At 43.6% G+C, this 144179-nt stretch overlaps 1 protein-coding gene and 1 long non-coding RNA gene across 6 annotated transcripts; both read right to left on the bottom strand.

The window, feature by feature from the left end:
- Window positions 1-23465: 23465 nt before the first annotated feature.
- On the bottom strand, window positions 23466-107671 carry LOC125442859. Of its 5 annotated transcripts, none has more exons than XR_007246044.1 (6): window positions 107498-107671; window positions 39727-39841; window positions 35698-35867; window positions 27964-28104; window positions 27407-27559; window positions 23466-23738 (listed from the first exon to the last, which is right to left on the bottom strand). It is a non-coding gene; the product is annotated as an uncharacterized LOC125442859 (long non-coding RNA). The 5 variants fall into 5 exon arrangements; XR_007246042.1 differs by having other exon boundaries at window positions 28006-28104; XR_007246043.1 differs by lacking the exon at window positions 39727-39841 and having other exon boundaries at window positions 28006-28104.
- SOX3 (SRY-box transcription factor 3) lies at window positions 78578-81000 on the bottom strand. The gene has a single exon (XM_048514614.1). The coding sequence runs from the start codon at window positions 80771-80773 to the stop codon at window positions 79745-79747; it is 1029 nt and encodes a 342-aa protein (XP_048370571.1). The 5' UTR covers window positions 80774-81000; the 3' UTR covers window positions 78578-79744.
- Window positions 107672-144179: the final 36508 nt, after the last annotated feature.

The raw sequence follows: 144179 nt of genomic DNA, 5'->3' as shown, positions 1-144179 counted from the left end.
CAGAGAGATGCAGCAAGCCATATTTTATAGGGAACAGCGTGAGAAGAGTCCGGCCAGCTTTAGACTTTTTAAATGCAGAATATATTTCTGTGGGAAATGGAGAGACAATAGAAGTAACAGAACAGCTGATCATGCCTTGACCTGTCCCTTCCATTCACTTAAAACTAGGAAGAGTCTCCTAAAACATCAAAAAATACACTGTCAACATCCTTGCTTGATTTTTTATCTGCTTCTTGAATTGTAAGAAAAACATTCTTTTCACAGTTCTCCTGAGAGGGAGGAATGGGAAGTGTTCCAAGCATTAAACTTGCAGACTTTCTTCCCCCCCCTCAATTGTGGGAAAACCATTTCCAACAAACACAAGCAGATATAAGATGGATAAACTTGGCAGAAAACAAACAAGCCCCCCCCCCCCGAAGAATGTACTGTTGAAAGCTTTCACGGGTGTTGCAGGTTTTCTGAGCTGTGTGGCCATTGTCTGGTAGTTTTGCTGCTAACGTTTTGCCCACATCTACGGCTGGCATATTCAGAGGCATGTCATGGTAAGATGAGTTTCTCTCCATGGCACACAGCCCAGGAAACCCACAAAAGTGAAGAACTCAGTCTGGATGCAAACATCCCAGGAGTCAAACACGCATAAGAAGTGGGGGAATCAGACAATGAAAAGAATCATATGTGTTAAAAATACACAATCCTTTTTGTTTAAAAAAGTCCTTGAGGTAGGCCAATATTGAGAACCAAATAGACATGACCTAAATCATAGATATCCATTTGGTCGTAAATTGCGCGTGTGTGCATGGATCTGGTTCAGATCAGCTTCTACTTGGTTTCACTAATGGAGGCTATGACTGAAGTTTAAAACAAGGAACTCCTTGCCCACAAATCAGTACAAACATCAACTCTTTATTTTGGTTCACAGATCCCACATCGTCAATTGCTGACTGCAGTATAACAGTGACTCACAAGTGTGAGTGTGCCACCACAGATCTAATATCCTATGCAATAATTTCCATGAAATCAGTTCACACTATCAGCTTCCAGTCATCCCATAAGCAGTAACCAATTGCATAGAAGGTATGTGGTATATACACATAGGTGACCCAGGCCTATTCCAGTATTGAAATAGAAGTAAAGATTTTTTTTTAATTTTTATTTTATTTTTCGATTTATATCCCGCCCTCTCCTGCAGGGCTCAGGGCGGCGAACAACAGCATAAACAGAAAACATCTATAATCATAGCATCACAAATAACTGTAACATCATAGTAGAATAGTAGATCCTCTTTGGGACACAGCATTCCTAGTATGCTTTGATTCTGTGGCCCAGTGCTCCACAACCATGGGCTTCATGGGGCTTCAACTCTCAGGAGGGCTGTCTCTCCTTGCATGCTTACTAAGAGGACCAGCTGGAGCACCAATGCAAGGACATTCAGTGGTGAAGGACATTTGTGGCTCTTCCCCTTGATTTGTTCCTGATTACAGTTCATCTGCTGATCCTCGGTTGGTGTTTCCAACGTCTGGCTTTCTGGATCAGCAGCTTGTTGTTCTGGCCCCCATACCCATGAGACTGGTGGCCTTTTCCTGTCACATGACAGTGATGTCACAGCCATGCAGTTTAGTGGGACCCATACAGGCTAAAGGTCGTTTTGTCCTCGTAGATCTGGAAAGACTAAAGACCACTGCTCTAGTCCAATTATTAATGTTTCCTTTAAAAAAAAAAAAAAGCACACCTCCAGAACTCAATTACTCCCTGAAAGTTCAAGGCAGGCAAATAGTAATGCAAATATAAGATTTAATCTAGCTAAATTTCTAGTTGCCTTTGGTCTCCATTCCTCAAATTATATGTTCTAATCCCTGTTTTCTCAGGGAGGGTGGGGGGAGAGTTTCTGAACTCATTGTTTGGTGGATTTGAGTAAACATACTTTCTAATGGATTATTTCTTTTTTTTCAAATCCCCACTTAGGGTTCTTCCCCTGAACTTCCTATCTGTTTTTAAGCCTTCCCTGAGAGGCTAGTGGCTTGTTACCAGCCAGTGAATCACTAATCTGAACAGAATTTGTCAATGTGGATAATTAATTGAAACCTTGGAGGGTTTCTTTTGTGAGCTGACAAGGAGCATAGCAAAAGAAGCCCCAGTGACCCCTCCCTCACCTGGATTATCCGAGCAGACACCTGCTGCTTATAATGAAGATCTGCTGTCCCTATTTGCAGGTTTTTATTTTTTATATGTAGTGGAAAGAGAGAAAAAAATTAAACTATTGCACGGCTTGGACTTTGCCTAGCCCCAGATCCTTTAGGCAGCTGCTGTTCAGTCAAAGACTCTCCAGCAAGAAACAATATGGTGCTTCTGTTTTCCTTTTGAGCATACACTTTGATTGAATGTGCAAACATGTATAGGCTCTCTTCCCCTTGAGGGTATAATAGTCTTTTCATGGGATAACAAGTCCCCCAACAAATTGGAAGCTTCCCTTGCTTGTGCTTGGAAATACCTAATATTGTTTCTTGACTGTTTGGGAGGAAACCCACAAGGGTAAATGGGGAAAACTGAAGGTTGCTTTGTGTTAATGGGGAAATAGCTCAGTAACCTCCACCTTGCTGTAAATTAGCCAGCTGTAAATGGCAGGACCAAATCTGACCCATGAGTTTATGGGACCTCAGCATAAGAGCTCCTGTAGTCCAATCCACCCTGATGAGATCCCCTCACAGGCACTGCTGGGTTGACAACTGTTCTGTCTGCTCCAACTCTTACTTTCCTCATCTGTCCACACAATTCTAAACTGCCATGGACAATCTGTGCTCTCAAAATTGATCACTGATTCCAGGCCCTCGGGGCACCTGAGGCAACTCCCCCCCCCCTTGCTGAAGCTGAACTGAACTGGGTCTCTCCAGGGCTCGGATGTGAAACCTGGTGGGACCTCCTCCCCTTGTCATTTATGTATTGAGAAGAAGGAGTAATTTGGACTTTTATTTTATTCGGTATGATTTCAATTGTGGCTTATAAACCAGCTTGAGACACAAAGAAAAGTGAGCTTGAAACAGACTGTGATGGAGACTGTGGCTACCTGTCATACAGTGCATGTGAGAAAGTGAGCATGCACAATGCTAATATTAAGACAAGGTCAGTACAAGAAATGTGTTGTGCCTTTCAGTGCCTTTCGAACAGGGACACTTTTTCCTCTCTTAAATTTTGGAGGGAGAATCTTTGAGAACTTCTTCCCACTTATGGCGAAGGAAGATTTACCAGTGGGCTGTGTCGCCCTCTGAATTTAGCAAAAATGACTACTACGTGGATTGCTAAGCCTAAATATGTAACAATTTAACCTGAGTGAATTTCTAATGAAAAAGTCAAGCTAAATCTGAATAGCATTCTTGTCTGCAAAGCCAGCAACGGCCTTTTGCGAGTTTGCTCAGCAGTGCCACCTGCCAGCAGTTCTGGGCAGCAAGAGTCTGCAATTAAAGCTCACCAATTCCCGTTGTCAAATCCGCCACTGGTTTAAAAAGCCCTAGCAGCCAGCCTGTAAGTCTTGCCAGATGTCTGAAAATGCCAATTCCTGACACTGGCGTGGTTTGAATTGCCATTGTTTGCCACAAGACTTCAGTTCAGCATAAGAAAAATTAAAATTGCAGAATTTAATGCATGGCAGGGGTTGGACTCAATGGCCCTTGTGGTCTCTTCCAGCTCTATGATTCAGTGGGTTTTAATAGCTGCTACTACTCTAGAGAAGATCCTGGGAACTCTGAAGGGGGTCAAAGGGATCTTAGAACTCCCCAGTACCACTACCAGTTAGGGTCACCAACCTCCTGGTGACATCTGGAGATCTCTCAGAATTAAAACTAATTTCTAGATGACAGAGATCAGTTTCCCATTGAGGTCTCTCCCCAGGTTCCACTCCTAAATCTCCAAGAATTTCACAATCTTGAGTTGGCAACCCTACCACTGATATCAAGATTTTCAGAGGGAGGGGGGAACTCACGACAAGTTAGTCTAATATAGAAGAGGGGAAAACAAGGTTTTAAGCCATGTTGGGCCCCAGTTGGGCTGAAAAGCAAACTTCTAAACAAACAAACAATCAGCTTTGTAGCATGGATATGTCCAAAGGGATTAACACAGAAACTCCAACAGAACAAGGAAAAATGTTGCAACGCATTTGTTAAGCTTTCTAAGTTGTCTCCAGCAAAGATTCCCACACTGATCTTAAAAACAGGTCCTACAATTAAACCTGAGGCAGGCAATGGCAACTACCTGCATTCATTCCTGCCTTGAAATCCGTATGTGGTTGCTGTACCTCAGCTGCAACATGACTTTTTTACCATCACAATTAGACAGTCAGCTTCCACAGAAAACAGATCAACTAAAACGAGTGAAGAATCTACCCCAGGGGTAGGGAACCTGCGGCTCTCCAGATGTTCAGGAACTACAATTCCCATCAGCCCCTATCAGCATGGCCAATTGGCCATGCTGGCAGGGGCTGATGGGAATTGTAGTTCCTGAACATCTGGAGAGCCGCAGGTTCCCTACCCCTGATCTACCCAAACACTCAAATGTGCAACAGCACCACCCACAGGTATGGATGATTGTATAATAATAATGGTAGTTTTTATCAAGCAGTGCTGAAAATTGGCAAGGAAAATAGTCCCACAGCTTTCTTCTTAGTGAAAGTAAGCCCTGTGGGACTTCTAAGCTTATATATATATAACCCATCACCCAATCACTCCACCCTGTGTCATGGAGAGAAACACATCTTACCGTTACATGCCTCTGAAGATGCTAGCTATAGATGCAGGCAACATGTTAGGAGCAAACACTACAGATCACTGCTGCACAGTCTGGAAAACCCACAATAGCCAATTGATTTGACAATACAAATTGACAATACAAAATTGACTAAGCATTCACATGACCCTGCTAGCCACACACCAGTGCAACTAGTTCTGATACCTTTTTGTTGCTCAGTTAATGCTGGATTCAGAGGCACAGATCTTTGGTGGTTTAATTAAGCCAATTCCCCTCTGCAGCCTCTTTTCCAATATCAGTGTTTTAAAGGAGAGGGAGAGGCCAATTTTCCTTCTGCAAATATCAGCAGCCTGATCTCTTCTTCCATGTTACTCAAAACAGTATTATTTAGCAATTAGTATTTATTTCCTGTACATCCCGAAATGGCTTTCTGCTTGCCTGGCTCCCCTCTAGGAAACAAATATTCTATTAGGAATACAGTACCCTGCTAATTAATTTCTGATCTCTTTGCAGCATTAACTGGCTTCTGTTGGAGAGCTTGTAAGATGGGTAAGCTTTGGAAGAATTTGTAGCGAAATGATGGGGAATCTATTTCTGCCAGGAAGCAGAGAAATTCCTCATCTGACAATGCCACTGGATTAAGTAATTAAATTAATGATTCCTGGCATTATAGGCATGTGTTTTTCTGTCTTGTTTGCCACAGCCTGATTAACTGGTGGTCTAAACTGGGTACTTTGATGAAAGGCAAAATGGAATATATGCACTCACATGGGCTTTGGAGTCAAATGTGCAACAAAAGGAAGAACTTGGGATGTTGTTTGGTTTCCAGGCTGTATGGTCGTAGTAGCATTTTCTCCTGATGTTTCACCTGCATCTGTGGCTGGCATCTTCAATGGATCTGAAAGGAAGATCTTATTTAAAATGTGAAACAGTGGAGTGTTGTTGCTGGACTGTATTACTGTGACGTCTAGTTTGGGGTTCCATCTTCCTGTTGTCTTCACATTTTTAAAATATCTATAGGCAGAAAATGAGCTCATCTGAGAGAAGGTGTACCTATGTAGCCATCTTTCTACGGCAATTTTCCATGTACTGTGAAGTTTGTATTTGTCACATGAGAAAAAACCAAAAGACCCCCATCATGAGCAGTGTGAAACAGTACGTTCTATGGAACCACTCACATCACGGATGATCCACCCTGAACATTCTGGGCATTCTCAGAGACCATGTTTCACATCATCTGAGGTTTGATGGGTCCAGCATAACACAGGGTCTTCTCTGAGGAGGCACTGTAGTTGTGGAATGTCCTCTTGAAAGCAGTCTGACTGATCTATTTAGCAACACTGTGCACGAAAGAGATGAAGACTGTTTTGTTCCGCAGGCTTTTTGGTTTGGTTAATTTTTCTTTGGCTGGGCTATTATGGTTTGTTTTGGGGAGGCAGGCAGGGACTTGTGGTCACAACTGGGTTTTTTTTTTGTTAGATTTATATTCTATGGTTTTAGATAAACCACCATGATGACCTCTATTCAAAGATGAGGAGTTGTTGGAGAAAGTGGAGATCAGACCCTCTGGGCCAAACCAGGGTTGCAGCCTCCAGGTGGGATTGGGAAATCCCTTGGAATTTCAGCTCATCTTCAGACTGCAGAGAGCAGTTCCCTTGGAAAAAATGGATGCTTTGGAAGTGTCATGAGCTCAGAGTCAGCCAGCCAAGAATCCTCTGATGAGGAGCACTGGCAATATGACCCCAGTCATCTGGGCCTCAAGCACAGCCAGAAGCCTCACAGGATGTAGACAGAGCTGGCCCAAGTCAAGAGTTGGAAGCCAGAGGGCTTGCAGAAGCACCTCCAGCCTCTGAGGGCCAACCTAGTAGTCCACCAAGCTTGCCTGAGTCTAAGGCAGCTGAGGGTTCGTGCCTGGCAGGAACTGCACTCTAAAAGGCGCAGTGCACATTTGGAAGCCCGCTAAGGCATCTCAGAGAATGCTGTGAGTCAGCTCAGGATTAAGACTGAGCCACAGCACAGGCATATGAGATACTGCTTTAGGAAGCGGAAGTTGCAGGAGTAACCTTGTTGAAAGCCTGACAGCTTTCTGCCACACCTCCTTGCAGACTGATTCCTTGAAACTCTGACTCAGACTGGCCTGACCTTGCTTGGACCCTTGACTGCCTCTTACCAGACCTGCTTGGACTCTGTTTCTCTGGACTCAGAGTAAGACTGCTCACTCCCTCTCTTGCTTCTGTGCCTGCTACTAGCTGGAACCTGACTCTCTGGGACCCTGGCAGCCCAGGACAGGAGAATGGACACTATTACATTATATGCCACTGTCCTCCCCAGGCTCCACCCCCAAATCCCCAGGAGTTTCCCAACCTGGATCTGGCAAGCCTATTCCCCCATCCCCTACCAGTGGCCAGGGGGGCCTAGTGATCCTAATTAGACCTGACAGCATTCTTGTGGTGCCACAAGGATGCTTCTGCCATTTTTAAAAAGTTGTGGGGGTCTGCCCATGAACAGACCTGAGCACAAAAGGCTGAGGAATTCTTATCCCTGCCCCTTATCAAGTGCCAAAATGGCTACCCCCTCCTGCCTCTTTTTCAGCACTTGAACATGGATGGGGTAGGAGAGAGATAAGAGGGTTGCCCTGAGGGGCTCAATCAGGAATGGGCCCTTGCAGTATTTTTCAATGACTTTAAAATGCCAGTGGCAACCTTATCATGTCTAGTTGGGCCCTCTGTCACTATGGGATCTTTTTCTTCTGGTACAACTTTTCTAGATTCGTATCTTTCCTAACAGGGCACATTGAAGGATATTTTTTAAAAAAATTGAACTGGGTTCTAGAAAATAATTGAATTTGCAAGTTTCCACAATATATCTAGAAAGCTAGATCAGACACTTATTTCTCCCTGTAACCTTTCTCCCCTTAACTGTGACCATAGGCTTGACCAGAAAAAAAGATAAAATGTACAATTTTGACAGTATCATAAACCCTGCCATTTTGTCTTGCTCTTTCTGGGTTGGACTGTCACGTCAGATGTTATCAGTCATGAGATATGAATCTATTCAGCCATAAGACTTTATGACTTGGAGACATAATTCCACAATGGCTGAGACATCTTTCTGTTATGCGTTACAGGATAACGTGCCCTCCGGGAAACTGCATACAACAATGCACTCTGGGTTAACCCTTTAGTTCAGAAAGGCAGATTTTGCTGCCAGCACTTCACAAGTGGTTGAAATGAGATATGTTGACCATTGACCACAGAAGCGTGAAGGGCTTTGTAGGGGAAGAATCAAATTGCAAAGATTTTTACTGTCTTGACCTGACATACTGATCTCAAACATTTGTCCTGGCTTGTTGCCAGAAAACTCTAGTACAACATTATAAGCCAAGGAAAATGATGGTGATGTGGGCAGGACATGCAAAAAAAAAAAAGAGCAGATTTTCCTGTCCATGTGCTTTTTAAAGACTGATTGTGATTGTTCCAAAAACATTACACCACACCAAGTTTGGGAAATATCCCAGCAAAGCAGGAGGAAATAAACAAGACAAATCGAGGGTGATATGTCATGTGTGTCTCAAACAGCACTGCAGTAAGGATGCCAAAATGAAGCAAAAAAATCCATGTGGAAACTGCCTTGTAGTCAAACTAGATGATAGAGGTATGGCTGGTGATGTCCACCATTTTGAAGCAGTGGGATCTCAGATGGGAATTCCTTTATACTGTACCATGAGGGTCCAATACTGGTCAGGATCACTATGGTATTGGGCTTCTACCTCCCCCACACCACACCATTTTTTTCAATTCAAAGTGACACCAAGAATGTATAGGCAAAAATGCTTCCTCAGCACTGCTGGGTCAGAGGAGTAGCACAGAGGAGCAGAAGCCCCTTCTACCCTGAAATGGGTTGATCCTGATCAGAATTGGGGTCCTGTGGTACAGTTTAAGGCAGGGGTAGGGAACCTGCGGCTCTCCAGATGTTCAGGAACTACAATTCCCATCAGCCCCTACCAGCATGGCCAATTGGCCATGCTGACAGAGGCTGATGGGAATTGTAGTTCCTGAACATCTGGAGAGCCGCAGGTTCCCTACCCCTGGTTTAAGGAATTCCCATCTGAAAACTTACTGCTTCAAAATGGCAGGTGATCCCAAGGATGCCTGTATAATTTTACCTCAGTCTGGAAAATTTATTACTGAGGTAATCCCCTGGTCTTCTCTTTACACAGCTAGATTACCAGCTAGCCTCCAGCCTGCCTATTAGTCTATGTTCTTGCCCAATCTCATGTTGAGCAGCTGGTATCCACTGGGATTGGCGAGCCAGAGAGCAGTGAAGTTAATGGAAGGCCCAGCCAGAGACAATTGTGGGTAGAGTTAACAACTTCTTGTTTTGACAAATGACATTTGGTTTTGTGCCAACCTAATGCAGGTGCCAACCTTCTTCCAATCTAAGAAACCTTTCCCCAATGTAAATAACTCGTTTCTGTTAAAGGAAGAGTCACTTGAGTTGAAGGAAGGACCACCCAGTGCTGAGTGAAAAAATCCTGTCACATGTTCCTCCATTCCTAAAACCCACTGCCACACAGAATAATCAGAAAATATGATTATTTCAGGTCTTAGTTTGACTCAGAGCCCAACAAAGCCTAGTTTAAGAATTTATTTTCCATGTTGTAAAGTAACACAAGGTAAGGGGGATACCTTGGCCACATTATGAGCAGACGTCATAAGACATTACCTCACCCATGGATAAGTATATACAACCATTTACAGATTAAAGGTTGTTGGTTCCAGAAAAGAGGTCCAGCTTCTTTGCCTTCAAGAGTCAACATTTTTTTTTCAAATGCTCCAGTAACAAAATGATTGAGAATATCTGTAGTGTCTCTTTAATTTATCAAGAACAGTGGACGTCCTCCCATATCAAACAGACCAGTCACCAGGGCCGGGATTTACAATTTAACTCCAGGGTAGAGAAATTAGTTCTTCTGGAGGAAATGACTACTTTGGAGGGTGGAATCTACAGCATTATACATGCTGGTGAGGTCTCTCCCCCAAACCATTCCCTTTACCCCAAATTTCCAGGAATTTATCAACCTGAAGTTGGCAACCCTATGTTATATGCAGTAGGATTTGTTCTCAAGCAAGTGTGCATAGGACTATAGAATAAAGGTAGCTTGCCTTATTTGGATAAAGAAATTTATATTATGAGGGGGAAGAGAAGGTTTCAGCTTTCTGCTCAATAACTGTGTTACTGACATTTGCTAGGAAAAAAATCTTCAGTGTGGTAGATTGCTGTCCCCTTTGGCCGGCTTTCACCCAGTACCTACACGGCATCAGAAAAGTTGGAAGCAAGTTGGCAAAATGCCTTTTTTTAGAGAAGCTCATCTAGCATTCTGTATCTTGTGCTGTAGGAAATCTTGATAAGCTGTTAGGAAAACTCAGAACACAGTCTGAAAACTGCTGATGGAGTGGCTGAAGATATGTAGGGTGTTTCAGTGAAATATTAATTAGCCCTATAAAAAGTCCAATTCCTTTATATTAAATAATGGAGCAAATTGACCCTCCCCCCATTTCACCAGGTTGTAGCTAGAGTAGAGTGTGTTCCCCACCCCCTGCTGAGATATTTCCCAAGACTTTGAAAGTAATTTGATATTCATTTCCTACAGACAAAGGGATTCAGTAAGCGATACACCTTTTAGAAGTGCTCATCATAGATTTTGTCCCCCCCCCTTTATATTAACAAAAGCTGACTGAGAATTCTAGTTAGAGATAGCCCAGCAACACTGAAATAATTGTATTTTATCAAAGTAATGCTGGTATTTTATCCTTTGGGCTAACACGTTTTCTCATTAGCTATTACAATTTTGAACAATGGCATCACGTCCTTCCCATGTATAGTGATTAGAATAGGGAGATATAATGTTTACTGAAGGGACCGTACTATGAGCTGGTTCCAGTCTGGTTCTTTTTAAGCTAATAAATCAGTTCAGGATATGGAACAGGTTGCAAAAATTTCTCATCAAGATAGTTAAGTTACATCTGTTCAAGGGAGGATGACCTTCTTACAGTAAGATGAAGATGCACCGATGGAAACAACTCAGCCAACCATCACACCAAATGGCATTACAGTGCAGATACAAAACCATTTAAAACCTAGTTTGACATTGCAGACAGATCATCAGTGCAATTGTGAGAAGTGTTCTGTTGAAGAGGTGGCATAGTGAATGCCTTACTTTTGAAAATCAGGTATACCACCTGCTCATTTTTAAAATAAATGTTACCACCTGATCATTTTTTAAAAAAAGTTATCTGTATGCACTTTCTCCAGATAATGTCTAAAATCCTGAGAAGAGGTAATCTCAGTTATGATGCCCTAGGCGAAAGACCAGGATGAAACCACAGAATCACATGTACCCCACTGCCAGTACCCTTCTACCATTGCTGAGCAAAGGGTGACCTTTATCCCATGCAAGGCAGGCAGGAGACAGCACTTGTGCTGCACAAGTAACAGAATCCTCTTCTTTTTCCTTCTCCTTTTACAGACACAGGGACATGGGTGGTCCACCCCCCCCCCCCAATGCGGGGCCTAGGACCCTTGCTCATTGGCTAAAGACCACCTCTGCTGAGAATGCTTTCCTGGCACTAAGCCCCAGTAAGTAAAATGGGACTTCTAAACAGACCTGTTTAATCCTTTTATCTATCCTTTTATAAACTTCTCTCATGTGTTCACGTTCGTCGTCTGTTTTCTAAACAGTCACACTAAACCCAGAATTGTTTTTGTTGTACTGTCCTGGCTCCATGATTTACTTTATGAATTGGGGGATGTGGGTGTTAGGAGGACCAGAACTGTATACAGTATTCTATGTGTGTCCAAAGGCATTATGATATTGGCCATTTGATTTCAAGAAGCTTCTCCTTGAACTTCACAAGGCAGTGTAGACACAGTGTGCCAAAGGCACTGCAGGTACAAGGCACTGCAATTTACCAAAGATCCTGGGACAGGATTAGATCTGGTGTGTTCAAAATCAAAGAACCTTGGACAGGAAATGCTGGATGCTACAAGGAGCGAGACCTCTCCTGACTTGAATGCAAGTACCTGATAAGAGTGTTTGGTCCAGGTGGGAATTTATCTTCTTCCTGTTTCTTGCACTGGCTCGCACTCACCTGGAACTGAACACTTCCCTTGGCGTTATCTTATCTAGGAAGCAAGGAAATGCCACAAGGTGCATGTCAATATGACCTCTGCAAAGCAGAAAAGGGCAGGGGGAGAAGCTGTCAAATGTAATGCTTTCTGGCTCCATTAAGTTAATTAAAGATGCGTTTGGAGTTCTGACAATGACAGAAGAAAATAAGCTCTTCTCATTTGAGTTTGGGTACTCCCTCATGCCGAACATGGTCAACCGAAGGAATCACATTGTAAAATCTTTACTATTTGAGCCCTTTGAGCAATGCAAGAGTCCTCTGGACAACAGCTACAGCTGATGAAACTTCATCTTCTATTTGAATCCATTTTTTAAAAGAATGTAAGAAAAGTGAACTGCTCTAAGCTATCAGAACTCTAGCCGTCTTTGTTTGGAAGTAGAACTGACACTAAAGGGTTATATGTAAGATGTAATACTTTTCCTCCTAATCTATCCCACTTTATGTATTCTGCAGTAAAAAGAATTGATGATTTTGTGGGATCATATTCTATTCCCTCTCGCCCTTTTGGAAGGATTTGTTAAAAGGCATTGGGATACATTAGACTCCAATTAAAGTGAAGGGAGTAAAATGAAACATTGTGCAACCAGTGATGTAGGGGAAGGTGCAATTCTGTGCAAAGTTACTCCAGTTTAAGTTCCCTAAAATGCGTGGGCTAAGACTAGACTAATTCTGCTCAGCAATGCATTGCAAATAACCCCTGATGTAATTTGAATTCTAATTTAACCACACAGGTTGTTGTAGAAGTAAAGATGAAGATACAACCTGGCTTTTTATTCATGCATTCCAGAGGTTTCAAGTTGAATGAAAAAGTTCATGAATGGGGTCTGTAGAATTAACGGGGGGGGGGGGGTTCCAGTCATTGCAGACACCAGCTGCCATCTTTTTAGAGTTGTACCCTGTGGAATGAGCAGTCATCCCTGCAACATTTATGAACAGTCATCCTTGCTAAGTTTATTTTTTTAACAAATAAATTGGAGTCATTCTTCTGTACCGACGGTGGATGGTCTCAAAGACAAACCAAGTGGAGAACTGCTAAAGTTAGTATTCTATGTTTGATCCTGGATCAAATAAAATAAAAAGGAGATAGGCCATATTAGTAATTCCCAAACTGTGTGCCATAAGTGTACTCCTAAAGGTAAATGAGAAAAAAAGATTTCTGAGAGCTCAGAGGAGCCCAGTAATTTCATGTCAATGCTATATCTAGACTAGTCTGCAGCCATCAATTGCACTTCTATATTGGGTGCAATTGACTCAGTCTCTCCTGCGACAGAAGTGAGAGGAAGACAACTCAGAGGAGCCTGCCCGCTGCTTCTCTGTATACTCTGGTCTTCATTTGATCAGGAGGCAAACCCAGATCAGTAATTCACACAGAAACACAAAGGCCATGTTGAAAGGAAATGCAATCTTTACTTGTGCTTGTATGCCTTTTCCATCACAATTACAATTCCTCTCATTTAAATTCAGAACTTACACCAGCTGTTAGTGGGGAAGAGAAGGAAGATTGTCCACCTTAACTGGCAAGCATTCCCTCCAGTTGGAAATTTCAGCAAGCAGTTGCTGAAGCATCAAATTTAACAGCACTCATTCTTAAGGGCTGCTCCTCAGATTACCTAGAAAACATTGTTCTTCCCCTCTTATACCACTTTACTGGAAAGGTGAGCAAGGCATCCTTCCTCTGGCCAGTTTCACCTCAGCAAATACCCAAACACAGCTTCAGGTTATCTGACCAAGGATGAAAAGAAGCTTGTACTCTTTTGACAAATGGTACATGTGTGGGTCAAAACCAAAGGGTTGACACTTAAGGCCTGGAGAGCTGATTTCTGTTGAATACCTGAAAACACACACCTGAACACACACACACATCTGAACACACAGCCTCTACCCCACAAATGGTCCCTTTGCTGTGTTAAATAACAATTACATATAGTATACTAATTGACATATCACAATTATTTTTATGAACTGTTCCCTGTCAGAGCAGAAGCCCTGCCCTGGTTCTGTGGGGCCCAGGCCCATTTGAGTTATCTTGTCAACAAAAGCCTCTTGCACTTTGTTATATAATGGAGATAGGGTCCATTCAGGCAAAGGATGGGCACAGATAGACCTGAGGAAGGTTGTTGCTAGTGGTGATGATTGTCCATGTTCCTTCCATTGCTGCCATGAATATATTTAGGCATTCACAACAGTGATGGAGAGCGCACATGATATTTTTCACCACAGGTTTGCCTCAGCGCTGTCCCATCTCTTGGTGACTTGACATTTTACTTCATTTTGATTATTATTTTACTTCATCTATAGTCTACCTTACCCAGCCATGGATGACCCAGGCTAATTTAATTTTGTCATATTTCAGAAGCTAAGCAGGATTGGTGCTGGTTAGTACTTGGATGAGATACCACCAAGGAATACCAGTGTTGTGATGTAGAGGAAGGCAATGGTAAACCGTCTCTGTTATTCCTTTGCCTTGAAAACCCTACTGGGTTGCCATAAGTCGGTTGTGACTTGATGGCACTTAACACACACATAGTACACCTTTCTTGCTGAGTCTTAAGGTGGATTATGCATTCAGCCATACAGCCAATGGTGAATAAAGCTGGTTCACAAAATTAGAAAATAGTGCACTGAAAATGGTATAATGCATAGAACATGCCGCTACAATGTATACAAATGATGCCACAGAGCTGGACTGCAAATTTACCTTTTTAAAGACAACTGATGTATTGCTATACTGTTAAAGTACCAGTTATTATTTTAATCTATAGAAGTATGTCAATTACATTTGGGTTGCAGTGGGAGGAACTGGAATCTTGACTTGGTGGGACTGAAGCAAGGAAAATGGCACCTGCTTGGGCAAAAAATATGTGATACAGTGTTGAAAGATCTTTGCCAAAAGAGGAAGCCAAAGCAGGGTTGAGGAAGAACACTGCAGGGCAGGGGAAAACACGAATAGGGAACAAAACTTCCATGTGATGGGAGCAAATGCCCGTGGGTCTCTGTTCAGTTGGTAAAAGGTAAATTGTGTGTGCCAGCAGTTGCAATGGGTTGGGGCTGTAAGCAATGCCCCCCCTCCCCGGATGGATATGTTTTGAGGTACCGCCACTAAAAAGACACCGAACCACATGCCTCAAGGCTGAAGGCAGTGGCACCCAGATGGGTCCCTAATGCCAATCTTAGCCTCAGGCATGTCCATTCAGGAAAAAAAATGGTCCCTCATATGACAAGACCTCCAAAGTATATATGATGCCTGAGTTCTATGACAGCAATACCACATGGATCATTTGGCTACTACAGGGGAATGTTCTGGCATGGATTCAGGCCCAGGTACCAAGGAAAGGAAGTTTAACTCTCCTGATATAACTTTTTCCAGGCTGAAAAACCTTCCTCTCCAGGCTTTTTAACCTTGAAAAGGGAAAAATTCTGTCACAGTGTGGATACTTTCCCCTGCATTAGAGTTTAAAGCAACACCAGATTTTTTATATCTATCTCTATCTATCTCTATCTCTATCTCGATATAGATATATATTTATATTGCAGGGGATTGGGTTTCTATCAGGAAAAATGAAACTGGGAAAGGGTTAGCCCCCTCTCCCACAGCCATGGCCCTGATCCTTTATGGATCCGATCATGGACTCACAAAGTATCTTGTTTTCCCCCTAAAGCATCAGGAAGATTACAGTCTTATCAATCACTGGTTTCCCTCTCTCCAGGCTGACAGAGGCCAAACACAGGTGTGATGCCCTGCACAAAGCAAAAACAAAAAAAGAAGAGGAAATAAAAGGTCAGTCAATAGGCCCTTAGCAGTAATTGGTGTAAAACCCTGTTTCGCTTTCACTTAACCATATTCAGATATTGTTGAAGGGGAAGGGGAAAAATATTTAGTTGTTCACCTGAATGTGCCAATTGAAAACAGCTTTTATGCCCAATCACAGCACAACTATTATAGCTGAGCGACAGCTGCTAAAAAGGAAACGAGGAAGGGAAATTGCAGTATTATTGATGTTTTCCTTCATAAAGTAGAAACAGCCCTGTTCAGAAAGCTGGGACACAGTGACTTTGGGTTGCAGGGCTCTGGTGTCTGGATTTATTTTATTTATTTATTTTTTGAGCTTTTATATCGCCCCATCCCCGAAGGGCTCTGGGCGGTGTACAACACAAAAAAGGAACAATGTAGGCAGTTAAAACATTTAAAAGCAGCAACAACCGTAAAAACATTTCTAATAAATATAATAAATTACAATAAGATAGATGGCGTTCAGCAATCTATTATTATAATTCCCTCCCCTCCCCTAAAGGGGGGGAGAAATGGCATCCAGTATTCCAATCTAAAAATTCCCTCCCCCCTCCAAAAGGGAGGAATGGCGAGTCTGAGATGACAGTTGGCCCAGGTGTCAGGGGCACCATCAACGGCCGGTTCCTCCAAAGGCCCGGCGGAACAGCTCCGTCTTACAGGCCCTGTGGAACTCACCGAGGTCCCGCAGGGCCCTGACAGTTGGAGAGAGAGCGTTCCACCAGGCTGGGGCCAGAGCCGTAAAGGCTCTGGCCTGTGTGGAGGCCAGCCATATCGCCGAGGGGCCAGGGACCACCAGTAGATTGGCCTCAACTGATCGAAGAGGCTGTGCAGTGACATATGGGGTGATGCGGTCTCAAAGATACGATGGTCCCAGGCCGCGTAAGACCTTAAAGGTCAATTGGGAAATGTGCTGTTCGTCTTCTGTGCAATGCTTGGTAAAAAAAAGAACAGTGAGATAGTGAATGAAAACCCAACTGATAGTGCAAACCCCAACAACCTGACTCAACATAACAGGCAGGGATGTATTAACCCAAGGTCTGGCCCCTAGGCTTTCAGGTACTTCAGACCCCTTCCGGCAATTCAGTCTTTGACTTCACTACAGCTGACAGCCTGAGCCTGGTTTGGTAGGTACTAGACCCGTGGTGGTGAACCTTTGGCACTCCAGATGTTATGGACTACAATTCCCATTAGCCCCTGCCAATTGGCCATGCTGGCAGGGGCTGATGGGAATTGTAGTCCATAACATCTGGAGTGCCAAAGGTTCGCCACCACTGTACTAGACAGCAGTGCATAGCCCTGTATCCATTTTGAGGATCTCCTGAAGAATTTTACTCTCTCACACACAATCAAGGTCATGACTAGACTGTATTGCTCATACAGATGTCATAAGGGAGGAGGTGGCATGACATCACAACCCTGACACTAGTGCACTATTAGCCTGCTGTCTCCCTCCCCCCTCCCCATTGACTCAAAACAAACCTTAACTGACTACAAGTGTGCCATGCAACTTGCTTTCAACTGCCTTGCACACTCAGTCAACACCTATCAGAAAGGCTGAATCCCTAAGGTGCTAGTAACAGCAAAACAAACAAACAGACAGACAGACAGGCCCCTAGTCCCAGCAGGGCTCCTAGGCCTCAGCCCTGATAATACGACCCTGATATTGGGAAGCTGGAGGACCTTAGGTGACTGTCTAGAGCAGCAGTTTGCAAAGCGCACAAATCTCACTTCAAGACTGAAGTTTTCTACTGCTACTTTAGTATATTTATTTCTGCTACCCAGGAAAAGTAACTATGTGTTAATTATCTGTAACAGTGCAAGAACATCTGTCTTGTATGCAGAAAGGCACATATTCAGTCCCTGGCATGTCCATTCAAAAGGATCTCAGGTATCAGGTGTTGGAATCGGATTTTTTCTGCCTAAAAAGCTGCTGGTGGTCAGACTAAAACAAAGGTCCCCAACCTTTTTGAGTTTGTGGGAATATTTGGAATTCTGATACAGCCTGGTGGGCACAGCAACAAAATGTCTGCCCACAAAATGGCTGCCTCGGGAGGGAGGCAGGCACAAAATTGTCACTGTTTAATCTTAGTAACACTGTGCAGATCCTTGTATTGTGGTAGCAACTGCTGCCAAAGCAACATTTTTTTAAAGTCTGCACAAATCTCAAATAATCAATCAGAAGTCTTGCAGGGCAAAAGCTTTTCTTGAACCCACCCACTTCCTAAAAATATTTGGTGGGGTCCCAAAAAGATGTCAGCATGTTCCATGGCACCTCCAGATGTTGGACCTAATACTGGGGATCCCTGGGATAGACAGTCCTGAGCTGGCTGGACTAGTTATTGGAATAAGACAGGTACACATGGTGGAATGATGTAGGATGAAGATAAAAAAGCTAGTTGTGCAATAGTAGGCTTGGGTTGAGTCCTGTGGTCCTCAGTGGAAGCTAAACTTGCCAATACAACAACTGTTTTGAAAAGATCTTGCTTTCAGAGATAGAATCATAAAGTTGGAAAAAACCTGAAGGGCCATCAGGTCCAACCTCCTGCCATGCAGGAACATGCAATCAAAGTACTCCCAACATATGTTCATCCAGCCTATGTTTAAAAACCTTCAAAGAAGGAGACTCTATCACTCTCCAAGGCAGTGAATTCTACTGTCAAACAGTCACAAGGTTCTTCCTAAGGTTTAGGTGGAATCTCTTTTCCTTGCACCTTGAATCCATTACTCCATGTCCTAGTCTTTGAGGCAGCAGAAAACAAACTTGCTCCCTCTTTGACATGAAATCCCTTCAAATATTTAAACATAGCTATCATGTCCCCCCTTAACCTTTGCTTCTCCAGACTAAATATCCCCAGCTCCCTAAGGCTCATTCCGCACATGCAGAATAATGCACTTTCAAACTGCTTCCAGTGCTCTTTGAAGCTGTGCGGAATGGCAAAATCCACTTGCAAACAGTTGTGAAAGTGGTTTGAAAACATATTATTTTGCATGTGAGGAAGGGGCCTAAGTCTCTCTTTATAGGGCATGGATTGTTTGCCAGATGATACTGGGTGGAGAACACACTGGGGACATCTCTGAGGAGGATGGCAGCTCTCAAACAGAGGAGGTGAGCAATTGGAGAAATATAACCCATAGAAGCAGAAGGACCAGGGAACAGTCTGTGAATCTGAAACTGCAGAATTGTTTTGAGGTTCTCTCCCTTCTCGATGAGGATAAGGAACAGGCACCAGGAGGAACGGACTCAGCTCTTAGAGAATGCACAAGGGACAGAAGGTTCAACCCATGAAATGTCACCTGCAAAACCCCAGAGAAGATGTATGGTGGTAGTAGGGGACTACCTGCTAAGGGGGACAGAAGCTGCAATTTGCAGGCTTTACAAGATGTATCAGGAGGTGTGCTGTCTCCCTGGAGCAAAAATCTGTGATGCCACAGAGAGGCTGAGAAGACTTGTCAAGACCACTGACTGTTATCCATTCCTTTTAATCCATGTCGGAACAAATGACACTGCTAGATGTAGCTTTCAGGACATCAGAAATCAGAAAAGCTAAAGCTCACAATGAGTTCAGACTTGCGAGAGATGTTAGAAACAAAAAAGGAGCTTTTTTGGTTATGTCCGCAGCAAAAGGAAGAAAAAGGTTATGATATGGTCACCACATGGAAAAGATGGTAAAATTCTAACAGGGGACAGAGAAAAGGCAGAACTAAATACCTTCTTTGCCTTGTTTTTTCCCCCAAAAAAAGAAAAACAGTGCTCAACTGGGGAAAAATGGATCAGAAGATACAGTCAGGGAAATTCAGCACAGAATAAATAAAGAACTAGTACAGGAATATCTGAATACTTTAAATGAATTCAAATCTCCAGGGCCTGATGAACTACATCTCTGGGTATTAAAAGAACTGGCAGAAGTAATCTCAGAACCACTTGCTATAATCTTTGAGAACTCCTGGAGAACAGGACTGGAGAAGAGTTAATGTTGTCCCCATCTTCAAAAAGGGGGGGGGGGAAAGAGGACTGAAACAACTTCCGCTTAGCTGGCCTGACATCAATACCAGGAAAGATTCTAGAGCAGATTATTAAGGAGACAGTCTGTAAGCACTTGGAAGGGAATAATGTGATCCCTGAAAATCAATATGGGTTTCTCAAAAACAAGTCATGCCAGACTGATCTTATGGGTTTTTTTGATAGAGTGAAAAACTTGGTAGATGAAGGGAATGCTGTGGACATAGCATATCTTGATTTTAGTAGGGCCTTTGACAAGGTGGCCCATGATATTCTTGCAAGTAAGTTGGAAAGATGTGGACTAGACAGTGCAACTGTTAGATGGATTTGCAATTGGTTGACTTGCCGAACACAGTGCTCATCAATGGCTCATTTTCATCCTGGAGAGAAGCGAGTAGTGGAGTGCCACAGGGTTCTGTCCTGGGCCCAGTCCTAGTCAATATTTTTATCAGTGACTTGGATAATGAAATAGAGGGCATGTTAATCATATTTGTAGATGATACCATAGCTAATACCTTGGAGGACAGGGGCAGGATTCAAAATGATCTGGACAGTTTAGAAAACTAGGCCAAAACTAACAAAATGGATTTCAACAGAGATAAATGTAAGAGTCTACACCAGGGGTAGGGAACCTGCGGCTCTCCAGATGTTCAGGAACTACAATTCCCATCAGCCCCTACCAGCATGGCCAATTGGCCATGCTGACCCGAGCTTTGATAGGGTGTAGTTCCCTGAAGAAGCAGAATCTGTGATTCCTGAGCCTCTCCCTCTGATCTAGAGGAAAAAAAATGAAATGCACAGATATAGGATGGGTGACACCTGGCTTTACAACAGTACATGTTAAAGAGATTTGGGGGAAGATGGGTGACTTATAAGCATAATAAATAAAATACTTATTTTTTAAAAAAGGATGAGAACATGCATTATTGGCCCAAAGTCTCTCCCTGAGCTTCATGGTTGGGTGGAGATTTGAATCCAATTCTCCAGTGCTCCAACCAATATATGCACTAGCCCCCAATTCATTTATTTATCCAATGTCTCCATTAAATCAATAATCAAGTCATCAACCAGATAACTTACCAAAATTTTTGAACCAGTCAATTGATATGATTAATCAGCTGAGCATCACAATCTTATTATTATTATTAAATTTTATTGCCTCTTTTCCTGAGGCTTCCATAGAGCTGCTGCCCATCTTGAGCTACCCATCAAGGGAACCAGTGAGTGGAAAGTTCTCTTGCAGGAGCTGCCATTAATTAAGCTCACTGGGGCTTATGCAGGAGAACCTCCCCATTCAACGGAGCTCGAAGCAAATGTGCCAGAAGAAAGAAAATCACTTCCCTCCCCCTCCCAGTGCTTTGGGTCTATGGGCTGTTAGAGCTAATCAAGGTTGCCTTTGGACAATGGACAGGCCTATTGAAGTAAGAGAGAGAATGCCAGAGGAGGCTTGTAAAGCTTTTTGTCATTCTAAAAATCCTCTCAGGGAAATAATATGTGAAGTTCCTGTAAATCAGAAAGTTCCTCTCCAGCTGATGCCACTACAGATAATCTGCTCCTTGCTTAGTCATATTTTTTTGAACCACGATTCTGAACAGCTTCCCCTAACATTTCTACCGCATTTGTCATCTATCCAGGAAGTCCTTAGTGATCGCTAGACTTAAATCTAGTCCAAGAAGCAGTATAACACAGGCAGGGGATAATAAAAAAAAAACCTTTAAAAGCTCGCCAAAGTTATTCTGTGGGAAAGCTACAATGACCCAGCAGGAGAGTGAAGGCTGAGGTGGCCCATAAGCGATCACTCCAAGAAACCGATTCCCAGAACAAAAAAACAAGTGTTTGTTGAAGACAGAAATTTGTTTTCTTCTTCCCAAAGTGCTGAAAAAGAAGAGTTTAGATTTATACCCCCCTTTCTCTCCTGTAAGGACACTCAAAGGGGCTTACAAACTGCTTTCTCTTTCTTTCTCCACGACAGACACCTGGTGAGGTAGGTGGGGCTGAGGGAGCTCTGAGAGAACTGTGATTAGCCCAAGGTCACCCAGCAGGAATGTGGGAGTGAAGAAACAAATATGGTTCACCAGATAAGCCTCCACCGCTCATGTGGAGGAGTGGGGACTCAAACCTAGTACTCCAGATTAAAGTCCACTTGCTCTTAACCACTTCACCGTGCTGGCTCTTTGATTCAAAGTTCCAACCATAGTTAGAAAGCCAAAGGTATCTGAGGAGGGTCTAAGTAAAAAAACCAAACTGAGTTTTGATTGACAAAAGAAACAAAAGGCAAGCCAAGATACCAGTTGTCTTTGGAAGACCCAAAAGGATCCTCACTGTGAATTATGATTTTAGAGCCTGATGTGTTTAATTGGAGGTAAGGGAGAATCCTAGCTTGGGGCAGTGTCGGCGGGGCGGGGATTAGTATATAGCTATTCCATCTAATTGGTTGGATCCTAGTAGTCTTGGAGTGGGGCAAATGAGGAAAGAGGGGCCCCTTCTGAACACCAGAAAAGGCTATAGTAGGGAGGGGAAGTGGAAAAACGAGCAGAATCCAACCCAATAGGTGTAGAGCGATAAAGAGTAATAGATATGGTCCCAGCAATGGTGCTGAGCCATCAGAACTCGTGTAGTTTTTTTTATCAGCAATGCCACCACTGTTGGTTTGTATAATTCTGGACTATGCTTCATTCTGTGTGAATGGAGATAAAAGCATTTTTTACACCTTGACCAAAGAGCAAAGAGTCTTTGATAAGAAGCCATGACAGTTAAGCTAGGGTTACCAGCTCTGGGCTGGGAAATACCAGGAGACTTTGGGTGTATAGCCTGGGCATGGCACGGTTTGTGACCGGGGAGGTGGGGGTGGACCTCAGCAGGTTAGAATGCCATATAGTCCACCCTTTAAAGCTGCCATTTTCTCTAGGGGAGCTGATCTCTGTTGTCTAAATATCAGTTATAATAGCAGGAGATCTCCGGGCCCCACCTGGAGGTTGGCACCCCAAAGTTAAACTGAAATAAATCTAGTCTAAGTCTATAGTGTGGCTATGCCCCCAGGTTACCTTGGATGGATAGAACTGGGTTGGGGGGGAGGGAGAGGTGATAAAGAATGGACACTGAAGAACAGAGGTGGGAAATGAATTAATGCTGTCGCTGGGATACAACTTTAAGACAAGTCTCAAGGGGAGGTCTCTGCGAAAAGATGAATGACTTAATCATGATGAAGTAGCTCTAAAACTTAAGAAGTTGTTGTTTCTTATTTTTAGTGGCAGTAAGTTGCTAAACTGAAAATTGGGAAACAGGTTTGATTTACAAGCAGATACTATCAGTATATTTGGCCACTGTTGGGGGCTGTACTCCAAAAACAAGCAACTTTCCTTGGTCAACAATGTATTTGAATGGCTAAAAGACATCAATGTTTGCTGGATGAGTGATCCACTGCCATTTTTTTTAAAAGGGAGCTTCATGTTCAACGTGTACGTTGAAGCAAGAATATTTCCCCTCTCCAGCTTTGTAGGAAAATCAATATCTTGTTTTGAGAGGTGTAAATGTGGCCGTCTCTCGAAAGTGCCCCGGTCAGTTTACGACACGTTCAGCAGCTGCTTCCTTCCACGATTCCCAGGCTACTGGGATTGACAAGGGAGGGATCAACTAATGTGCCCCTTTGGCTTTGTGCACTGGCCATTGTTCCCGCAGCTGAGACCCTCTGCTTCTATTTGCTTTCTCCCACATGCATTATTCAACAGCACAGGAAAAGGCCAAGAACCTCTTTCATTCAGGAATTCTGTATTAAAATAATTAATTTCAAACTGAAGCCGGGGAGGGGAAAGTTGGCTAGTAGTTGAGCGTTTTAATAAGACACCCGTCTTTGCCATATGCATGGGAATTATGCAACGGGGCAGTAATTTTGGAGGATTTCTTGTTTTCCTCAAGACGACAACATGGGCTCTTCTCCCTTCTTTAAAATGTTAGTCTTGGGTCACCAGATTCTGCAATGAAGTCATCTCTTTCTCTTCCAGACCCACTTCTTGCAGACTATTGCCTGAAACAGAGAAAGAGAGTCAGAAAGTGCATGCTGTTGTTAAAGGTGCAGGCGACACAAAAACGTGTGAGTGCTGAAGGAGGTCCGGTTAATTCAAAGAGCCTGGCAAAAGGAGAACTGGGGAAATGAGATTATTTATTACTAACAACAGCAACAAAAGAGCATTTATAGAGTCCTTTAAAATCAGTGGTTGGATGCTGCTGCTTTGTGTCTTGGTCGTCCTGCATGTTTACACAACTGAGCCAGATGTGACACGAGACTATTGCAAGTCAATTTCAGTTAGCATTATGCTCCCTATCATACACCTGACTCATAAAGCTGCCTAAAACTGAGTTAGATCATGGGTCTAGCAAAGACATTATTGTCTGCTTTGACTGGGAGCAGCTTTCCAGGGGCTGGGGTCAAGAAAAAGTGTTTGGATTTATACCCTACTTTTCTCAACTGAAAGGAGTCTCAAAGCGGTTTACAAACACCTTCCCTTCCTTTCCCCATAAGATGCACTTTGTGGGGTAGGTGGAGCTGAGAGATTTCTGAGAGAACTGTAATTAGCTCAAGGTCACCCAGCAAGCTTCGTGTGGAGAAGTGGGGAATCAAACCCAGTTTTCCAGATTAGAGTCGGTTGCTCTTAACCACTTCATCATGCTGGTTGTCATAGTCTTACAGAAGGTCTGTCAAAAAGTCTAGCAAGGTCTTTCACAAAATCTGCTACAAGCTCCATTTAACTGGAGATGGGGGCGGGGGGTTGAACCTGGAACATTCTGTGTGCAAGGCAGATATTTTACTACAAAACCACAGACCCTCCCCAAATCATAGAGGGGTAGAAGGTGGACATTGACAGCTGCTTGACAAAGGGTACTTACTGAGTTGCATGGGTAAGATAAGAATGTGAACCCACCATGCCTTCCCAATTCTCCTTTGCCATTATAGTACAGTTGCCCCTTGCTATAAATGTTTGTCTCTTCCAAATGATGGCCTTTTCCACTGTAAGCCAGCACAATGTCTTAAGATCATTTTATACTGCGGATGAACCGTCCCTTGTGGGCACCAGCATTTGTCTCAGTGTAAAAGAGAAACATATTCATTTCTTTTAGACATGTGGGAGCCTGCCTCTCTCCATGCGTTTATTCTGACCGGAAGATCTCACGGAAAGGTATTTCGCTGTCTTGACACCTGCAATCCTTTTAACTGGAAATGCTGCACATGCGCTGCCACCGAACACTGGCAAATATCTAATTATGCAACAGAACATGCACCAGGGAGTTGTGGCTGATCACATCTCCCCACTTCATAGCATTCACTAGGTGATGTCAGGACTGATGATTAACTTCAACAGCTTGGAGATCGGGTACCTGAAAGACTGTCTTCTCCCAAACTAACCAGTACACCAGTTAAGAGCCCCGCTCTCTCTGCTGCTGCCTTCAGAGGTGACGCAGTTGGTAACTAGACACAGGGAATTTAATGTGGTGGCACCTCATCTCTGGAGCAGCCTTCCCCAGGAAACTCAGCTGTTGCCTACTTTACTTTCTTTTAGGTGCTGGGCTAAAACACAATTTTTAACCTAGGCTTTTAATTAGCAGTGTTATCAGCTTTTTTGTTTTGTTTTATGGATCATTAGCTGTTTATGTCTAATGGCTTTCACACACACACGCATTATCTGTCTGTCCATCAAGCCGTCCATCTACCCACATACCCACAGTGGGCTTTTAACTGTAAATCATCTCAAGGAGGACTCAGAAGAGGTGGCATCGAAATATTAGATAGGAGGTTGCTATAATATTGAGAAGCCAGACAAAGTGTTTCTTCAGACATACGCCCTCTGCTGGTTTGGGAGCTGCAATGCCACCCTGCAGCCATCTGTCCAAATGTCACTACAAAACGGTTGAAAGCCAGCCAGCAGTTCCTCTCTGGCAAACTGTCCTGCTGGGGCAGATGTCTAAATCTGGCCACTGCTATAAATCCCTGGCTCAAGACTTTGCAAGTGACAGACAGGATCTATGCAGTAAAAGTGTGAACGGAGCCTTCAGAGCTGCCCTCCTATATATACCGTCTGCAGCAGATCCAGGCAGCCGGAGTTACTCTCATTTTTGAGTCTCCCTCCTAGGAGGTTCCACAAAAGTGAGCCTGAGCAGTTTGTGGCAATATTTTAGTATTTGCAGCTTGAGAAATGCAAGCAATGCTTTTAAAACAGTATTTTTAAAACATTATTGATTGATGCTGGAACTTCTAATACCGGATTTTTGAATAGTTTCTGGTGAGTTTGTGGATTTTTGCTAAGACAGCATGGAATAAAGTTAGTCATCTCATACGAACATACAAAAAGCCATGCAAGTCCAGCAGCCTGTCCACACAGTGGTCAATCAGGTGCTTCTAGGATGCCTACAGGGAAGACAACCACAGCATCATGTATCCATTTTGACATAGTAGTCATGGATAGCCCTATCCTCCATGAATATCTCCACTCCCATCCTTATAAAACTGGGGAGAAGGGCTGGTGAATATATTTTCTCCATCGTTCCTTGAAGGAGCTCAAAGTAGAATTTTTACCTCATAAACTTATCTGGACTATATAGAGGAGACATCGGATTGGGAAATTCCTGGAGATTTTTGGAGGTGGAGCCAGAGGAGGGACCTCAGCAGGGTATAATGCCATGAAGTCCACTCTTCAAAGCAGCCGTTTTCTCCAAGGGAATTGGTCTCTGTGATTTGGAAATTAATTGTAATTCGAAGAGATTTTAGGCCCCACTTGGAGGTTGTCAGCCCTAGCAATAGTGAATTTTCAAGGTCGCCTAGCAAATTGTATAGATGATATAGAATTTGTATTTGTTTTTCTCAGGCACAGGCCCAACACTCTACGTACTCAACCATACTGTCCTCCGTGGTGCCTCTAATTACTTGATTAAATGCTGTAAGTGAAATTAAACACACATGTACTAAAAGGCATAGATAAGAATGACCCAAAGGCACAGGAAAAGAAGAGTTGGATTAATATCCCCCTTTTCTCTCCAGTAAGGAGACTCAAATGAGCTTACAATCTCCTTTCCCTTCCCCCCTCACAACAAACACCCTGTGAGGTAGGTGTGGCTGAGAGAGCTCCAAAGAACTGTGACTAGCCCAAGGTCACCCAGCTGGCATGTGTTGGGAGTGCACAAGCTAATCTGGTTAAGCCTCCACAGCTCAAGTGGCAAAGTGGAGAATCAAACCTGGTTCTCCAAATTAGAGTGAACCTGCTCTTAACCACTACACCACGCTGAGGAACTGAGTATATCATTTAGTAGTTAAGACCTCTTTTGATTGTTCTGAAGACCCTTTTGCAATGGCCCAATTGGCCTCAGCAGCCAAACACAGTGAAACTCTGTGGCATTTCTACAAAAGAATAGGGCTGTGACTTCCTTAAAACGAATGGAACCTAGGAGAACAATAGCTAACAGTACAAAATCCTTCCATCTTATTGATATAGCAACAGAAGGTCAATTTGTATAATTAGCAGAACTAAGCGATACATTTCTCCTGGACTGCATCACTTCAGACTATAGTGTGGAAGACCATGTCTGAATGTTCTTGTAAAAAACCCAAAAAGTCAGCAGAGAACTTAGGTGTATCAGGGAGAAATATGCTTTGCCTTCATATGATGCAGATCAATGTGCAGGGAATATTTTAAATCCCCTTACCTGTGGCTTGAAGTAGTTCAGATCAGGAAAAAAAAACACCCTTCATTCTTCTGATTGTATGAACTAACTCAAGTCTCCTTTAAAAGCTGTACAAATCATATTCCGCGTGCATTCTGGATGAGCAAATTCGCAAGTACGGTGCGATGGGAGATGCTGGGGAGGGAAGAGGAGAGAGAGAGTCCATGTCTGTACGTGTTTATAGTGCTAATCTTAGCGCTGGACCAACTCCCAATCTTTGGGTCACTTGTAGACAAAGTTCCCATTGTGAAACTGGGGCTAAGATGGCAGCCTCTTAGCGCTGCTTTGAAAGTATGCATTTTTAAAAGAAAACTTGTGTATGCATAAGCCTCTTATTTAATGAATGACTCCCTTTGTATTTACATGTTCCACGATCCATGGAACAAATAGGGCTTAGTCACTGGAGAGTGAAAACTTGGAGTCCTCCTGGGAGAAAGACAGAAAGAAGGGAAAAGGGGAGGGAGGAGGAAAGAAAGCCAAATAGAAGCGGGCATTTTTGAGAGGTGGCAAACATGAATGTGTTCCAAGTTTAGTCCTACCTGATCCTGACTATAAGGTTGTGCTTGAAGGATTTGACTCACTTTCCAACTCTTCAGGAAATGGAATGACTCTCCAGACGCCCAAATTCGGCTGATATCCAGCAGGCTCGGTGGGGTTGAATTAATTATATCACAAATCAACTGGAAAGAGAATGAGAGAGTGGGGGAGAGAGAGGGATGCATTGAAATGTGAAATCCAGCTGGCCTCACCCAGATCATTTGCTTGACATCTCCCAAATATTGTTTTCGAAGAAAACTGAGCCAGCTCTATGATTTCAGGGGCCCTTGGCAAGGCAACCGTCTGTTGGTCTCAGTAGCCAGGGTACACAAGTGGAGGTTTTCCCCTGTGGTTGCTTCGGGCCTTTTTTGGGTCCTCAGTGCAAACATGGTGGCCTGTTGCTGATTTTGGGGCCCTGATGTGTCGTGTACCCATTGCTTTCTGGATCTACTCTTTTGAGATGCTTGAGGTTTCTTCTTAATTTATATTTGATATTGCTGCCCATATTGGGGTTTCTGAAAAATTGTGTTAGTTCTGATAATGGATGGTCTTGATTACAGCCACAAGAACATGCAAAACAACTGTATGGAAGACAAGGATTTGTATATCAATTACAGACTGGTAAAAGAGGGTTTAGAACATGGCCATTTTAATGCAGGTGACTTGTTATAAGAAGGAGATGGAATGACACCAGTCAAATGCATTTAGATGGAATTGAGTTTTGTTTGTTGAACATTAGAATATGAACTTTTGAATCTGTCTGACCGAATGCATACTTTTATTTGCTTTTTTTAAAATTAAAAGGTAAAAAATTAAACTAAAGTGCGAGGGGGTCAGGAAGGACCCAAATGTACTGGATATGATTTTTTCTTTCATTTTGGGAGGTTGTCATACATTCCAAATGAAAGTTTTTTATAAATTGATCCCCAACTACTTTCTAACAGTAGTTGAATTCCATATTAATTAGCAGCCAGTGAATTTTTTTTAGGGGGCAAAATTATGAGGCGACATTTCTCTTTGGAACCTGAAAGCTCTAAGTTATCATTTTCTTTTAATCCTCCATCTCGAAAGCGTGAATTATTTTTGTATTTCCATATTTCTCAAGAAGCACTTAATTTAATCTCAGCCCCATTTCCTTCAATAAGCTATTGTTGCATCTTTTAAAGCTGCCCCTGCTCCCTCCTTCTGGCTCATATACCCATGAAATTGGTTTAATGAAGCATAAAAGTATGAAGTATTAACAACAGTGGAATTCGGGTGGTAGCTCTTCATTTTTCAGGGGCACTCACATTTCCAACCTAATTTATAAAATCAGCGCACAAATGATTTTTATCACAGCCATAACATCAGTATAAATGACTGCCTTTTCTGGGACACGGCAGTCCGTCAAACACTTGAAATGATATCTATTAGTCAAGATAGAGAGGGAGTGGGAGGGGAGGGGAGGCTGAAACCCCCGGGACAATTGTCGCATGAGGCAGCAAGACCGAGAACCTAACTGCCGACAACTCCGAGATTTATTTATTTATCTATGGCAAACTGAAGTTGATTTTAGGCCTGGAGTGGCAAGTGAAAAACAAAACAAAACCCCACCAACAGTGGTTGGTTTGCGTATGGCAAGTCGGGCTGCCAAAATCACCGTAGACCTGCAGATCTCCCAGAATTATAAATGCTCTCCTGACGGCAGAGATCAGCTTCCCTGGAGAAAAGGGCAGCTTTAGAGGGTGGACACTGTGGTTTGATACAGTGGTGGGATCCAAAAATTTTAGTAACAGGTTCCCATGGTGGTGGGATTCAAACTGTGGCATAGCGCCAATGGGGCTGGGCAGGGCACAATGCGGATGTGGCCGGGCATTCCGGGGGCAGGGCATTCCTGGGCGGAGCTGTGGAAAGGACGCAGCCGCTGCACCAGTCCTTGGGCGGGAAACGAATGCACGTCGGTGCACCTCCTGCTAGACTGCTTCAAGTTCTGCACACTACTGCTGAGAGGAAGGGCGTAACTAAGGCAAAAATCACGTGGCAAAATTAGTAACCCCCTCTCGGCACACACAAATAATTAGTAACCTACTCTCGGGAACCTGTGAGAACCTGCTGGATCCCACCTCTGGTTTGATACCCCGCTGAGGTCCATTCTCTCCTCAAACTCCACCCTTTCCAGGGTCTACCCCCAAATTTCCAGAAATTTCCCAACCCAGAACTAGCAACCCCGGTCTTGTCCTGTAACAGGCCATTATGAACCAATTCAGGTCAATATATTGCCTACCACATGATGACTGAATATGTGGAAAAGCTCCTTAAATCAAGGAAAATATAATAAGAATAATGGTCATACTGTTGCTTTTAGCCAAAATTGATTCCTAATGTGGCTCATGGAAATTTTAAGATATAAATGACGTTAAAATGAAGAGGGCATTCTCAGCTAAAACTGAATCCAGGGACAATGTGTCTGGCTACTTCTTTCCTTATTTCTTATGATGTCAACAATTAACAAATATGAGGGAGTCAACCACTTCCAGATCTTCTCCATTATTTCCAGATTTCTTTTGGAGATTTTTGTCCTTTTTCTCCTGGACTCTAACTTCTCTCATACTCAATAATGAACAATGCAGGCGAACGATTTCTGACACAAATGGCTTCTGGGCAATCCAGCATATTATTCTCTCCATGTATCTACTTCCTTGTTTTTGTGATTGCTAATGACATTTAGTTTTGTTGAGTTCTGGACTTCAGTCTCTCCACTTTCATTGGAACAACACAGGGTTTTTTTGGGGGGGCGGGGGAGGAAATCACAAAGACTATGAGAAATTCCATCATGGTTGCTAGTGACTCCTGGACAATTGCCATAGATCAGTGGTGGCGAACCTCTGGCACAGGTGCCAGAGGTGGCATCAGAGCCCTCTCTGTGAGCACGCGCAAAGTGCTCCCTCCCACACACACATCTAGGCTGGCCTGGGCTGCTGGGCTCGATTATTAGCATTAAACCTAAGACCTAGTTTTGGAGAAGCAGTGTAGGTAACCCTGTTAAGTGCTGTTAAACCCCACTGATTTTCATGGGAAGAACTAAAGCACGATCCTTTACCTGGGAGTAAGCTCAGTTGCTGGCAATGGGGTTTGCTTCTGAGTAAATCCTCCTAGGGTCGTGATTCACCAGTTGGAAGAGTTACATGGTTGCTTCAAAGAAAAGCCACCGACTACCACCAAGCACTGGCGTAATGCCCATTGGGCAAGGTGGACAGCTGCCCAGGGCATCACCTTGTGGGGGGCATCAAAATGCTGGGTTCGTTTTGGGGTATTTTAGTGGTTTTCCATTTTTGGCCTGCAGGGGGCACAGTTTTTAGGCTAGCGGCACCAAAATTTCAGCGTATCATCAGGAGACTGTCCTTATGCTACCCCCCAAGTTTGGTGAGGTTTGGTTCAGATCCATAACTTTGCCCCCCCTGAACCAAACTGCACCAAACTTGTGGGGTATCATTAGGGCAGTCTCCTGATGAGACCCTGAAAGTTTTGAGACTGTGCTTTCAGAAATGTACCCCCCCACACACAGCCTGCAACCCCCATTGACAGCAATGCAGAAAACTCAGTGCAGAACAAAGATTCTTGGGCAAATTTCTAGGATGTTCCTGCAGGGGGTGCATTTTTGGATGTATCGGCACCAAAATTTCAGGGTATCATCTGGAGATGATGGCACCCCCCAAGTTTGGTGCAGTTTGGTTCAGGGGGGTCAAAGTTATGGACCCTCAAAACTGTAGCCCCCATCTCCTATTAGCTCCCATTGGAAACAATGGGGGATGGGGCACCCCCTTTGGGAGTCCCCCTTTGGGAGTCCAACTTTGGACTCCTTGAACCAAACTTCACCAAACTTGGGGAGTAGCATAAGGACAGTCTCCTGATGATATGCTGAAATATTGGTGCTGATAGGTCTACAAATGCACCCCCTGCAGGCACCAATGTTCTGGTGCAAAAAAAAAATTGGTCATGGTGGAGTGGCCGCCCATGGGGGGCGGGCATCCAACTCAGGTTTTGCCCAGGGCTGCCTCGTTACGCCCCTGCCACCAAGCTTATTCCTGAGTAACATGCGCCTAGGAGCCAACCTTTTTTTTTCTAAACTAAAACCCCAGTGTTCAGGTTAAATTGCCGTTTTGGCACTTTGCGATAAATAAGTGAGTTTTGGGTTGCAATTTGGCACTCAGTCTCGATAAGGTTCGCTATCACTGCCATAGATGGATGAGATATTTCTTGTCCAAAACTTTCCCATAAATTGTTAATCCCCATAGACAGTAGACCATAGAGCACAGGTCTCCTGAGATGGCATTCTGCATTCACAGAATTGGTGGAGATCATTGTTGAGATATCTGGAGTATATCAGAACCAGGCAGATAGTCCTTTATTCTCCCTGACAGATGAGATGGTGTTCAAAACATGTTCAAACAATTTGGTTTAACACATACTAGGCCAGCTGGACTATATTTTGCTACAGTCTTTTCAGCCTTTCTGCAAATAATTCTGTAAAGGGCCAAGCAGATCATGACATTGATGTCCGGAGACTTTTCCAAGTAATAATTGTGGATTCTGCTTAAATCCATTTAAAACTTGAGCAAAATACATGGAGAAGTTCTAATCATGAGATGTACTTAGAGATAAAATATGAGAAATCCTAGAAGAACCAGGCACAAAGCCAGCAATTGTCCCCAGAAGAAGTTGGCATTTCTTCAATGCATGCCTAGAACAGGTGTGATAAAAGCAGAGACACAGATAGGTAACAAGTGTTCTTTGTGGGAATGATAGCAGCAATGCTTTTGGGAGCATCATCCCTTTCTGCCATCTGCCATATTTGCAGGGTAGGCTTAGACCTTCACAGCACAACAACAGAACATGAAGACCACAGGGTTCTTTTCCCAGAAGGCCTCTGTTTCTACTTCAAACAGTTGTCTTGGTATAAGACAACTTCAACAAGAAAGAAGAGACTCTGAGAATTAACAAAGCTTGGCTAGCAGTGCTTAAAAACAACAGAAGCAATGGCCAAGGGCATGCTAAATTAATGGACTCCACCCAAACACAGGATTTGCATTCACCAATACTGCTGCTGCTGCAGGGAATGCAAATATGAATCACTTCCCAAAACCCCACCTGCAATACTATACTATCAACCACACCTTTGCATAGTAAGTTCCACCCAACACTTACTGATTGGTTTCCCACCTGGGGACATGACAATTTATACCCCACTAAAACATTCCCTTCTCACTGGACACAGTGTGTAACAGACTTCCCTCTGTGATACACCTCTGAAGATGCCAGCCACAGATGCAGGTGAAACATTAGAAACAAGATCCACCAGACCACGGCCACACAGCCCAGAAGACCCACCACAACCAGTTTGTTGCATTTCCTTCAGAGTTCATGTTTTCATGATTGTATGGTTAGTTTGCACTTGACCTCTATTATTGTGGCAAATAGTCTGACCTGACATCATTCAGTAAAATTCATGGCAGACTGGGGATTTGGATCTCCTTAATCCTAATCCAGTATACTAACCACTTCATAATACTCTCTCCTTTCACTGTTTGCAGTGCTCTACATAAACTCATCTGCAAACTCAACATAACACTTCTGCATCTGATGAAGTGGGGTCTAGCTCAAAACTTCAACAATTTTAAGATGCCACAGAAGTCTAATGCCTAGCTTTCTGGAAGCAGAAATCTATTTGTAATCGAAACCAATGTTAAACACAGATTTTTTAAAAATTCAATCAGTCATAATGGGTATAATAAAGAAAAACAAATTCAAAATATTGATACCAGGAATGTGAATTTCCCTACCATAAAGAAAACTGAATGGTTTCTCATTTTGCAAATTGATGCAGATTCTATCAACTAATTATTTTGGCAATTAAAACTCTCACAATTAATCTACATGGAGTTTTTGAATCAGGCATCACCCATAGATGGAAGGATTCCTGTTGTGTCCCCTCCCAAATAAGAAGGAAGCTCCATTTTGCATCTGCCAACAAGCCCACAGGTTATCAACAGATGAAGTGTTTTCAGGTGGCATCAAGTGTCTTGTTGCATGCCAAACAAACGGCTGGACATACGACTTCTTGTATAAACATTACGGAAGCGAAATTTAGCTGTTGTGTTGGCAGACAAGGCGTTGAGAACCATGTGGAACTGATAGGCAAAGCTGTGGGCTGTTGTGTCAATTTTCTGGGCATGCATGTTGCATTAACATTTAGGACCTTAAAAAAATAAAATGTTTTTTTTTGGAGCAGAATGCTTTACCAAGTTTCCTAAAATCTGATATAAGTGATTCAAACTCTGAGCTGTAGTAACAGGATAGGCACAGGCTGGTGTTTTGGCTAATGCAATGCGGTGACAGTAGGAAATGTACAGCCCAATCTGGGGTAGGGAGCAAATCTGCCTATGGAGGCAGTGCAGACTGTGCAGGCAGATTTGCCTTCCCCAGAGTATTTACCCTGGCCAAGGGCAAATCCACCAGAGGGCAGCTTCCATGGGCCTCCACAGCAGGTAGACACAGTGCAAAGTGTTGCATCAGCGCTTCTGCATCCTTGCCGGCATAGTGGGGGTGTTATGGAGGTGTGGCTGGGTAGAGCTAACATTAGTTTGCTTCTACCTAGCCTTTGCCAGTCAGAATTAAGCCCATAGAGCCCAGTAGAGGGCTTTTTGACACTGAGGAGGCTTGTTTTGTTTTTTGCTTCCCTGCACCGCCAAATAGCCAACCTTGAGGTGGTGCTGTGGCCCACTGCTGGAGGCTCAGGATTGGGCTGTCCATTTCAAATCTTAGTCATCAATAAACCTGAATGGAGCAGTCTCTGGAAAGCCACTTTATCTTAGCTGTCATGTCCTTGAAGTGTTGCTGGATAGCTTTAAAAAAAAAACTTGCCCAAAGGACCTAATAAACCCCATGATGCATTATTCCCTCATGCATGGCTTACATTCTGGCCCTTCTGCCTCTTAGCTGACTGTATTACAGGGTTTAGTCTTGATGTAGCTGCCACACATGTTAGTTGAAGGTTCTGCAATCATGGAGTTTTGGTGTTCCACACCCCAATGATGGGAGTCTAGCGTCTAGCTGTTTCACTGACACTACCCTCAAGCACTGGGCTGCTTCTGTAGCCCAATATTAAGGTAGGGCTGAGAACCAAATGTTCAGCTCCTTACACTCTACAACTCTGCAAAGCAGGGGGCTCAGATACTTTCACTGGAAGAGAAAAGAATCCTTTTACACAGCTTACCGTGCAACTTCAGTCTAAGCCCATTCATTTCAATGGGCTTAGTCAGGAAAAACTCTGTTTAGGATTGCACTAATAATCTCTGAATCAGGGGATGGGGGATATTTAGTATCCATATTTGTAGCATGCAAAATGTATTCCCTATCCTCATGAAGCAAAAGCATAATAGTATGATGTTAAATCACATTTGCAGAAAGCAATGATTGGGTTGTTATACTTGCTATGTTTGTTTTGTATCAATGGCTGATGATTGTGGCCTTTCGTTTCACTTTATTTTCCAACAGTGGAGAACTTTGTATTGGTCTGGGAGAAACATACAGAAACATTTTTAAGCTCTACGCATGCACACAACAAGACCATCACAGACCAGACTTCAGAGCACTACTTAGAAAAATTAATGCAGCCAGCAACTGGGATGAGCTCTGGAATTTGGTTTGGTGATTTTGCAAAAGAGCTTGGAATGGAACACTGAAAGCTCATCTTTTACCTTTTTGTGCAAATAGCTTGCTTTTTCCTGGGGCATCCTTCATCAGGCAAACCTTCAAATACGTGGCAGTCTGCTTAGCAATACTCAATCAATGGTGGGATTAAAGGTGAAATCAGTCACACAAGGGGAACCTACTGCTGCTTCTCCGCAGTGTGGCTTCTCTAATCTCCCTGCGAGAGACAAAAGATCATAACTGATTTACTTCTACTCCCTGGGGGACAATTTGCTGTAGCCTGAAGCAATCAGGAAACACACTGAATCACATTCATGCCCAGGGGAAGGAGGACTGCCAAAAGAGACAAGGTTGCTGCTTTTCCATATTAGTGATTTCTTGGGAGAGAATTTTGGCAGGTTGCTTTTTCCAGTGTCACCAACTTAAAATTGTTACAGAAAACTTTCCGACTGTTTGGAGATTGTTGGGCAGGAGGTAGAGCTACAAGGGAGAGATTTGTTGCTTTTTTATCCACGTAATAATTCATTTTCCAGTCAAGGTACCTGTGATCATCTGCTTTTCTTAAATCAGAAAATTTTGTTTATAGTACTGAACAAGATTTAAAATTATGGCATTAAAATTAGCACATCTAAGTCCCGCATATTTTCAGCTAGGAAGTATAATATGCCACTTTTGGATCCTTTTCATTTTCTCATTTATACTGTCGTGAGCCTGTTTAACCCAAATCCATGGCTGGTATTCCCAGTTTGATTCTTTTTATGGCCTTTTACATCACTTGTAACTAACACACCATTGATGAGCAACCGATGCAGAAAAAAGTAAAGTTTGTGTACATTTAATGGGAAGAGAAACATGAGGAAACAGGAAATGGCATGAAAACTTATGGTTTCAAATTGTGTCAAAGGGAAATGCAAAAACAAAATGGGAATTTTTGACACAAAACAGGGCTGTGAAATTTGGCAATACTGCTAACTGCATTTGTCTGCAGATGAACAGCTAGATTCTAGTCCAGTAGCATCTTAAGAGACCAACAAGATTTTGGGACAGTAGAAGCTTTTAAGAGTCAACGCTCCCTTCATCAGAAACAACGAAAGGAGCTTTGACTCTTGAAAGATTATACCCAAAAAATCTTGTTGGTTTTTAAGGTGGTACTGGACTGAGATGTAATTTCAAAGGGTGAGTTTCAAAGGATGGTAAAGGATACATTTAACGATAGCTCATGGAAATAAATATCATTGCTTTCCTAGAAATGAAGGATGTTCTATCTCTTGAATTGCTTATATCAATGGCTCTGGGGCCCTTTCCACACACACAAAATAATGGATTTTCAAACCACTTTCACAACTGTTTGCAAGTGGATTTTGCTATTCCACACAGTTTCAAAGAGCACTGAAAGCAGTTTGAAAGTGCATTATTCTGCATGTGCGGAATGAGCCTGGATTTCAACATGCTGTTTCTTAGATGAACATTTCATGAATCCCTTATATGGAGTTAACTGGAGAACCACCCGAGACAATAAATGGAATACTTCTGGGGAAAATTACAGACAAAAATGTGGCATGTTCTAGTCTCTGGAGCAACAGAAAACAAACTTGCTCTGTCTTCAACATGACATCCCTTCAGATATTTAAACAGATCTCTCATGTCCCCCCTTAACCTTCTCTTCTCCAGACTAAACATACCTAGCTCCCTAAGCTGCTCCTCATAGGGCATGAGATCCAGACCTGTTACCATTTTGGTTGTCCTCCTCTGGACTCATTCCAGCTTGTCAATATTTTCTTGAATTGCAGTGCCAAGAACTGGACATAATATTCCATATGAGGTCTGACCAATGCAGAATAGATTTGCACTATTACGCCGTGGCTGCTGCATCACACTGTTGACTCATGTTCGGTTTGTGGTCTACTAAGACTCCCAGATCCCTTTCGCATGTACTGTTGCACATGTACAGTAATGAGGTTGTTAACTGGTATGGATTATAGCCAGCACATCCTGCCAGTTTTCAAATGAATTATACCAATTCAAGGTGCTAGTTTTTTGACCTTTGAAATTGTCAGGGGTCTGGCACTTGGGTTTTTGAAGGCCCACATGCCCCTATATGATTTTTCCTGAAGGATAAAATTAGCATCAGAGACCCATGGTAAGTAGAAACAGGGCCTTCTGTGCGGTGGCACCTTAGGTGCATAATGCCCTACTCACAGTGCATAATGCATAATGCCCTACTCACAGTGGGCATAATGCCCTACTCACAGTGGGCATAATGCCCTACTCACAGCAAAAACTTTATTTCACACTAACAATTGCATGACTTTTTTTTGTTTCATTTGAATTAAATCCCTAATCTACTGCTGGTTGGAGGTTGATCTAAATTGCTGCTTTCATTTTGTTGCTTCTATTGATGTCATTGTTTGAATTTAATGTTTTGTTTCTGAGCCATCTTGAGCATTTTAAACAGCATACTCATACTTAACATCAATAGCCTATGCTTTTTCTGCCTGAAATTTAACACCTGCTATTTGAAATCGCCTAACTAGTGATGCCAGTCCTACAGACTGTCTGTAGGAGCTCTGTCACTGAACCTGGTGGTTCCCCATCTCAAAAACCATGAATAGATGAAGCTGCTTTCTACTGACTCAGAGTATTGGTCTATTTAGCTTGGAATTGTTCACTCTGACTGGTGAAAGTTCTGCAAAGTCTTGGCAGAGAATGGTTTACCTCCTAGAGTCTAACAAGCCACTGTCTGAAATAATAAGTTCTTCCAATGAACCATGGTGCCATGCTAAAAAACCCTTACTGAAATCCCTTCTTCTAAGCAGCTATTCCAAATACAAAAGCCTTGGTGTTCCTCTGCATCTACCCACCTTAGATGTAATCAAGAGAATTTAAGCGAGACTTGAGGGGGAAAAAGTGGACTCACAGAACTTTTGGGGGCAGACCCAACAGATCTTTGATCCACCACCTAGCCTGTGAATCTCCAAGGACTGGCCGCAGCTTCCCTGCTTCACAGGAAAAGCAAGGTCTTCTCCATCACTTGCTGCCAAGAATTCTTTAAGTGGAAATGCCAGGAATTAAACATGGAACCTTCTGCATGTAAGGCATGTATTCTGCCTTGCAGAGTTTTGTAGGTAATTTAGACCGGTCACTGATTCAAGAAGGTGACAGTCTAACATAGAGATTCACATAGCTGAAGAATCCTCTATCCTGACATAAGCAAATTTGCCACTTAAGATCCAGCCAAGAAGCACTTCCATGGAGCCATCTTTCCACAAGCAAAGCCCATCAGTGCCAGAAAAATGGCTTTGGGGGCTCTCAATAGGAGGAAATGGGGAACGGCAGTTCTCTTTGTTAGGGATGTAGGACATTTCCTCTTGAAACTGGCTTTCCAAATCTTTTTTAAAAAATTCTGCTGAGATGTTCCCACTTCTTCTGGACTGATGTTGCTGTTTTGCAATGTCATCCTAAGAAGAATGGTACCCTTTTAAGATCATTGTTGCTACTATTTTATTAATTTTGGTATTATCTCATAAGCCTGCTTGGACTTTGGAAATATGGCATGTAACAAAGAATTAAGTAATTACAATAGTAATGTTGGTTAAAGCTCTTGAGAGATCAATCCTCTAACACTACCAAAGCCAGCATCCATCATCTTGCAGCAGTGAGTTCCATAAATCCATTATATATTGTTTCAGGGAATATTTTCTTTTATCTCTCTTGAATCTACTGCCAATCAAACACTCAATTCCAGTCTCTCTCTCCCTCTCCACCCTCTCTATGTGTCTCTCGCTGCCAGTACCTTTCTAGAGTTTTTTTTACCTGAAACATGGATCAGAAGTATCTGTTGCAACTCTGAAGAGATTCTAATCCAGTATGTATGAATGAAATGTGAACTCTTAATTGTATCGCTTTCTTTACTATAAACTCATAATTGCTGGTATCTGTAAAGGCCATTCGATATTCTTCAGTAATGCTAGAGCTTTGGTTAATGAGCTTCTATTCTCCTAGCCCATTATGTTTAAGTAGGTAAATTTTGGCAACTTTTTACCTCCTAGAAACTTAACAAACTACAATCTAGTTACCTTAAAAAATGCATCTTCTTCCATATAAGAACTGCTTAGGGTTTGTCAATTTCCTTCAATCTGATGTCTCAGCATTTCACAATGGATTCGCCATTCCATTATGATTCAGCAAACTCTGTTAGATGATCACAGTTAAATTTCAGAGTCAGCCCCAGTCTTTGATCTCTGGATATGTATGGGACTGCAGATGAATATCAGTTTTTTGAAGTGGGGAGGACAAACCAGAGACGCAATGCAATTCTAAGCAGATTTATGCCCTTCTAAGACAGTTTTATTCAGGGCAGCGTCTCGTTAATTTCCTTTTCTTTTCCCCGCCTATCTGCAGTTTTAAACTGTAATTTTAATTCATTGTTTTGGTTTTATGTATTTCTGTTCTGTTCTGTTCACATGGTAAGCCACCTTGAGTTCCACAAGGTAAAAAGGCGGCTAATAAATGTTTTAAATTAAATAAATAAGGTTGTTGGACAGTAAAACTCTGCTTAGAATGCTAAGTTTGCGCCATGGAACAGATCACTTCTCATTGAGGGAGGAGCAAATGCAGAGGTAAGCATGCAGGAAGGATATGACAACTAGAGCCATGAGAGAAGCTCCATTCAGAAGTGTTCTGAAGTACCAAATGAAATTCTGCTCCTCTATATCCCCCCCTCCCACAATATTTTTGACTTTTTAATTCCTACAGTCCCTTTAACAGATTCACAGAACAATCCTAAAAACACTTTCTTGGACGTATGCCCTGCTGAGCAGATTTGGGGAGGATTAGCCTCTCACTGAGACCGCCTCAATGAGGATCTATTTTTTTCCCACAACACAGATTAATTGTTTTTACTTGTTGGAAATAATATAAAAGCTGGCCTGAGGACAGAATGAATTTTTTTTTTTAAAAAAATATTTATATTCTACTTTTTTGCCCCAGCAGTGACTCAAAGTGGCTTATATCATTGGCCTGTCCTCCATTTTACCCTCAAAACAATCCTGTGAGGTAGGTTAGGCTGAGAGTGAATGGCTGTCCAAAGGTCACCAGTAAGCTTCCATGACCAAGTGGGGTTTTGAACCTGGGTTTACAATTCCTAATTTGGCACGTTGACCACCATACCATGCTGTAATCTCGGTTCTCATTTAACCAATGCAGCAACAAAGAAGCAAGTCTCTGCCCCCTGTAGTTGCAACGAAGCATTGTTGTAAAACTTTCACAAACAAAAATAGCTGCAAATCTTGGCCCATTCTGCATGGGCTAATAAAAACGGAGTGCAGTCGGTGTAGATGAAATCACTGCTGCCTCGGGGCGTTCACATGGGCAGGCGTCTCGTGGACAGCATGTGAATCGGTTGGGCCACGGGCCTTCGCATGGTGTGGGGTTTTTTTGTTGGTCGTCCATTTCTGCGTAGCTGCACAGGAATGCACACATGATCCCGCCCCCACAGCCATACTGACATCCTGTGAGACCCCGAGATGACCCTGTGTGCCTGCGTGGCTACGCAGAAGTCAGCCAGGAATTTTAAAAAAATGGAAGGGCGGCTGGAGCAGAAGCACCTCCTGCCCAGCCATTCGCTCGGCAGCGGCTGCAGAACAGCAGTTTTTAAAAGAATCACTAGTTCAGCTATTCTCAAATACACCGGTTTGGGGAAAATAGGACGTTGCAGCTTCGTTTCAGCAGTGGTGGCTGTGCAAAGTTCTCCCCCAGTGTTTTTACTGTCCCCACACCACTGTTTTTGGCCAGTGTGGAACAGGCCCTTGATTCGCACCAAGGATCATAATTCGTTCACCCCCACTAATTGTTGATCATTGCTCAGAGTACTCCTGTTAGGAATACTTCTTATGTATTTCTGTACTCTGTAATAGTGTATCATGCCCTGATTTCAAAGCAGGACAGATATTTATTCATATTAGATGTAAATCTTTCTGGATCCAACTTAGGCTACCATAATTTTGTTAGTCTTTAAGATGTAACAAGGCTATCTAGTTCCTCTCATAAATGATAAGCCCCACACTTCCTCCTAAATAGGGTATCAATAGCTGCATGTGTGAAAGAGCTTGCCTGCATGTTGTGCAGTGTCTGAATGTCCATGAATTTCAGTTCATGAGACTTGTCCGTTCTCCATTCTTAGATGTAACTTCTAGAGAAGGAGGTTTGTTATTCTAGCAACACACACTAAACATATTCAAAAGGGATACCCAACAGACAAAAAAATAGCAGTAGATTCGGGACACTGATTTGCCAAGGGTGGGTACCAGAAAAGAGGATCTAGTAAACAAAGGCCCCTTCCACACATGCAAAATAATGCGTTTTCAAACCACTTTCACAACTGTTTGAAAGTGGATTTTGCTATTCCGCACAGCTTCAAAGAGCACTGAAAGCAGTTTGAAAGTGCATTATTCTGCATGTGCGGAATGAGCCAAAGAGAATTGGAATATAGGAAGATTTCTTGAAAATGTGGAGGGAAACTGGTTTTGAGCAAAAGAGTTCCAAACCTTTAAGTGTCAAGAGGGAGATTTTCTGGATGGGTGTAATGTACACATCCCAGTTACATTGGACCAAAGGTATAAAGTTTGGGCCTTGTGAGAACTTGCTGAGGGATTTCTGTGATATAAAGGAAACTAGGGAAAGCCAAAGTTCTGTCCAAGGAATGTGCCTTTCCTGAAGGATCCCAAGGAACAAATTGTCCTCAGCTAGATACAGATGGGATTTTCTAGCCTGACACAGGCCATGTCCTAGGAATTCACTCAGCATAAACTTTTATTATTGCAGAAGTTAAGAAAGATGAGCCAGCCCCAAATATACATGGATATGTCCAAGCTGTGGACTGATTTTGACCCTGGAGGTGCTGGCAGGTACACAGAGCTGCACTAGCCCCCTTTCAAAAGTGTTTTATGCAAAGCTTTCCAGCAACCCCAGCAACAAACAGAGTGTGTTTTGTGTTTGCTAAACAAAGCATGAAAGGAGAGTGACCAAAGTAGGAGGAGCAGAGGGGGTGCAGACAAAAGCAGGAGGCGGAGCCCTCCTGCAATGGAAATGCAGTTCAGTGGTCCTGAATTGATATGCTCATCCTTTAAACCCCCAGGGTTGGGAGATCACAGAGCCTGAAAGTCCATCAAAGACCACTTTCCTGCATTGATCCAATCCAGAGCGGAAGGTTAGAGGGGGTCTCTCTGCCCGGTCCAGATGAGGCTGCCTCCTAAAGCTAAGAGGCTTTGCTTTTCCTTGAAAATTGGGGAATCCTCAACTCTAAAAAACTTTAGGGGGAAAAAGGAGATTTCCAAATCCTCCTGCTCATGGAATACACAGGGGCCTTCTAAGAACAGATGTGTTTTCAGGAGTAAAGTAAGAGCAAAGTATTTCCACTCAAACTGTGAAGCAATCCATCTTTTCCAAACAGGACCTACAGGAGGGAGGCATTAGGAACTCTGAAAACATTTCTTTGTGGTGTCAGATGACAGCTTTCCCCACCACCACCCATGATGGAGTTGGCAGATCTGAGAAATCATTGCTCACTCATCCCACCACTGTTGTCTCGGGTGAAGCAAGTGTTCAGAGCATTCCAAAGAAACAAAATGCTAAGTAGTGATAATACCAGCAACGGACACTTTATGTGTTCTAATCACGGGGTCTAAACAGACAGATGTGCACACATAGGGCAAAGGCAGTTTCTGAAACAGAGCCAGCATCTGGGTCACAACTCTTGCTGTGATGCCTACAACATCTGCAAAATCGCTGGTGTTCTCAGGACTGGACTTCGGGGGTAGAAGTCCAGAGCCCAACATCATGGGATCAGCAACAGCCCCGCCGCAAAAGCAGACAGCAGCTTTGTGTTACAATATCAAGAGAACCTTCCCCTGTAAGACCATTACGTTAAGAAAAGGCACAACTATGCCCACACTCATAATGGCTGTGCAAAACGAGCCATTCCCCGAAACAAAACATTATTTTGAGAAGGAGCAATACCCACTAAAGCACTATTATGAAGACCAATGCCCTACTTGCTGGGGGTTTCAGTGCTTTAGATAGTTCTTGGGCTCTGAAAGATACAAGCTCAAATATTCTTTATTGTGTTTTAATCCAAGGGGCAGAGACCAGCTTTTTGAGAACATACTTAAAGCCTCTATGAAATAATATTCAAGAGTCATACAACCCTGTGGTGGATTACTGAACTCCTACAAGGCAGGAGAAAGTGGATTATACATCCATTTAAATAGAGATTTATGACACTAACCAGAGGTGAGATCCAACCAGTTCTCACCACTTCTCAAGAAGTGGTTACTAATTTTTTCTGAGTGCCGAGAAGAGGTTACTAAAGCAACCTCCCTGCCCAATAGGGACTGGAGGTGCGTGTGTGTGGTGGCGCCACTGTTTGAATCCCACCACTATCAGAACCTGTTATTAAATTTTTTGGATCCCACCACTGACACTAACTGTTAATCCTTGGGCAAGGCTGGCTAGTTTCTGAGGGTAGCAAACATCAGGCATGTGCCAGGGTCTCAAGACTAGCCAAGCCCCTCACCCCAATGTTGATGCTATTCTTCTTGTATAAGAGGTATCCAAGAAGACCAGAGGTGACATTTTAAGCTTGTCCACACCATGCCAAGATTGTGTATCCTAACAAAACCCCATGTAAAGGAATACTTTCTTCTCCAGATCTTGCAGCCAGTACTGTATCTATTGGTCATGATTTAGCAACTTTTTACCCCACCTGGCACATATTTGCATTTCTCCCCCACTGAATCTCCTGCATGTAAATCTCTCAGTGGTTCTTTGTATTAATTTACTTACTTCTATACTCCACTTTTCTACCCAATGGGACTTAACAACTCCCTTTCCTTTTGGATTTCATCCTCACAACAGCCCTGTAAGGTAGGTCAACTAAGAGTATGTGACTGGCCCCAAGCTTCCATAACTTCACAGTGCTGTGATTTGGCTTGTTTGTGGCCATCTTCTACTTTGCAGTCACTCATCTGGCTTCCCTTCCCTTCCTCCCCTTCCCCTTTTTTGTGCAGCTGCTGACAAATTAGTCTCTCAATATACAACATGGTTGATATTTGATTTGATGTTTCTATTGTTCCAGGCACAGAGAACCAAGGCATGCCTTCATCTGGTGAAGGCAGGGAAAACAGGGTTGAAATGGGGTTTCACCTATATTGTAAGCTGCCTTGAGTCCCACAAGGGAGAAAGGCAGCTAATAAATGTTTTAAATAAATAAATAAATAAATAGATAGATAGATAGATAAATAGATAGATAGATAGATAGATAAATAAATAAATAAACAAACAAACATATAAATAAATAAATTGAACAAGCCCCCTCCCACCTGCTGACAGCACAGCATGTATGCAAACACCCCGGAAGACTAGATCCAGGCATCCGTCTTTTCAAACTCGAGGCATTCACCAGCCTTAATAATTCACAGAACAAGAGTTTCAAATCTCTCTGTCTTTCTGTCTTTTGGTGCTTTGCTTCATTAGGACCTTCTCACAAAGGAGGAGGAGGAGGGGGGGAAAAATGAGACCCATCAGATCTGCTGGTTTTTATGGCATCTGATTAGGCCCCTATTTTCCCAGCGGGTCCTTTTTCTTTAAACTGTTGACTATGGATGGCTTGCTGAATAGGATGAACTTTGGGCTGGTAAATTGCAGCATTATGGTTATTTAGTGTAATTTACAGAGGGGAAAAATAGGGGAGTCGTGATCACCTACTTCACGTTGCTAATGATATCTCTATTTATCAGAACAGGTGGGAGTTTGGAACATTACTCTTTCCTGGCTAGAATCACAGAACACTCTCCAATTAGGTACCCTAGGAACTGATGTTTACCCATGGGGCGGTAATGAGTTCGAAGTTAAGATTTAATAGCCTTTACATAAGCATTTATTACCATTGACCATTTGTGCTCACCTTGCATTAAAACTCCCCGTCTTTCCCCTCCTCTGCTGTTGCAAAGGCTCCTTCCTGTGCTATCTCCCCCTTGTTACAATTTACGAAAACTGGTGAAATAACCACACCTTTTCCTAGAGGATCCTTTACAAAACAGCGCTCAGCAAAAGAACCCAGATAGTCGAGAACTCACGGACAACTACATTGTAGGGGCCCAAAATAAGGGTTTGTAATTTTTTTTGGCAAGTGGCAGGAAAACCCGAATTAGGTGTGGGGATAACAGCAGATGGGGAGGGGTCATAGAAGAGGGACAGCAGGCAATGATAAAACAGCAAACATTTGTTTCAGCCATGATGAATGCAAGACTGGAGACTGTTATAAACAGGGATGCCCACAGAATTTTTTATTCAGTTTAGATTTGACACATTTTGTCCATATTTTTTTTGCTTAAGAGTCTTTAATCTTGTTTCACAAGATGTATTTAGAGCTGTTTTTATATTCGAATGGGATTCACATTCATGTCAATGGGAACAAACCGCTGCTTGTAACTTTCATTGACTCTGTGTGCGTGTGCTGTCAAGTCACAGCTGAGTGGCCCCCATAGCATTTTTAAGGCAAGAGATGTTCAGAGGTGGTTTGCCATGGCCTTTCTCTGTGTCATGACCCTGGTGTTCCTTGGAGATCTCCCACCAAATACTAAAACCAGGGCAACCTTGTTTAGCTTCTGAGATCAGACGAGATCAGACTAGCCTAGAACTACTCAAGCCTTTACACGATATGACCGAGAATTCTACACATCACCAATCAAATCCACACCCAGCCCCCAACTTTCAGGCAGGCAGGAGAAGACCTCCCTGGACTGGAGGCAACAGAAAGATCATCTGTAGCCTGACCCAGGTGAGGAACACACTTTCAATAGACAAGTGCTCAGCCCTGCCAGACAAGGAAGAGAGAGTAGGCTTGTACCTTGTGACTCTACTTTTTAAAAACCCACCCTATTATCTCAATGTGAGCAGCCAAATTTAGGCACATCTGGTGCACCCACAGCTCAGCTGTATATTTTAATAATAATTAATTAGAACAATTCATTAAAACAAGACATCCAGAAGATCTCAGGTCCTGAATCAATAGTTTTCTTTCACTTAACAAAAAAATGATTTTATGCTTCTTTGTCATGGATCACTCTTGTGAGTGTTCCGTACTCTGAGTAAGCATTAAGCCTCAGTTTCTTTCTTTTGTAGGGCAGATGAGCTGTCTTGGGCATGACAAAGTCTGCCTTTACCTGCAGCCCCCCACCCCTTCCGTACATTTTTGCTATTGCTTCCAGGACAGCTCAGGCAAACATGTCCCTTCAAGAAAGCCCTCCCAGACTCAAGAGTCAGTTCAGTCCTGGGGTGTGCGCTTCTCATACGCATAAAATCAACCAGGATTATTACATTTAGCAGAAATGTTCTAGCTAAAAGGTCTGGTTGGAAAAGGTCCCCATCAGTGATGTATGCTGACTCACTTGATCCCCTGGCTGCCTCTCTCCTACCCCTTGCTGTCTTGGGGAAATGGAAAATTAAAGACATCACAAGGAAATTGAGCATAAAACCAGCATGCACGTGTAGATATCACAGCACTACCAAAAATAATATTTGGATGTGGTTTATTTGGTTCCTTACTGGAAACTAGGCGAGGTTGCCATCGCTGGACTGTGAACTTCCTGGAGAATGTGAGTGGTGTTGCCTGAGGAGGGGAGAGTTTGGAACTTCAGAGGGGAACACCACAAAATCCACTTAAAAAGCAACCATTTTCTCCAGGGAAACTGATCTCTTTTACCTGAAGACCGCTTGTGATTCCAAGAGATGTCCAGCCAATCACTTGGAGACTGGCAACTCTAAGCCAGAGGTAATTTCATTTAGATTAGTTACTGTCCAGGGATGGAGCCCCAGCACCCTCATCCCCAGAATTACCAGTAAACACCAGAACCTACTGGAAACCAGGAGAAGCTGCAGGGAACTGGCTGGATTACCTGGGCTACAGGAGCAGACCTCAGGTGTTCCACTGAGAAGGGTGGAGCTGGTACAGCCCCAACCCAGCAGCAATCAACAGGTCATTTCCACAGAGTGGGGTGGAGCTGGCACAGCCTAGGCAAGGCTGCAATCAGGGAGGAGGGCCCAGAGATATGAGGAGTCAATCCTAAAATGGTAGGGCTTGACAGACAGTCCAACAACCACTACTAGTTTAGAATAGAGAGCCCCAAGGGGGGGAAGAACCCTTTTGGGAGGGACAAAAGGGACACAGAAGAGGAGGTCAGGGTGAGGGAGGAAAGGGTTGAGAAGTGTGCAAGAGTGCTGTAAACAGCTTGCCTTGAAAGTCTGCCTGCTGGAAACTGATAACCTTAGTGTACTTCCTTGCTTTGTGAGTAGTTCACTAGGTGTTGGTCTACCTTGCAAGGATGGTGGGGAAGGGAGTTGCTCACAGTTACCCTGTCAAGGTTGATGAAAAGGATCAGATTTTGATTAGTTATTATCCAAATGTGCATCCCTACTACATACAGGGGCAATAATATACTACTAACCCTTCTTAGAAGCCCTGTTACTTTCTAAAATGTTAAACCCCAAAACTGATGTCAAACTTCTACTTTTATATTAATGGCATAATCCTCAAGTTTGATAGGCCTTGGTTTGTGCCAAAGTCTAGTGCTGTTCTTCTGCAGGCTGTCATGTTTTCAACTCTGAAATACCTTGTGGCCCATCTCCATTTCTACACCCACACTGCAAACTTACTCAGACAAGACTAGCTTCTTATTGACTCAATTCAAGGATGAAGGCCTTGTGAGATGGGCTTTTTCTAGCACCCTTCATTTTTGGAACAACCTTCCTTCTTCAAACATGACCATCCCAGTCACCCTTGCTGAAACCTGTGACAACATTCTACTTGGAAGCAGTAACACCTAAAACTCCTTATTACAGATGTGTGGAAGCACGCTACAGCAATGCAGTATGGCGATGTGGATGCTACACAAAAGAATGGCCTTACCATGAAACAGCAGTGGAGAGCATGTCCTGTTTTTGTTTCCATAAAAGACTGTTTACTCTAAGTGGGACATGACACGTGAAGTCAGACTGTTGGCCTTTGTAGCTTAGTGATGCCTACTCAGTCTGGCAATGGATCTCTTAAGATCCCGTGATACTGTTTTTTCTGATCCTTTACAGGGCATTTAAAAGACTAACAGTATTTTTTTTCTATATGAACTTTTATGAGTCCCGCTCACATCAGATAATATTGATAAGGAGCAACCAGGGATTGAACATTAGACATTCTGCATTCAAATCACGTTCTCTGCCACTTTGGTAGGACCCAGGAATGTCTGTTGAGAGGGAGCAGAGTATTGATGGCTAAGGGTTACAGGTGGAGATGAGCTGGGGACAGAATGAGAAGTTGATGAGCTATTGCTTGGACCCCAGGATCCTGAGATCTGCAGAAGGTGCAATCAGCAAACCTTGGGGATATGGGGTTCTGTGTGGTTTCCGGACTGTATGGCCGTGTTCTAGCAGCATTCTCTCCTGACGTTTCGCCTGCATCTGTGGCTGGCATCTTCAGAGGATCTGATGAAGATGCCAACCACAGATGCAGGTGAAACATCAGGAGAGAATGCTGCTAGAACACGGCCATACAGCCCGGAAGCACACAGCACCCCAGTGATTCCGGCCGTGAAAGCCTTCGACAATACATTGGGGATATGGTGTCCGAGATAAGAGAAAAATGTCATAGATGTCAAAATCTGGAAATTTTAAGAGGGGAACAACCAAAGAGGAGTGTGCCACGAGATATACAAGTGTAAAAGTCTTGCTTATGTTAGAATTGTTTGGAGGGCATCTTCTAATTTAGACAACTCCTCATACAAGCATGGTCTTCACTCCTAAAGAGGTATGTAGGAGATAGCATTACTAGCTGGCACCTTTCCTCATCTGGTAAATGGATAGAGCTGTGGATTTAAAATCAGTGTAACCAGTAATAGCAGCTTTCCTGTACATCTACACATTTGTATACCAGACGCAGGACTGATACATGGAACTTCCTAACCAACTTCTGCCAAGTAATATTGATGGTATCTTCCCACCCGAAGAAAGAAAAAGACAGAGGAAGGGAAAGTTGTTCATTCAGCTGCAGTTGACATTCATGTCCTTAAGTATGCTGAAGTGCTAAAAGGCAACTGGGAATGTTGCTGTCTGAGTGGGTGAAATCTGTTCATAGCAGAGGTTCTAATAATGAGCATCAAGTCAATTGCGTAGGATCTTCTTCAAAAACACAAGCAATCCACATGGGAGTTCCCACTGTTGTCTTCAGACAGAGAGAAGGATTTTGCCTTCATGATACTTTTCTAGTTATTTGTCAGCTGCTTTCTGTATCTCTGAGGAATTTGGGGAGGGGGGAAGAGAATGTTGGAGAAACCCATCCTTTATAGTTGTCCTTGCCTGCCACTAGAGGGTGGTCTTCACTGGAATTTCTGTTGCTCCTCCCTCTCTCTTTCTCTTTCATGGTAACTATGGGTAATTACCAGGTGGTCTGTGTGGTCGTTACCATGCTGTTTGAGGATTTCCTCTATCTAGCCCAGCGATGGGGAGAACTGGTTCCACACCTCATTCAAAATCACAACATCAATCACACCCTTTAGCAAGATTGTATGGAATTTTGACTCCAGTTGCAAGAATCTCATGCTACAAATTGGTTAAACAAAACCAGTATGGGAACCAAAACCAACTGGAGCAAACAGTTCCAGGGACTTTGGACATACCACTTTTGGGGTGGGGGCAATAATATTTATTTTTCTTCAACATTGGTGCGGTTTGTTTGGTCTAAGGCAACTCTCATTTTTCTTTTTCACTGTGTGGTCATCATGTTGTGGAGAATGCTTTAAAATCTTCTGGATGAGAATTCAATTACCCCACTCATCCTCTGCTAGCCACAATCCGACCAAACTGTTTCCATGTATGGTTGGACATGTAACTGAGGGCTTCTTTGCAAGTCTCTTCTACAGGCCTTTGCATAGCTGCAAAAGTAAGTTGCTTTGCACTTGAAACATAAGAAGAAATGTAGCTTGCCTCTTCAATACTCAGAAGAAACTTCAGCTAAGTCTCTGGTTCTTCAGCATTTTTCTCCTGTGAATGGGCAGCTGTTGGTGGTCATCCCTGGGCCACAATTTGAGAGTGACTGAATCCTTCTACTGTTGTTGTGACAAGGATAGCTTAAAACGCTTCAGTGATATAAAAAAAGAAAATCATAGGACTGAATGTGTTGGCCTGAAAAGGGTTTCAAAAAAACAGGGGAAAGAAAGGCTATACTGGATAGTATTAAGACCTTTTTTAAAAAAAACAAGAAAAAACCAATGCATCAAATCCAGTTCTTAATGTGCAGAGTGACAGCATGTCTGGTCACATGAGACCAGTCAACAAATTTGGCTGAAAGTCATGCTGTAGGCCAAAATTATGAAAAAAAATGACAAATTAGCAATGGCAACTAATCAATATGTGACACAGTATGGAATCCATGAAGCTGATAATGCAACTTCACAATTCTTTCATCCAAATAAATTATTAGAGCTAAAACATCAGCTGAGGGATGGCTCTTATTTCCATGGAGATGATTCTCATTTTTAACCCTTGAACAATGTTAACTCTAATATGAGCAGTGGCAAAAGTAATAAATAAAATCCTTGCAGAATAAACAGGCTATAGTACCAGATGACCCTTATTTTAAGGAGAGATCTTTCATTTCCAGAGACCCATTCCAGATTACTGAACCTCTGAAAATCATATGAAAGGGTCTTGGTGACATTCCATAGGGAAGAAATAACATTAATATGCTTCCTACTGTATTTGAATTTTTAAGATATGCCAGTAAAAATAAAAAATAACATTTCATTATGACCAACAACTTCTACTTTGAAGTGCAATAACAGGAACCCACCTTCCCCTTAATACAGTGCAACATAACCAGCATTTGTTCAGATGTTACAGGCTAAGGGACAATCCTGAAGTAAACCTTCTAAGCCCACTGATCGTCAAAATACAATAATTACATCCAAAAGCACCGCAGAACTTTGAGGCACAACAGTTAATCAGTCAGTGAGGTTAATCAATTAAAACTCTCTAAATTTCTTAAGCTAATTGGTTGGGAAACCTGAAAACATTCCTCCCTTAGTCATTGCTGAAGTTGCCTGTGTGCATAACAAAAGCTGCATAATTGGGCCATCCAAAGATAATCTGAGAAACCTCCCAGGTATTCAGAAAAATGTGACCTTGTAAATGAACCCAAAAGAGGAAAAGCCTTTTTTTAAAAAAAAACAACAACAACACCAGCCTGATAAGGACTGAGCTTGCTCCGGAAAGGATGGAATTTTAACACTATGTTATCTTTGTTCACAAGTTACTGAGAATGCACATGCAACCTGCAAGTACCTGGTACACCTGTTTTTAAGGGGAAATGTGCTTGTTCTCTTTCCAAATGAAGCCAAGGACAAGCTCAAAATGGTGGTGTAATGGTTAGAGCATTGGGCTAGATCTTGGAAAAGGCAGTTCTGAACTCCCATTGTACTAGGGCCAGTCACACGCTCAGCCTAGCCTACTCATAGGGTTATTGTGAGGACAGGAGAATGCTGTAAGCCAATCTGGGTTCACATTTAATGTGACCCACTCTGGGCCAGGAAGTTACTGTGGATTTGGAGATAAAGCCTCCACTTCAGTGGAGTATCATGCAATAGAATCAGTGGGGTATTATCCAAAGAAGCCATCTTCTCTAGAGGAACTGGTCTCTGTAGTCTGGATATTAATTGTAATTCTGGTAGCTCTCTACGTTCCCCCTGGAGGCTGGCAACCCAGTCCCCATTGGTGAGAAAGATGGGTATAATAAATATTGTAAGGTAATAACTAAATGCAACAGAACAGACACATTTTGTGGAGAAGAAAGTGTCCTTTACAAACACAACCATTTGGGGCAATACGCTGTTGTGGGTTTTTTGGGCCATGTGGCTGTTGCCTGTTAGTTTTCGCTCCTAATGTTTTGGCTGCATCTGTGGCTGGCATCTTCAGAGGCATGTCATGTCAAGATGTGTTTCTCTCTGTGGCACAGGAACAATGCTTAACGTTGTTACATGTGGGGTTTTATTTGTTCCACAAAAATGTACATGTTGTATAGTATTTGAGTTAGCAACACTATGGATTTCCTGTAAGAAGGCTCCGTATAATGCTACATTTATATTCCCATCCAAAATAATGTATTACACACGTGAAGAGGACTGATACTATTTTCTAAGAGCAAGGAGTTCCATAGCACTCTAACAACCAACAGAATTGTCCTGGTAGGTGCCCACAGTTCACTTTTTCAAATACATTCTTTTGCAAATTAAGTCAAGAGGGAAACCTTAGTGGTAGAGTACTTGTCATGGATGTAGAAGGTCCCCAAAGGCACCAGCATCTCTGACAGCTTGGCTGGGAATGCTCTGCAGTTGAGAAGAAGAAGAAGAATAGTTGGTTTTTTGAACCTACTTTTCTCTAACTTTAAGGTGACTCAAAGCAGTTTACACACTCCTTCCTTTCCTTCCGTTCCCTTACAACAGACACCTTGTGAAGTAGGTGAGGCTGAGAGAACTGTGACTAGTCCAAGGTCACCCAGTAAGCTTCATATGGAGCAGTGGGGAATCAAACCCAGTTCTCCAGATTAGAGTTCACTGTTCTTAACCATTATGCCACACTGGCTCTCATGGTCTTACACAAGGTCTTTCACATTATCTGCTATCAGCTCCATTTAACTGGAGATGGTGGGTTGAGACCACACCTGGGTGGAGCAGATTGGAATCAAAGGCAGATTTGCAGTCTCGCCCAGGAAAACTAAAAGGGTGTGGTGGCAGAGAGCAAACCTGGGTGGAAGAACAGTGGCTCTCTGGCCCATGAGTTTTGAGGCAGGGCAAAGAACAGAGAAAAGAGTGGGGCTCAACTCAGCATGTACTGTTGTCAGCTCCAGGTTGGGAAATACCTAGAGATTGGCGGGGGGGGGGGGGGGGGGCCGGGGGGGGGGGGGGGGTGTGGAGGGAAAGACCTGGAGTATAATGTCATAAAGCCTATCTTCCAAAAGCAACCATTTTCTCTGGATGAACTGATCTCTATCACCTGGAGATTAGTTGTAATAGTGGGAGAACTCCAGCCATCACCTAGTGATCGGCAATTCATCAGGGTATGGAGCTGGGGCTATGGAAAGGAAAGAAGGAAGGAAGGGAAAATGCCAGGGGGCAGCTGGCAGGAGGAGGAGGAGGAGGAGGCAGGTTGTAGCATGGAGGTTCTTAACACTGTGTGACCCTTAGGTGGGTGAAGTAGACCATGCCTTTTAGGGTCCTATGTATTGAGAAATCAAGGAACTGGCTTAAAGTGGTTGGGCTCATGATTACAAGAACCCAGAACCCATGGTATGACTCCAGGTATGTTCCCCTGCTCCCTGAGGATGCTACAGGCAGATTATACAGAAAACTGCTCCTGAATTATACCACTTTGGAAATACATGTGAATTGCACGATTTAATTTCCCTTTTCCTACGAGGAATTTACTGAGGAAGTAATCAAATGTGTGACACCTCTCTCTTCATCTAGGAAGCTTTGCCATGTTATTACAGATGTGAAGGTCCAGGGGAAAAAACAGAAAATTCCAGGAAAACTTTTTTTTCCTAAAGATCTTTCCTGCATTTTTTTTTTCAAAAAACAAAATTGGAAGTTTTAGGGAACATTGAAAACGTGGCTATGAAATATTTGTTTTCTCTTGGAGTAAGCAAAATATTTTACAAGTCAGGACCTTCCTTGTTCAAGACACTCTTTCTAAGAACCTTGAAAACAGACACATTTATGCAAGACAGTCTATGGTTTTAGATTAAGGGAAAAGCCTGAGTAGGATATAAATGTTTTAATATAGGCCAGTCTTGTTAGATCTCAGAAGCTAAACAGGGTCGGTACTTGGAAGGAAGACTCTGCAGAGGAAGGCAATGGTAAACAAATTCTTCTTCATACTTCCCTCCAAAGTCTTATGGGGTTGCCATAATTCAGCTGTGACTTGACTCTTGATGACACTTTACACAAACACACAATGCCTTTGTGTATTGTAAATACAGACCATGCTTTCAAAGATAATTTATTACTTAAATGTGACTAATTTTGTCCACAATGACAGACACCACGAAAGAAATCAATGCTTTCAGTGTTGCTAACCTTTGTAATCCAGATTATCCAGATCTGCTATTGGTCCTTAATACAGTGGCTTAGCTCAAACATAATATGAAAACATGGTTTAACTAAATCAACAATGGGTTTTCAAGGGTTTTCTGGTCTGCGGCTGTGGTCTGAAAAACCCACACAGCCTGGAAAACCCACAACAGTCAGTGGATTCTGGCCATGAAAGCCTCCAACAACAAATCAACAATACTTAAGATGACCATTTAAATGAAGCCCATTCCACAAAGTATAGTAGAACATCTGAGATCAGTGTTTGAAGCTGGTTTTGTTACTCCTATTATTCGTATCTTCGGTTTTATGCAAATGCAGACATAAGCTGCAGCCCTAAGAAAACTTTCTTGGGAGCAAGCCCTGCTGAATAACTTGGGACTTATTTCTGAGGAGAACTGCTTATGATGGATCCCATACTCACTAGACTCCTCATTGTATGAATATCATCTTGACCAATCGCCACATGCTAAAGCAGTTCCTTTACCATAAAGCAGCTCTTTTATCATAAATTGGTCCCGAAGTTCTCCATCATTTGTGAATAAGAGCTGTACTGAAGACAGAATATGTTGACAACTCCTGTATGTTTGCCAGCTGTAGCATCACCCATTTGTGATAAGCCATGCTGTGTGTTGTCTGCTGCTTGCCTGTGTCTATCATTTACTTTTTACAGAGTAGGAACCATATCTTTCCATGTTCCATATGGAATTTTTTTTTGCATATAGGATGAGACTGGTAATAAGCATTCTGACCTTACCACTCCCCAGTCTGTACAAAGTTCTTATTGGGTTTCAAAAAATGCTGTCCTCTGAACCACAGCAAATAGCTTCTTTTCCTCCTGTTGAAAAGAAGAGACCTCTGTAATCAACCCCATTGAATTTCACTCCTTTACTGTGATTGTCATACAGGGTAGAATACTTAATACAGGCAGAAAGTGTAATGTATGAAACCCTCTACCCATTCGATAGCTTGACATCCCAGTCTGTGACAAATTTTGGATATGTGGACAGACTTCCAAACATTCATTACATTTTCAGTTTTGTGCTGGTTGCAGATGTGAAGAATTTTGTCATGGACTTCAGATGGGGGAGCACTGACATAGCCCAGAGATCCAGAGTCAAAAGGGGGCGTGAGCATCGACATAATTTTCACCAGCTCCCTTCTTTCTGGGTGGGGACAATTTTGCCACTGTGATGCATGCCCTATTAACATCTAGTTTAGATTATTGCAATCTATATAAATAAAAATCTAAAAGTGTGTTTGTCCCTGATGGTCTCCCTCAGAAGCTGCTGAACGGATCGCCCCCAAATTGTCACAGGACATTTCTCCCTGTTGTGGGCAGGTAATCAGACCTTCAAATCGCCGAAAGTCCATACCTGAGGCAGGAAAAATGTCTTTTTCCTGGTGCACCAGGCCATGAAGCTGGCTGTGTTTAACTGTCACCCTTAGAATGTTCATGCAGCATGTCTGTGGCCTGAGGGCTTGGTATGCCCTTAGAATTTTCGTGCAGATGGCCACAGATGAGCAGTGAAAACAGTAAATAGGTAATACTGTTAGGTAATACGAGTGGAAGTGAAACACATACACACTTTGCTGTGTGAGACGTCAGGTGGGGCTCCCGCCTCACACACTGGTAACTTTCACTCTCTGTGCCTCACCCACTGCTACCACACAACACACATACTCTCATACACATCCAGCTCATCCTAACACACCTCACTCTGCCCTCCCTCACATCCAACCACCACTTACCCACTTCCTCACCCATATTCGCCACAGCTCTCTTTTACTAAAAACGAGCTGGAGTTTGCCTTTTTCTTCTAAGAAAATCTGCGGGGTGGGGGCAAACCAACACTACCGGCTCCGCTTCTTTTGCACATGGCCCTTTTAAGAACCCAGGGAGCTGGCCTCGATCTGAGTGCCTCACCACCCTGCCTCTGCTGCCTGACTAGGATAGCTTGCTTGCCCCAGTTCTGCCTTACCCAAGCCAGGACTGTGCATGTCAATCAGCCTCATGGACAGCAGGATTCACACTCTGGACAGTTCCTTTGTGGAATGGGAAGGGTTACCTTATACGAAAAAAAAAGACAGCACCATATAATGATGTGCATTGAAAAGGGAAAGAAGGATTCCATTTGACCACCCCAAAAGGCTATGCTGGGGATCATTGGACCTGCATGGACATCTGTGTGGGTTGTGGACTGTGATGAGAAGGACAATTGACACAGCAACGCGTGGCCGGGCCCGTTAGTATGCTATATGTGGGGCCATGCTCTTGAGGAATGTCTGGAAACTACATTTGGTACAGAATGCTGTAGCTAGAGTGTTGGCTGGAATGGGCTGTAGGGACCATATCACTCAAGGCTTGTTCCATCTACATTGCTCCCGATTTGCTTCTGGGCTTAACCCAAGGTGCTGGTATTGATCTTAAGGCAGTATATGATTTGGACCCAGCATACCTGAAGGATTTCTTGCCTTCTTCCATATGAATCTACTCGTCCACTCAACTCGTCTTTTGAAATCCTGATTTGGGTGCCCCCACTGGCTGAGGCCAATCAGGTGGCAACCCAAGAAAGGGTTTTCTAGGTTGTGGCACCAAAACTTTGGAATTCCCTTCCCAAGGAGGTTCTTTTTTCTCCCTACTGTTGTGTTCTGCCAGTGGGTGAAGACTTTTTTGTTCTATTTGACATATCTCCAATGAACTATTATTGGCCTTCTTCGCTGTTTGAGGTGTATGTGCATGGGCTTTTTATCAGCACTTTTTGCACAAAAATGTTTCTGAAATGTTTTTAATCCCCCATTTTACAATGATGTATGTCCACACTCACCCCCTCGAAATGATTCATGGTCACATTACATAATTCCCCCCTTTTTAGTGCTGTGTTGAATTGTTGCTTCAATACTTCAAAGCCTTGTACTGTGATTCTCTACTGCCTGTATACTTGATCTTTTGAAGACTGCCCTCCCAATTTTTTAAAAAACAAACAGAAATGCTGCAAATAAACAGATGAGAGGGAACTGTGTGAGCTCAGAAAAAGGAACTAAGGAAGAAGTTCAGGGAAGCAGAGAAGTGTGGGAAACATAGTCAATAGATCGCACAGCAACTGAAGACATTTTTAAAACGTTTCAACCGACGAAATCATTTTAAAAGGGGATTCATTTCAAACATTTTGAGGCTGCAAGTAAAACATTTTGGGGTAAAAACAATGTGGAACTTCTTGAAGGAAATGTTTTAGTTCCTGCTTCAAAATGTTTTAAACAGTTTGTGAAGAAAGGATCACTGAATTTTAAAAATATTTTATATATACTCCAAATGAAAGGCTGTTTTAATGTCTTAGATGTTTTAATGTTGAAAAGTTTAATGCTTTGATGTTCGCCACCTTGGGAACCCTATTTGTGCGGAAAGGCAGAAATGTTTTAGAAAAAAAAAATAGAACAAATAATTCCATGGGGAACTAGTGGATGTCCTCCCCAATTCACTGCCAGTGTGGTAACTGACTAGATTAAGAATGGGGAAACCTTGGCTCTAATCCCCATTTACTAGATGATGTGGGGCCAGCCACCTGAACTTCTTTAGAGGATTGTTGTGAAGATGAAATACTGAATAAGACATTGTGTATGCAAGCCCATAGTGCCTTGGAAGAATGGAGGGTTTTTATACATCTGAGAGAGTTCATAACATTTCCAGGTTGCAGAACCAAGACAAACTTCTGCCTGAGCTTTTCTGTTGCCTGCCCAAAATATAATTTATCTGGACTTGATACAAATGTGCAATTAGTAACATACTCAATAATCCCATTCCCTCACATACAATTTCACAAGTCACCCAAATCTGTTTCTGAAATGAATTGAATAGATTCTATCATTGGGTTGCCAACATTTAAATTGGTCCCTTTAGTTCCCTTTCATTCTGCAGCAGTTTTTAGGTGATCCTTAGGTCAAAGCTTCAGCTGCCCATTTCTGCATGTCAAACCACTGTTTAAGTGACAGAACTGCCATCCCCACCCCAGCCCACTGGCAACCCTACCTTCATTGTTATGAGGGTCTTAGCCTGTAAACATTATGCTCCAATTCTGTACCTTGGCCTCAGTATAAGGGAGCTTTCTGTGATCTTCAAGATGGGATAGAAGGCTACATTGAGTGCACAAAAGGGGCTCAAAGACTCTCACTGGTTGTAATAGCCATTTCCTGAATAGTCACATTTTTACCTGCAACATGAAGATACAGGCTGATTATACACTGCTGTTGTGCTGCCAGTAAGGGAATGTTTCCTTTGCAGCAGAGATTTCTGTACAGACATGCTTATTCTTAGGACATCGCTGATCCCAGAAGCCCCATGGTTAGTGAGAGCCGAGAAACCCCAATGTTTCCTCTAGCTTTTGGGTGTCACTTTTGCCAGGCCATGCCCCTGTCCAAGCTAAGAACGAAGACTGCCGCTTTTATTTTCATTTTAGCCCTTTAAATGTAATATCGACATTCCTTGTATCGATATTGCGCAGGCTGCTACAGTCTAGATTACGCAAAAGCATTCAAGTTGGTATTTGCAAACAGAGCAGGAGCCATGGAAAAAGTAAAGATTCAGTAAATGATGTGCAGTCCAAATCTATAGAATTTAACCACTGTGCTTCTGCAGGCATTCGCTGTTCCAGAAGAATGAAAGGACTGAATGAACCGTGCGGGCCAATTACATGGTCATTGAATGGTGAAAAAGCTGGCCTCCTGGAATTTTGCAGTTGCTCGCTGATTCAACCAACTTAGCACAGCAGAGGCAAATCCTGCAACAAGTTTCCCAGTTATATAATCACAGTTGCGGGTATAGAACGGTCCAACAAACAAGTGGAACCCCTTGAGTTATATATTGTTCAGAACAGCAGAATCGAGCTTTGCTCCTCTGCTGAAACCAAATGTTTACTTTTGACTGGAATGGACCCCAAATTTGCAGCAGCAGCAGCAACAACAAGAACAACACAAGAGCAGCAACAACAGGGCATGGGTCTTCTTTTAATTTGTCTTCAGTTTGCCATGTCATTAAAACACCAGGGTTTTTTCCTTCCAGACTTCCCTCCATAGTCATAAATACTGGATACTCCCCCTCCTCACCATTAATAAAATTGTAAAATACATCTCAAGTGTCCATATAATATAAAGCAGGAAAAATCCACAGGGAAGAATATACTTGCTTGTGTTCCCATACTCTACACAAGCAAAATAGCTAGAAATCTACTAGAACACAGAAAATTCAAGGGGAGACCTGGAAGACCACGACCTTCTCAATTCTCCCTGAGGTCAGGCTCATTATATATGGGGATGATGAGAATCATGCTGCTCTGCCTGGCAGGTTGATGCCAAGATTACTAAAAATAATGTATATCACATCATCTCTTAAGTATTTGAGGATAGAGGAACCTGACTCGGTGCCTTGCCTGTGAAATCTGTAGTCTTATTTTGTGTGGAACGTTATTACTGATGAAGTCATGTTTTTGGAATCAGGGGAGAGTTGGATCAATACAGAGGCCGCTGGTAGCCTTGCCTTTTGTTCTTATGAAACGAAGTGTAAGAACAGAAGAGCCATGGGTGATCAGACCAGTCGCTCATCTAGTCCAGCATCCTGTTTCACACAGTGACCTTCCACATGAATCAGCACTAAAGCCCATACAGACAAAATGAGTAGATCTCAGGTATAGATAAATATGCAGTTGTGGTGGTTGCACACAGAGGCCACCACCCTGACCACCCTCCAGTTTGTATGGAGCCTGTCACAGACCCAAAGTTACCCATGCAGCTTGTAGGTGTGATACCTTTATGTGCAATCAAGACCCCGTCTTTCACAGATTCCTGGATCAAAGTGCAAAGCAGACCATGCTTGCTCAGGTATTCATGTTGTTACCTGGCTTGACAACAGTACATGTGAAAGGGATCTGGGAGTCTTAGTGGGCCACAAAGTGAACATGGGTCAGCAGTGTGATGCAGCAGACAAAAAACCCCAATGCAATTGTGGGCAGCATCAACAGGAGTATATCGTATAGATAGAGGGATGTAATAGTACCACTCTGTCCAGCACTGGTCAGATCTCACCTGGAATACTGTGTCCAGTTCTGGGCTCTGCAATTAAACGAGGATATTGACAAATTGGAATGGGTCCAGATGACGTGGCCAAAATAGTAAAAGGTCTGAATTCCATGCCCAATGAGGAACGACTTAGGAAGCTAGGAATGTTAAGTCTAGAGAAGAAAAGGTTAAGGAGTGATATGACAGCCATGTTTCAATATTTAATGTCATGTTGAAGAGGGAGCGGGGTTGTTTTCTTTTGCTCCAGAGACTAGGACAAGGAATAATGGGTTCAAGGTGCAGGAAAGGGGGTTCCACCTAAACATTAGGAAGAACTTCTTGACAGCAAGGGCTGCTTGACTGTGGAATATACTGCCTTGCAGTGTAGTATAGAGTCTCCTTCTTTGTAGGTTTTTTAACAGAGGCTGGATGGCCATCCGTCAGGAGTGCTTTGATTGTGTATTCCTGCATGGCAGAAGATTGGACATGATGGCCCTTGTGGCCTCTTCCAGCTCTATGATTCTAGGTTTCATGCAAATGGTATACCTGGCCATCTGGAAGTCAGGTGCCTCTGAAATCATCCCCGAGCAGGATCATTTGCTGCCCGAGTGAGTATGTGGCCAGGGACTGAAGTACTTTGTCGATATCAAGAATAACAGATTTATAGTATTTCATCTCATCAAATGGGATGAGGGCACCAAAGTAGCCTAGAAGAGCATTGAACAAGGAAATTACACCTGTGATTCTTAACAGGGACCTTCCTTGGAGCCCATTCAGGATCTTAGGGTACTGGGCAGCCCATTCTTTCCATTTGGAATATTTTCTGACAGCCGGTAGAGGAAAGTTGAAGAGCTGTGCTATGCTGTTTGCCCCACCCTGAGGATAAAATCTAAAGCCTCAGTTCCCCACCCCCACCCCACCCCACCCCCAAAAAAGTTACCCACAGCACATTGTTAGCACAACCAATATTGAGTAATCCAATGACAGATTTTGGCCTGATCTACCAGTAATCCAATGACAGATTTCCTCAAGGGTCTGTCAACCTGCGACTATTTGAAAGCCCAGTGTAAATCACCAAAGGTGGGGATTCTTTTTGGTCCTTTCCCAGTTTTCCATCACCCTCAGCAGTGGAGCAGACAAGTTTCAAACTCCTTTCATGCCATTCTTATGGGTTCCATCACCATGATTTGTATTTGTTAGATTCCATCCCTCCTGCTCCAGCCCTTTTCAAAGACTTTGAGCATTTTCTTTACTTGAGTGACATTTTAAACATCGCTGCAGAGTCCATTCCATGTTTTCATGGGCCTTCCTAATCTCATTTTTGGCCCAAACATGCAAGATGATAATGCCGTTGATCACACACAAAATCCTGCCTTTACTATAACTGACCTCAAAAGTCTGAAGTGAGTGAATGCAGTTTCCAACAAACATTCACTTTTTAAAATGTGCCCCTATAGGTCAGGTCAAAAATCTCTGCACCAAGAAGTGCTTTTAATGTAAATGCTCCTAGTTAAATACAAGGTTCAACACAGTGGTAATACAAATGGTTTGGCACACTAATTTGTAATTTGCAAAACATAACCATATTTGGTTCTGGTGGGTTTTCCGGGCTATGTGGCCATGGTCTGGTGGATCTTGTTCCTAACATTTTGCCTGCATCTGTGGCTGGCATCTTCAGAGGTGTATCACAGAGGGAAGCCTTTAACAATAACCATATTTCTTTCTAGCTTTATTTTTGTGTCTAGTTCACTCCTGGGTCCTTGAGAAGACCGGTGCCACACCTGCATCCTGAAAGCCACCTGCATTTGCTGACTCATAGTGCTGCAAAGCTGATGGAATTCAGCTACTGACATGAGGATATTGCCATGAAACATTGATGCTGCTGCTGAAAAACAGCAGACACTTGCAGGACTGGTGCTGGGCCCTGCTTGCCTGACCACAGTGCTGCTGACACCAACTATGTGCTGCTGCAGTTCAAAGTAACTGCAAGAGCAGAAATCAGGAATTGGGATGATTTAATGGGTGGGGATTAGAGAAGTGGTCAGTAAGTAAAAGAGAAGAGAAATACAAGCTTTGGACTTTGTCAAGAAACTGCAGTGTTTACTGGCTAATTGCATGAACTAAAAGATCTCAGGTACAAATTCTACCTCAAGGATGAACTCCAGTATAGTTTATACCAATCAACAGAATTTGTTTCACTTTTCCTTCCCTGGACCATTTTAAGCTGCAATGGTAAGGGAAGAGTTTTGTGTGTCTGAATAACAGCCCAATCCTGATTGCTGGTGCAGGTGGGCCAGCGTGCCGGAGGTGGCACTGCACTGCCTCCAGTGTGCTTTCCCAGCAGCACAGGGAGGGGAGAAACTTAAAAACCCTCCCTGCTGCTGAGACTCCCCCAATGGGGCCCTATGCACTTACACCACCCCAAAGGATGGCGTCAGTACAGGGCTGGGGCCATGGCACAACTGGCGCCAATCCTGGAGTGGAAGCCCACTAAGGTCAGCTCCACCCCCAGGAATGTCCCCACCAAACTGATGCAACTGGGGGCAGCACAAGAGCACCAACGCAAGGCTGGGTGTTGCAGCCAGCCGTCACAAGGCACTGCAGTGGCTGGGCACCAGCGAATTTGTCCCTCCTCCAGGGTAAGTGCCCCAGGGAGGGCATTTCTGCTGGCGTAGGCCCACCTCGCCTCTAGAGGAGGATCCCTGGCCCATCTCCAAAAGCAAAAAAACCCTCCCTTTGCACAGAAGTTTAACATATCAGACTAGCTTTCTCTCTGACTTTTTTTGTATGTGGAAAGGTTGCTTTTTTAAAAAAACTGAGGGTATTCCCTACATGCAGTCCCTCCCTGGGGAGCCTGAACAACCCAGAACAATTGTTCTATCATTGTCCGTTGCATTCAATGCAAAATGAAATCAAGAGAACATTTAGTATCAGGAGGACATACCTGCCATTGGTTTTTCTATGCACAATTATCAAAGCAGATAAAAGCTTACGAAAGCCATGTTTGAATGACAGTCATGTTACTGCCAAATGAATACGCCTCTGTTGAAATTTGAAACAGAGGAAAATTGAGTGAAAGACTGTATGGTAAAATGGGCCGATAAATCTGGAGTATAACATACAAATGGACCAATGGGAGAAAATGTAGTACCAGTATCTTAAATTTTCCTTAAGTTCCAGTCTTAAAGATAATTTCTATAAAATGATGTATTGGTATTAGTCACTGGAGAAATTAGCAAAAATGTATTAAAATGTTTCAAATGTGTTGGAATTGTGACCATCATGAAGGGTCATTTTACCATTTATGGTGGACTTGTAATGAAACTAAAAAAAATGGGCTGCAAATACTTTCAATCATCCAGAAGTTTTTAAAGACTAGCATGTAATGAAACCAGAGGGCGTCCCTTTTGAGTCTTGTGGACAGACAGTTTGAAAAAAGATATGCAATTTTGTTTTTTCATATCACATCAATAGCAAGAATGTATATGCATAAAAAAAAATGAAAAGCTTCCTCTATATACCCACTATAGAATAATGGTTTGCAAAGATGATGGAATTGCCTGCGATGATTAAGATGACTTCTTTGATTAGAGAAAAGAACTGATATAAGTTTATCAATAACTTGACTTTTTGCTACAAATAGGAAAAAAAAGATTGTTGTGGGATTTTTGGGCTGTGTGGTTGTGGCCCGGAAAGCCCACAACAACCAGGTGAGTCTGGCCATGAAAGTTTTTGACAATACACAGAAAAAATGAAATGATAATTTGTGGATTTGAGGACTAGGAGAATAAGAACATAGTTGTAATAAAGAAAAGTGTGACTCTTAATGAGTAACATTAATTAAGAATTCATTGAATTTCATAATTATAATGAGGGAGCAAGTGGTAATTCTGGAACTGTGTTTATATTCTGCTCCAAGAAAATCAGAAGCCCTCCCTATCTCCTCTTATACTACAGTTTTTGTGTATATTATTAGTTGTTTTTGTTTGTCTTTTGAAAGTTCTAATAAAATTATACAAAAGGGCAGGGGTGGGGGGGAGGAAGAATAGAGTAAAGTAATCTTTGCACCAAGCCTATAAAGTAGGTCACTGTTATTATCCACACTTTGCAGTTAACAGGGCTGAAGCAGGAGAGGATGGTTTTTCTGAAGTCAACTAGTAAATTCCTAACAGACGCAAGAAATTACATGGGCCGTTTCCGCATGGGCCAAAAACGGCGGCCTGGGGGCGGTAAAAATGCCGCCCCCAGGTCGCCAGGACCATTAACACAGGCTGACGCTGCTGAAACTGCAACGGCAGCGCCGACCTCGGCTGCCCTTCCCCTCCCTTCAGGGTGGCGTCAGGCCGCCCTAAAAAACAATGTGGATAACCCTTTAGCGGTTGTTTTGAGGGGAACAGCATCTTCCAGCGGTGGCGGTCGCGAACAGCACCGCCCGGGGGAACTCGCTGTTTCCCTTCCCTTTCCTCCTCACCTTGTCCCCGTTGTCGGCCTGCTGGCCTCCGAAGCCCCTCCTTCACTGTCCTCTGACCCCTGGAGGTCGGAGGGCAGCGTGGTGAGGCTTCGAGAACCAATGCAGCTCGACGACGGTACAATGAGAATGAAGAAGGAGAACACCACTGCTGCCAGCGTCTTGACGGCTTCTGCCCCATGAAGCAGAATTCTTGCGGCGTGAAATTTCCCTGAAAGAACCCCGTCGCGCGGAAATGGCCATGGATTCTTCTGGATAAATAGCTCAGACTCCTTGCTACTGATTCTCCACATTATGTAAAATAGTCCACACTCCCTTTTAAAAAGTTCTTAGCTGCTCTCATTGCAGCCTGTGGCAATGAGTTCCACGATGCTACTTAATGTTATTTGATGTCCTTAACCATGTCCTTAAGTAGTGTTTTATTATTGTGGTATTATATAAATCCCACTATTTGGATCACATTCATCTCTCAAATGTGAGATGAGGAGATGACACACAGCCACTAGGTGATTGCAGCTCACACCTCACTGTGGAGGAACATGAGGTGGGGAATGAAGTCTTTGAGGAGCTGTGGGAATCCAAGGAAGGCTACGCTGGACGGATGGTATTCCGGTCGGGTGTTAAAGGAATGCGCTAACCAACTGGCTGGTGTTTTTACTGGGATCTTTAATCGATCTCTATCCCAGTCCACCATCCCATCTTGTTTGAAAGCTTCCACCATTGTTCCACTACCAAAGAGATTTCCTGCTGACAATCTTCAGGATTATAGACCAGTGGCACTCACCCCCATCATCATGAAGTGTTTTGAAAAAACTGGTCCATAGGCATATTAGTTCTTGCCTTCCAGATACATTTACAGTAAACATCAGTTCGCACTATCGGACTAATAGATCTACGGAGGGCGCCATTGCCATTTAGCCTCCACACTGCTGTAGCGATCTGACCATCAGGGAATTGTAATGCAGATACTTTTGCGGACTTTAGTTCCGCATTTAATACAATCTCGCCACAAAGACTGGTGGCGAAGGCACTCGTGGATCTCTTGGACTCTCACATTCAATCTGTTTGTGGATTAGGGACTCTCTTGTCTGGACGTTCCCAGAGGGTTAATAGACTGGGAAATCAGGTTTCCCTCAGTTCTTACTCTAAATATGGGAACGCCACAGGGCTGTGTGTGTGGAGGTCCTGTACTGTTCACCCTTTATACGCGGCTGTACTCCTGTCTATCATAGTAACACCATTATCAAATTCTGCTGATGACACAACGGTGGTGGGGCTCATCTCTGGAGGGATGAGTCTGCCTATCGGAATGAAGGTGGACCGACTTCGCTCTACATGGTGCAAGGAAAATAACCTGGTTCTTAACACTAACAGAACAAAGGAGCTCATAGTGGACTATAGAGAAGGAATGGCTCAGAAATTCAGCCCACTTGACTATAGAATGGAATCAAGTGGAGCGGGTGGCTAGTTTTACCCCAAATTTCCTGGGCGTTATGATTGAAGAGGACTTGACCTGGGGCGTACAGACTGCCACTTGCGTGGTTAAGAAAATACAACCAAAGACTGTACTTTCTGAGGATTTTAAGGGAAGCAACAACTAGATGGGAAAACTTCTGGTGTCCTTTTACGCTGTGTGCTATAGAGAGAGTGTCACTTAACCTACTGCATCTGTGTATGGTTCTCCAGTTGCACAGGCATGGCGAATAGGAGAGCGCGCTCAAAGGGTGATCACTACTGCACAAAGGATTATCGTGGCTGCCCTCTTCCTCCTTGGAAGAAATCTATAATTCCCAGCCTCCAAATAAAATGACCCAAAATATTCTGAGGGGACCCACGTCTCATCCAACACACTCTCTTTTCAAACTGTTACCATCTTGCCTGGCAGGCTGATACAGGGGGCTCTCAGAACTAGGACAAAAGAGGCTTAGAGACAGCTTCTACTCTAGAGCTGTGGCTATGCTAAACTCCGCTGCTTCATATTGATGTATTTGGGGCTGTGTAGGGATGGGTGGAGGAAGGGGAAGTGAGGATGATGTATGAGTCTGAAATTGTGTGCATCGAGGAATGCTGCTGTAAATTTCGTTGTGCGTGCACAATGACAATAAAATGCTTATGCTTATGCTTATGCAAATCACTATTTGGATCACATTCATCACCTCAATCAAGACAAACAGGTTCACCAACTAAAAACACTAGGGAATAGACCAGGGGTAGGGAACCTGCGGCTCTCCAGATGTTCAGGAACTACAATTCCCATCAGCCTCTGTCAGCATGGCCAATTGGCCATCTGCTGGTAGAAACTGATAGGAGAATATGGAGTTCCTGAACCTCTGGAAACCCTGGAAGCTGGTCTCACCCCTGATTAGACAGTGATATCGCAGATATCACAGATACTGACCCTATTGCTCATTACAGGTCTGTCACACAGATTAATGTGGGATTGTGCATGAACTGCTTTTATATAACTGCTATCTCCAGAAGAATTTCTTTTTTAAAAAAAGCACTTGAGGTATTCCCTCAGTCAGGATAACCGAACTGAAACTGGGATGTACACACCAAAGGGGGGAAGGCAAAAGGTCTTGAGGGAGAGATATAGCATTGTGGCAGCACACTTAGCCTTCCCAGGGTGCTAGCCAGTTAAGGAGACAGACATGTCAGTGACTGCCTGCCCCTCAACCCCACTGTGGTAAAGCCTGGGTCATCACTGTCAGAGTGGATATGAAACTTTTCTTTAGAAGAGTTTGGATTTATATCCCCCCCTTTCTCTCCTGCAGAAGACTCAAAGGGGCTTACAATCTCCTTTCCCTTCCCCCCTCACAACAAACACCCTGAAGTGGGTGGAGACTGAGAGAGCTCTAGAGAGAAGCTGTGACTAGCCCAAGGTCACCCAGCTGGCATGTGTGGGAGTGTACAGGCTAATCTGAATTCCCCAGGCAGCAGAGCTGGGAATCAAACCCGGTTCCTCCAGATTAGATACACAAGCTCTTAACCTCCTACGCCACTGCTGCTACTTTAATTCCCAGGTCAAGACCAGAAGTAAATGAGCACATGTAACATCTCTTGAATGTCCATACTGTAGGATAGCACTAAGTTTATGATGGAGCCTGGCCCTTCAAGATGGGGTCAGGTTGTGCCCCAAAATCCTCTTCTGTGCTCCAGTTCTCTGGATAATCAAGCGACCCAGGAGAATACAGAAAATGGCTATCCCTTCTATAAAACCAAGGAGCATGCTAGTGCTTTCCACATTCACAAAGGATTCTCTTTCTGCTCTAAATACATAAGAGAATATGCAAAGCTGAGACCCCAAACTGTGAGCAGCAATTTATGAAAGGGAAGATCTGAAGCAGGTACAAAAGGGAGAATCCAGGAGGTATGGAGCAATCATAGAGAGAAGCAACTATTTTGCAGGGGTTTCAAAAAAGTTTATGCTAAACAGCCTGAGAAGCAAATCCTGCAAAGGCAAAAGCATCCAAATTCCAAATGGCACTCAAAGGTTTCTGCACAGCTGATTCCCAGTTTTAAGAACATCTGAATTCCTTGATGGATCAGATCAAGGTCCATCTTGACCATCTTCCTGTTGTCCATAGCTTCTGCTACATATCTTGGCCATGGAGAGTCTGAAATCAGTTTCTTTGCATTGGACAATCTACTCAGAGTTCAGATGCCAACTCAGTGCTAGTTCACACGTGCATTATTTCACCTTGTGTTGCACCTTGCTTGATAGCACTCACAAACAAGTGTGTGGAACTGATTCCATTCTCCAGCAGTTTTGTCTGAACTTGCTCAAGCCTGTGAGCCTCTGGGGAAACCAGACCCTCCCTTCAAAAACTTGTTTCCCCCAGCTGTTCTAATTAACCACATTTATCTCTTTTTGGCTCTAGAACTGATAGAAAAATCTTGGGATCAGTGGACTCTATCTGCATACCGTTAATGCAGATTTGAGGGGTTGTTTCACACTTTCCCACCCTGGTCCAAACTTTGAACTAAGGAGTAGATTTAATTACATTCTATCTGAGATAAGCAATGGATGGGGTTTTAAGGGAGTTCACCAGACACATTCCAGTCTGGAGAATCTATAGATTAACTTGTTGCATGTATGAACTGCCAGCCATTCAGAGTTCTCCTGAGAGACCAAACCCTAAATTTCTCCTGATAAGTTTTATGAGGTCATTCCACTGCTTTGGGGCTTACATTGACTTTTTACTAAATCAATTGACCAAAATTAATCTCCAATGTTGTAAATATAAATCTTACACTTTTCCCCCTGTTGCTTTTGGCCTTTCACAAACCAGACTTCCTGTGTCCTCTAAGTAATCATGACATTCCATTTTTTAAAGTGCAGTCTGGAAATAACAGGAGTGACAATGAATTCGAGATTTTTAAAAATCGCATAATTGTAAAGGCAAGATGAGTACTTGGCCTCTTCTCTTGTCCACCATCTCTATGGTTCTGTGGGTTGCCCTCTTATTAAACTTGCCTGGCACACAAAGAACAGGTTCAATTCCCTTTTAAGAGTTCAATTTTTTGATTCTTGGTCACAACATGCTAATGGAGCAAGCTGATACCAACCGTATGTGTGACCATTCTAGATACTTTGTTTTTGGCCTGAGAAATCTTTCCCCCATCTTTCTGAATTGATGAAAAATATGAAAGAACTCAAAAGCTTGCACACTGTGTTTCATTATTTTAGTTGGTCTCAATTAAAAAAACACACATGGCCTTTGGAACAAATGCCATTACACTTTTTTTGCTTGCTTTTATTATTTGTTCAGTTGGCATTTTAACCTTGGCTGAAGCATTCATTATTATCTGTCCCTGAAAGGACATAAGGTGAGAAAAGGGAATTGGAAGAAATAAGGATGACAAAGCTAAAGTATCAGAATAGGATCAGGTTGACCCCAGTTTGAATCCTTACTCTGGCCCCTTCCGCACACGCAAAATAATGCGTTTTCAAACCACTTTCACAACTGTTTGCAAGTGGATTTTGCCATTCCGCACAGCTTCAAAGAGCACTGAAAGCAGTTTGAAAGTGCATTATTCTGCATGTGGAATGAGCCTCTGCCATGGAAGTTTGCTGGATAAGCTTGGCTCATTCCAGAGGCATAGCTCCAAGGGGAAGTGGGGTGCGTGATGCACTGGGTGCATGCCCCTGTGGGGGGTGGCAAGGGCATTCCAGGAATGTTCCGGGGGCATTCCGAGGTGGGACGGGGCAGTGCACCAGTGCACCGGATGCTTTTCCCCCTTGCTATGCCTCTGGCTCATTCACATACTATTAGACTAATCTACCTCACAGGGTTGTTGTAAGAATAAAATGGAGGAGGGGAGAATGTTGTAGGCAACTTTGACTTCCCTTAGGGAGAAAAATGTGGTATAAATGAAAGAAATAAAGCAGAAAGGGGGGGGGAGGAGGAGAAGAAGAGTTGGATTTATATTCCACCTTTCTCTCCTGTAAGGAGTCTCAAGGTGGCTTACAAGCTCCTTTCCCTTTCTCTCCCCTCAACAGGCACCTTGTGAAGTAGGCAGGGCTGAGAGAGTTCCAAAGAACTGTGACTGCTAGCCCAAGGTCACCCAGCAGGAATGTAGGAGAGTGGAAACACATCTGGTTCGCCAGATGAGCCTCTGCCACTCAGGTGGAGGAGTGGGGAATCAAACCCAGTTCTCCAGATTATAATCCACCTGCTCTTAACCACTATACCACGCTGGCTCTCACGCTGGAGAGAAGTGCAGCGTTTAATACAAATTAGAGGAGAATACAATGAAGCTTCTATAGCAAAAAAGTATATGATTGATGCTAAACCTGTGTTGTGTAGTGGTTCAAGGAGGATCTGGTAGACTTCGGTTCAAAACCCTTGTCTGCCATGCATCCTTCTAGGTGACCTCAGGCTTCTCTCTCTCTGTCTAACCAGCCTTACAGGGATGTTGTGAATATATATGGGATGAGAAAATCATGGACAGTGTACTGAGCTCCTTGGAGAAAAAGTGGCAGTAAAATGTACTAATTAAAAACATGCAATTACAGAGCTGAAACTGGAACATATCACTCCCATCACATTCACACTGAAGTCAAGTTCACTGAAGTCAGTGATATTATGCAGCTCCTTTCCAAATTGTATCATTGGGAAATAGATGTGTGCCACAGTTTGCAGCTAGATGACACTTGGGACTAAGGATAATGTTTATTTCTTAAGTAGACCCTTCATTCAAGGCATTTCGACAACAATGGAAATTGGGTAATGTATAATTCACCACATCCTGGTCTACTGGTAAAATCAATAAATGGTTTTTCTCACTCCAAACTCCTGAGACTGACTAAAGCTACTAATACAATAGAATGTATGAGTACAGACTCATCAAGTTGCAGCCGAAACAGACAGAGGTGCTATCCCACGGCCTGCCCCTGCACAGAAACCCTGGTATTCTTCAGTGATCTGTCTCCCATCTAAAGTCGATTTATGGCTACTAATCTTGATCCTCTTTGATCTCAGATTGCAAATGCCTTAACAGTCCAGGTGCTCGGGAGCAGCCCATGAAGAGCCATTGCTGTCACATGCGTGAGCTCCCAAAGGCACCTGGTGGGCCACTGCAGGTAATGAGAGCTGGACTAGATGGACTCTGGTCTGGTGGCTGGCTTGTTCTTATGTTCTTAAATACCCAACCAGGGCCGACCCTGATGATCTAGGAGACTGGGCTAGCCTGGGAAATCCAGGTCAACTAGGCAATAGAATAGAGTAGGTGGGTTTTTTCCACATTTATGGAGGATTTGCACTGGCTACCAAGATTATTTCTAAGATTGCTTTCACCCATATGAAGCTACCTGTATACTTAGTCATCTATAGAAGCTCCTCTATGTGTCCTTTCCTTGTGGAAGTACAACAGGCTTTGCAGCGAAAGTCCTGTGAGAAGTTAATTCTGCCTCCCTCCAGAGAGGCTCACTTTAATTTTGCTAGCATTATGATGGCTAACTAAAAAAAGCTTTGTGTCACAGGCTTGGGGGTTAACTGCTTAATGTACTCATCGGTGGATGATTTATTGCTGCCCTTGTTCTCATTTTAAAATTTGTGTCTTGTTTTCTAGCAGTACGACTTCTGACTGGGAGACCCAGGTTCTGCCATAAAGAACCATTTGCTCTTTCTCTCCACAAATAATTCAGTATTAGGGTAACTATTAGTTTAAATGTGGCTCAAAGTCAGAAAAACAGGGAACAGGCTTTCAACATAGAAGATCTCTGGTCAAAAGACAAGAGCTCCTTTTTCTTCCCAGGTTGATGGTCTGACTAGGATTGCCCACAGACAGACCTGGAGATAAAGGTACCATGGGAATGAATGGGGCTACAGTTTTATCATGTGAACAACATCAGCTGGCAAATAACAGCCTGTCAAATCTCTATAAAATGGAGAGGATACTTTTTTCCCTCCATACAGTTGAAAACCCTTGGTCTGACCCTGCAAAGCACTGACATGTGTTCAAGAAATGATGTTCTAACCCTGCATTAGGGATGTTCAGCAAGGGCACTTGGTTCCTAATTTTAATCTGGATACCATATATCTAGGGCAGTGGTGGCGAACCTTTGGCACTCCAGATGTTATGGACTACAATTCCCATCAGCCCCTGCCAGTATGGCCAATTGGCCATGCTGGCAGGGGCTGATGGGAATTGTAGTCCATAACATCTGGAGTGCCAAAGGTTCGCCATCACGGATCTAGGGTATCATTTGAGACAGGGTTAAACCCATTCACTAGCCACCCAACCCAGATTTTGTGAAGGATTTTAATTTTATGTATTTAATTTTGTGAAGGATTTTTTACTTTAAGTATTTCATTCATTTGTAACCCACCTTTCTCCCCAGTGGGGACACCAAGAGGCTTACATTGTTCTCCTCTGTTCCACTTGATTCCACAACAACCTTGTGAGGTAGGTTAGGCTGAGAGGATGTGACTGGCCTAAAGTTACTCAGTGAGATGTCATGCCATGAGTAGGGATCCAAATCTGGGTTTCCCAGATACCAGTCCATAACCAGTACATCACACTGACGTAAGTATGACCTGAGTGACCTTCTACGCAAGGGAGACTTCCAGAATTCTGCAAGTAACAAAGAGTGAATGTACAGGGAAGACATAGCCAGGTGTTTCCTTAACCACTGACCGGCACAGTTTTGGCTTGTTAATTGCAAAACAAAACAAAAAGTGAAGCTTTTGGTTGTAAAGCAGTCCTTTTAGAGACATGGAGATCCTTAAAGACTCATTCATTTATTGTAGGATGCATTTTGGTAGAGTCCACTTCCTCTGCTGCATGAAATGCAACAGTTGGCAGACAAAATAGCCAGGGTGTCAAGCTGCAGAAAATGACTATACAGGGAAAAGCAAGTTATTACAGAGGAGAGAGAAGGTCCAGTTTTAAAGTTCCCTTTCCATCTTGAGCTCCTTTGGTAAGATGGTCAGCTGTTTGCACTTGGGTAGAAAGATTAGAGATCCATCTGCATGCGTGCAAGGTTATTTGTGAGGCTGGTGGGTTTCATTTGGACTAAATTCAACGAGTTGCCTAAAAACAACTTTGAAGAAATAGTCTGTGTCTCGTGGCTGCTACCAGCCTCCCTGAGATTTCAGTATAGGTATAAATTCCAATAAATACATATAAATAAATAAAATAATGAATGTGATCATCTTTAAGGTGCCATAAGATTCTTGGTTTTGCTCCAACAAACTAACAAGGCTACTTCTCTGGACTCTAGTGATAAATTTCTCCTAGCCTAGCAGGTCTAGGCACAGCATTGACTCTTGGCCTTGAGGAATCATCCAGCTTTTCTAAAACTCCAGTTGAACCACTCCAAAGCCCCGGTTTCTAACAAATGAAGCCTACAAGCTGAACAATGTTTTCCCCATTTGTCCCCTGAGCTATACTGCCTCTGACCATGGAGGATCCATTTAGCTCTGACGACTAATTTCCATTGCAAGTCCTCCAAGCTAATAGCCAGGGTTATATCCGAATCCATGCAGTAATTAAATATTGGGTAACAAGGCAAGCAGTGAGCGGGCTCAGAGCTTGTAGCCAATGTTCCCTGCTGAGCCAACTTCAGATTGCCAAGCAGCCTATGTTGTACTGCTCTCTTCTTTGCTTGAATGCTTTTAGCTGTATTTTGCTGCTGCTGTTTGGGTTCCTTTGGGGAGAAAAGCAGGGTATAAATGCTAATATAAAGAAAGCTGCTGGTTGAAGCAAACCATTGGCTGTTTGTTGGCAGAATTGGGAACAAAGTACAGTTGCAAAAGTCAAGACATCCAGGCTTAGACTAGTGCTTGCCCACTTTCCTTGTGGCCCTGGAAGAATCAGCGGTTTCAAAGATACTGCATCCATCACTTAAGATTCCTGGTAGGCTAGTTAGGATTACAGGAATGTGTAAGGGGTGGGGGGGTCCTCCCTCCAGCTTTTCAGTGAAAAGCATCCTTTCAGAAGACCATTTGAAGGGTGTTCTGAAATGAGTGAATTCTAATCATTCCAAGCTGCAGCCAGTTTAGCCTGATCGGACTCTTCTGCCCCAAGCCAAGAACTTTATTATCAGCACAAAAGTCCCGCATAAATGCACACAGGTCTTATTGTGCATTGGCAGGCACTGAGCGCCTGATGCCTGTGTCTTTCCACAGGGAAAATATATCCCTGTGACATGTTCATATGCTAAACTTACTTCCAAGTAAGCATGCACATAGAGGGGCACGCCAGGTCCCATGGAAAGTCACAGAAGTTGGCATTAACCTCGCCAAATGATTTTAATCACAGTAGTGTCAAAACAAACAAAAAACTCCAAGCAAACTACATATCTTTTACATATCTGGTTACACATCTTTTACAGAAGGTTGGTGGGGCGAAGAGAGATGTATGTCATTGTGCAGCCTTGAATGAAATGGTGCTGCAGCTCACAGTAGCTGGATCAGGGCCTTTGCCAGCTACTTCTCTTCTGGCTGTGCTACCTTGACCAGTCGGCCACCTTTAATAAAAAAAAATTAAAACTTCTCTGCCGCTCAAACAGATTTCCTTTGCTTCCTGGCTCTCTAAAGATGCTGCATAATAGGAACATCTGTCCCACTGTTGAACAAAGCTTAAAAACAGGTAGTTTGGCTGGATAGTCCTTATTTTGGGATGCGGGGGTGGGTGGAGGTGGGGGGGTGAGAGAGCAAGCAGACTCCCGGAGAGCCTAGCACCTTAGGGGAATGAGCTTCCCTCTAATTAATAGACCCCTCCCCCAATCCCTTAAGTGGGTTTCTTTCTCATCTTGGAATTCATTCAATCCTGATTTTGAGTGAAGGCCCCAGACACTCAAACCCAGCTTACCCTAGACTAGTCCTACCATACCAGAAAAATAGGGGTGAGTTTGAAACAAACAAAACTACTTTTCTCCCCACCTTCTTTACACCCACCAAATATTTTCCACCAGGCCACTAGAATGATTTCGGCTGCGTGCAGTTCGTGAGGCAGCGACCAGAACAGGCTGAAACCTGTTGACTCTCTCCCACCAGTTTGGAAGAATTCCCTCGGAATTGGGCTACAGTTCTGGCAGCCAGCCCCTCTCCAGATTTACTCATAAGTAATCCCCACTGTATTTCAAGCAAGCTCTTTGTGAGCAGAAGGTTTGGAAAATTGCAAGAGAGAGAGGCAACTCTGTTTTCCCCCTTTGTACATACTTAAAGAGCACCGGGATGGAGGGAGAGAAAAACTGAGCTGAGAAAGCAGACCCATTCAAACCCCACCGGAATGGACCAAGAGCTTTCCAAGTGCAGAAGAAATCAGGTAGGGACTGCCAAAGAGTTTCTGCCCAGCCAGGAACAAGCTGCTGGTTTGTGCTGAACCCACCAGGGCGAATGAAGTGCGGTCTGATGTTTGGGGGTCCCTTCCTTGGAGGTGGATTTAAGAACTTTGCCTTGCAAGAGAATGCCGGGGGGACCATCAAACCATTTTCCTGGCATTCAAAAAGGCTCTTCTCCTGCAAGTCGTTTCCCTCCATTCCAGTTGTTCCGAAAACCTTTCTGGAAGTGGAAAGTTGCTACTTAGTAAAGGAGCTCCAACTTAGGAGCACTGACTTCTTTATCAGCAGGAAAGCATCAGATGGTTTGAGGCTGCAGTCCCACACACTTATCTGGGAGTGACCCCAACTGGATGGGGGGGGGGGGTCACTCCCCAGTAAATTTAGCTGACAGCCCAGTTAGGGCTATCTGGGTGGAAGATGTTGCAATCCCAAACCCCTCTTCCTAAACCCGCATTAGAGGCAAAGGTAAAGTATGGAGAAAGTTAAAAGGAGGGCAAGGAAATTGATTAAATAAGGGGTCTCTTGACCTAGGGCATTTTTTTAAACTTTAAAAAATACTTTATTTAATATAAAGTTATGACAAACAATCTTTTTACTTTGAAGTAAATTTGGGCATTGTTACCTTTAATCAGGGAGATTTATTCACACAACACCCCGACTTACCCCAGTTACTCAGGACAAAGAAGTTAAAACCATTGTGGTGTGAATTGAAAGGCAAAGTCTGCTCCAGTGTTGAAGTTAAGGACACAAGAAATAAAACTCAGAAATAAAACACAGGAAATAAAACACACGTGTCCTAAATTTGCTCCTTTCCCTCCAAGCCTTCTTGGGGGTCTTCTTTGACCCCTCCGATTTGTTGCCATAAAACCTTTTCAAGCTGCTTCCGCCATGGTTCCTGCTCTGAAGTGGATGCTTATTTCAGAGCAAACCTTGATATTAAGATTTTCCTTTTTTAAAAAAACCCTGAAAATTTAGCTCAATCTCTGTCGGCGAGGGCGGGGGGACAACGAAGGCCCCTTGGAAAAACACAAGAAAGCAATTCAATTATTTAGAGCGTTGGGGAGTCCTGTCCCTAATTCATTTTTAATGGAGTCTAATGAAGGTTTCTCCAAGAATAGTCGCCCCTGTAAATATTTCAGATCCGGACGCAGCTCTGCCTTCTCGCCTCGTCCCCCCCCCCCCCACCGGACTTTTCTGCTTTACAATCGAGGAGGACGAAAAGAGTTGCTTTACTTTGGAGAAAGGGGGAAAATAATTTGGAAGGAGCAGCAGCAGGTGGGAGTAGCCTTTGTGTGCGTGTGGAGGGGGAGGCAGGCAGAGGACCGCACACGAAACCCCTTCCTCCGTTTGCTTCTCTTAGCCCCCCCCCCCCCGCATCACTTTAAAAACTGCGCTCTTCCGTGACCACGGTTCCAAGAATTCAATAGGACTTACTTTCGAGTAAACCCGAGAGGCTCGGCTGATCCTAATTCCCCCTGTCCGAACTTCACCAGCTTTCCTAAGCGAAGTTAAAACTCCAGTTTGGTGCCATCCAAGACCACTTCAATCGGCTGCCCTCGGGTGGGAAGACGGGAGGAAGAAAGTTAGGCAACTTGGCAAGCGCTTCTTCCTTCGCAGATTTACAGGGTCTCCGGGGGGAGGACGCGACGGGCCAGCAGAGCACCCCACGCTTAAAAAAAAAACACACACACACACAGAGAGAACGAACTCCAAAAGGGGGCAGTGGGAAAGTTAGACATCAGGGGTGGTTTCAAGGAGAGCCGAGAGCCCCTCGGGGCTAAGGGCGCCCGGGTTGCTGCCACTGTCGGTGGGGGGGGGGGGGCAGCGGCAAACCAGAGAGAAGCCAGCGAGAAGCCACTAGGAGATCTGGACACTGGAACGGCGCAGCCGGACAACCGAAGCATCCCTCGCGGGAAGAACCGGGGCCGATCCAGAAGGAGAAGGGTTGGCGACCTCTCCCCGCAACCGCTGCATTCCCCCCCCCCCACCCCGGCGCAGGATCAAGTCCCACCTCGCCCAGCATAACGGGAGTTTTCGAACTTCTGCGCTCTTAAGCGCGATTCAAAAGCCACTTAAGGCTTGAGCCCCCGATCGCCTTGTTTATTTGTGCGACCCAAACAGCAAAGTTCGTCCAAGAAACCACTCGGCCAACAGCCCCCACGGGGTGGTTATGCCCGCCGGGGGGCTGCCCTCTTACCGGCCGGGGCTCACCTGCCCTCCCATCTCAGACGCCACTGATGCCCCGCACAACCCAGGCGCTATAAAACGCAGGCGGCGACACCCTACCAGTTTCGGTACCCTCCAGCCAGCCTCAGCCCAACTTACTCCCGAGTCGCCCGACGTAGTTAAGGCACCCCTCCCGCACAGCCCAGATCTGAGACATGCTATCTCCCCCCCACCCCCCGCAAAAAAAGAAGGGCCAACGAGACGTCTGAAGGGCATGTTATAAAATTTATTGTTCTTTTGTAAAGTTCTGTCTTGAAGGGGAGGGGCCGTCTTTTCAAAGAAACCCCCGAGATAACAAAATAAAAAGCTAGAACAGGTGCGTAGTTTGTAGGACCGATATGTTCTCCAAACTGCTCCACGCTCAAATCCACAATTCAGGGGAGGGGAGAAAATAGCATTTACAGAAATATACAAGCGCCAGGGGGGGGGGGGGGAATTAAAAGCAAATCGGAAACCTCTCTCCTGCCCCCCTTCCACCTCGTCTTAAAACTCGCATTGCTTTTTAGACACCAAAACCCATCAATCCGAATTCACTCCCCATTCGCACCGGGCTCCTAGTCGCCTTGTGGGACCCATTGGTCCAAGCGAGACACACTCCAACCTAGATCCAGGTTTGGTTAGAAGTAAACCCCCTTTTCCCCAAAAAGAGACTTGCATCCAAGTTTAAAAGTTGTAGCGAGTTAACGGAGCTGGTGCAGACATCAAGTTACACTTTTCGTTTAAAAAATAGAGGATTTTTTTTTAAAACACGAGGACTCCAGTCCGGGATTAAAGAGGAAGAGACAAAAATGCCCCCCCTCACACATACAATCAAAACTGTAAACATTAAACTTGAGACAAGCTGAACGCACGTTTTCATCTCTCCTTTTAACAACAGCCCAGAACTCGCCCCTTGAAAATCAGCCCCCCAACCCACAAAGATAAAGACCCCCCCTTTTTGTTCAGACACCTGCTGTAAATCTGGAGGGGAGAAAGTCTTTCACAGCAGTCCCTGTACAGGTTAGCAGGAAAATTGTGCTCTATAACTTCAAACAAGTAATTAACTCTTTACACATTTTTTTAAAAAAACCCAAAACGTTTCCTTCGAGCGGAGTTAGTGGGGAAAGTTCGGCTTCGGCCGCTTTGCGCCTCCCGGCCCCGCGCGACGAACAGGGGTTGCTCGCGAGTTAGAAGAAGAATCCGGTTAAAAGCGAGTTAGTGGTTTCGTGGGAAGGGGGGCGAGAAGACCCCCCTCCCCTCCAGACGTCTATGGATGTGCGTTTGGGAGCGGCTGGCTGGCGAGTCAGGCTCCGCTCTCGCAGAGATCCTCGACGGCAAGTCCGCCGCGAGCAGCGCCGGCGGGGGCGGCCTGGGGGCTTCCGACGGGCCCCCCGCTAGATATGAGTCAGTGGCACGGTGCCGTTCACCGAAGTCCCGGCGCTCTGATAGTGTTGGTGGACACTGTGTAGCCGGGGGCCCTGGAGCGTCGACGGGTCGGCCGCGTCTCCGCCCGGCGGCAGGTACATGCTGATCATATCCCTCAGGTCTCCCAAGCAGGCCCGCTGGGAGTGCGAGGCGATGGCCGGCGGCGGCGAGCTGGGCTCGGACTTCACTACAGAGCCCATGGAGCCCAGGCTCATGGAGTGGCCCGACGGCTGCTGCCCATAGGCGGCGGCGGCCGCAGCTGCGGCGGCGGGGGACATGGTGTAGGTGGAGGCGGCCGCGCTCATGTAGGGCTGCGCGCTGGACATGATGGGGCTGTACTGGAGGCCGCTTACGTCGTAGCGGTGCATGGGCTGGAGCTGCGCGTTGCCCATGGCCGGGTGCTGCCCGTAGCCCAGCTGCTCGGGCATGAGGGAGGCGTACGCGCCGTTGGGCCAGCCGTTCATGTGCGCGTAAGAGTCCAGGCGCTGCCCGACGCCCACGGGGCTACTCACCCCTCCTCCGCCGCCGCCACCTCCGGGCGCCAGCAAGTTGCCCGGCAAAGAGTACTTGTCCTTCTTGAGCAGCGTCTTCGTCTTCCGACGGGGCCGGTATTTATAATCCGGATATTCCTTCATGTGGACGGCGCGCAGCCGCTTGGCCTCGTCGATGAAGGGCCGCTTCTCCGAGTCGCTCAGCAGCTTCCAGTCAGCTCCCAGGCGCTTGGAGATCTCCGAGTTGTGCATCTTGGGGTTCTCCTGAGCCATCTTGCGCCGCTGGCCCCGCGACCACACCATGAAGGCGTTCATGGGCCTCTTCACCCGGTCTTGGTCCGTCGCGCCATTGCCGCCACCTCCTCCTCCACCCCCGCCGCCTCCTCCTCCTCCTCCGCCACCACCACCGACTCCTTTGCCGCCGCTTCCCGGGACTCCGGTTCCCGTCGAGCCGCCTCCAGGGTTGGCCTGGGGGGGCTTGAGCTCGCCCTCCAACATGCTGTACATCGCCGGAGCTGGGAGAAGATGCGCCAGCGTGGCTGTGCCGAGGGGCGCGTCAGGCCCGGGGGAGCGCAACAGCAGCGAAGACTCAGCCCGTTTCCTTCCACTGGCCGAGGGCCTCAGAGAGAGAGACGCCCGGGAATCCTCGACGGCAACTTGAGCAGCCCGCTGCCCAACGCTGTGCGTCCCTCCGACCCACAAGCCTCTCGAGCCTTTCTCTCGGGGGCCCTTGATTGACGGCCTATAAATGAGCAGCCGGCAGCCAATCAGAGCGCACACCCCGACAGGCCCCTGACGCAGAGTAATTGACCAGGTTGGGTATGCGCCCCCCCCCCCTTCCCCAAAGTTACAACTTTTCGGGACTCGGCTCTCCCGCCGGCTCTTTTTCGCCCCCCCCCCCAACTTGGAGGGCCATATAGGCCCTTTATGTGAATAGAGTTTGAATTATCCCCCCCCCCATTTTTTACATCCACCCTGAATTTTCATGGCTGCTTCCTTCCCTCTTGCTTCAGGCAGTGGTGGGACCAACTTTTTGAGATGCAAAACAGGCGTTTCTGCAGAGGACCAAGAATTTCCGGGGAGGGGGGGGGGTTGTGCTCTACGGCCGTCTTTCAAGCTCCGCGGGCCACCTTTCCACCCAAAGCGTGTGGGCGGCCTGCAGCCAAGCCAGTCAGGTTTACTCGGAAGTAAGTCTCTTCAGAAAGGACGTACTTCCAAGTAAAACTTGCATAAATAACCGCCAGAAGAGTGTGGCGGAGTGGGGGCCAGAGATCTTTGTGGGGCTCCTCTCCCCATTACAAACAGCAGCAGCCACGACAAAAAAAAACACCCCAGTTGCACAGGAGCACCTCCTGGGGGGAAAGTTGGCCCCCTTGCCGCGGGCCTTGAAGGAATGGCAATAGAAGAGTTGGGTTGGCAGCAGAATGGGGCGATCGAGGTAGACAGAGCCAGCTCTGGAAGAGAGGGTCTCCGCGCGGGGTATACTCGAGAGTAGCGAATTGAGGCAAGCGTGGCAGGCCAACAAAAGACCAGGGGTGGAGGGGTGGGTTGCTTCATGAAGGAAAGGGAGAGCCACTTTTGCAAAGGGACCAGGCAGGCTCTCCCAAACCGCCTGAGCAAGAACCGTATCCTCCCCCTCCTCCCACAAACAAGCATAAAGGAGCCTGAGGATGCCTCTCATTTCTGGAAAGCAACAGAGAAACCGGGGGGGGGGGGGAGAGAGAGAGAGCGCGAGAGCATCAACCCCAGTTTACTGCTGCCCACCCATCACGCCATTCCAGGCTCATTCTGAATGCGTCTTCCCACTTCAGCTCTCTCCCCCACCCCCGACTTGGCTGCTGGGGGAAAGGGGGGGGGGCACAATTTTGGAAAGAGGCAAAATCCGTTTGCATGGCAACCACCCCGTGCCCGTGGAGAGAGAAAGGGAACTTTTGTGGGAACGGTTGGGCTACAGCTCGCGGGGGCTGCCAGTCAAAGGGTCCTGCCCCCTCCCCCGCCGCACACACCTGCGAAGCCCACTGCGGCTCAGGCCGAGGAGCGCTCAAGTCTTAAAGGCGCAGCAGCAGCGACCCTCCCCCCTCCCCATCACTGGGGCAATGTGCGAACATTGTGCGAGCATTATTGCGGGGTAACTTGACTATGAGTTGTGAGGAGAGAATCGGCTACTCCTGGCGCTTCGACGACTCCTGAGGAAATGCTGGGAGAACAACTCTTTATGAAGGAATGGCTTCAGTTCCACGCTGTAACCAAAGTTGGATTGGATGCTCCTCGAGGGCAGTGACCTAACCGGGATTACACACCACACGCACCCCCCATATAAAACTTGATTGACATTGAGTTTGGAACCTTCTGAGGGGCAGGGATCTATTCTATCCCCCTTCTGCGTCTATGAAACGATCTTCACCTGTTGGATTTCCGCATACCAGGCAACAAAAACGCGAAAACAAATCTTGGGAGGGGGAAAATAGTAGAAAAATGGAGCTGAAGAAGACGACGGTCCCACAAGTAAACCTCATCGTAACATTTTCTGAAGAATAAACGGGACAATCCTATCCTCCCCGCTCCCCCCCTCCTTACAAAGGGCCAGGATGCAGTCCCATAACCTCTGGAGTCTTGCTTCCTACAAATATTAAAATACTTCCTGAACGAAGAATTGATCAGCCAGAAGTTTCTCTCTCTCTCCAGATTATAAATACTACTACTAATATTATTGACAGTTTCTAGAAACTCTTGGCAAATCATTTGTCACACACACATACACACGACAAACGATTTGTCAAGTGTTTCTAGAAATCGCCCATAAAATTATTATATAAACAAAAACATCTCATGATATCAGCATGACTGCACAGGAGGGACGTCTGCTCCCCTTCTCCGTATTTCGAAAAGCCTCATTAAAAAGAATATCCATATCGATTTAGGAGCACGCGAGTGCCTAACTGCGCTTGCTCAGGAAAAAGCCCTCTGCACGGCCTCAGAGACGCTTTGTGGGTGATCATGGCCGGGATGAACCGATTGACCCTGAATGGGAAACGGAGGCTCCGGGGCGAGAACATCGCTGCTCTCTTGGCTCATTCCGGCCTGGATCCCCTCGGGGCAGGCGGGAGGGCATAGAATTAAATGCAGAATTCTTGTCTTGGCTTAAACAGCTGGACAAGAATGGTTATTATTAGCCATTATTTTGATAATTATTAGCCATTATTAGCCAATAAACGCCGAATGAATCAAGACGCTCTCCTCCCGAGTAAGCGGACGAAGCACACTTTAGCGATTACAATTAGACTTGCTGCCCAGTAGACTTCTGAGTAGCACGGCAGCGGCGACTCGGAAGTAAGCCTAATGATATCCAGTGGGGTTTACTCCCGGGAAAGTGCCTATAGGGTTGCAGCCTTGGCAACCCTTTCCGGGGAGTAAGCACCATGAATCATAGGGGAGTCACTTCCATGCAGACATGCCTAGGATGGCGCTGTGATTCTCCCACTGGTCTCGGGATTTCTTACAGGAAAATCCCCTCCGCGTCTCTTTTGACTCCGGCTCCGTTCGAGGTGGATCGCGAGAATCGGGGCGATTTGGCTTAACTCGACGCAGAAACAGAACTCTCTCCCTGCTGGTGACCCCTTTCCAGGCGCTTCCAAAATACCCGAGGCTCGAGACTCTCTTATCCTGGAACTGTTCTCCATATCGACCCATTTCCTTAAAAACTCAATCCCGAGAAACTGACGTGTTGCCACAGATTTCACGACTGTTCCTGCGATATTCGGCGAAACTATTAAGTCGTTAATCGAATCAAGCCGACCTAGTGCGTTGTTCGCAAATAAGTCCCACTGATTGCAAAGGGATTTACGCGCTTGTAAGTATGGAAGGGATAGCTGATCTTGCTTTCAAATTAGTTCTCTTTCATTCAAAAGAACCTATTTCCATGGGTATAGGGGCTGCAACCCGATTTTCCGTGTGGTTAGTCAGAAGTCATTGCCACTGAATTCCATGGCCCCTTACTCCAGAGAAAGCATGCATGGGACCTGTGGCTGCAGTCCCGTGCGCATTTACCCGAAAGTAATTGCACTGTAACTTCAGTATCAAACTCTGGAAAACTCTTGCTTCTTGGTAGCTTAGATGGTTGACTACATCTTTAATAACATAATAACAACCACCACCACCACCACCAGGAAGATAATGATTGGTAGCATCATTACTTTCTCTTTGCCTCTCGGAATTTACAATACTGATCCGGAGAGAAGCTGTGCTGTACTGATGGAAGGCCGGGTCTTTTTCTTTTTGAAACCCAAAAATGCCAAACTATCCCCTCCCCCTCCCCAAACAGATCTACCCACATCTGGTGCGGGGCTGCATTATCCACCTTCTGCTTCTCTGCTTTGCAAAGTTGGAGAACTTAACCCTTTCCTGATCCTGCCGTTTCCCAAAGCTTGAGCTTCTGTTTCTGTCCGTTTTGAGTCCATCCTACTTGCCCAAGGAAAATCGTGTATAAAATATCTTGGGCAAAGAGCATGATGTTATGAACTAGTGCCACCAACTCAACAAAGCATCCCCACCCGGATCTGGACTATGGGAGAAAGAATTCCAACATCAGGTAGGGTGTTGTGGTTTTTCTGGGTTGTATGGCTGTGTTCCAGTAGCATTTTCTCCTGACGTTTCACCTGCATCTGTGGCTGGGCCAGCCACAGATGCAGGTGAAACATCAGGAGAAAATGCTACTGGAACACAGCCATACAACCCAGAAAAACCACAACACCCTAGTGATTCTGGTCATGAAAGCCTTTGACAATACAATTCCAACATCCCTTGCAAGGTTGTTTGTAAGAGTGACTGAGGGCACAGGTGCCAAGGAGTTTGGCAGGTGTTCTGAATTATCTAATAGATAATGTTTTCTTTAGGTATTTTCAGCAGTTGTATCCCCATCCCACATCAAACAGACAGATTGAAATGGATCAAAACTAGAACAACAGTCTGAATATAAAAAGCTGCCTTAGGTCGGCTGAGGACAAGTGTTATCTCTAGCTCAACCTTGCTTACTTCAGGTACAGAAAAGTCCACCTCAAACCTGCTGCCTAAGATCATTAGTTAGGATTTCTATTGATTTACTTCATTTATTCCCTGCCTCCTGAATGGGGACTTGACAAGACTTACATCATTGTCCATTTTATACTTACAACAGCCCTGTGAGGTAGGTTAAGCTGAGAAGGTTTGACTGGCCCAGGATCGCCCAGACATCTTCCATGACAGAGTGGTGTACAAACCTGAGTTTGCACATGCTCTAACCACTACATCACACTACCTCATAACATCCCAGGCATGCCTGAGAATTTGTGTATTACACCCTCTGTTTCAAGAGTCTCAGTGAAAACAATCTTATTCTTATTTCAACGTATTAATTTTTTAAAAATCCATAAGTTTTGTGAATCCATAAGCTTTAAAAACAAACAAGTGATATTTGCAGCTCTATTCGTGATATCCTCTATGGGGCATCTTTGAAATAGATACATTGATATATGTTAGGTATTACTAAGCATTATCGCAATGATTCAATATTTATGGAGCCATCAATGTATAAGCAGGACAAAGAACAAAGAGGTCTCTGCCCCAAGGCACTTACAACTTTCTCCTGAGCAGTACTGGAATAGAATAATTTTCAGTACCTGCGAATATAAAAAACCTCCACAAATTAGCTTTTCCTTTTGTTTTTCATTTTCATTATTTCATTTTGCATTTATTTCATTGTCCCAGGAGATGCCTCAGTGACTAGATTTCTTTTTGCTGTGGTGTTAAGTACCAAGGGGAAAGCAACCCCCTAGTCTAAATATGGAGAAAATGGAGAGAATCTCCTCTCCCTCCTCCTTCATAGAGCTACCCAATCAAACTGATGGACTATTCAGAGCAAACTACATTGTTATTTATTCCATTTATACCTTATCTTTCTCTCCAACAGGGATCTAAAGTGGCTTAGGTTGTTTTCCTCTTCTCCATTTTATCCTCACAACAACCCTGTGAGGTAGGTTATTGCTTTTCCTAGGTTGCCAACTGGCCAGGAGAAAGCTGCCAGACCTGCTCTTTTATAGAGGTGTTAACATGCAGAAAATCACATTCAAACTTTTAACTGGCTGTATTTGAACACTATTACTTGGGGAAGTCAACAAATTACATTAGTTGGCCACTGTGTGAGAGAGGAAGCCAAACTAGATGGACTACTGGTCTGATCCAGCAGCGATCTTTTAATATTCTTACACATATAAAGGTAGAAAAATTTGACAAACCCCCCCCCCATATTTTTATGGTGGTTGGAGGGGTGGGGATTGGGGACTGAAAGTAAGTTTCATTGAAGGAAGGTGGATGCATTCAAGTAAATATCTCAAGATGTGATGATTTATGGTGCTGTCCTAAGCAGGTCTACTCAGAATACGAGTCAGAGCTGTTCAGTGGGGCCTTACTCCAGGAAACTATTCTTAGAATTGCAGTGTTAAAATCCCCCGATTCCTCTTTGCTAGAAATCCATAGAAATGACTGCCATTGATATCAGCCAAATGGATTTTTGGGGGGAAATGTACAAGTTTAATGTTGGAATTCACAGAAAAAGCCATGCATGGTCATCCAAAGGAAATGCAGCGTCATAATCTGTGTGCAGAAGTAAATGTACATTTCCATGCTATCTTGCAAACTGAATGTATATACTTAATCTTTTTTTTTACATTTCAAAAGTGATCCTGAATGGCAGTCCAGTGTGCCTAATGTTCTGTGTTGCCTTTGCACATTGGATCACTTACTTCTGATGGGTTGTAATTGTTACAAATTACTGTTTTCCCTCCTGATGATGATAAGAAAGGTACAAATATACCCCCACCCTGCAAATGAGGACTACATTAGCCATTCAAAAAGACCTTTCCATCACAAAGTATCCCCCAACCTTGTCTTTTTACACTGAACAATATTTCCTAACAATAACTGGCCTCTCTGGCCTCTTTATGTGATTTTTGTTAATGAAATCAGACACTAATTGCACAGATCTAACTTGTTGATGCGTTGCAAATAAAACAAACCTTCATTAATGGCAAATTTACCTCCAAATGTACATTTGTCCACATTATGGCGCTAAAACAGAGAAGGTGTTCCATATTGTTCCCTAAGTATACCCTATATCATAGCAAATTGAGACCCTGAAAAGGCTTCTGTAAGGGAGAAATAATTAAAATATAGCCTTCTTTAATTGACAGTAGAGAGGCCATAAATGAGTTCCCCTCCTCTCTCTCTCCCCCCCTTTTTTTAAAAAAAGGAAAATCACAGTTGCTATATAAAGCTTGCGCCAACCCAGAGAATAGAGGTTTCAAGCAGATGAATAGTCATTACTACCTTTTCAATAATGTGGGCCTTTTGATCAGGCTAGAAATTAGTTCTAAAGAACAGACAATACAAGCCTGCCCCACAAGAGGAAGAGAATGAGCCGGCTACGGCTCTCACCAGCACCTCTTTCTATAAACCAGGGACTTCCTTGCTTTTCAATTACAGATGTTCATTTTATATAAGTAGGATGGGGGGGGGGGGAAGGTGGTGGAGGAGAACACACAACCGAGAATAAACTGTTGCATGTTTTAAAACCCAGGCTGGGGCATCCTGCCAGCCCATCTTCCAAGATTCTTTTGTTACTATTAACTAATATTATCTTAACAACAAAAAAGAGGAAAGGATCTATACTTGGCTTTCTTATGAGAAATCTAGACAGGTACTGAGCAGGAAAAAAGCCAGCAGGGGACACGGATCTCTTGTTTCTTCTGCATAATGGTTGCCCTCAAAAGATGATACTTTGCATCTATAATTGAAGAATGTATACATGATGCAGTATGAAGTCCTATTCTTGGTTTGTTTACAAATACCGTCAATTTTATGGTTGCCCTCAGTATATCAACGTTCAGGTGTTTAAAGAGGATGGCAGGTGTTACCCTGGGAATCCTTACAAACAACCCTGCAAGGTAGGAAAGTGATATTTGCATATTGCAATTTGGGCAAGGAGTCTGAGTCCTGCTGAGTTCATGGCAGAAGTGAGATTTGGACAAGGGAATTCTGGGTATGTATTCCAGTTTCTTAGGGCCAAAGTTCATACTGAAGTTCTGTCACAGGAACTTATGTAATTTAACCCTAAAAAGAAGTTGATGCGAAACGTGCTGACCAAGGCTACCCCACCCCAAGTATGTAATTTAGCTCTAAAAATGACTGAGAAGCAGTGGATTGGGGTGGTGGGAAAAATGCCCTGTCTTCTTTTCCTGGCCAGGCTTAAAGCAGGGGATGGGGGTAAGGGTTAAGCAAAGGATTGATTACAAGCAAATGACCGGGCTACTAACTGTGTAGAAAAAAGTACCAGCTAGACATGCTTCCATGACTTCAACAGGTACTGGCCAGCTAGCTAGTGCTGTAGAGTGGATTAAAGTGTCAGATGAGGCCTGGGAGCAACCAGTTTCAAAATCCATGCTGCTGTGGAAGGGCCAATAACCTACCTCACAGGATTGCTGTTGTGAGAATAAAATAGAGGAAGAGGGAAAATTATGCTGAAAGTGGTGTTGGTTCTCCAATGAGGAATGGAGGCCATCAATATAGATAGCCAGTGTGGTGTAATAGTTGGAATGTTGAACGACGATCTGAAAAACTCAGGTGCGAATTTCCACTCTACTATGCTAGGTAACTTTGTTGGGTAACTTTGGGCTAGCTATACACCCTCAGTCTAACCGACCTTACAGGGTTGTTGTAAGGGTTTATATGGAAAATGATCCAATGGCTTCTGTTCTGAGCTAATTGGAGATAAAAATGGCAGGATAAACATGCACTAAACTGGAGAAGGGACAAATGATGTGAACCATTTTGGATCCCCTTGTGGGGAAAACTGGGTTTAAATAAATTTGCCAGAGCATGGAAATGAACATTGTTGCCTGCTACATAAGATTGCTGCCTGCTACATAAGTTGCTGCAAAGTCCAAGTGACCTATAAGGGGATGTATTTGGGGTTCCCAGTATCCTTTCCTGGCGGCCTGGTACCAATGGCCATTTCTGCACAAGTCAATGGAAATGTTTGTAAAACATCTGCAAAACATTTTCAATCCCCCATTAGTTTGCATTCACCCCCCTCCCTGGAAACAATTCCAGGCTGCCATTTTCTGATCATTTTGGTTTTTTTAACTTCTCCATGGATCCGATGCTTTGATGTTTCAAAACCTTGTGCTGCAATTCTTCAGAGGTTGTGTTTTCTTAGCCATAAAGACATCCCCCCGCAAAAAAAACCCTGAAGAAAATAAAGCAAACTTGAACTTCTTGGAGAAAACTTTTTATTTCCTGCCTCAAAGCGTTTTATGTTGGTTGTGTGGAAAGAGCCACTGTGAAGTTCCCCTCCCTGCTCAGCCCTACCTCTTTATAGGGGCCCCTTATACAAAATGAAACTCATTCAGGGCCCCTTCACATAGCTCTTGGGTGGAGCTGTATTCCTGCCTTAACCCCATTTCCTTATCTGAAGAGGGGAATTCTGATTTCTACCAGAAAGGAGAGTTAACAAAGAAAAGATATCCACCTTTACTTTTTTATCTCATTTGAATCTAAAGTGGAAAGAAGCCTTATGGGATTTCTAATCTTTCCCATAAAAGATCTGGCAGGTACATCATCATCTTTCCTTCATTAGAACTTATTTATTCGCACTTAACTATTTCTACTTACGCTACTCTCCAAAGGAGACCTGAAGCAGCTGACAGCCTCACTCTCTCCTCATCCATTTTGTTTTCACAAGAACCACACTGCGAGGTAGGCTGGACTGAAAGTGAGGGATTGACCCAAGGTCACCCAGTGCGCTTCCAGGGCAGAGTGGGGATCCAGTCCCAGCATTAAGTCTCCAAAACTTGACACAGGCTGTATGATTCAGCTAACATTTAAAAACAGATAACAATACAGAAATAGGTGATGTAGCGCTGCCAACTTTTCAGCCAGCTCTTATGCCTTTCACAACTGCCCCAGCCACAGATATTGGCCATGTTCACAAGTTACCACGAATGAATGTACAGTAGGATGCCAGCCACAGATGCAGGTGAAATGTCAGGAGAAAATACTTCTGGGACATGGCCATACCGTCTGGAAAACCACAACATTCTAGTGATTCTGGCTGTGAAAGCTTTCGAAATGCACAGTCCATACTTTGCATGCACAGTCCACGGTTCATACTTTGATTTTTTTTTCTTTATATGAGTATTTCTTACATTAAATTCAGTGTCTGTATAGCTGAATGTGTGATTCAAACCAGTGGTGGGATTCAAAAATTTAATAACAGGTTCCGACAGTGGTGGGATTCAAACAGTGGCGTAGCGCCAATGGGGCTGGGCGGGGCACGACGGGGGCGTGTCAGGCATTCCTGGGCGGGGTGTTCCTGGGCGGGGCTGTGGCAAGGATGCAGGGCACATGCACCCCAGGTGCAGTTTCCCTTCGCCCCTAGCTTCAAATAATGACTGTTTAAAGTATTAAAAAAGCAATATACCGAAAGGTAGTGTATTATTTTTTATATAATTATATTGATTGATTTTAAATAATAACATAAGTAAGGAGAGAAACCAAAAACTGTTCACAATTGTTAACGTATTACAAACATATCTAATTGTCTATCTCTCTCAACACCCCCAACTAAAACATCCTATATTGCCTCCCTCCTTCCCATATTTCCCTCCCTCCCTCCCTACTTTCGACTTCCCCTTCAGATTCCTATAACTACTTTATCTATTCCACTTGAAAGAAAACTAACAGAGGGAGAGATCCAAAATCCTTACTCTAAAAGAGTAGTTTAAACTCCTCTCTTTCCAATGTAAATTTCAAGGGGAAAAAAGAAAATGAAAAATCTTTACCTATAATACTTTCCCAACCTTTATACCAATGAACAACAAAAAAAAGTAGAATTACTATATATTGTATTATTTCATACAGTTCTTACACACGTGTGTGTGTGTGTGTGTGGGGTGCCATGAAAGGCAGGGGGCCGTAGGGGGCCCTGGGGGGCGATTTTGCATCCCCCATTTGACGAGATTTGTTGTACCCAGGGACAGAGATTACCCCCTTGTCCCTAGTGGAGTTAATAATTAATAATCAGTTCTCTGAACTGAGAAAATTTTAGTAGCCGGTTCTACCGAATAGGTGCGAATAGGCTGCATCCCACCTCTGATTCAAACCCCATATTTCTTCAGATATGTGTCCCTGGTTTTATTTGTGAAGTAAAAACATGTTGCTCTTTCCTACAAACAGGTGTATACATGTACAGGCAGGAGAAAGGTATATTAACCGTAATATGAGAACAAGGCTATTCATAGGTGATAATGTTCTATGTCAAGGTTGCCAGTTTCCAGGTGGTGACTGGAGATCTCCAAGGATTGTAATTGATTTCCAGGCAATAGAGATAATTGAAAGATAGAGCGAGATATGAATCACATAAATATTACTTTTTCAAGAATGATGGCCCTTTTCATTTTTTCTTGTAACAGCCTTCAATTCATCTGTTAACTTTCCATGAGCTTGTGAAGTGAGGACAAACCCCAAGATTCCAGAAGAGGGCGCATTATGTTGAAGTCAATGCAAACTATAAATTGACGGAACAGTTTCCCTTCTTGTGAGCTATGGTAAATGAGGGTTTTTATATTTCTCACCAGATCTTGGCTGGGCCACATTGCACAATTACACAGAACCATGGGGGAAATCGGTCTTTTACAGGAAAAAATATACCAACCAAAGTTGTTCTGTTGGCTGTAATAGCTTCTCAATGATGCAAGAAATTTGCAATTAAAAAAGAATGTGTGGAATCCTGGAAGACATGAATGATTTAAGTGGTCACCTTTTAAAACACTCAGGCTCATTCCGCACATGCAGAATAATGCACTTTCAAACTGCTTTCAGTGCTCTTTGAAGCTGTGCAGAATGGCAAAATCCACTTGCAAACAGTTGTGAAAGTGGTTTGAAAACACATTATTTTGCGTGTGCGGAAGGGGGCTGAGAGTCTCCTATCCTAGCTCTCTACCTCAGGAGCAGTTAGAACAGGAGTCTCCAACCTGTGGATCTCCAAATGTTCATGGACTATGATTCCCATCAGCTCTGCTGATCGGCCATGCTGGCAGGGGCTGATGGGAATTGTAGTCCATGAACATCTGGAGGGGCACAGTTGGAAACCCCTGAGTTAGAATGAGCTAGAGTCCAGAAGTTCCAAGTTCAAATCCTCACCACTCTGCCATGAAAGGCACTGAGTGACCCTGGGCCTGTCACTCTCAGTCTAACCTACCTAACAGGGATATTGTGAGAATACAATGGAGGATTCATGAGGGAGGGATGTATGCTGCCATGGACTGGGGAAAAGACTGGATAAAAATATACTGCATAAACTGCTTTTGCAAGTTTTCTCAATTACAGTGGCTCTGTCAGAGGAACATTTGCACTCTCTGGGTCAATCTCTGTTATCTGATTTTACAGATACATAGGCAATGCATGCAGCTAACACTGCACCCACAAGAAACTCTTTGATACTCAGCTCCATCTCTGTCAGCTTCCCAGCCTTCTCCCCTCTTGTCTCCATCTGGATGGATTCTGCTTCTTTCTTTTTTGGGGATGGGGGATGGTGGGAGGAGAACCAACCCAAACTAAACTGATGCTGAAAACCAATTTTAATTGTTTTCTGTTTTGAAGTTTGTTTCCCATTTCGCGTTTCTGAGGGTGCAGTTAGACTCCTGCAATCTCTGTTATCTAGAGTCATGGTTTCATAGCCACCACCAGTCAGAATTAATATTGACTTAAAATAACCAACTTTGTGTGATGGTTGACAAGTGAACATGCTCGCAATCCATGAACAATCCTCTGTACAACTGATTTTTCTTTATACATGCAATTGTGTAAATTAAAAGTTATGTTCAATGCATAGAGCTATCCAGAGGTGGGATCCAACCAGTTCTCACCACTTCTCTAGAAGTGGTTACTAATTTTTTCTGAGTGCCGAGAAGGGGTTACTAAAGCAACCTCCCTGCCCAATAGGGACTGGAGGTGCGTGTGTGCAGCGGCGCCACTGTTTGAATCCAACCACCATTGGAACCTGTTATTAAAATATTTGGATCCCACCACTGGAGCTATCCATCCATTAATCTGACTCCTGGTTTCATTTGTTAAGTGAACGCATGTCAGCTCTTTCTGCCAAACGGGATCTACATATGCGCATGCAGGTTGAGTGTGAGTTCATTCATTGTAACATGAACAGGGTTTCAGAGGCAGAGTGCTATAGTGGTTAGATTGGTTCTGGAGGAGCCCAGTTCTGGAGGAGCCCAGTTCAGCTCAGTCATGGAAGTTGTTTGGGTGATCTTGGCCCATTCACACATTCTCAGTCTAAAACAATTCACAGGATTGTAAGAATAAAAGGGAGGAGAGGAGGTAAACCGCTTTGAGTCCCCACAGAGGAGACAAGTGGGACATAAATTAAGTCAATAAATAATTGTGCACCATCTGCAGTATTAATATTTTCTTTTTATTTAGTTGTGGAAGATGTTGTGGCAAAGGGGAGGAGGGAGCTGCCATTAAGATGTTTACCGCAGTCCGGTATGATGGCTGCAATAGGACTGACCTGAATTCATATCACTGTCCTGCTATACAATGTTTTGGGTGATCCTGGCTTTCTATTTAACCTACCTTACAGGGCTGTGGTGAAGATAAAATGTAAGAGGGCACTATGTTCCTGAGCAGCTTGGAGGATAGATGAGATGAAATGTGATAACTTAAACTGACAATAGACAACAGAAAGGTGACAAATGCAGTAGGTTTTTCACAAAGTAAATATAGTTTGGATTGTAATAGATCTAACAAGGAAAACAAATCTGTCAAATCTGACTTGGGTGCCAGCTCCCCAGTGTCCTCTGGGGCTTGCTCCCAAGTAAACGTGCATAGGATTGCACTCTTAGGATTGCTTACTCTAAACATATTTGTTTCCTTCCAGCTATATTTAATATCAAATAAGTTATATTGAATGTCACTCTGTAACATTTGATTTCAAAACAGGGAACATTACAAAAATGAGGGAATAGCTAAAAGGAATCTGGAAGGGAAACACAAGAGAATCAAATCCTTAGGAGCAGCAGTGGCATAGGAGGTTAAGAGCTCGTGTATCTAATCTGGAGGAACCGGGTTTGATTCCCGCCTGAGCTGTGGAGGCTTATCTGGGGAATTCAGATTAGCCTGTGCACTCCCACACACACCAGCTGGGTGACCTTGGGCTAGTCACAGCTTCTCGGAGCTCTCTCAGCCCCACCCACCTCACAGGGTGTTTGTTGTGAGGGGGGAAGGGCAAGGAGATTGTAAGCCCCTTTGAGTCTCCTGCAGGAGAGAAAGGGGGGATATAAATCCAAACTCTTCTTCTTCTTAGAGGACGGGTTCTCTTATGGATTAAAGATTGGTTAAACAACAGGAAATGAAGAGTAGGGCAGTTCTCTCAAATAGGATTGTTAGGTCCTCCCTGGCCACCAGTGGGGATGATTGGGAAACTCTGGACATTTGGGGATGGAATCTGAACAGGAGAAGGACTTTGAAGACATACCATGCCCTAGAGTTCACCCTCTAAAGCATCCATTTTCTCCAGGGAAACTGATCTCTGATGTCTGGAGATGAGCTGTAATTCCAGAGCCTTCCCAGGTCCCACCTGGAGGCTGGCATCCTTACTCACCATGGAGGGAAGTAAGCAGTGGGGTCCCAAGAGGACCAGTGTTGGAACTGTTACTATTTAATGTGTTCTTAAATGAAATGGAACTATGGCTGAGCACTGTTGTGGCCAAGTATGCACATGCCACAAAATTATCTAGGATGGTAAAAACCAGGGATGACTGTGAGAAACTCTAGGAGGATCTCCACCAGTTGGGTGAGTGGGCAACAATATAGGCTAGTCAACTTGCTGAGGCTGAGAAGAGAAAAGATCTTGGTGTTGTAGTAGACAGCTCAATAAAAGTGTTAACCCGGTTTGCTGCAGCAATGAAAAAGGCAAACTTTCTGTTAGGGATTATTAGGAAAGGGCTTGAAAAAAAATTGTCAGTATTATAGTGCCCGAGTATAGATCTATGCGGCCTCCTTTGGAATTCCATGTACAGTTCTGGTCATTGTATCTCAAAAAGGACATTGCAGAACAAGAACAACTACAGAAGAGGACAGCCCAAATGATTAGGTGGTTGGAGCATCTTCTTATGAGGAAAGACTGAAGAGTTTGGGACTGGTTTGAATCCCCACTCTGCCATGGAGACTTGCTCAGTGACCCTGGGTCAGTGGCATACGCTTAACCTCAGCCCTGGCAAGTATTTGGATAGGAGACCTCCAAGAAATACCAAAGGCATGAAGCAGAGGCAGGCAAATGGCAAACCACCTCTGAACATCTCTTCCTTTGAAAACCCCATTCAGTCTCCATAAATCAACTGTGACTTGATAACAAAAAAGACACACATACACACAGTTTGGAAAACAGATGAGGAAGAGAGAATATGATTTGATGTTTAAAAAGTCATGCATGGGGTGCAGAGAGTTGACAAAGGGAACTTTTCTCCCTCTCCCAAAATACTGGAACTGGAGGGCATGCAATGAAGCTAATGGGCAATAGTTTCAGGACAGACAAAAGGAAATACTTCTTTAAACACCGAGTGATTAAAATGTGGAATTTTCTGCCAGAGGATGTGATGATGGCCACAGGCATAGACAGTTTTAAAAGGAGGTATTATTCATGGAGAGGAGGTATATCAGTAGCTACTGGCCATGGTAAAGAAAGGGAACCTTTGGAATCAGAGGAAGTCAGCTTCTGAATACCAGTGCCATCAGGTAGAATTGCTATTGACCACTGGTTGGCCACTGTGTGAGACAGGATGCTGGACTAGATGGACCATTGGTCTGGTCCAGAAGAGCTCCTTTTATTTTTTTGGTGTTTTTAAGAGAACCACTCAAAGCCCTCCCCTCCCTCCACATTTGTGGGGGAGTAAGCCTCACTGAACATAGCAAGACAGCTGAGGAGGCTTTCTAAATATACAAAGTAAGCCTTCAGAGGCAACTTCAAGGCAACTTATTAAAGCAGTGTTAGTCTTAAAGGTGCCACTGGATACCTGTTTTATTCCATTGTTACTGACTAAAATCTGGAATGATTCTAAATATATGTGAAACAAGTGCTAAGCTTATCCTCAACCCATTCCTAAGAAGCCCAGGGCAATGCAGAGGTGGATGCAAATGGAGGTATCCATTTGCATGTGCAATTATCACCACAATGTGCGCATAGGAGGTATTAACTGGTGAGAATAGCCAAATGAGCCATTAGTCCTTTGTTTATGCATGCACACATTAAGCTCTAATTTGCACACATCCATTAGGCAGACCTGAGGATCCAACCCACTGGGTGATAAAAACTGTGTCCAGCATTAACTTTTTGAATATTTGAAGAGACCTCCTTAAGGGGGAGGAAGTCCAAGGTTTGGGGGTTTCTGATTATTCTCAGTAGACATGCCTATTTCTCAGTTCCGGATTCTGAGCCCAACTTTAGTCGGGAAGGGTGTGGGGGATAAAAATATAGTATAATATATTTTTTAAAAAATTGCTTTAGCCAGGATTGCTTCACTTTTGCACTGTCATTGAAAACGGATTACATTTATTCTCATGTGTGTCTATTCTTGGCCTGTGTACCCTCTTTGTGCTTTGGAAAAAAAATCAAAGGTAGTCCTTACAGTATATCCTTGAAAGGTACATGACCTGCTGATGTGTGACTGACCGGGCCATAGCCTGGATGGGAGAACTGGGCTTCTGAGAGTCACTCTTGGCATCCAAAGAAAGATTCCTTCTAGATTCCCCATGATGTCATTTAGAACAAATCTTAAGAACGACATGAAAACAAACCTTATCATTTCATCAGGAGATCTGAGGATCAGAATTTTGTTCCCCTAGCATTTACTTCTTGTCATCCCTGCAAAAACCCTCTTGGGCACGAGGGCTCCTAGGTTCCCACTGGCCACAGGCAGGGAATGGGGGGAGATTATGGTTGCCAGATCCAGGTTGGAAAACTCCTGGAGGTTTGAGGATGGAGCCTGGGGGAGGACAGGGATCTCAGTGGGGTACAAGGCCACAGAGTCTGTCCTCAAAGCCTCCATTCTCTCCTGATCTCTGTAGTCTGGAGGTGAACTGTAATTCCAGGGGAGTTCCAGGTCTCACCTGGAGATTGGCATTCCTACTGAATGTATCCTTGAGGCCCCCCCCCCTTGGACTATAAGCATAATTTTTAATAAAAAAACATAAAATATCACACAAGAACATAAAATGATTATACATTAGACTTGATCCACACAGCTGTTGCATAATTTTAAATTAAATATTTGTAATTATGCACACTTCTAGTTCTCTGTGTTATTAAATTCTTTATTTTAAAGACTGGACACTTTCAATTGGTGACTTGTGCATTTTAATCTGTATTTTAAACTTGCTAACTGGTATATTTTGTGTCCTTACCACTTGATGGCTGCATTGTTAGTTGCCTTGAGTTTGAGGGGATAAGGCAGGATAAAGCAGGATAGAAAAGTGTTAAATACAAACATATTTAATGCAGATCTTTACTTTTTTCACTCTGGCTCGATTTATTTCAGACTCTGCCTTTCTTCTATCATGGGATGCAAGGTAGTGTACATGGAGTGTGTGTGTGTGTGTGTGTGTGTGTGTTCTCTTGGAGGTGTCACTTTGAGGCAGCAGAATGGTTAAGACTTAGTCAGGCAGCTGCATAAGCCCTCCGATCATACCTTGGATTCTCCACACCCCCGGGGTTTGTTTTATAGACTGCTGTTAAAAACAACAACACTCGAAGCAGTTTACAAAGCAAGATAAAACCAATCATCTCAAGCCCATATTAAGACAGCACTTGTTCATGCATTTCCATTTTTTAAAAAAATCAGATGAAGCACCAACAACTGATGTCCCTCCATCTCATTCTTTCCCCTTTCCCTATAATGTCCAATGAAAACTGCCACATGATATGCCACATAGCACTCCATCCTTTACCAGCCAATGAAGTTCATCTTGGGCCAGCCACATCCTCTCGGCTTTGCCTTCCATACTGGGCCGTTGTGAAGATAAAATAGAGAAGGGCAAAAGTTACATTGCCCCAAGCATCTTGGAAGCAGGGTGGGATAAAAATGAGACAGATGCTTGTTGCTTAAATGTTTTATCACAGGCCTGAGCATTCTTAGGATTTCACTTTAAAGTTGCTGTGTTTTCATTACAAACCTGGAATTTACCATCTTGGGGCAGAGTGGGGGTGTGTGCTCTTTTGGGCAGCAGGTTCTTGCCTGCCATAACCCCATCTTTCAAAAAAGTTGAGTTGTTGTACAAAAGATTAACTGTAACAAGTGTATGCTTTTGTAAACATGGATGGAACAACTCAGCAGGTTTCACAACATATCTGAGATCAGCCTGCCCAGATTCTATCTAGTCACTTTTTAATATTCACTCTTAGTACAAGGAGCTCAGGGTGGTGTGCTCCTCTCTTCTCCTTTATTTTTTATCTTCACAACAAGCCTGTGAGGTAGTTTAGGCTGAGAGGGTTACTGATCTGAAAAAAATACTGCTTTTTTCCTCCTCTAATATTAAAACGTTTGCAACATCTGGCTTGATGAAGAGTTCTGTTGAGTCTGAAACTTTGTACAATGTTTTGTTGTTTTGGTTGGTCCTAATTTGGTTGGTATTACAATTATGGATTTTGTTTTTTGAGCTGGATTTCGTGTGGACCAAAGTGGTCAGTTACAACTTTTGGCTGGGCAGTCAATGAGCTCCACAGCTGAGATAGGATTAGAATCTAGGGTCCTGCAATCCTAGTGGACCCTCCAACCTCTAGACCAAATTTGTACCCTATTAAACCCAACATGGTTCAACAGCCATGAATGGTGGCCTGACAGGAATTTGGTAATCCTCATATTAACTGCTGCCTGTTTGAGACTCGGTGAGAAACGAGACTAACTGACAATTATTTGTCAGTCCACGGCTACCTGTTTTGGATCTGCAAAATACGGTCAGAAGTCTTACCTTACCCTTTGCAATAATTGGAAAGGCCTTTCTCAAAACCCCATGCCATCGGCTGCGTCAGTCTGTCTCAGCCCTTTCACTGTCTATATGAGACAAGCCACTAATTGAGAGGCATTTCGGTCGCCTGCCATAAATTGACATGTCCTGACAAGACAGTCTGTTTGCTTTTTTGCTCACCAACCCCAGCTCCTCGCTGTCTGCTCTGCCACTTGTCTTCAATGTTTGATTAAGCACTGTGAGAATTGTCACTATTGATCAACTTCTTGCCGGAACATTAAGCTCTCTAATCCTTCACATTCCCACTATATCTTCATTGTTGAGATAGTCTGCTCCTTCTGTTTTACAACCAATATCAGGAACGGCCCATAAGTAAAAATCAATATGTTGGAAAAAAATATCTGTGACTTGAATTTGTCCTACAGGACTGGTGATATTTCAGCTTTTGTGGCCCTTAGTGCTTATATAAACTCAGCACTGAAAGCAGCTTACATCATCCTCCCCTCCATTCTACACCCACCCCACCCATCAAAACCCCTGGGAGGTAGGTAAGACTGGAAGAGAATGACTGGCCCAAAATCACTGTGCAAGCATCCCAAGCAGAATGGGGACTCAAACCTGGCTCTCCCAGAACCTTCAGTCTTAACCCCTACACTGGTGGGTCACTAGCCAGTATTTGAGGGTGCTTGTGTTATCATTAGTGATCAAATGCACAATTGAATCTGTCCTCTTCTACGAATTATTCTGTGCATGAACCTTTATTTCTCTGAGTTTCAGTTACTGGGGGAAAAAAGCACTAGTATATTCTATTCCATTTATAAGATGAGTCTGAAGAGTTTGGGTTTATACTCTGCTTTTCTCAACTGTAAGGAGTCTCAAAGCGGCTTACAAACTCCTTCCCTTCCTCTCCTCACAACAGACACCTGGTGAGGTAGGTGGGTCTGAGAGTGGTCTGAGAGAACTGAGACTAGCCCAAAGTCACCGAGCAGGCTTCATGTGGAGGAGCAGCAGAAACAAACCCAGTTTGCCAGATAAGAGTCCACTGCACATATGGAAGAGTGGGGAACCAAACTCATTTCTGCAGATTAGAGTCTTAATAACCACCATGCCACACTGGGGCAGCCTGCACCAACTCTCAACATGTTGCCCATTGAGTGCAAGGTCACTGTGACGATCGGCAAACATTTGACACTTGTTTGATTAAAACTTTAATTATCCTCTGTTTTTTGCATTTTTGCAGCAATTTATCATGGTTTTCAGTGTGCCCTAACAGATTCCTATGCAGTTCATCTTTCTTTTGGTTTCTTCCATAATCCAAACCAGAAGGTCCACTGCCTTTTAATCTATTCATCCATCTTGGAAAATATTGCCTATTCTTATTAGCCACCACCCTTCACCATTTTAGGCACAGAAGGGGAAATCCCCATATCTGCTGGCCAAAATTCTTTTTTAAAAATCTACAATGTACAGGTATTGAGCTGGAACCTCCTGTGGGCAAAGTCTTTGCTTGTTCCTTTACTCACAACCTCTTGCTTTTTCTTGTTCCTAGTGTGTTTTTTTGTCTAACAGATACAGATAACAGGCGAATAACTCCCTATCTACATCACTCTCCAAACTGACTTGTGAAAGAAAAACTCCTATTTGGCAATCACTTTCTCCTACATGACAATTCTTCCTCTTTTCCTGGGGATGGGAAGGGAAGGGAGGCGAGAGATGCCAGGGTTTGTGTTAATGGCAATGTTACCAGAATAAATAACAAATCCAAGCTTCAAGACATAATTTTTTTCAGGGGGGGGGGAACCCCATAAATGAAATACTTTGCTCGGGTTCATTTTAATACAACAGGCACATTTTCTCTGCAGTGCTAATAAGAGAAAATATGATAGAGCAGAAGATAATTGCAACAAGGTATGCCTCCCATTTTTCTCAATTTTTGCTCATTTTTCTTTGAGAGGATTACAGATGTCTTAGACATAAGTGCTGCTGCCTCAGCTGGACTTGATTAGTTCTGGGAGTTTCACGTCCTTCCAGTGCAGACGGGCAGGTAGGGACTGCATACACCAGGCCCAGCAGGCTACAATGACATGCCCAAAGCAGACAGTTTTGCATTCAAAGACATTTTGCCCATAGCATCTTTCAAGAAGAACATAAATCAAGCACAACCTTGTTCAGCATATCTGGATTACAGATTATGAGAAGTTTTTTTTTTAAAAAAAGGAGTAACTTTGACAAAATCAGCTCAGCTCAATCTTCCAAGCTGAACACAGACCCACAAGGTGTATATTTTCACCTTCCATGTCAGCTGTGAGCAACTGTGTTCAACTAAAGCAGGGGTAGGGAACCTTTAACACTCAAAGAGCCATTTGGACCTGTTTTCCACGGGAAAAGAAAACACTTGGAGCCGCAAATAATTTTTGACATTTAAAATAAAGATAACACTATATATATAGGGGGTTTTTTTACCTTTTACTCTGCTCATTCTGAGAAGCGCATGGATGCACCCGCCCTGCTGCCTGCAGGGCAGGCAAGGATGAAGCCGGTGGCTTGGCCTCGCCGGCCGCCGGGAAAGCACCCACCCCACTCCAACAGGGCGGGCGAGAGGGGAAGCCTGCAGCGCGGCCCAGCCAACCATGGGCAGTCGGTGCGCCCGCCCTGCTGCCTGCAGGGCAGGCAAGGATGGGGCTGGTGGCTCGGCTCGTGGAGCCACAGTGCGAGGGCAGAAGAGCCGCATGTGGCTCTTGAGCCACAGGTTCCCTACCCCTGAACTAAAGCACCAAACAACATCAACATTTAGAACAAGAGATTAACCAAGTGTGATTCCGCCCAGCAGATTTGTAATGAGTTGCAACAGTTATAAATGAATTTGTTTTCCATTAATAAAAAGGGAAAACAAGTTCATTTATAACAATTGCTACTTCTTATAAATATGCTGTGTGGAATCGACTAAAGAGGCAGTGAAAGAAAGCCCTTTCGCAGATATGAAAATGTACAACTGAATTTATGTTGAGTAACAATCCATGAAGTTTCTGCAGCCCAAACAATGGCTGTTGTGAGTCCTTCATTAGGAAGTGGCAGGAGGCTTCATAATAAGTTATAAACATACACCTTGCACAGTTTTAGGTGTGTATTGGCATTACTCACCTCTGTCAGTTCCCCTTCTGTAATGCATATCTTTGAACCCCTTTCAGCCCATAGAATCTTGTCTTGCCATTCTCTTCAATTACTTGTTATTCTAGCATTCCCACCCCCCTCCAATGTAGTTCAATTATATTATACTTTATTTTATAAAAAAACATGTTTGGTTCTGCACTGACCACATTTGGCTTCAGGGCCACAGGTTGCAAACCCCTGTCCCAGGTCACTGATCGCGTTTAGGTGTTTTGCCATCCCCAGGGAGCAGGTTTAAATGAGGGGTCAATTTTAATTTATTTAAAAGACACGCACCCTGCTTTTCTACCTAGGATGTTTCAGTTCCTTTTGCAAAACTGCACCACAAGACAAGACTTTAGGCAGTAAATACAACTTTCAAAATTGCGTAAAATAATGAACAAAACTTGAAAGTTTATTGAAGCAGCAATAAAAGAAACAGGTTTTCTTTAAAAGCTATTGCAAGCAGTATAGTCATGCTCCAATTTTAAACCATCCCAGCATCAGCCACATTCTCACCACTGCCTTTATTGTTAAAGGGTTGTTTGCCCTTCTGTAGGAGAAAAAAGGGGGAAAGGGAAGGGATGAGGATAATAAAAAGTCGGCGATGTGCAATTTAAAAAAACAACAGCCATGATTAGTAAATTCTACTGCTGCAAGTTAAGATTAAAAATGGATTCTGTCATTTGAAACTATTCAAAATCTGGTAGTCGCCCTAACTTTATGACTTCAGTAATTGAGTTCCTGATGAGGAAGCAGGTGCCCCAGATTTTAATGCTTATGTTGCAAGAAATGTAAGATATGTTCACAATAATTCACCACAGATATATCTTCCTGCATAATATAGGAAGCAAAACCATCTGCTGCATTTCTAATGATCACCAGGGTTGCCCAAGTGGCTTGGAAAAAAACAAACCAGCGGACTAACTTTTGCTGACCTTTTAAAAAGGTAACGGGAGATCCCTATGCAAGCACTGGGTCATTACTGACCCATGGGGTGATGTGTTTATGGGGTGGTTTGCCATTGCCTGTAGTTTATGGGATGGTTTGCCATTTCCTCCTTTTATTGAGGAAATGAATAGGTGACTTTTTCATTTTTCACAACTTGGGGCTGAAGGTTATCTCCTTTTAATTGCTGCAGGCAAAATTTCTGTCTAACGGCTGGTTCCAATGTTGACAACTTTTTTTTTACTTCAGGAGTCCTACTGGGAAACAGCTGGCCACTTCAAGCAGCACAAATCAGCCCTAAGCCAGAGAGAAGGTACCCATTGTCCCAATGTTAAAAGCACCTGCATAAGAAAGTTTGTGTTTAAAAGGTTAAAAAAAAACTCCCAAAGAAGACAGGAATGTCGGTCCCTGAGCCTCATTTAACAGCATCTCAAACATTTACCTAAATCTGAAGGAGGTCTCTCTCTGGGAGGCTCAGTGTCAACTTCTCTCTTAAACCAAACATCTAAACATCTGTGTCAAACTTCAGATCAAGACTTAGGAGCAGATCCTGGAAAGTGGGCAGCTCCCATCACCCCCCGCAGTCCAAAGGCCTGTATCCCCCATTGCCAAACATTGTCTTGGCATCCTTTACTGTAAACAAGAGCTGTGCAGCCCAATCGATATGTGGATTGTCATACCACATTGTCTCTGTCATACCACATGCACCTTTCTTCTCTGGCTATCTGGTTTTCCTTCCCCTTCCAGGTTTTTTCCCCCTTGGCTTTTTAGTCTCCTAGACCACCAACTCTCTTTTCCTGGGCTTTCCTAATTCCAGTGACTTGGCGGCCTTCTTCGGAGCCTGCTTGCTCCTTTCCTAGGCAATTCAGCTCATTTGCTCCTACCTACAGGTCAGCCAGTGGCAGCCAGAGACTCTTGTCTGAGCCCCCCACAATGATATCAAGACTGCTCAGCCAATCACTGCTCAAGTATTTATTGCTATCAACCACCATATGTGTTCTTAATGGATTCAACAATACAGATGGAGACAGTCCATATGGTCAGTCAAGTCATCCATGGTTAAGTAATCAAGTCACCAAACACTGACAGCACTATTCTGAGCACACCCTTCTGAGCCTCTTGACTTAGGACACTATAACTTTTATGATGGCTCTGTGGTGGCATACAAGTACGGGTAACCTTCACTTTATGAAGATTATGTTTATGAAGATGCATGCCTGGAACTGCTCCCAGATTACCTGTGTGACTCTGCTGCTCTTGCTTTCTTCAACCCCATACTGAAAACTTTCCCCCAAACTTTCCCCAGAGTACAACTCTGGTACAACTCTGCTTCCCACTTGATCAGCTGAACAATGACTCTTCCTGTTTCTTCTTACTGCTAAGACATGTTTTCTCACTGTTGTCTCTCTTATCACAAATTTTAAATTGTAATGTCATCCTGTCAGGGACCTACTTTCCCAGATGCCGCCAAATGTCACACATGCAGATGTTACTCTATTATCTAATGACAACTCTTGTGTGGGTGTGGATGTTTTTTTTGCTGTCAGGTTGCAGCCAACTTATGGGGACCCAGGAGGGTTTTCAAGGCAAGACACTAACAGAGGTGATTTGCCATTTCCTTCCTTGGCATCGTGATCCTGGAATTCCTTGGTGATCACCCGTTCAACCAGATCACTAACCAGAACTAACCTGGCTAAACTTTCCAAAGCTGGTAAGATCAGGGTAGCCTGGGCTATCCAGGTCAGGGCACAACAATTACTACAATTGTTTATTTTTTTAAGGAAAAACTGAACAGAAATAAAATTTCAAAAAGTTGTATCATTCATAGACTGATTTATTTCCCCCCCAAGAGGCTATCATCACAACTCATAAAGAATTGTTGGCTATTACCTTTGGTATTAAACACACACACACACACACACACACAAATTGTCCCCTGATATACTAGAGAAATACCTTTTTGTTAAAAATTAATTAATAATTAGAAACATAGTGTGGAACAGTTGTACTCCGTCTGCTAATTAAAAGACTTAACTTATTAGGCTTTGAGAAGTGGGAGAAAAGGAAACAAACAAGTCTAATTTGCTAGATTAATTTTATGGCCTGTTCCATTTAGTCCAATGGCACCTTTTAGTGAAAATGACAAATCTGGATTGTCAATGTATGCTTGATAAGGAAGATAAAGGTCATATATTTTAGTGTCACAGAAGGTCTTATTAAAGGAATCTTAATTACGTGAGGTATCTATGCACCATTAATTAAATACTGTCAGGAATAATTAGGTCCAGTTACTGATGGATTAATTAAAGTTGGTTTCCTATTTTATAAAGAAAAAAATCTGGAGGTCCAGTATCTGCTTCCTGGCAGGATAATTGATAATATGTCAGTGGGAGAAAAAAAGGAATCTAAACAGTCACCTTGACCAACCACATGAGAAGTAGACTATGATTGAGGGAAATCTTCCTGCCTGCCACACCTTAAAGCCGAACAGACTCTGCTTCTGACTAGGACCCCAGCAAATTCAAGAAACAGAAGCAGCGGGGGAGGGGGGGGGTTACAAGCCTGCTCTAAGTCTTGTTATGAGCAGCTGAAAAGGGATGAAAGATTCAGCACTATTCTTAAAAACTGTGGAGAAGGAATTTTAGCAAGCACAGTTTTCTTCACACCAATGACGACGACCTGCATAGCTTCTAAAATATTATTTCCTGCACAATAATTACAAGTGCAGGACCATCTCTGGATCTCTGTCCTCCCGCACTCCCCAACTCAAACATGTACAGTGTGTGCCAGTAGCAATTGTGATCCTCAATTAAAGACTGTTAGTTTCACCAAACCTTAGGCTTTATATATAATGCTATATATGCCATTTCTGGCCACCGGGGACTTGCTTTTCTTAGTACTGTACCACTGAACTGTGTAAGCTTTCTGCTTCAGCTGCAGCCAGTTTAGACAGCCTCAGGATTTGGGGAGGTAGGAAAAGTTTCATCCTAATTACCTGCATTTATTTATATGGTCTCTCTGTTTCTATTTTTGTCATCCCTTTAGAGAGTTCAAGTTTTGAAGCACTTCACAATCTACTGGATGGCACTTGTTACTTCTCTACCTACTTCTGACTGCAAATAGCTATGCAGTACGTTAAACAGGACTAACCTTTACATTGATCCTTGGTGGATCTCACTTCTACCCTTTTATCATGAAAATGGTCCTTTTGTGCCTACTCTTAATGTTTTGTCTTTTAACTAATTATCAGTTGATTCTCATATACTATAAATGCTAAGGATTTTCTCAAAAGCGAGTACAACCGATCTGTTGGGCCAATATTGTCTATGTATTTGTTGACACCAGCCCCCGCCCCCCCCCCCCCCCAAGGCAAGAGTTCTCTTTCCAGAGGCCTTCCCAATTCTTCCTCTTTTAGGCTTAACCGGTCTAGCTAAAACAATGCCTGCTTAACCCTCCCGTTCTTTGTACCAAAGCTAGGACATGAGATCTATTTGACAAGACATTTAGTTGCAGATTCATTTTTCAAAGCAACATGATAAAACATTCGTTCAATTTAACAATTATGGAATCAGAAAAGATGGTAATGCAAAAGCTGTACTCAAAACAGATAGGATCCTGATTAGTTTTACTAAGTTAGTTGACATGTAGCAAGTTTTAAAGGGCCCCCCCGCCCCCACTTTTATGATCCCATCCCTTTTGGATTCGGTGTGACTGCTGACATTTTAAACTGCACTGTGGATAAAATAGTAAGACCGAGAGTACACTTGTAACACCTGAGAAAGATTTACAAAGCAAATGATTCTTCCACCTTCAATGGCATGCTAACAGTTCAGTTCTAAAAAAACCCACTTCTCTTTCACTGATTTCAGTGCAACTTAACTCTTAAGCCATAAATGCTCCAGATTGCATCTAAGTAGGAAACCAGATTCTGATGATCTCAAAAGGTTTTTAAGGCATGCAAGTTACAACAGTCATAATAAAACATACTTGCATAAACACAAGTGCAATTAACAGACGAAGCCATACGGAGTACCTCTGCTCCCCTCCCCTGGTCTGAAGAAGATGAGCACTTACCTGGTGTCTCCTGCAATTTGCTCTAAAGATTTTTTCTAAAAGATTTTGGCAAAATGAATAATGTGGATGAAATGTAATAACGAAAGCTGAAATTCGTCCCGTTATCAGCGGCTCACATTCAAGCAGGAATCCAGAGCCAGCACAGGAGAGGAAAGAAAAGACCCTATAAGCTCTGGGATCCTCTCATTCAACTAAGATTGCTTCCTACAAAAGTTGACAATACGCTCGCGAAATCTATTGTTGATATTCAACATTTTTTAAATAGCTGAACAGAATAGACAATAAGGCAGGATGGAAAACTTGGAAAGGAGGCTGGCCTGGACTGTCAATTTAGCAAGTACAACACTGTCCAGAAAAAAAAATTGCCCAATGTATATGCAAGTCTTTCCTTTTCCAAAGCCCCCAAAATATCGATTCAAAAGTGCTTTGTCATTTCCTGTGTTTCCAACAGCACAAATATGGGCCAGGAATAAAATATATTGATTAATTGTAACCATTTGAGAATTTGTTAATTTTACATTAAAACGAGACTTGTTATCCGAGATGTTTCTGATGGAAGAGTAGCTGGTTCGACACCTTAGTATACATTCGTGTCTTGGTGGGCAAAATATATTGAAAATTGCCCAAACAAGAAATAATTTTATTTTGTACAAGAAAAGAACAGATAACTAAATAAAATAACACATTAATGAATAAATGTCCATCAATTTAAGAAAACTTTAACCCAGTAGTTTCAACGTTCCCACTTCTCAGATTGTTCTTTCCACACTGATTTCTTTGCTCAGAAATACTGGTGCATTGCAAAGGATTCTGGGACACTAGATCCTTTTTGGAATTATCATGCAGCCCCCCCCCCCCCCGTTTTTATACAGCTCCTGCTGGGCTGTTAGATTTTGACCTCACATTCATCCTGTAGAACAAGGGTAGGGTGTCTTTAGGCATTTGTGATCTACTTTGGGTTTTGTCCAGGGACAGGGCTGCCTCCCAGCACCCAGCACCATGTTCCACCCACCCTCCTTGTCACAAATGCCCTCCCAGAGACTCTGGAGCACCCCACAAATGGCAGTCCTGCCCCTGGGCTTACCAAAAAGAGCAGGGAACTCCAGGAAGCTAGAAAATACAAGGAACTGCAGAAAAATGGCAAGGGGATCTAAGCAGCAAGAGCAGGTCTCTATAGTTCCAGGTAAGAGGATAGAGGCAGCATAGCCCTAGCCAAGCTGCAATCAGCAGTCCTCTGCAGCCTTAGAGAGGACAGGACCAACACGGTCCTAGCCAGGGTGCAATCAAGGAGGAGGGTCAGGAAAGCTGAAGAGCCAGTCCCAGGTAAGCAGGGTTTGACAGACAGCTTGCCAGTCATTAGGAGGCTAGAGCAAGGAGGTTCCAGAAGGGAGGGCACCTCCTGAGAGGGATTTAAAAGGGAGGCAGGACAACAGGGAAGAGGTTGGTGTGATGCATGGGCTCAGGACTGCAGGAGTGACATTAACTGCCAAATGGAAGTACAGAGCCTATGAACAGAACATTTGAATTTACAAAGCTAGAATTAACACTAATGATAGTTGCCTTAATAGTTAAATGTCTTAATAGTTAATCTGTGCTCAGTGCTCTTGAGTTTGGAAACAAACATACATGGAGGACTGGGGAATCAAACTCAGTTCTCCAGATCAGCATCTACCTGCTCTTAACCACCACACCATGCTGGCTTGTGTGACTGTGTGAAAGGTATCTGAGTATGGCCCCCGAGGGGTCCAATTGATCCTTGTTCCAGGCCTTAGTAAACTCCCTAGGGGTAATTCTCAGATTGTGGAACAAATCTTTCTATGAGGGTGGAGACACAAACATCCACTGAGTACCTTCACGACCACAACAGTTTGAATTTTCTAATCTCTGAATCTTTAGTTAATTAATTTGACACAGGATGGAGTTGTTAGGGGAAGGTCAATGGCTCAGAGGCAGAATATTTGCTTTGCATGTAGAACGCCCCAGGTTCTATCCCCAGTATCCCCAGTTAAAAGAATTAGGTAGCAAGTGATGGGATAGATCTCTGCCTGGGACCCTGGATAATCACATCCAGTTAGAGCAAATGATACCGATCTTGATAGACCAGTGGTGGCGAACCTATGGCACGGGTGCCAGAGGTGGCACTCACAGCCCTCTCTGTGGGCACGCACAAACAGAGTTCATCATGTGGGGGGGGAATCACCTCCCCCCACACACACATCTGGGCTGGGCTGCTGGGCTCGATTATTAGCATTAAACCTAAGACCTAGTTTTGGGGAAGCAGTATAGGTAACTTTGTTAAGCGCTGTTAAACTCCACTAATTTTCATGCAAAGAACTAAAACGCGATCTCTACCTGAGAGTAAGCTCGGTTGCTGGCAATGTGGCTTGCTTCTGAGTAAACCCTGAGTAAACCCTACGGTTGTGATTCACCCGTTCGAAGAGTTGCATGGTTGCTTCAAAGCAAAGCCAACAACTACCACCAAGCTTACTCCCGAGTAACGCACGCCTCAGAGCCAACCATTTTTTCTAAACTAAAACCTCAGTATTCAGGTTAAATTGCGGTGTTGGCACTTTGCGATAAATAAGTGGGTTTTGGGTTGCAGTTTGGGCACTCAGTCTCAAAAAGGTTCGCTATCACTGTGATAGACCAATGGTCTGATTCAGTGTAAGGCTGCTTCATTTGGTCATGCTACTGTACTTTGATCCATCCTTTCCATCTGGCGAATCTACTATTGCCTCCCCAGAGTACTCACAAGACTTTTCATTGGAGATGCCAAGTATTGTAACCCGGACCTTCGGTTAACCAAGCAGGTGCTCTACAATAGGCTGACACCAGAGTTAAGATTAAAGCCCCAGTCTACAGATACTTGCCTAATATAGCAGTAAGGATTTCTATGTGCTCATTTGATGATCAGCCCCTGGATTGACCAAGGCAGAAGGTAGAATAAATTTAGAAAGAGATCCTTGGATTCAAAAAGTATGTGAAGAAATGCTGGTATTAAAATATTAAATTAAAAGTTGCCAACTCCTAGTGAAATCTTCAGAAGTAGTTATAGAAACAAATCAATGGGTGCATCCATAGTTTTGTATCCTTCTGCATTTACAAAGGACAAAAAGTCCAAATCCCCATTATTCTATCTATCAGGATTCTCCAGTTGCTTACTATAATTTAGGAAATTAGGTCTACAAGGAAATTGCAGGGTTGCCCTTTAGAAGGGATATGAGAGGTTATATTATGCTGCAACCCAATGGTCAGCAAAGCACTTTGCAAGGTTGCTGTTGGCAAATTCACAACACCATGCTTGTTAAGGAACTATCATAAATGGTGTATGCAGCCTCAATTTAACGATAACATTACATTGGTTTTTTCTCTCTTCTCTGAGCCTCGCATGGAGACTGTGAATTTGTGGGAAAGAGATATTCAATACCAGGGCATTTGCGAACAATGAAGAAAATGACAGATCTCTGTTCGGAGGGTATAACACCCACCTTGTCTGTATTTCCCTTGTATTCATTTAAAAGGCTGCCAATCCCTCATTTTCAGATAAGTATGGGACATTACATGTATTCAGTGGCTGTTTAAGTTATTTTAAAGTTTTAGGTTACTGCTTTAATTGCAAAGTCTTAATTTCCTGCTCTTACCAAAGCCACGATATGAATTCTGTTCTCATTGTTATAATTTCCTGATACAACCCGGCTACAATTTAGCACTCAGCTGAATTCCATTATAAAAATTCCTCTTATATCACAAAGAATATAGCACAGAAAATGCTTACCTAGCACGGAAGGAGGACTTGTCATCTAGTTCACTTGATTGCTATGGTTGCATTTTTGGGCAATTGGTAAAAGAAGAGATTCCCTCTAGCAAGATAATGCAAAAAAAAAATCTGCATTTTCTCAATGAGTGACACACCAGGGATATCAGAGATAGAGAAACACATGACCTTCACAAAAGTTAATTAAATTTAGGAGAATAAAAATTCAAACCAGTTCTTTTTAAGAAGTCAGTATTACTGACAGTTCCTGCAATCCCAACTGATAAAAGAGGAATAATGCTTCTTTTCCTGTGGAAACTCTCCTTGAAAAATGCTCACCTTTGGAGTAAAAGATTTTGATTCTACTGTTTTTTTCTGGGGAAATATACTTCTGTCCCAAGTAGTTTTGATCAAAACAGGAACAGAATAAATGGGAAAAGGCAATTTCACTCAATATATGATTTATGTGGCATTCTGAAAATTTTATAATTAATGGTCGGCGGGAACCCTGCTTGCCAACCCATGTGGTTAGGGCCCAAGGCATCTCCACCACCTTTGTGCGAAGGACACACAGATTAAAAAAAATCCAACCCCCCGCCCCCATCTTCTGCTTTTTCAGAAATCTTTTCCTATCACAGGAAAAAGTTTGATGGTAGTAAACAAAAGGATATATCGTTTATTGCTTCAGTGATATTTTTGCTTTTCCAGTGACTGATTTTGTCTATTCCTATGGCTGTGTATGATTTGTCCATGTGTGGCCCACAATACATTGGAAGGAAATCTGGTAGGATACAACCAAACGTTAAAAGAAATTTAACTCAATAGCTAGATGTACTGATTAGCCCTTGATACTGTGATCTATTAGGTTGGAGGCAGATATTTAATATTTTTTTCAGTTGGAAGCAGCATGAAAGAAGGATTGTTGCTTATGATAATCCTATTCCTACATTACTTCTGGTAAGCAGGGAGCGTGGGGTTTTCTATGGTATTTGGATAATGCTGGCTGTATGTCTTCTGGGCCCAGTTGATTAAAATATTTTCATTAATTAAATGTGATTGTTTCTACTGTTAACTCCAATATTTTCCTATTTTTTTTCCCAGCTGGCATAAACTTCAGAGGAGGATTTAGAAGTGGGTATCTCTGTTTAGGACTGCACTTTTAGGGTGCAGCTGAAGGCATCTTCTCTCACACTGGGTATATTTATGATTATCATTTCAACAGCTTTCTTGAATACAGCATATTGTATAATGTCATGTGTTCATTAAAATATTGTAGATTAATCATAATGCTTATTATGCTCTGAACGTATTAAAATTTAGAACTGACAAGAAAATATGCATTGCACATAGTTCAGTTTTTCAAAATACTTTCCTACCTCTGCCCCAAGAGGTCCAGACCTGGGGTTGCCATAAATTTCCTGTAATTTGACAGCACTCTACAAACACGCACACACCCTGGCTTCAGCGTGGTGTAGCGCTTAAGAGCAGGTGCACTCTAATCTGGAGAATCTGGTTTGATTCCCCGCTCTGTCACTTGAGCTGTGGAGGCTTATCTGGTGAACCAGATTAGCTTGTGCCCTCCAACACCTGCCAGCTGGATGACTTTGGGCTAGTCACAGTTCTTTGGAGCTTTTTCAGCCCCACCAACCTCACAGGGTGTTTGTTGTGGGGGGGGGGGGGGAGGAGGAAAGAAGATTGTAAGCCCCTTTGAGTCTCCTTACAGGACAGAAAGGGGGGATATACATCCAAACTCTTCTTTTTCTTCCAAACATCTGGAAATTCTGCATCTCTGCAGAGAACAACTGACAGTCAGGCATATGCAGTTTTCTATGTGGTGCATGGTAAAGACTGCTTTCCATTGTTGTTCTCTGTATTCGTGTCCCCTCTTCAGAAGTTCTTTCCTACTTACGCCAATTACTACTGCGTTGGTCAAAAAATGCCCATAAAATGTCTAGGTAGTTCCTTGGAATTACAATTTAAAAACCAAGTTTCAGAAACAGGGTCTTACACCCACTCCTCTGTGCTTTCTTGGATAACCAGTAATGGGAATTGTGATCTACTGTGTTCAACGAATACATGCATGCTGTCCATAGGGTAACTTGCCCAGGGAGATTTGTCAAGAAACATCTCCACAGTGAAATAATGACATTACAAAACTTTATAGAGATAGGTGGTACAGAGAACTGGTTGGTTTTGAGAGGACTATGGGAAAGAATAAAGGTGTCGAGAATTAAAGGTGAATGTATAATGGCAAATTGCTTGGAAATCTACGAAAAAAGGCGCGGAAAAGTTTTAGGTCAAAAATATAATTTGATGATTGATGATAAGGAATTTATGATAAGAGCTATGAAACAAAAATGGGAGAAGGATGGCACTCTAAATGATGAAAAAATTGAAAGAATAATGGCTAGCATGAGAAAAATACAAATTGAAAAATATATAGAGTTAGAAAGAAAGTTGATTTTAAAATGGTATAGAACTCCCAAACAACTTGCATATATGGTTAAGGGATTATCCCCAAAATGTTCGCACTGTGGAGACCAAGATGCACATTATAGCCATATGTGAATTGAATGCAAAGAAGTAAAAAGATTTTGGGAAAAGGCATTGCTATGGATAGAGAAATTGGTGAAAAATAAAGTGGAATTAAGAAATGATCTATTATTTATGGGAATAATTGATGATGAAAAAATAGATATACAATATAGAAATATGTATAAAACGTTGATTAGAGCAATACATGCAGTGGATAGAAAGATAACAAAAAATGGACAATTCAGAAATGGTTGGAATATATATGGGAACAAGTGACATTAGACATTTTTGAAATATTATCAAAGAATAAAACTTGGCAAGAAAAACAGAATGAAATAATGAAGATAAGGAGAAGTTATGAGAATTGGATGAAGGAGACGGGAGTCAAAGAAGACACATGGATAAGAAGACAACAACGAATGAACTTACTGCTGTTTGGTTAAAGAAAAGTAAAACATAATATTAGGGGAGGGTGGGAGGAAAAAAAGGGAAAATGTATTGTTTGGAAATTATATCAGAAAGATGTAAATAGAACGATTATTTCAAACTAAACAATAAAAATATTTTTTTTTAAAAAAGAAACATCTCCACTGAGTTATCCTGTGGCTAACACTGAACCTGGGCCATCTGTAGACTGATTGATCCAGAGAAAAGGTCTATGTTCAGAGGGAGGGGATTCTTCTGCAGACCTGAGGCACTTGGGTCATTGGGGCACTTAAAAACAGAAGGGAGGTAATTTTGCCCAAACAGAGGAAAGTTGTTCGTACAGTGGCAGAGAGGTGGTGAGTGGTAGGCTGGCGGACTCTGTGTGTGTGTGTGCTTGCGTGCGTGAGTGAGTGAGTAAGATTACACCTCCCCATGAATTAGCCTTGGGGAAGGAGAGGCAGCCCATATCAGCTGGGCCTGTGGAGGAGGGGGACCTGAGAGGGAGTGAGTGGTGGCAAGGAGCATACCAGGGAAGGGCAAGAGAGTGAGTGAATGGTGCATCAGTGGTCTGCTGATGCCACGGGGATTCTGCTGCCCCAGAGAGTCTCACAGCTCCCTGCCTGTAAATGTCTGCAGAATGTGGCTTTGGGTGCATAATCCACTTCCAATCTGGAAAAAAAAAGGCTGTGTGAGTCCATATTCTACACAACACATTGCCCTGCCACCTCGCTGGATAGGTCTTAGGGTTCATGTAATGTGGTTTTAGAATGTTGTACTAGGGAGAACCAAGTCTGGATCCTCAGGCAACCATGAAACTAACAATGAGTCACTCTCCGTTTATCTTAACTCACAGGATGGTTGTGAGGATTGAATGAAGGCGGGGAGAACACCTAAGCTGCACAGCGTAGGTGGGTTAGAAATTAAAAAGCATCCGTTGTATAAAACAGGAAGAATCAGTGCTTCGAATCATTTTGGAGAACTCCAAATTTATGGTGTATGGGCATAGAATTTGGAGTCTGTTGGTACAGATGATGATTATTTTTCATAGATGCATAGAGACCACAAGGGTCATCCAGTCCAACCCCCTGCCATGCAGGAATACACAATCAAGGCACCCTTGACAGATGGTCATCCAGCCTCTGCTTAAGAACCTCCAAAGAAGGAGACTCCGCCATTCTCCAAGGCAGTGTATTCCACTGTCAGACGGCCCTTACCATCAAGAAGTTCTTCCTAATGTTTAGGCAGGATCTCTTTTCCTGTACTTTGAATCCATTACACCTTATCCTAGTCTCTGGAACAGCAGAAAACAAGCTTGCTCCATCTTCAACATGACGTCCCTTCAAATATTGAAACATGGCTATCCTGTCGTCCCTTAACCTTCTCTTCTCCAAAACAAACATACCCAGCTCCCTAAGCATGTTTTAAATGCACTGTACAGATATACGTGGCAGCTTATATCACACATCAAAACACATAAACAAAAACTGAGAGTAGGGAAACTTATGGGAACAAATTTCTTAACATAGGTTGGGAGTTTGAACTGTACGAAGAACTTCAAACACTGATTGGTGCTTTGCTAATGTAAACTTTCCAAAATATGCATGTAAAAAATAAAGGTATGCCTGGAAAAGACATTGCAAATTCTGGTTGAAATAGTTAATAGGTAGAAAATCTCATTTAAAAAATGAACAAATTTTCCCAATGGATTCCAACGTAGTTTCCCCTCCCCTTCTATAAAAGAGTGGGGGGAAAGGAGGAAGAAAAATTCATGTAATAAACAAGGGTGTTTGGAGTTTTCTATTTTTTGGCAACAAATGAAGTTGAGTATCTGTAAAGCAAGGCCAAGTTACCTATGCTGGCTGTTACAATGTATTTGATTATTATTTTTAATTCAAAAAAAATGCAGATAATCTTGTCCTGCAAAAATACTGCATTTTCAAATTCTCCGGAGAGCTGACAGGCACCCTGGATCTCTTAGAGTCGAAGCTGGTAGGAGCGCGTGCTCCTTGTCAAAATTTAATGAGAGGACCAGTTCTAAAATAATTGAATTTTCATATCAGAGCGAACCAGGATTACTCAGACAATAAAAATGCTGAGTCCTGTACTGTTACTGGCGAATACCTTTTGCTTTGCTCATGAAATCAGTATGTAAATGTACGGGACTTGTATTTAAGGCATCTTATGCATTTAGAGTTGTAGTACCAGCAATAATTTCAAATGGTACCCCTGATAAGTAGCGAGCGCTTCTCTCCTGCCTCTGTCCCCCCCTCCCTTTTATAATGTTCCAGCTGTAATTTGTTTGGCGATTCAGGATATGCAGTGGGTTTATATTTTATATAAATGTTAATGTAGTTGCCGTTTAATTATGTTTCATAACTTTTAGCGTTTCAAAAAGAGACAGAGAATGTAACATTTAAAGATTTCCCCATCAGATTTTCTTGAGTGGAAGCAGCATGTACAGGAAAAAAATTATCCCCATCATCTTTGCCTCATTTGATGTTTTTTCAAGATGTGGGGGTCATCAAATCTCAATGTGGAGTTTGAAGACCCTCTACTTAATTCCCCTTTGCCTTCAATTGCTGCCATAAGGTATATTATTTTGGCACCATTATTTTGCATCCGTTATTCTCCTGGGTCTGGATTAAAGTTGTAAACATGACAACAGTTCTGTGAGTAGTTTAGGTTGTGAGAGAGTGACTCTCTCCACTTAATCCAGAAACTTTCTATGATAGAATGGAGATTCAACCCTGGGTTTCTCAGATCCTAGTAAGATTGACAACTTTGACTTGGGACATTTCTGGATATATGGGGCGAGTACCTCAAGATGGCAGAATTTGAGGAAGGGAGAGTGTTTAGAAGGGGTGTGTTGCTTAAGAGACTTGTGGGTAGAGAGTGGGGATAGTGGGGTTTTGTTAGGGGAGGGACCTCAATGGGGTACAATACCAGAGAGCCCACTCTTTGAAGTAGCCATTTTCTCCAGGGTAACTGATCTCTGCACTTTGGAGGCCAGTTGTACTTCTGAGAAAACTCCAGGCTCTCCATCTGGAGGTGGACAATATTAGATCCTAATCTTAATTCAACAATCATGCACAGATCACATCACGGTAACAGACTTGTAGTTGTAGACAGGTTCCCTTGGGTTCTGGGTGTCCTGTAAACCCCCCCCCCCATTTTCTACTTCCTATAACCATTGTACTTTCTAGTTGAATTATGAGACACCCTTCATTTCTGTTTTGCTTTTGTGTCCAGGAATACTTTTCCCCTTCTCTATTATTATCAAAAGTCAGGTACCAATGAAGGTAGATGGTAGCAGGCTGAGGATGAACCAGCAGCATTGACAGCAGTTCATTCCGTGTTTGGCATTACTTACAAAAGTTTTATAATCCTGTTAATAGGAGCAGACGTCCAGGTAAAATGGGATAATTGTCTCCCTTCACTTGCACTGGCAAAATCTAGTCCTTGTCACTAATTTTTCTTGTTTCTACTTCATCAGCATAAAAGTTCTGATCCAGAACACCTTCAGCATTGTGTGTGTGTGTGTGTGTATGTGTGTGTGTGTGTACTCTCATCTGGAAAAATTTTACAAAATGGTTATGCTACTCACAATTTAAACAGTTACGTTTTCCAAATACTTTGCTATGTTAAGAAACTTTTTATGTTCCACCATTGTGCATGCTTCTCTCTTTTTCACCTCTCCCTCCCCTCCACTATCAGTTTTTGATGAATATATTTCTGTTTTCAGAGATGAGTGCCTTGCATTGTGCTCTTTTAAGTTATGGCCACCTTCAGCTCAGAGTCCAAACCTTTATCTAATTTGTTTCTAGTTATCTGCTGAATTATCTGGTAATCTTATGGTAACTCACAACTTCACTAATATATTTTTTGGTTCAGCAATGCTGCCATAGGCTGCCTTGCTTCCTTAGAGTGCTGCTCTCCCAGATCCCTTGTCTAGATCAAGATCTAACTGTAGATCAGGGGTCTGCAACCTGCGGTTCTCCAGATGTTCATGGACTACAATTCCCATCAGCCCTGCCAGCATGGCCAATTGCATGGCCAATTGACCATGCTGGCAGGGGCTGATGGGATTTGTAGTCCATGAACATCTGGAGAGCCGCAGGTTGCAGATCCCTGCTCTAGATCAATAAAATGCCCTTTACTTTAAATCAGTGCATATTCAGTGCTTTGCAACACTGCAATATTTCTGGCTCTACTGAAATTGACACACTGCAATATTTCTGGCTCCACTGAAATTGACACACTGCAATATTTCTGGCTCCACAGACAAAGACTAACTTAATGAAGAGTGGCTTAAAGCAACTTTAATAGTAACAACAACTTAGATATCTTGAACGAAGTACTGGTATCTAAACCTTCCAGTAAAACAAACTAACGTTGTGAACCTTAGGCATGTCTCCAAAGCCACCTGTTTCAAACACTGGAAGGGAATGCCTGTAAATTGTAAATTCTGTCACTACCTTTTGATCCAGCAAAGTAGCTTTTGTGTGCTCATCTGTGAAGCACAGATGATGTAGGTGTTTTATCTGAATATACATGTCAGAACACATGAAACTATTTTCCACTGAGTCAATCCACTGGTCAGTCAAAGTCAGTCTGTTTACTTTAATTGGCAGGATCTCTCCAAGAGCTCAGGTTGAAGTCATTCATATCACTTACTACCCAATTATTTAACTGGAGATATTGCATGGCCCTTCCTAGACTTGCCAACTCCAAACCAGGATATTCTTAGAGATTTCGGGCTGGACCCTGGAGAAGGAGGGGAGGCAGCTTAGTGGGTATCATGCCATTCAGCCGACCTTCTAAAGCAGCCATTATTTCCAGTGGAATTGGAATATCTCCTGGCCCCACATGGAGATTGTGAAATCAATAAATGTTGTGCCAAAAAGCACACAGTACCCAAGTGCCATGTTTTATATGTATTAAAGTATTGAATATTCAAGAAACAATCTTTTGACCTATCAGGAGGTTGGCAACCCTACCCCATCCCCATGTGTCTCACAGGCCCCCCAGATCCTATTGGACTTCGTGGATGCATTTATGCTGATGGCAATGTGCGCCCCATCCTCACCCAGATGCGCTAGATTTTGTGAAAGAAAGTGGAATGGGTTTGTGGCCCAAATGTTAGAGTTGGTTCCTATGTTCCTATATGCATAGGCCTGGCATTCTCCTGGAATTGCAGCTGATGCCCTGATCTGTTCCCCTGGAGGAGAGGGAAGCTTTTGGAGAGTGGACTCTGTGGCATCACATCTCTGCTGAGCTCCTCCCCACCGACAACTCTGCTGTTCCCAGAAAGCATCCCTCGAGTCTTCAGGAATTTCTCAAGCTATTGCTAACCCTATCATTTCATGACTTGCAAATATGAATGAGCCATTGCAAATGCCCGGTTCTCCAGGTTAGAGTCTGCTGCTCTTAACCATGACAATACATTGGCTCTCAAGGGCAAAAACTACCCTTGCTAAAATCCACAGATATGAAATTATAATCTGATATAGTGTGGGAACAGACGTATTGTACATAATTAACATAAATTCAATCGTTTCTGTCACAGTTACTTAGATAAGTGGATTACATTGATCTGACTACCATATCACTAAAGAGATATCACATGTACAAAACGGTTGTACTAGACTAGGGTGTTGTGGGTTTTCCGGGGTATATGGCTGTGTTCTAGTAGTTAAATGGCCATACAACCCGGAAAACCCACAACACCCTAGTGATTTCGGCCGTGAAAGCCTTTGACAATACGTAGTACTAGACTCTTCACAACAATAATCACTCCTATTTCCACAATTCTACAAGGAAGCACTGATTCAACATTTGACAATGTTTTCTCCAGTTGAAACCAAAAAGGAAGAACTATGGCCGTTTCCGCACGGGCAGAAAATGACGGCCTGGAGACGGTAAAAACACCGTCTCCAGGCTGCCATTCGCACGAGGGGCGCAGCTGCAGCGCAGCCGCGCCGCCCTCGCGCCGCCCGCCCGGCCTGGAGCCGGCGTTTTTCCAGAGCGCTTCCTAGCGCTCTTTTTGGGGAAACGCCGCAGTGAAGCCGCTGCCGAGCGAACGGCAGCGGCTTCACTTCGACTTCCCCACCCGGCACTCACCTTGTCCCTGGGCCTCCGGCGCGTCGCCAAGGCCTGGGGACACGCCCCCCCTGCCCTGGGATGTGCACCTGGTGGAGGGATGGTATTTTTGGATCAGGACTTTTGGGAAGAGCATAAAAATCATTTGAATGAACTCTACATGTGTTAGCCTTTGAGGACAACTTAGAAATTTCAGCTGGTACAGAACACAACACCATGGTGGATTTAAGCAACCAGGAACGCTGCAGGGCCAGAGCGTGTCCCCGAGGCCTCCGCAACTTTGCGCCCGGAGGCCCAAGAGGACTAAGCCGGGTGCAAATGGCGAGCGCAGCGCTCTGCGGTGCCAGCTGCCCGCCTCTTCCTGGGACCATCCATGCGGATGGTCCCAGCGTCTTCGGGTCGGCGCGAGAAGCGCCGACCCAGCCGTTTCCGCTGCCATGCGGAAACGGCCTATGAGAGAACAAGTAAGTTCAAAACACTTAAAAACAGTGGTTCTCAAGCTGTGGGTCAGGACCCCTTTGGGGGTTGAACGATGCTTTCACAGGGGTCACCTAAGATTCTCTGCATCAGTGTTCTCCATCTGTAAAATGGATAAATGTTAGGGTTTGGGGATCACCACAACATGAGGAACTGTATTAAAGGGTCACGGCATTAGGAAGGTTGAGAACCACTGCTCAAGAAGATTATACCAAAGAGCTTTACTCTACTTTTTACTGTCACTAGGAATCGAACTACTAAAACTGTCATGCATATAAGCACAACAAATGGACATATTACTTTGCCTTTGTAATCAATGAATCTAAAACTTATATACCTTGGCCCTCAGATCTCCATTATGCAATTTTTGGTTGATAAAACTGAGCATCTGAAAATATTGCAATAGTGGAATAGTGCAATTACTACACTGACTTACTACATTATATGACACAATTACATTCACAGGAAAAAAAAGTATGCTTGCACCCATCCAACAACTGCAACCAATTTTAAGCCTAATCCCAATAGAGCTGAAGCCAAGGTAGACAGACGAGGAGGAGCCAACTTCCATTGCCATATGTCCCAAATTAAACAGAGAACATTTTCAAGCCTCCGCAAAGCATTGGGGAAGTGAGACAAAAATATATGAAATAAAGAAATGGGTCATTGTACTAACTATTTTCCTTGCCAGCTATATGGTGGCCAAAGCACATGGTCAATGCTCATTGACTTCTATAGCATCTCCTTATCTCCTATGCTTTTGCAATGGTAGCCTTGGGCCACCTTTGTGGGCAGCCCCTGGGAGCTTAATGGCCATCAACAGTAATTAGGTGCTACTGTATGAGGGAAGGAGGGAAATGCCACTGGGCCATTAACGGGTGCTTTGCAAGTCCACTGGAGTCAGGTTCACCCTCAGGTCAATTAGCAGCTTCTTCCTGACTTATTAGGTGAGGAGTGTGAAGCTGTTGATTTACAGAAGCCCTTCTGGATTTTTCACCTCCATTACCCAGTCCTGGAAACTCTGGACGTGTGTATGTATGTTTACTCAAAACATTTTCCTGGCCTTTCCAAGCCACTCAGAGAGGCCTGTGACCTAGTTCAAAAACAGTCCTTTACAATCAAACTACTGTATATTTTGAAAGTAGCACGAAACATGCACTGTCACATCCATTACATTTTTAAAATCCCAACTTTTCTCTAAGTAGTTGAGGGTGGCGTACTCGCTGGGTGGTTTACTCTCTGACAGCCAGCATGGTGTAGTGGTTAACAGCAGTGGATGCTAATCAGGAGAACGGAGTTTGATTCCCCACTCCTCCACATGAATGGTGTGCTCTTATCTGGTGAACTGGATTTGTTTCCCCACTATTCCACATGAAACCTGCTGGGTGAGCTTGGGCTAGTCACAGTTCTTTGGGACTCTCTAAGCCCCACCTATCTCACAAGGTGTCTGTTGTGGGAAGAGGAAGGGAAAGGAGTTTGTAAGCCCCTTTGAGTCTCCTTGCAGGAGAGAAAGGCAGGGTATAAATCCACACTTTTCCTCCTCTTCTTCATCTTCCTCTGAGGGAAGGTATTGGCTCAGAACTACCTAGAGAACTTCATGGCTGAGTGAAAAATTTGAAGCCTAATCCTAGTCCACTTTAAACATAATATCTTTGGGAGACATGCAGGATCTTCCCAAATTCTCATTATAATTTGAACCACAATACCTCACTGGACCATGTAATCTCCTAGTCAGCTAACTGCACTGACCTCCTCCTCAATGGTCAAAGGCTTGGAAAATGGAAAGACATTACACATACACCTATGTATGTAGCTTTTAAAGAAGGTCACTCTGTAAAACTGGAGGAGTCTTCAAGAACATATGGCATCACAGTAGAGAGTCTACTATCCGAAATAGCCATTTTATCCAGGGGAACTGACCTCTGAAGCCTGCCAATCGGTTGTAATTCTATGAGATCTTCAGGTTTCACTTGGAGGTTGACAAACCCTGCAACTACATATTTCTCTACTATCTTTCTTCCCTTCACAAATCAGACTCACTGTATCCTATAAGTAATCAAGACATTCCATTTTTTTAACAGTCCAATCTGGAAATAACAGGAGTGACAATGAATTCAAGACTTAGTTAATTGGTGATCGCATAGCTGCAAAGGTAAGATGTCTGTGGAGCTTCTTCGTGTACACCATCTCTATGGTTATGTGGGTTGCCCTCTTACTAAACCTGCCAGGTACATGAACAAGAGGTTGAATTCCCTTTTAAAAAGCTTTATAAGAAGGCACATATTTACTACCCAGTTGACCCTCCCCAAAAAGAAACTCTTTACCCACAAGGATCCAGGCTTCCTGGCATCTTCCTGGCTATGAATACATATATTTTTCATAATGTTCTCATAAGCAATTGCTAGCAACATCTTATAGTCTTATCTTGGCTCCTGCAGCTCCTCATTAATATTCCGTACATATGGAAGAGTTTTCTATATCATTGTCCATTAACAAGGCGGATAATCACTCATTCACTTATCAGGCCGTCAGCGACGGCCCTCTCCTTCAACCCCTCTGAGCAAGGAATGCTGGGAGATCAAAAGAAGGTTAAATGTGTCCAACATTGTGATCGTTACATTTTTATATAATTATACCTCTATAATAAAGTTGATCAAAGATAAGGGAATAGTATTAGAGTCTTTTAGGTCTAAAGGACCATATTAGTGACTCTTTACCTTTTCTACTAATAGGACAGGGGAGGGGAAAATATTTCACTTGATACATATATAAAAAGAGCATCTTTTCATGGCAAACAAGGAAAGGTCACAAGGTTACATATATATGATGTATTATTTCTGATGTGCATGTATAGAAGTAGAAATCACCCAAGATAGATGAGAGGTAAATATGGTTCATTAGAAACTGCTTGTACTGAATTTTGGAGAAAAATAGATTCAACAAGAAGAAAAGTAAGGAAAGAAAAAGGAATCTAACTGTGCAATCCTAAACTGAGTTACATCTTTCTAATCCACTGAAATTAGTGGGCTTTGAAGGGATTTTACCTCATGGTATCCAGCCTATGCTATAATTGTTGTAGAACAGGGACCCACAGTATCCCTGGGCACCACAGCACCAGGTACCACGGCACCAGGTACCCATGGGCACCATGGCATCCACTATACTTGGTTTCACATACAGGTGTTAGTAGATTGTATATTCCTCTGCCATAGAACAAAGTCTGCCAGACCTTCTTTCTTGCAGAATCCTCTGCCTGGGTTTAGTGCCTATCTAGCCCAGCCATTTTAATGTTTGAAAGTGAAAATACATTTGGGCATAAATGCTCTTGTATCAAAGTACCATGTTCAACAATGCGCAAATCAATGGTTTTGACAAAGGCAATGTGTAAAAATGGATGGTAATTTGTTTGGGACTATATTCTAATCCAGCAACATACAGTATTCTCAGCTGCTATCCCTCAACTGATTGAACAAACATCTTTTATGTGAAACAGAGTATAACAACTTTCCTGGTGCCCACCAAGAGTTTTCAGAACGTGGGCAGGGCCAGGTGGCTTTTTGAGATTTGATTGACTGTGCGGGTTAAAAAAATGATTTGGGTGATAACTGCCTGACAGCACAAGGATTTTTACTGTGTGGCTGAAGGTAAACTGATACTATGTGAGAAAATATTTTAAAACATGTTCATTTTAAAAGGCATTTTGTTAAACAGAGTTTCTGTCTGAAACATTGAAGAGTACCTATTAGAGTTATGCATAACCTCACTCCTTCCTATTTTGTGGTTGGCTCTGCCCAGGGCTGCCAATTTACAGGTGGGGCCTGGAGACTATGGAGATTGCTGCTTTAGAGGATGGACCGTATGGCATTATACCCCACTGAGCTCCCTCCCCTCCTTAAACCCCATCCTCCCTAGGCTCCACTACTAAATCTAAATGGCTGCTTTGGACGGTTGAAATTTGTGGCATTATCCCTTAATGAGAATCTTCCCTAGGTGCCAGGAATGTCCAATCTCTCCAGGAATGTCCAATCCCAGAGCTCTGCCTCCCATGCCAGTCATTTTGTGATTGTGGCTGTCACCCTGTGTCAGAATTCCAAAAGTGTTCATAGGTTCAAAAAAAATGGGGACCCCCATGGTAAAAGGTCAGGCCTGATGCACTAGACTAGAGCATCAGGAAGGACCAGTGCTTACATCATATCCATTGGGGCACAGCAGAGCAGACACTGTGGTTTGTGCTGGGTGATGGTGGCAGGACTGGCCTTGAAATTGCCAACTGTGGCCTTTTTCGAGAGTTGCGTTATGTGCGATTCTTTTGTTTTAACGTGGTTTGCAGCTGTGGCCAAGTGAATGGCACATTCGAATAAGAGAATCGCACATAACACGATTCTCAAAAACCCCTTCCCTGGTTCCCATCTGTGGAGCCAAGCAGGGGAAGCGGGCCTATCACGGCCCGGTGGTCCTACCTGTGGTCCCTACCGGTGGTCCCTGGCAGGGAAGGAGAAAAAAAGATGTGCCTTCATGCGAAGGCACACACTTCGGCCAATGCACTGGTTGTCCATGGGAAAGCCAGCCTTGTGAAGGGACAAGGGCGGGTTCACATAACCCACCTTTTCCCCACTTTTATTAATCAGGAATGATTAATAAGGGACTTATGGCCCTCCCAAGGAGGTGAGCTATAAATCTTAGGAGACACTTTGTGGGACAAGAGGGAGCATTTGAGATTTTAAGAAGCCTCAAGGGTGGACAGCATGTTAGGGTTTTTTATATATATAAAGGACTGTTTCTTGTAGGAGTCTTGAAGCATAACACAATGCTTTTCCCATACTCATTCAGAAGCCCAGCAAAATCTTAATATGCCTCATGGAATTCTTATGCTCTGGAAAAGCACTGTGACTTCCAAAATAACAAACTCCTTGTAAGTCACATGCATTTTACTTTGGCCCCTTCCGAACACGCAAAATAATGCGTTTTCAAACCACTTTCACAATTGTTTGCAAGTGGATTTTGCCATTCCACACAGCTTCAAAGAGCACTGAAAGCAGTTTGAAAGTGCATTATTCTTCTTGTGCGGAATGAGCCTTTGAAACTTAACAACCAAATATAGAGCTGTGTTTCTGGGATAACAGAAAAGCTTCCTTTGATAATTTTGCAGCTATTATTCTGTGGTCTGCTCATGCATCTCATTACATCTGCTGCTTTGCAAGCCCATGCTGCTTGACTTCTCTCAAAGCTGGGTTGCCAACCTTTAGGTGGGGCCTGGAGATCTCACGGAATCACAATTGATCTCCAGACTACAGGGATCAATTCTTGTGGAGGAAACACCTACTTTGGAGGGTGGATTCTTCTCCACAAACCCTACCCCCCATCTCCCGCCACAAATCTCCAGGAATTTCCCCACCTGGAGCTGGCAGCCCCACCCAAAGCCAAAGCCTTTACCTGCATCAGCTGGGACATTTTGAAAAAAACACACATACTTTTTATTAGATAGGATATCTATGATCATACGTTCATTGGTCTAGATGTTTTCCTGTTTTTCCTGTTTTCCTGTTGAGCTGTGGAGGCTTATCTGGGGAATTCAGATTTGCCTGTACACTCCAACACATGCCAGCTGGGTGACCTTGGGCTAGTCACATCTCTACCGAGCTCTACCAGCCCCACCCACCTCACAGGGTGTTTGTTGTGAGGGGGGAGGGGAAAGGAGTTTGGAAGCCCCTTTGAGTCTCCTTACAGGAGAAAAAGGGGGAATATAAATCCAACGAGGATAAAATGAAGGAAGCCGGGAGTTTTAGTGTTCATGCGCAGGCCTTTACACAAATGTGTGCTAGACACAATGATTCTATATGCCAGTGATGGCGAACCTTTTCGAGACCGAGTGTCCAAATTGCAATCCAAAACCCACTTATTTATCGCAAAGTGCCAACATGGCAATTTAACCTGAATACTGAGGTTTTAGTATAGAAAAAACGGTTGGCTCTGAGGCACGCGTTACTCTGGAGTAAGCTTAGTGAAGCAACCATGCAATGCTTCAAATGGGTGAATCACAATCCTAGGAGGGTTTACTCAGAAGCAAGCCCCATTGCCAGCAACTGAGCTTACTCCCAGGTAAAGGATCATGCCCAGTCCAGCCTAGATGTGTGTGGGGGGTGATTTTCCACCCCCCCCAAATGATGATCTCAGTGCGCGAGTGCCCACAAAGAGGGCTCTGAGTGCCACCTCTGGCACCCGTGCCATAGGTTCGCCACCACTGCTATATGCAATCATTCCAGAATGAAATCCACAGCATAGAAAGAGAACACTTTTCTAGAAGTTAACTTCCACAATTCTCCCCATCTTTGCAGCCATGCCCCATAATCATAACTTTCTCTCCTTCAAGTAGTGTTCATTGTAAACAAAACACCACGCCAAATGCTCTATGTTTTTTTCTTTGATGAATAAAACGATTGGGAGCAGACTAAAGGGGAGGGGACATCTCTTTCTCTCTCTCTCTCTCTTTTTTTATAGCCATTAGCTTGACATAGCACCTACAATTTCAAATGTGGCTCAATCTCTCAGTATACATTAATGCTCATATTTGGGCTTGCAGATGCATTAAGGCACTTCAGAAGAAAGGCATAATTCAACATTATTAGGTCAAGGTGTTCAATACTGAAGTACCGTTTGGCATCTGGGCTGCTGGGAAAGAGCCTCGTTTCTTCTCCCATTAATTAAGCTACACATGATGGTGTTACCCTAAGTTACAATTCCCAGGCTAAAGCTTTACAAATGATGATAACCCACATGGTCTCACCTTTTTATTAGGGCTAACCAAAACATGCCAAAATAGTGAGCAAGCTTTAAAGTTCCTCAGAATTCTTCATCAGGCTGAATGTTTAATAGGAAAAAAAAGGAGATATTTCTGGGAATGAGGTAGAAGCCCCTGATCTGTAACGTCTCAATGGAATATACAAGCAGGAACCCATAAGCAGTAGGCATGCAATTTCTTACTATAACACCATTTCCTCTTTCTGTTTCTTGAAAGCACCTGTAATCTCTCCCCTTTTCCTGCTTTTCTTTGTCTCCTTCCAAATATATATATATTTTTAATTAAGCATTTGTTACAATGTGCAGCCTTTTCCCCACCCCAGAGCTCATTTGCATGGTGGGGGATTCTCAAGGACTGTGGATGACACCACACTTTCCCTTGCAGGCCTCCCCACCCTATTTCTTCTTTTTGATGCTGACTTCCAGGAAACATGCTGATTCGATTGGTTTGAGCTTGTAGAAGCTCCCTTTACTGAAAGGGATACTTACTGGCAGTGTCTGACTAGCTTCTCCAGATGTTCTGGAGACCTTCAAATTTATCTTAGACCCAGTAGTTCTATTATAAGTTCTATGATAAGTAAATGTGAGCTGCCTTTGGCTTTAGAATCTGCCTCTCCATTTTTCCCCACCCCCCTTATCAGTTTCAGTTTCAAGATGCTTATCTTTTTTTCCCTGTATTTTTTCTTTTTTTATAATGTTTTGTGAAAAATTAACAATTTTTTTTTTAAAACCCTATTTCTTCTTTCCCTTCTCCTGGCAACCCTCATATCTTCTCCCTTTCCCTGTCTCAGTCTCTCCTCACCCATTCACTCACTAACCTACCTTTTCTGTGACTGTTCTTCAGCTATATTTATTTGCTTTATTTATACCCCACCTTTCTCCGCAATGGGGACCTTACCTTATTCTCCTCTTTCTTTTATTTGCACAACTCATTTTTTTAGATTTCACATTTGTTTCCAAACCTGGTACATTTTTCAAGTGTGTAAAAGAAATCTGGCTTCACACTTCCAATCACTGGATTTTAAGTGTCCTCAGATTTGGCTGCCTTCACTTTCAAAATACATCAGTGATCACAAAACCTTTGGGGCTCAGCATACCAAAAATTTAGAAAATGCCTCAGTGGACTCTGTTGATGTGTCACCTCCCCTCTCAGGTGAAAGAGAAACAATTTTTACATATTCATTTATTTTTATTTTTTAAAATACAGTCTGATCATTTATTTATTTTTACTTTTTATTTTTTATTTATTTTTATTTTTATTTTTACTTTTACTTTTACTTTTACTTTATTTATTTTTACTTTTAAAAATTCTAATCACATGTGCTGCTATGTATTATATAAAGAAACATCAAAATAACTACCAAAAATTACTCATACAGGGAGAATAGTTGTTGTCGGGTGTTGGTGAATGCTGGCAAGTTTCCCAAAATGTTGTGATGCACCACCTTTGACACATGTGTCATAGATTCACTACCACTAGAATATAAGATGAGGTTGCAGAGACCTGCATAAAATCCAATGCGTATTTACTGAGAAGCAAGCCCAATTGTATTCAATGGAGCTTACTCTTAGGATGGATAGAACTATAGCCTTAACTGAATTACACTTTATATGGTGCGGGGTACAAAATAGGTTTCCAGATGCTCCAAAAGCTAACGAAGGAGAAAAAAAAGAAAACTCTTCTCCTTTTGAGAACATAAAAACCAGCAGTTAATAAGGTCCTTCTCCTGCCCTATTCAGAACAGAGAATCCTTTCTAAAGTATAGTGTGAAAGGTAATCAATCAAAGGAGCAGCAGTGGTACAGTGGTTAAGAGCAGGTGCATTCTAATCCGGAGGAACCGGGTTTGATTCCCCGCTTTGCCACTTGAGCTGTGGAGGCTTATCTGGGGAATTCAGATTAGCTTGTGCACTCCCACACACGCCGGCTGGGTGACCTTGGGCTAGTCACAGCTTCTCGGAGCTCTCGGAGCCCCACCTACCTCACAGGGTGTTTGTTGTGAGGGGGGAAGGGAAAGGAAATTGTAAGCCCTTTGAGTCTGTGGATGACACCACACTTTCCCATGTTTACCTTTACCTCAGTTTACTGGAGAAAGGGGGGGGGTATAAATCCAAACTCCTCTTCTTCTTTTTGTGTGGAGGAAGGGGAAAGTGAGTGGAGGAAGGGGAAAGTGAGTGGAGGAAGGGGAAAGTGAGGATGATGTATGAGTCTGAAATTGTGTGCATCGAGGAATGCTGCTGTAAATTTCGTTGTGCGTGCACAATGACAATAAAATGCTTATGCTTATGTGATGCTCTAGGCCAAGATTTCATGGAAGCCACCTCTCTTGCCTTGAAAACCCTGTGGGGTCACCATAGATCAGTTGGGACTTGACAGAAAGCTATGTTCTGGTTCCAGGGAGGAGCCCGGGGAGGACAAATCTGCTGGTGCGGCCACTCATCACTCCCACAGGCAGATTCACCCCCCACCCACCCAGATGGGACTCTAAGGAGACTTATGGAAATTCAAAATAATCACTGTGTACCAGGAGGCTATGCTTAGAAACATGAGCTAGGAACACATGAGAAAGGGAAAAGAAAAGGGTTACTATCTGTAGCACAAGCTGACTCAGAGAGCTTCTTGTTAGAATAGCAACATTGATGATAATAAAGTAATGTTTTGGTACCCACAGATTTCACTTTGTCTACCTTGTCCAGCTGTTTCCAGAAATGTTTGTTATTTGCATGTAAAGACTTTTGAGCTTGAAAATACCTATCAAATTTTTGCCTCGTTCAGTTTCTCAGGCAACCTGAAGAGCTTGGTTAAGCTGTGTGTGTGTGAGAGAGGGAAAATTTTAGCAGCAGAGTGGGGGGGGGGGGGGTTTGAACCCAGGCCTCCCCTGTCCTCTTTTAACATTCCAATACTCCAACTGCAGTACACTGTCTCTTGTCATCCTTATCCATTTATTTCTGTCATTAGCCCTGTTAACATATTACAGTGACGACATATACATCCTGCATTTGTGCACATACATGCATTTATATGAAAGAGCTGACACACTGTCTCTTTGCAATTGAAACCAGGGACCAGTCTTTGGATGAATGTGGGACTGTATCAAACACCCAACAGGTGTTGAATGTCACATGAGAATGAATCAACTCACCATTTTTTTAAAAAAATCAAGTGTATGCTATACACAGAAGAAGAATAACCATACAGCAAAATAAAGCCAAAATCCACTAGAACCTTAAAGGCTAATAAAATTTACTCTAGCATAATATAGGTGTTGCAGGAAGCCACAATGGTCCAAAGCAAAGTTCCCTACCACCCTCCCATATCTTTGAATAAGGCCCATTGGCATAGCACAAAACAACATTATTTGAATGGCCTTAATAAAACTATTCACTGGCGTTTGGCTCTAAACCCTGTAACAGACACTTCAGCTTGACTGAGAGGCTCAGATGTTTCTGTTGGTTCTGAGAATGAAACTGGTTTTCCATGGATTTTGAAAAATAGCCTGCTGGGAAACAGGAAAGCCCCACCTCGCAAGAAGGGCTGGCTGTATCCCTGAGGAGAGTTGGCAACTGGAGCTGGGTCTCAATGCAATGGAAGGGCCACTCCCTCCACTTTGCCCTGTAAAGTGGACGCTGCCTTACCATTTAGCAGTAAAGGTAAATTGGGGTAAAATAATTTTTAAAGGATTCTGTTCCCATTAGCAGAAGTTTCTTATTTGATCGAATAAAACAGGAGGGAAACGACCAAGTGAAAAGCAGCAGCAAGTAGTGAAGAGGTGGTTCAGTGTGCCAGTGGCAGCTGTAGATATGCACAGGGGGCACTTAGATTAAAATAAAAGCCCTTCTAAATGCACGTCTTCTTTGCTTTTTCATAAAGGCCCCCAACTGCCTCCGGTCCCCAGTGTTGTCTTTCATCTCCTTCGAGATGCCATGAAGGGAGATAGCAGTTAGTGTTCTTGACATTGTCAAAAGAGGCTGAGAAAAAAACATTATCGGGGGAGAGCCAATCTTCCCATAATAGTTGAATAGTGCTTGCTTTTGATGACAAAGGTTTGGGTGAAAAGATGAAATGAGAAAATGGGTACCTATAGATGGCTTTAGCAAAACATTCATTTTCTATAGCTTGTCGTTCCCACACCCTTTCTCTCTTGCAGCCCCCCCCACCTTATTCTGAATAACCATTTCATGCTTTAATATAATTTGGCTGCTGAATGGAGCAGACTGCAAGCTAGAACTTTCGGGCAGTTTTGTTTCTGAGAGGATGCACAAAAGGGTTCGCAGGTTGCGCATTAGCCCCATTAACGCCTCACTCCAAACGTTATGTGAGCAGTGGCAGAGGGGCTGATGAAGACTGAGCAGCATGTTACACACTTTAAATATTGAATAGCCAAGAGATCCCAAATGAACCTTCCTTGCCCTCTCAGTTGTCATTCCTTGGGTGATAATCCACGTAGGATGAGGTGGCACTTGGCCACGTAGGATGAGGTGGCACTTGGTACAGTTGGTACAGCTGCACCCTTTGGAATTCAAGGAGGGCTAAGATTGGGGTACAAGAAGTGAATCAACCCCTCTGTCTCTCCGTGTGGTACCGACACACTCGAAAACCAGATGTGAGAAACCGGATGTGCAAAGAAAGAAATGGGAATATATGGATTGGGTAAAATCATCTGTGGCTGGTGTTATCTGAGGCAGGGAACTGGTTCCAACCATTCTGCCTATCTGTCCATTGATGACTGGTTTTTCCTCCAAGGAGCTGAAGGTGGTGTACAAGGTTGTCCCCTTTGTCCTCATAGCAAGTCTTGAGATTCCCACAGTGAGCTTCCTGACCTCTGCTTTAGTATCCCTGATTGTACCACTTTAATCTCTCCCATATGTGTGAATGGTTGCTATTCACTCATGACAGATTCAAATAAATGGTTCTTATACTGAAATAGTTCAGCTCCTCTTGTATAAGGGATAGCTCAGCCCTATCTAACCTGGTGGGATGGGGGTCACCATATATGTGCCCTTCCTTGGCCTCCTTATAATTTAGATGTTCTCTCTGAAACAGACTCCAATGATTGCACTGATTTTGCTAGTAAAAAATTAACCATACCCCCAAGTCAAGGGGTATTTACGTGAAACCCGCGAAGGCCAAGTTGGTCCACATTGTAGTCCAAACATTTTTCTCCCCCACGAGCCTGGTTGCATCTGCTATATTTGCTCATTTTTCTAAAACCTAAATCTGTGGAAGCTGTTAATAACTCAGTGATGTTCTTGCTAAAAACGCCTTCCTTCCTTTGTGGCCGGCCCATGGAGCACTGGGGCATTTCTCATTTGAAAACATTCTCATTTTACAATAATCCTGCAGGATTATGGTCATTAGTGAGTGATCTTTGGGAGGCGGCTTAATTTGTTTCCATTGGGGAGAGGCTCGCATTACAAAAGGGAGAAAATGAGGTGAGAACCAGGAAACTTTCAGCAGTTTTTTTTTTCTCATCCTCTCCTGCATTTTAAGAATCACAGCTGGAACCAGTGGAGCCAAAGGCAGCATTTCCAAAATCACTGAATTAAGAATTCTTGAACACACAAAATTATCTCATACAGAGCCTACCTATGGTGTCTATTTTGAGCATCAGCAGTTTTCAGATCTCTGATATCGGCCTTTCACATCATCAACTATCTGATCCATTATAACAGGAGATTCAAGGGATCCTATGGCAGAGCGGGGAATCGAACCTTGGCCTTCCAGATCTCAGCCCAGCACTCTACCACTCTGGCTCTGCCACTGAGCCACTGTCCCATTGTGCCATCATTTCTTTTTCTTTTTAGCCTTAGGAGTCTGGGAATCACTGTGATGTTAACATCATCAGGGTTAACTTTTCTTGGAATGTCTACATTGCAGTGAATGTCCAGACATCTGTACATGGAGCTATAACGTTTCATTTTTTCCCCCAGACATACTCATGGATGTACAAGAGTGAGCAGTATCATGCAACAGCAAACAAATAAAAATGAATGTGATTTTAGGCTGAATTGTAGTAATAGAAGCATGATGGACAAATTCATAGAAGCAATAGTTTCTTTCTGTGCTGTCTTAGTCAAGCCTCATCTGAAGTATTGTGCCCAATTCTGAAGAATAATAATTAGTGTTTATACCCTGCTTTTCTCTCCTGTAAGGAGACTCAAATGGCTCACAATTGTCTTCCCTTTCCCTCTCCACAACCAACACCTTGTGAAGTGGGTGGCGCTGAGAGAGTTCTGAGAGAGCTGTGACTAGCCTAAGGTGTTGGGTTAAAGGAGATTCTGACACAAGGTCATCCAGCAGGCTTTAGGTGGAGGTGTGGGAAAACTACTGAAAACCTGGTTCACCATATTAAAGTCTGCCACTCATGTGGAGAAGAAGGAAATCAAACCTGGTTCTCCAGAGTCTACTACACCATGCTGCAACACCAACTTCCAGCCATCTGTTTTGGTGGGTGTGCAGGGCTGTAGAAGTCCTCCCCGCAGCTCCTTCTGTCTGGAAATGGCCAGAGTGGCACGGAGGGGGAAGTGGTAGAGTCTCTGATTAAAGGACCTAAGCAAAGAGTTGATAGCTCGTGCAAGGGAATAAAACTTGAAATTGTGTGTATGAGTGAACGAAAAACAGAGGGGTGCATATGTGGCTTGGTGAAGGTGATGATTCATCAATGCCCCGGGTGCATCTTCCTCCAAACAGGCAGAAGAGCTCCTGTGATCTCCTATTCTGCCCGCCTGCTCATGCCAGTTGGAATAACAAACACCTTTTGGGCTTCGGAAACCGACAGGGGGAACCGGATTACTTGGCAAGCGTTTCTAGGCAGGTGTTCGGCATTCAATTATCTTAAAGACTCTCTAAGAATGATTCCTGCATGATACACATTTATCTTTAATCTAATATACTTTGCAGAGGATGCTTCTCTCCCCCCCTCCTGACAAATTACGGTACACTTTATGGAAATGTAACATTTTCTATGAATGGCTCCGAGCAGCCATGATGCATACTAACGAGGGAGACAAAGTAGCTCACTTCGTATCAGCAACTGGCTCAGCTCTTTCCATTAGCAAATTAAAATCTGTTCAAATTTATTTACTAATATATTAGAAGACGCTCCAGGGTGACCCAGCGACCCACATTATGGAGCAAACAAGGGACACTGCGAAAATAATTATTAGAAAGTTCGGCGCCTCCTGTTTGCTTGCTATTTTAATTGTACCTTGGGGTCAGCTGCACGGCGAGTTTACCATCTGCATTCTGTGCGAAGGCCACATTTACTTAAAAATTATCAATTACATTTCCCAATGACTTCTTCCCCCAATAGAACGCCTCTTAATCAAGTGAGCTGGGCTTTGTGGGACAGCTCCCGCCCACATACCCAAAATACAGCAACCTAAATACTTTCCTCTCCCAATATGTGGGAATGTTAGAGGCAGGCTCCACTTGACACTCTACAGTGGCAGAGACAGAATCTAGCCTATACAAGCAGCAAGACATTATATTGCTGGAGATCCATACAAGTACTGCCAGAGAGGATAAATGCAGTTCAACTTTCTCTTTCCCTTACAGTTTCTAGTTAGCAGCATTGGAACCCTTAAGGGCCAGAAGGCATTGCAAGATATGACTGGGTCCCTTTCATTAGGGTCCACACCTTATCTTCTCTCCTATCTCCTCTCTTATCTTCAACTCCTAGACTGAGCTCTGCCCTCCCTGAAGTGCATAGTGCTGGAAATTGCCTGAACTCCCAACCTTCCCTGGGTCTTAAAGGGGCTGCTGGGCATTCTCCACCCACCCATTGCATTCCAGGGAATGTGACTGCAACAGGGCGGGGTACCGTTGGGCTGCGGCAGAAACCACCAGATTTGTGAGATAGTCCATAAAGCAGATTGATGGAAGGGGCCTTGCCTTAAGGGTAGTTCCATAATTCTTCCTCCTGATGTGATTTCTTTTCAATGAAAACCATCAATGGAGGTAGAAGGCGAAAGTGGAAAACCAGCAGAGAGAAGGGACAGTTTCATCCTTTGCCTTCCCCCTGCAACTTTTGCACTTGAAAGGAGGAAAACAAGAATACCAGGATCATGGCCCCCTCCCCTAAGTTCTGGAGGTAATAAAAGATGCGGTCAGTTTTTCACAATTTTTTTTGCCAAGACATTTGGAGGCATTGTTGTGTTCTGAATGATAGGTATCAAAATAAGATTTCAAACAGGAGCACAGTTTAATAAGTCCAATTCTCTCTCTGTCTGGAGCTACAGTTTAGGACAATTACCTTTCTCCCTATTGCTGCACACACAAAGTCCTGGTATGGATTCCAGCGATCTAAAACCCTGGTCAGGAGTCAAGGAACAGAGTTGTCAAAACACCACAGATATGTTTCTACAATGTCAGTATTGCAGAAACATCTTCTTGGTAATGGTTTGACACCCCCTCCAGTTATCTCTCCCTCTCTTTATTGCACACCCCCCCCACCCACCCACACACAACAAACACTCACACCCATACCCCCCTCCACATGCACACTTATGCACAGAACTTCAGCAGTCAAGAAGTAAAGTTCTGGATGTGTTTTTGGCTCCCCCTAATGGCCATCTTCTGACAATACTTACAAAATAATTTTGGGTACAGTATATATAGCCAGAACAAATGTAATTGGGCAAGGGGCAGGGAACTCTTTGTCAAACACACACACACACACACACACACACACACACACACACACACACACACACACACACACACACACACACACACATTATAGACAAACATGAATGCTATCCCAGGAGGAGGAGTAAATTCCCTCCGAGGGGGTGCCACATAACAACTTTGGCAGCATAGGAGGACTACATCTGCTCATTTCACAAAATGGATGACGGTTAATTCTCCCTCAGTGAAATTAACTATAGAAAGGAACCAGGGAACTTTCATATGGGTGGAAAGTCTTCATTGCTATATGGAAGGGACAGTAGAGTATTACGTTTTTATTCCACCCGTCCTCCAGTGATCCCAGGGTTGCCAACCTTCAGGTGAGGACTGGACTCCTGGAATTACAGCTGATCCCCAGACTACAGATGTTAGGCCCCTTGGAGAAAATGGCTGCACTGGAGGTTGGCCTCTATGACATAATAGCTTCTTGAGGTCCTTCTCCTTCCCAAACCCTGTCCTTCCCAGGCTCCTCCCCCAAAGTATCCAGGTATTTCCCAGCCTGGAGTTGACAACCCTAACCTCAGAGTAGTTACATGGTTCTCCATTCTCCAATTCTATTGGGTTTGGTTGGCGGTTAGAGTATCAGTCTAAGATCTGGGAAATCCTGGTTCGAATCCTCACTCTGGCACAGAAGCTGGCTTGGTGACCTTGGGCCAGTCCCATGTTGTCAGCTTAATTTACCTCAAAGGGGTTGGGGTAGCGATGAAATGGAGGAGAGGAGAACTGCATAACTCCCACGGGAGATAAGGGAGGGGTAATAATGAAGTCGATAATTTCCCACACACTCCTTTGAAGCAGGCAATTCTGCTGGAAAGTGCCTGGCTCAAGGCCACCCAGATCTCTTTGATCACCTTCACACACTGGGGCTCTGCTGTGTGTGATAGAAGTGAGCATCGACACATCTGAAACAGGCCCCAAATAGTTATGCTGAGTAATGTCAGGAAGGACTCTGTTTTCAAGCCTCCTGAAGTAGAGTTGCCCTGCTCTTTGTGCCAAGGACCTCCATCCCCTTACTGCAAAGAGAGAGAGAGAGAGAGAGAGAGAGAGAGAGAGAGAGAGAGAGAGAGAGAGAGAGAGAGAGAGAGAGAGAGTGTTAGACCCCTTGGTTTAGAAGAGCATCTTATTTTTTTATTTAATCTCACCAAGAGTGGGAGAGAGAGAAGTAAAGCCTTCCCCATAAGGAGAACAGGACATTCTCCAGGAGGCTGTCCCTCTGCTCTCCTCAAACCAAGCTGATGAGGAAGACACTGAATCAGTCCGCATACCAGGCCTGCCTTCTTTTCTTTCTCCTGGGGACGACATCATCCAATTCCCTTTCATTGCCTAGTTCCGGTTGGGCTGGTGGCCCCTCTCACCTAGTCAGATTCATCTTCCTCATTTGGGACTTTCCTGTGCAAGCTTTTTTTATTCTTTGCATCGTCTGTCTTCTTCTTTTTCTTGGAGGCTTTTCCTTTCCATTTGTCCTTCACATGTTTCTTTACCTTCTCGTGAACTTTCCCATGAACTTCCATAATCATGCCAAGATTCTTTTTTATTGCTTTTTTGTTGGCAACCTTCTTGATTTTGCCAACGTGCTTTTGAATGCCCTTTGATTTTGCCACCTTCTTAATTTTACCCACATGCTTTTGAATAGCCTTCGATTTTGCTGCTTTCTTGATTTTGCCAATGTGCTTTTGAACAGCCTTTGACTTTGCCACCTTCTTAATTTTACCCACATGCTTTTGAACAGCTTTTGATTTTGCTACCTTCTTAATCTTTCCAAGCCCCTTCTGTACGGCCTTGTGTTCTGCTATTTTCTTAAGCTTTCCCATTTTCTTTTTGACTTTATGCTTTCCCCCTTTCTGCTCTTTTGCTTCTTTTCCTTTCATAGCAGGATAGTCTTTCTCTTGTTCCTGCTGGTCATCATCTTCTTCCTCCTCTTCCGAACCCTTTTCATCAAATTCTTTGGCTAAGATACAATAGTCATATTTTAGAAGGATAAAAGTCTAACCACTTTTCACCCTTAAGATCAGCTAGGAGCAACAATGAGCTCAGAAGATAATTTTGGGCAACTTGTTTCCCTTTCATTTAAACCCAAAACAGTTTTGAGCTTGGGGGGTAGGGGGTGGGGGGTTGAGGTACTGGTTCTGACCAAGACTGAGTGATCTTGGCTGATGGGCCTCAATAGTTGCCTGATCATGCCAACCTCTGGAGCTAGAAACGGGAAGAATAGTGAGCTCATTGGAAGACCTCACACAATACCAAATTTTGTTGCCTGCATCAAACCACATCTCACAAGTGCCTAGAACATCACCAATGAATGCTGAGGGAAATAAGCTAGGAAGGTGGGGTTTGCTCTCCAAGTGCATAATCAAACTGAGCATTGATGGTCAATTGTCAAGACTTGTAAAACAGCTAGCATTGGGAAGGAAGGACAAGGGGAAAACGAGGAATATCTGCTTTTTGGCAAGTTCCGCCTCTTATCAGCTCATCAGTTCACATGCTTTTACTTGGCTGAAACTAAATAACCCACAACTGCATCTTGCCAACAACTTTACCTTGCAGTTTACCTTGTGTTTGCTTTTTCCGGGCTTCCTCCTTTTCTTTCTTAATTTGCTTCAAAAAGACATTTTTTTTGGCATATTTCTTGATTTGAGGGCCAAGCGCTTTTAGCCTGCTCTTTTGTGAACTGGAAGAGGAAGCAATTCAGTCAAAGGAGGAACTGGCACTAGGCAATGTCTCTTCAACAAGTCACTCCTGCTGCTGCACATTCTATGGGCCAGATGCCAATCACTTGCCAGAGTGAGATGTGGAAGAAGTGACCGGGGGTGATGATTCAGTAAAACCAAATGAACTTAAAACACACACACACACACGCCATTTTGGGTTTTTTTCCAGGTTTTTAATTTACTGATAAAAGACCTCCAATGTATTTGGTTTTTTCAGTGGGAGGGGCAGGTGAGGGCAACTGTGGCGGGAAAAGGAGAGCTTAAACTCTCCTCCCCCCACTACCACTCTCCTCTCCCTCCCATGGTTTCCCAAATCTACGTGGTCCTGGGAAATGGCAGTGGGGACTATCAGTCCACTCCAGCATCCATTTTGAAGCTTTCCCTGCCATGGTTTCCCAGGTCTATGCGAACTTCAGAAACAGTGGCTGGGAGTGCAGAGTTCCCTTTGTTTGTATTATCAAAGGCTTTCATGGCCGGATTCAACTGGTTGTGGTGGGTTTTCTGGGCTGTGTGCAGTGGTGGGATCCAAACATTTTAGTAACAGGTTCCCATGGTGGTGGGATTCAAACAGTGGCGTAGTGCCAATGGGGCTGGGTGGGGCATGACAGGAGCGTGGCCGGGCATTCTGGGTGCGGGGCATTGCTGGGCAGAGCTGTAGCAAGGATGCAGCCGGTCCTTGGGTGAGAAACGAATGCACGCAGGCGCAGGCTGCCACGCATTTCCTGCTAGACTGCTTCAAGTTCTGCGCGCTACTGCTGAGGAGCGGAGGAGGGGCGTAACTAAGACAAAAATCATGTGGCAAAATCCCCAATTAGTAACTCCCTCTCGGCACACAAAAATAATTAGTAACCTACTCTCGGGAACCTGTGAGAACCTGCTGGATCCACCTCTGGCTGTGTGGCTGTGGTCTGGTTGATCTTGTTCCTAACGTTTCGCCTGCATCTGTGGCTGGCATCTTCAGAGGTTTATCACAGAGAGAAGTCTGTTACACACTGTGTCTAGTGGACTCCTGGATCCAGACACAGTGTGTAATAGACTTCTCTCTGTGATACACCTCTGAAGATGCCAGCCACAGATGCAGGCAAAACGTTAGGAACAAGATCTACCAGACCACAGCCACACAGCCCGGAAAACCCACCACAACTCGTTCTGTTTGTTTGATCTGAAACTACTGGGATTTTTGTGAGCATCCTTATCAGATATTCACAGGTGCTTCATGGGCATTTCAGATGCTGCTTACCAAGAGTGCAGGTATGGGAAGGCTCCCCCAGAGGCTTGCCCTTCTCCTTCCTCCTCACCACTTCCTCTTCCTCCCCAAGCGTTATTGTTCTGAGTGCGGGAAGTAATCTGCCTCAGGGGACAGCTCTTCAAATGGAAGGAAAGCCCTCACTGGGGTCAGTTTTTTCTGTGGATTATTTCAATCTTCCCCAGTGTGACTGCCTCATAGGATTGATGGGAGCTCCTGCAATCCAGTAAAATCCAAGAGTGCACCAGCGGTAACTACTGCCTGGCTGCTTCTGTGATGGTGAATGCCACCAACTGAGCCGATGCAAATAGACTTGAAACATTACTGGTTTGAAATTTCAAATGAATGATCAGTGCAAACATATGGGATGCTTGTAAGCAGCGAGGGCTTCACTTTTGAGCATGTTAGAATCATAGAGTTGGAAAAGACTGCAAGGGCCATACAGTTCAGTCCCCTGCCATGCAGGTGCACACACATCAAAACACTCCTGACAGATGGCCACCCAGCCTCTGTTTAAAAACCTCCAGAGAAGAAGATCCAACTATCCTCTGAGGCAGTGAATTCTACTGTCAAACTGCATTTACCGTCAGGAAGTTCTTTCTAATATTTAGGTGGAATCTCTTTTGTTTGAATTCATCACTCCTTGTCCTAGTCTCTGGGGCAGCACAAAACAAGCTTGCTCCCTCTTCAACAGGACATTCCTTCAAATGTTGAAACATGACTATCATGTCACTTCTTAACCTTCTCTTCTCCAGACTAAACATATACAGCTCCCAAAATCTTTCCTCATACTGCCTGGATTTCATACCTTTTACTGTTTTGGTCACCCTGTTCTGGACCTGCTCCAGCTTGTCAATATCCTTCTTGAATTGTGGTACTTTCAAGAGTAACAATATGAGGAGAGCCTTGTGGACCTGCCTTGTCCAGCTACCTCCACCCAACACTTATTCAAAGATACTACCGTACCACAGCAGTCACTGGTAGACTTACTTCAGGACACACCAGAGAACCATTCCAATTAGGAGGGCAAAACTGAAGGCTATAGAACCTTCAACAACGATCTTTGCCAAAGCTGGACGATGTGGGATCACTGCAATTGGGAGAAAGGGAAAAAACTCAGTCAGAGCCATATGCACTAATCTGTGAACACAGGGTTGCCAACTTCCAGGTGGTGGCTGGAGATCTCCCGCTATTACACCTAATCTACAAGCAACACCTGGAGAAAATGGCTGCTTTTCCTTGGGTTCCATCCCCCATATCCCGAGGTATTTCCAACCAGAAGCTGGCAAGCCAAACAGCACATCTTAAATGTGTTTGCAGAACTTTACTTCTCACATGTTATGTTTATCCATCAATTCCATAAGCTCCTTCTACACAGACAAAAAACATCGATGCTCACTGGTTTTCCCAGGGTAAGGTTAGAAGGCACATTATGCAGTGAACTTGCTGCTGCTACGTAGGCCTGGGTTTGGCCAATGCTGGATGGAATTCCTCCTAATGGAAACTACCTTGAGTTTCACGGCAAATTATAAATAGTATTACACTGGTAAAGACCCACAACTTTTTGCTTCCTACTGCACTCATATACTTGGAATAGTCTATCCTGCAATGGCTGCTGAAACCACATGCATTAGTAAAGTGATCATAACAGTTCCCTTTGGGGAAAAACATGCAATGTGTGATAGAGAATGTAATCTTAGAATAGATTTGTCTGCAAAATGACTGCAATTCTTAACACATTAAACAATATTAACTACCAAAATTAGTGATCACAGAGCGACTAAATGGAAGACAATTTGCTTCTATGTACATGCATGTATGCATATGCCCAGATGCTTCCATTCCAGCAGGAGAGAGTGAAACTAAATAATATGTGTGTATGTGCATTATCAATGTATTGAAAAACATACTTGCAGTGTTTCCACTGAAAGCTAAAGAAGGGTAGAACTGGGCAGTGTATTAAGGACACCCTTGACCTGTATTTTCCAGGCTAGTCTGATCTCGTCAGACCTCAAAGCTCAGGAGGGTCAGTCGTGGCTAGCACTTGGATGGGAGGCCAGCCAGGAAAACTAGGGTTGCTATGCAGAGGAAGGCTATGGCAAACCACCTCTGTTAGTCTCTTGCCTTGAAAACTCTATTGGGTTGTCATAAGTCAGCTGTGACTTGATGGCACTTTACATACAAATGAAAGATGGTCCAGGCTAGCCTGTTCTCATTAGATGTCAGGAGCTATGGAGGGTTGACTGTGATTAGTGCTTGGATGGGAGGCCAACCAGGAATACCAGGATTGCTGTGCAGAGGAAGGCAGTGGCAAACCACCTCTGTTTGTCTCTTGTCTTGAAAACCCTACTGGGTGACCATAAGTTCATTGTGACTTGACAGCACTTTCCAATAAGGGCAAGCAACAGAAAACAGACACACTTTCTGGCAAACAGGGAGAGTGGGAGCATCCACATAAACACCTGCACCATCCAGATAGGTTTAGGGCCTTCTGATGGATGCCTCAAACATCCAGGGAGAACAAAGTGCACCAGACAGTCTTGTTGGCATTGGACCACTTTAAAACAGGACTTGCCGGTTCAAAGCAAAGCTGCAAAGACCGTTAAATAAGAAAGTACAAACCCTATTCATGAAATGTCTGGGAAAGCAGAAATATTGTGACTTGGCTTCTGAGATGTAACAAAGAAGATGCCAAATGAACAGTGGTGAGGAGGGAGTTTCACAGGCACAGTGCCAAGTCCATTATTGACCGGCTGTTGCTGCTTTCCCCAGGTCTTCCTCACGTTCCTTCTCTCCCCCCCCCCCAGCTCAGGAAGGAAAGGGAATCAGACAATGCTGCCTTCTACTCCCCTTCCTCTTGGTTCTAGGTGGGATTTTCAAAATTTCTCACTTCCTACCTTCCAAATGGCAGAATCATGCTCGAGCCAGCATGGTATATGGTTAAGAACAGGGGACTCTAATCTTGGGAGAATTGGGTTCGATTCCCCACATGAGTGGAGGACTCTTATCAGGTGAACTGGATTTATTGTCCTGCTCCTACACATGAAGCCTGCTTTGTGACCTTGAACTAGTCACAGTTCTTTAGAGCTCTCTCAGCCTCACAGGGTGTCTGTTGCAGGGAGAGAAAAGGAAAGGAGTTTGGAAGCCACTTTACCAGTTATGCACAACATGTGTGCTACATGAGGGGGGTGAATTTCCGTTGCAGCAAGATTTCTTGTATGGATTTATTTTCTGGAGCCCCACTTTCACTTTCCATTTTCTCTGCAGTAAACTAGATCACTTCTAGCATGATTAAATTGCTTTGCCTCCAGAGCAGGACAGATTTTCCAGTGAGCACAGTTTTGCCCCAGACATCTTTCCTCTGCTCACAGCCAGCCTGCCTAGCTTCACCCTGCCATTCATGCTTTCTCCCTCACCCCTCCCTTCATGTTGCTGGCTTCTTCCAGATTCTCTAAATGCTTATATCAAGATACTGATATCTTGTCATAATAATAACAAAGAGGGCTTTCTCATTTCCAGTTACTCCTCCTCCTGAAAACCAAGTCTAAGAAGAGAGGGGTGTCCCTCAACCTACATTCCCATCCTTAAATATAGCCTGTGCTCCTTTACCTTTGTTCCAGTCAATGCTTCTTCTGAAGCGAGCATGTGACAGAGCCCGTCCGACCTTGTGGGGTATGCTTCTGACTTCCACAGAAAGGACCAATTTTGAATGGTGCAAAAGAAAGATCAAGAAATCAGTCATTTGACAATCAGCTTTGTCTGAAGTGCCTCAACATTAATCGAACAGCAGTGATATGCAGTGATGTGCATTGGGCCACATACAAACAAAAGTCAGTTGCTCAGATGAGGCTAATAAGGTTTTTATGGTAGGGGCATTTCAGTAATAGAGAGAAATACTGTATTAATCAACTGAGCAAGCAATGCAAAATAGGGATTTTAAAAATTACTTTAT

This window comes from Sphaerodactylus townsendi, linkage group LG13 (genome assembly GCF_021028975.2).
Source record: "Sphaerodactylus townsendi isolate TG3544 linkage group LG13, MPM_Stown_v2.3, whole genome shotgun sequence".
NCBI classification, from domain to species: domain Eukaryota; kingdom Metazoa; phylum Chordata; class Lepidosauria; order Squamata; family Sphaerodactylidae; genus Sphaerodactylus; species Sphaerodactylus townsendi.
This window is presented reverse-complemented; position numbering and strand designations above follow the sequence as displayed.

Coding starts and splice junctions, on each gene's coding strand:
- SOX3 (XM_048514614.1), bottom strand. CDS start 80,773: ATGTACAGCATGTTGGAGGGCGAGCTCAAGCCCCCCCAGGCCAACCCT.